This window comes from Salvelinus alpinus, chromosome 7 (assembly GCF_045679555.1).
Source record: "Salvelinus alpinus chromosome 7, SLU_Salpinus.1, whole genome shotgun sequence".
Taxonomy (NCBI): domain Eukaryota; kingdom Metazoa; phylum Chordata; class Actinopteri; order Salmoniformes; family Salmonidae; genus Salvelinus; species Salvelinus alpinus.
Genome location: NC_092092.1, coordinates 43,845,758 through 43,962,630, shown reverse-complemented (window position 1 = coordinate 43,962,630; position 116,873 = coordinate 43,845,758). Strand labels below are relative to the sequence as shown.

At 43.1% G+C, this 116,873-nt stretch overlaps 5 protein-coding genes across 7 annotated transcripts; 2 read left to right on the top strand and 3 right to left on the bottom strand.

The window, feature by feature from the left end:
* Nucleotides 1–8,216: 8,216 nt before the first annotated feature.
* nkap (NFKB activating protein) lies at nt 8,217–15,089 on the bottom strand. Its single transcript, XM_071408745.1, has 8 exons — nt 14,122–15,089; nt 11,723–11,803; nt 11,541–11,605; nt 11,244–11,336; nt 11,110–11,149; nt 9,278–9,463; nt 8,933–9,082; nt 8,217–8,824 (listed from the first exon to the last, which is right to left on the bottom strand). The coding sequence occupies exons 1-8, from the start codon at nt 14,484–14,486 to the stop codon at nt 8,650–8,652; spliced, it is 1,155 nt and encodes a 384-aa protein (XP_071264846.1). The 5' UTR covers nt 14,487–15,089; the 3' UTR covers nt 8,217–8,649.
* Nucleotides 15,090–19,577: 4,488 nt separating this feature from the next.
* On the top strand, nt 19,578–31,320 carry LOC139580177 (transcriptional regulator Kaiso-like). The gene is made up of 2 exons (XM_071408743.1): nt 19,578–19,697; nt 27,380–31,320. The coding sequence occupies exon 2, from the start codon at nt 27,382–27,384 to the stop codon at nt 29,299–29,301; it is 1,920 nt and encodes a 639-aa protein (XP_071264844.1). The 5' UTR covers nt 19,578–19,697; nt 27,380–27,381; the 3' UTR covers nt 29,302–31,320.
* Nucleotides 31,321–31,587: 267 nt separating this feature from the next.
* LOC139580179 (transmembrane protein 255A-like) lies at nt 31,588–70,993 on the bottom strand. The gene is made up of 10 exons (XM_071408744.1): nt 70,643–70,993; nt 52,853–52,995; nt 43,223–43,285; nt 41,684–41,773; nt 39,680–39,751; nt 39,421–39,509; nt 39,165–39,236; nt 38,564–38,732; nt 38,185–38,334; nt 31,588–37,906 (listed from the first exon to the last, which is right to left on the bottom strand). Exons 1-10 carry the CDS (start codon nt 70,692–70,694, stop codon nt 37,748–37,750), a joined length of 1,059 nt encoding a protein of 352 aa, XP_071264845.1. The 5' UTR covers nt 70,695–70,993; the 3' UTR covers nt 31,588–37,747.
* A 1,705-nt stretch (nt 70,994–72,698) lies between these two features.
* On the top strand, nt 72,699–79,856 carry LOC139581083 (protein ATP1B4-like). Its single transcript, XM_071410457.1, has 9 exons — nt 72,699–72,910; nt 73,130–73,199; nt 73,926–74,151; nt 76,010–76,138; nt 76,271–76,378; nt 76,886–77,085; nt 77,896–77,952; nt 78,102–78,194; nt 78,313–79,856. The coding sequence occupies exons 2-9, from the start codon at nt 73,134–73,136 to the stop codon at nt 78,472–78,474; spliced, it is 1,041 nt and encodes a 346-aa protein (XP_071266558.1). The 5' UTR covers nt 72,699–72,910; nt 73,130–73,133; the 3' UTR covers nt 78,475–79,856.
* Nucleotides 79,857–83,214: 3,358 nt separating this feature from the next.
* LOC139581082 (lysosome-associated membrane glycoprotein 2-like) lies at nt 83,215–99,603 on the bottom strand. Of its 3 annotated transcripts, none has more exons than XM_071410454.1 (9): nt 99,464–99,603; nt 95,089–95,204; nt 91,949–92,159; nt 91,698–91,859; nt 90,120–90,328; nt 89,807–89,926; nt 89,602–89,656; nt 89,225–89,395; nt 83,215–85,524 (listed from the first exon to the last, which is right to left on the bottom strand). In XM_071410454.1, exons 1-9 carry the CDS (start codon nt 99,507–99,509, stop codon nt 85,379–85,381), a joined length of 1,236 nt encoding a protein of 411 aa, XP_071266555.1. In that variant the 5' UTR covers nt 99,510–99,603; the 3' UTR covers nt 83,215–85,378. The 3 variants fall into 3 exon arrangements, with proteins under 3 accessions (XP_071266555.1, XP_071266556.1, XP_071266557.1); XM_071410455.1 differs by having other exon boundaries at nt 83,215–84,879; XM_071410456.1 differs by lacking the exon at nt 83,215–85,524 and adding an exon at nt 85,728–88,935.
* Between the last annotated feature and the right edge of the window lie 17,270 nt (nt 99,604–116,873).

Genomic DNA, 116,873 nt, shown 5'->3' with positions numbered 1-116,873 from the left:
GAAAGGGTTGTTGTCCTGTTGGAAGGTGAACCTTCGCCCCCAGTCTGAGGTCCTGACCGCTCTGGAGCAGATTTTCATCAAGGATCTCTCTATACTTTGCTCCGTTCATCTTTCCCTCGATCCTAACAAGTCTCCTAGTCCCTGGCCCTGAAAAACATCCCCACAGCATGATGCTGCCACCACCACGCTTCACCGTAGGGATGATGCCAGGTTTCTTCCTGATGTGACGCTTGGCATTCAGGCCAAAGAGTTCAATCTTGGTTTCATCATACTAGAGAATCTTGTTTCTCATGGTCTGAGAGTCCTTTAAGTGCCTTTTGGCAAACTCCAAGCGGGCTGTCATGTGCCGTTTACTGAGGAGAAGCTTCCATCTGGCCACTCTACCATAAAGGCCTAATTGGTGGAGTGCTGCAGAGATGGTTGTCCTTCTGGAAGGTTCTCCCATCTCCACAGAGGAACTCTGGAGCTCTTTCAGAGTGACCATCGGGTTCTTGGTCACCTCCCTGACCAAGGCCCTTCTACCCCGATTGCTCAGTTTGGCCGGGCGGCCAGCTCCAGGAAGAGTCTTGTGGTTCCAAACTTCTTCCATTTAAGAGTGATGGAGGCCACTGTGTTCTTGGGGACCTTCAATGCTGCAGACATTGTGTGTAGATTGATGAGCATTTGTTTTATTTAATCCATTTTAGAATAAGGCTGTAACATAACAAATTGTGGAAAAAGTGAAGGAGTCTGAATACTTTCCAAATGCACTGCACTGTATGTTAGCACATTTTGTGAACAAAAATACAGTTTAAAAGTCGCACACAATGTATAAACCTACTACACCTGCAGCAGGCCAAGCCTGGGTGGGTGCAGCAGGCTGCTGGGTGTGCAGGCTTCTGTTCCAGCCCAGCACTAACACACATGATTCAATGTGTCAAACCTAATGAGTTTATTATCAAGAGTGCTATTGCTGGGATGTTACAGTCTACAGTCTGATGGCATTTGCAATGCACCCCTTGACATTGTGCAACTGAATCAGAGAATAGCTTAACTCACACGTTGTTTACATATTGTTCAGCTATATGTTCTTAATTTAAAAACGACACCAGTAGACCACAAGAGGTTGGTGGCACCTTAATTGGGAAGGACGGGGGAGGACGGGCTGGAGCTCAATCAGTGGAATGGTATCAAATACATCAAACACATGGTTTGATGCCATTCCATTCGCTCCATTCCAGACATTATTATGAGTCGTCTTCCCCTCAGCAGCCTCCACTGCAATAGACAATGTACAGTATATACTGGATTTTGTACATGCCTTGTGATGACATAATTGTTTAGAGCAAATCCAACACTTGTAATGTAGGTAAAATGTATGGAAGCAGGTGATGGGATCCTTAGCTTAAAACATACAGAAGTTCTGAGTGGCACTTGGAGGTGCTACTGTAATAATGAACATGGTTTGCCACAACAATTACATTGTCTATGCTAAAGGTGTTTAAATTGTCAAAGAAAGAAAAGTTAGGCTATAAGAAACATTTTTTATTCAATGGGGCTAGGCAAAGCAGAGATACTTTCCATTTCACCCATACAATTATATAGCCTATTATTAAAGTACAGTATGTTTACAATATCAAACAATAGTATTTTATACGTTCCAAATTACATTTTATATATTCAAACAGTTTAAGGTGGCACTTTTGTCATGACGACAAGGTGAAGGTGCTCTCTACTCAAATGGCACAACAGAATCATTCAGATAGTCCAAACTGAGGGAAGTGTCCTTTCATATCTGGAAAATAACAAAGTAGAAGTACAAACTGATGCTGCTGCAGCATTGCTCATCTTCACAGGGGTAATCCAGTGTCTTGATAGAGGTCAGCTGGTGAACCTATAGTAGTACATAAACAAATTAAAAGCACTCCTGATGTTAGAATATCACTTATTCAGGTCACCTATACCACCAGGGCACTTAAATGTTTGGTTGTGTTTAAATAATTCAGGTGTTTTAGTGTCATATAAAGATTACATCTATTGTTGGGCTGGAACAACCAATAGTCAACACAGCAGGTTGTCCATCCCATTGAGGCCTTTGGCCTATGTCCATACATTTTCCCTCCTCTTATGAATACATTTCTCAACAAATTATCATTGGGTTATTATATGAATACATGATAACCACTGGAGTTTTTTGGACAATAATGTCCTCTAGGTGGGAAACAGGAGACAAAGGGCTGTGAGACATGGGTTTGATCCTAGACACATGAAAAGTGGGATGTATACGGAGCAACAGAAGATGAACAGCAGAGGGGCTAATGATCTTGAGGATTTGGAAAGGGCCGATAAACTGGGGGTAAAGTTTGCAGGACTCCACCAAGAGGGGCAGATCTCGGGTGGACAGCCATACCCTCTGCCCGAGACGATACCGGGGTGCCGGGGTCTGGTGGCGGTCCACTTGTCGTTGACACCTGGAGGTGGTCTTGAGAAGAGCCGCCCGGGCTCTCTTCCAGGTACGACGACAGTGGCGGACAAACATCTGGTCCAAGGGTATGCCGACCTCTTCCTCTTGCTCCGGGAATAGCGGGGGCTGATAACCCAGGGAACACTCAAAGGGCGAGAGACCTGTGGCAGAATAAGGAAGGGTGTTGCGGGCATATTCGACCAACACTAGATGCTGGCTCCAGGTGGCGGGGTTTGGCGGAGACCAGGCAGCAAAGAGTCGTCTCCAGGTCTTGGTTGGCTCACTCCGACTGTCCGTTGGACTGGGGGTGGAACCCGGAGGACAGACTGACTGACGACCCAATGAGTGTGCAGAACACCTTCCAGAACCAAGACGAGAACTAAAGACCCTGGTCGGAGACCATGTTCACTGGGAGTCCATGGATCCGGAAGACTTGCTGCACCATGAGCTGGGCCGTCTCGTTGGCAAAGGGTAGCTTGGGGAAAGGAATGAAGTGGGTGGCTTTGGAAAACCGGTCCACTACTGTCAGGATGGCGGTGTTGCCATCAGACAGGGGGAGACCCGTGAGAAAGTCCAGGGATATGTGAGACCAGGAACGGTGAGGAACAGGTAGAGGTTGAAGGAGACCAGCCGGAGCTTGCCGGGGAGTCTTGTTCTGCGCACAGATCGTGCATGCGGCGACGAATGTGGAGACGTCAGGAACCATGGTAGGCCACCAAAAGCGTTGTCGCACAAAGGCCAGGGTCCGACGGGAGCCCGGGTGGCAGGCAAGCTTGGAGGAGTGGGCACACTCCAGAACCTAGGAGTGAACAGCGTCAGGAACAAACAGACGGTTATTAGACCCCCCACCCCCCCCGGGGGTTTGGCTGGGAACACTGCACCTCACAAACATGCTTCCCTATTCCCCAGCTGAGTGCCGTCGCCAGGCACGAGGTGGGAAGGATGGTCTCAGGTTTCAGGGGTGTAGCCACGAGGCTATAGCGGCGTGACAGTCCATCCGGCTTGACATTCTTGGATCCCGGTCGGTATGAGATGGAGAAGTTGAACCGTGTGAAAAGCAGGGCCCACCTAGCTTGTCTGGAGTTGAGACACTTGGCGGTGCGGAGATATTCCAGGTTCCACACAATGAACGGATGTTCCGCCCCTCCAGCCAGTGCCTCCACTCCTCTAACTCCATCTTCACCGCGAGAAGCTTACAATTCCCCACATCGTCGTTCCTCTCTTTGGCGTTGAGGTGATGGGAGAAGAAGGCGCAGGGATGTAACTTGAGGTCCAGGGCAAAACGCTGGAACAGGACAGCCCTCACTCCGACATCCGAAGCATCGGCCTCCACCACGAACTGGTGGGACGGGTCAGGATGAACCAAGATGGGAGCTGTGGTGAAATAGTGGTGAGGTTCCGGAACGCCCGCTCAGCAGCTGGGGACCACGTGAACGGAACGTAGAGAGAGGTGAGTGCAGACAGGGGGGAAGCCAGGGTGCTGTAACCCCGGATAAAGCGGTGATAGAAGTTGGCGAATCCCAGGAAACGTTGCAGTTGCACTCTGGACATAGGCTGGCGCCAATCCACCACCGCCCTCACCTTCCCGGGACCCATCTGTACACTCCCTGCAGCGCTGATGTAACCCAGGAAGAGGACGGTGGAGTGATGGAATTCGCACTTCTCTGCTTTCACAAAAAGCTGGTTCTCCAGGAGGCGTTGGAGAACCTGTCGGACGTGGAGCACGTGTTCTTGGGCGGAGCGGGAGAAGACGAGAAGGTCGTCGAGGTAGACGAAGACAAACTGGTTCAACATGTCGCGTAGGACATCATTCACTAGAGCCTGGAACATAGCAGGGGCGTTCGTAAGGCCAAATGGCATGACCAGATACTCGTAGTGACCTCTGGCCGTGTTGAAAGTAGTCTTCCACTCGTCCCCTTCCCGTATCCGCACCAGGTGGTAGGCGTTCCGTAGGTCCACAAAGAAGAATGCTGCGCCAGCGGGGGAGGCAGAAGGACGGATGAATCCTGCAGATAGGGAGTCCTCAATGTAGGTCAACTTAGCCTTGGTCTCCGGACCTGACAGAGAGTACAGTCATCCCCGGGGCGGAGTGGTGCCTGGGAGAAGGTCGATCCCGCAGTCATAGGGTCAGTGTGGCAGAAGCGAAGTGGCCCGAGCCTTACTGAACACCTCCCAGAGGTCCTGGTACTCCGCGGGAAATGCGGAGAGATCCGGGACAACTTCCGAGCTCCCAGGAAGACGTCCCGGGGCAGGCTGCGCTGACTTCTGGCAATGAGCGTGGCAGAATGGGCTCCAGCTCATTATGGCACCAGCAGACCAGTCAATAAGGGGATTGTGTTGCTGGAGCCAAGAGAATCCCAATACCACTGGAATGTGAGGAGACTTAATAATCAGGAATTGGATCGTCTCGCTGTGGTTCCCTGACACACTTATGTTGATGGGGTGGTATTGTGGGTGACCAGGCTTATAGAGCGCCCGTCCAGGACTCTAAAGTCCATGGGAATGGAGAGGGGCTGAGTAGGGATGCCCAGCTCGGATGCCAGGGTAGTGTCCAAAAAACTCATCAGCCCCAGAGTCGATGAGTACCCGGAGAGATTTCGACTGGTTCCCCCAGAGCAGGATGGCATGGAAAGGGGTGCAAGTAAGGGGAGAGTAAAAGTTCTCCGTATGGCCCACCAGCGTACACACCCCTTCTTGATGAGCCTGGGTTTTTAATGGGCAGGTAGCTACGAAATGTCCCGTAGCTCCACTATATAGGCAGCTCTACGTGTGGAATCGGCATAAGCACTCAGCCGGAGTCAATCTAGCCCTGCCCAGGTGCATAGGATTCCGAAGGAGGCGAGTCGGCAGCCCTCTGTGATTCCCGAGAGAACTCGAGTTCACTCGCACATGTAGACTTCAGGGGTCTCCGGGATTCTTCGGAGGCGAGGTGGGAATCAAGGACGAGCGAGGGAAACTGAGCACAGATTCCCTCCTATGTTCTCGAAGCCACCCATCGATCCGGATGGTCAAGGCTATGAGGGAGTCAAGGTCCAGGGGCAGCTCCCGGGCTGCGAGCTCATCTTTGATCACCTCCGATAATCCGTGAAGGGACATGTCGAACAATGCTTCCGGATTCCAGGCACTCTCAGCTATCCTCGAGCGGTCCGAGGGGAATGAAGAAGGCTGTAGCTCGAAAATGAGGGAGCACTGGGAGCGAAAAGCCCGGCAGGTTCCGGAATCTCCAGCGTAGTGCTCCGGAGGTGCTAAGGGGGGTTCTTGGGACACTGGGGTAGGCTGGGAGATTACGGGTGTGACCCGCTGCCCAGTGGGGAATACAAAAAATTGCTCCAGCAATGTATCGAACGCCTGGTCATGGCGTTCATCCAGGGTGTGGAGTCCCTCAATAAGACATTGCAGTAACTCCTCGTGTCTTCAAATGGTGGCTCCTTGCAGGGAGACAGCATTGTGGAGCTGGTCTGAGTCTGCTGGGTCAGTCATGGCCAGTTTGTACCATCAGAACTCAGGATAAGAACATTTACATTTCCAAACATTTAGAGTCACATATGTTTATTGACCCAAACAGGGGGCAGGCAAAAGACAGGTCAAAGGCAGGCAGAGGTCCGTAATCCAGGGCAGGGTCAAAAAGGTACAGAACAGCAGGCAGGCTCGGGGTCAGGACAGGCAGAGGTTCGTAAACGGGTCAGAGACAGACAAGTACAGAACGGCAGGCAGGCTGGGGGTCAGGGCAGGTAGAATGGTCAGAACCGGGGAAACTAGGAAACAGAATTTGAGAAAGCAGGGAGACAGGAAAACACGCTGGTAAGACCTGACAAGACAAGACAAACTAACAACAGACAAACAGAGAACAAAGATATAAATAAATACACTGGGGATAATGAGGAAGATGGGCGACACCTTGAGGGGGTTGGAGACAAGCACAAAGACAGGTGAAACAGATCAGAGTGTGACACGTGCTTATTAATAGTCTACTCATCACATTAGGAATAGTAGGCTTACATTAGTTTGCAAATGTGATGATGGAGGCATGCAATCCTTCGTTATAAAGGCAGTGGTGTGAAAATACTTTAAAGAACTACTTAAGTAGTTTTTTTGAGTATCTGTACTTTACTATTTATATTTTTGACAACTTTTACTTTTACTTCACAACATTCACATGATAAGACTACAAACTACTGTACAGCTGAAGTCGGTGAAGTACAGCTGAAGTCGGAAGTTTACATACACTTAGGTTGGAGTCATTAAAACTCATTTTTCAACCACTCCACAAATGTATTGTTAACAAACTATAGTTTTGGCACGTCGGTTAGGACATCTACTTTGTGCATGACACAAGTAATTTTTCCAACAATTGTTTACAGACATATTATTTCACTTATATCACAATTCCACTTTTTTGACCTGAAATGGGTATCGTGTATCAGGTAAAGTTAAGTATATGTTGTTCTCTAGAGCGCATAAAAATAACTCTGATGATTTAGGAATATGTACTTTGGATTGTGTCTATATTGACTGTGTCCCTGCTTACAAATATCTGGACATCTGGATTGAAGAAAAGCTGTCTTTTAAAAAGCATATTCACGAGTTAAGAAGCTGAGAATAAAAATGGGCTACTTCGATAGAAATAGGTCTTGCCTCTCGCTAAATAGTAGAAAGATGATTATTCAGTCAACGTTCCTATCTGTCCTAGACTATGGCTGCCACTTCATCATAGTCAGTTGTAGTACTCATCACTGCATGCTCTACCATAAAGTTGGTTGTCCCTCTTTGAAGTCACATAGGTTGATACATCACTATGTTTTCATAAAGCCCTTTTACAAAAAATCCCCGCTGTACCTATCGTTACTAAACTTTAGACATGAGTTACCACACCCGGTCTCAGGGATGGCTCACTCTGGAAATTCCTTTGGTATCGGAGTTAGGTAAATCAGCTTTTAGTTATTGCACCTTAATTGTGGAACAATGTTCAAAATGTCCTTAAATCTGATGTTATGGTGCGTCTCTAGGGCAATTCAGAGAGCTGATTGAGGACCTTACTGATGAATTTGCTTGTTTTTTATGGCAATGTTTTTCTTTCTGCTTACATTTTGTATTTATATTTTGATGTGTGTATTTTCTGTAATTTCTGTAATTCAAGGCTCATCTGTAAAAGAGACCATGGTCTCACTATGACTCCCAGAACAAATGTAAAAAAAAATTAAACATCCAATTGTTAGAGATGCCTTATGCCTTATGGTTTCCTTGAAATGCCATACCAACAGTGTCTTATGTACAGAAATGCACTTCTGTAGAAATATAGCAAAACAAATTTGTTTAATAGGGTAAAACAATGAACTGGTCTCCTACCACCAGACATTTGAATGTTGTTTACAAGATGAATGGCTTGGTTTGGTTTTCAGTGCTAGGCCTTTGCCAGCAGTTGGGCTGCAGCTAACGAAACAGTAGGATACTTAGACAAGAGAGGGTTGGAAGCTTGCATTTAAACAAAACCCTCATTGCTATATTGACCCCAATTTCCTTCCGCTTCCTAAAGCACATCGTGCCAAAGAATTACAGTTCTTCCAGTCTAGAGACTTTCTATTGACTGAAGCCAGTGCCAGTTAAATAAATGCACATCTCCCTGGCATCAGCTTCTTGGCATCAAGGTTTAGAATAATAAAAGGTGAACGATATTAAGTCAAGGTAGAATAACCAATATCTAAAATGCATTTCCCAGAGACAATCAAACTGAATTTTAAACAACTAAAAATAAATAAAAAGCATAAAACCCCACTATTTTTTAATTATTTATTAATCCTGAACACGTAACTTGTGATTTTACAGGCACTTTTCCAACATTAAAAGTTACATCAATAGGTAGAAGGTTCAGGGATGGATTGGATTTATGTTGAGATGCACAATATTGTAATAGTGTACAGAGACATTTTGTATTAGGCTAAGTATAGCTTCCTGGTCCATTCTTGTGTTTGCTTTGTGACCCCAGGAAAACAAGCCCTTTCCAATATTCATTTACTGACAACTTTCTACATAAACAAAATAATCCACTGTGTCAGATGCTTAAAATATAGGCCTAATTCACAATACAAAGAGGGAAAAAAAGTACATTATCAAATCATGAAACGATGGGAAACTAAACAACGAAAGATAATGTTGGTAAAAAATGGTCTCCAAAGCTGAAAGTTCTGAAAGGAGAAAAACAAAGTGGTTCATTTCTCCTCTTTGCCTTTAGTTTTCCTGTACACCATTTCTCTGAAGCTGGAGAGGATTTTGCTTTCCCTCTTTCTCCTTTCCTCCTGGTTGAAAGATGCCAGGGCTCTCTTTTCATCAGCACTGTAGATCTGGTTTTCCTTTCTCAGACGCACAGCCTCCATACGACGATGTCTGGGGGTTACAATATTGCAATGAGCGTTACAAAGCCGCCAACCAAATGTGTAAAATACGATGAAATATTTGAAATGTCAAAATGTAAACAGAAGAGTACTAATGTACCTGCTACCGCTCATCACAAAGCCAGACATCTCAAAGGTTGCGATTTCGTTGCTGGTCAACCCAATTTCACCTCTTCTTGGGATACGCTTGCCTGCTTTCACGTACTCTGCCATAGCGGCACCCTCACCTGGCAGCAGTGCATGACCAAAACTAGTGGGAAAAGGTATGTAAATCATTTGGCGATTCATTGATAATAAAAAATAAAGCTGCATTTTAAAAGCTGAATATAGTGTGGTAATATCCTGACAAAATGTGGAAGCAAGTTGTATTTACCAAGCGACAGGCTAAAACGGGTCATATTCTTGAATGTAAGAAAGATCCTTCTATGTAAAAAGAGATACTCACTCGAGAGGCTTGTCGTCCTGGGACAGGTGAGTGAGTGGGGCCTCAGGGCCCACCATGTGTTCGTCGATGCAGGTCCTTTCCACCCACAGATCCCCGTTGGCGTCCTCCTCCGACCCGTCGCTGCTGGAGTCGCTCGCTGACTGCTTGCGGTTCTTCTTCGCCTTCCTCTTCTTGGACTTCTTTGACCTGTGAGGAGAAGCCAAAACACAGTTGAGGAAAACACTGCTGTGTATAGGTATGTCATGTATTCGTTATGGACGGTTGACTACAGTCGTGGCCAAAAGTTTTGAGAATGACACAAATATTAATTTCCACAAAGTTTGCTGCTTCACTGTGTTTAGATATTTTTGTCAGATGTTACTATGCAATACTGAAGTATAATTACAAGCATTTCATAAGTGTCAAAGGCTTTTATTGACAATTACATGAAGTTGATGCAAAGAGTCAATATTTGCAGTGTTGACCCTTTTTTTTCAAGAACTCTGCAATCTACCCTGGCATGCTGTCAAGTAACTTTTGGGCCACAGCCTGACTGATGGCAGCCCATTCTTGCATAATCAATGCTTGGAGTTTGTCAGAATGTGTGGGTTTTTGTTTGTCCACCCGCCTCTTGAGGATTGACCACAAGTTCTCAATGGGATTAAGGTCTGGGGAGTTTCCTGGCCATGGACCCAAAATATCGATGTTTTGTTCCCCGAGCCACTTAGTTATCACTTTTGCCTTATGGCAAGGTGCTCCATCATGCTGGAAAAGGCATTGTTCGTCACCAAACTGTTCCTGGATGGTTGGGAGAAGTTGCTCTCGGAGGATGTGTTGGTACCATTCTTTATTCATGTGAAAGAATGAGCCCAGCCCCTTGGCTGACAAGCAAAGGATGCTTTACTGTTGGCATGACACAGGACTGATGGTAGCGCTCACCTTGTCTTCTCCGGACAAGCTTTTTTCCGGATGCCCCAAACAATTGGAAAGGGGATTCATCAGAGAAAATGACTTTACCCCAGTCCTCAGCAGTCCAATCCCTGTACATTTTGCAGAATATCAGTCTGTCCCTGATGTTTTTCCTGGAGAGAAGTGGCTTCTTTGCTGCACTTCTTGACACCAGGCCATCCTCCAAAAGTCTTCACCGCACTGTGCGTGCAGATGCACTCACACCTGCCTGCTGCCATTCCTGAGCAAGCTCTGTACTGGTGGTGCCCCGATCCTGCAGCTGAATCAACTTTAGGAAACGGTCCTGGCGCTTGCTGGACTTTCTTGGGCGCCCTGAAGCCTTCTTCACAACATTTGAACTGCTCTCCTTGAAGTTCTTGATGATCCAATAAATGGTTGATTTAGGTGCAATCTTACTGGCAGCAATATCCTTGCCTGTGAAGCGCTTTTTGTGCAAAGCAATGATGACGGCACGTGTTTCCTTGCAGGTAACCATGGTTGACAGAGGAAGAACAATGATTCCAAGCACCACCTTCCTTTTGAAGCTTCCAGTCTGTTATTCAAACTCAAAATCAGCATGACAGAGTGATCTCCAGCCTTGTCCTCGTCAACACTCACACCTGTGTTAACGAGAGAATCACTGACATGATGTCAGCTGGTCCTTTTGTGGCAGGGCTGAAATGCAGTGGAAACGTTTTTTGGGGGATTCAGTTCATTTGAATGGCAAAGAGGGACTTTGCAATTAATTGCAATTCTTCTGATCACTCTTCATAACATTCTGGAGTATATGCAAATTGCCATCATACAAACTGAGGCAGCAGACTTTGTGAAAATTAATATTTGTGTCATTCTCAAAACCTTTGGCCACGACTATAGAGGTAGAATGTAGATATGAGTGAACTTACTTTTTGCTCTTCTTCTTTTTCTTCTTTTTCACTTCCTCGTCTGAAAGACAACTAAATTAGAGGGTGAAATAAACTTAGCTGGACAAGCAGCCTTTGTACAAGATTTTTTTTTTTTAAGGTGAAACATTCCTCACCACCAGAGTCCGACTCTGACTCGCTGTCATTGGAGTGTTTCTTGTTCTTCTTCTTTTTGGATTTCTTCTTCTTCTTTTTCTTCTTCTTATCATCTATGAATTATAATGCACATGTCTTGATCTCACACCAATTCAAGTGTGTAATCAGAACACACATTTGACTTACTATGTAATATAGTATGCCCAGGTTACACTTTGTTCTTGACTAGTCAATGCATGTCATTCAGTCAGATGTAGGCTAACTGAGAACATACTTTTATAGAAGGATTATTATAAAAGCTAATTCAGCATACTCACCGGATGAGCTTGAATCTGAACTGCTGTTTTTCACATCCTCTTCAACTGGGGTATGCTCATCAGAGCTTATTGAAAAAGGACACAAAATTATCTAAATGTAGATAATTTGGTAGTTGGTGTGTATAGCCCAACCCTTTGAACTCTTGTACTTGATTAGTCAGATCAGATGCATAATTACTTACTCTGGTGCCATTACTCTTGGTGAATAGCCCCAGACTTCAGGTGATCCAAGTTCACCAATTCTCTCCCTCTCTTGTAGCCGCCTGAAATAAAATTCATATCATTAGAAATATACAAGAAATACATTAAACCTTGTGACCAATTGACTGATGACCAATTGTAGTCCTAGGCAGAGGAAGAGGTGAACCGAGAAAATGTTTCTCTGTCCACAAAAACAAGTCCACGAAGTGAGGAAATTTTGTATGGAGGTCGAATTTGGTCAACAAAAAATTGAATTGCTCATTTGCTGTGTGAGGCTTATTTAATAGAAGGTTGGTAATGGTTAGGTTGTTTACGAATGTACTGATATTAGTGGACTCATGTGGCACTTCGCAACTTAACCAAAAACAACTTTATATTGGAGTTCTTCCTGTTGTCAAAGAGATAGATAGGATCCATCATGAATATAACCTGCTTTAGCATGGACTTTGCCATTGAGGGCTTCCACCATTTAAAGTAGTCAACTGGGTGGGGATTGCTATGAGTTGGGTGCAATCAGCTAATGAAGAAGAAGAAAATGCACTGCAAAGATGATTCCTCTCTCTGTATAGCCTGTTGTTCACACCATCTGCCCTCTCATTGGCTAGAACGGTCCCACCTGATCTCGTCTCCTGGGACTACAGTTCCGGTTCAGGAAAAAGATGGCGGAAGTGGATGTTGAGTTTGAGTCGAGCAAAGTTGGTAAAGACTAATATTCTGAATGGACAAATGTAGTAGCGAAAACTGGAACAAAAAGGACATTGTTTAAAATTGGAGTGGAGGATACGTGTATGAATGATAATGAATTGCTTGTTGTTGGGATGCGTTTGTTGAGTAAGGATGCATGTGGGAAACCCGTTTGAGGTGTTAAATGGTGAAGTATGCGCTGGGAAAAGTGGAGTCTGTCAGAGTGACCAGGAGTGGTCTTATTCTGATTAATTGCAGATTGCAGTGAGCCTCAAAAGAATCAGAACAACAGAAGTTGTGTTTTGAACTTCGTAGTAGAGCACCCGTCAAAGGAGTCATCTCAAGGGTGACGACAGATGTTCAGGTTGAATACCTGAAGAGAATTCCTGGTGTGGTTGGTGCCCGGCATCTGACCCGCTGGGTGAATGGAGAAAAAGAAGAAAGTCTGTCGCTCCTGTTGTTTTTTGATAAAGAACAAATACCTACGCATGTGAAGCTTGGATATGTAAGAGCTTTCGTCCCCAAACCATTGCAGTGTAAGAATTGTAAAGGATTTGGCCATGTTTCAAGTGTGTGCAGATGAACAGAGTATACTGAAGAACGGTGTGTAGAATGACGACAGTGTTGCAATTGTGGTGGGGGGGGGGATCATGATCCCGAGTTCCTGGAGTGCCCTGAAAGGGTGAAGGAGATTGAGGTGGCAAAAGTTTGAGCAGTCAATCGAATCTCGTATGCGGAGGTGCTTAAAAGTACTGAGAAAACAAGTGATGCTAGTGAAGATATGGTAGTGGACGCAACACAGCCTATGGTAAATGTTTGCTGCCCGTCAAAAGATACCCTGTGTGTTAAAAATAAAAAGAGGCAGATTTTGTAGTGTTCATTGCCACAGTTATAAACTGTACAGCACAAGTCTCAAAGAAGTCTAAGAAACTGGACATTATTGTGGCTGCTGCAGAAAAGTTTTGGGGATTTAAGGATTTTACATCTTCAGACTTGCAAGGGGGTACTGAAGCCGGAAGATGCACCCTCCCAGGTTCCTCTTGAGCCTGTGTAGGTATCAGATCTGTTAATTTTTTTTATCAGAAAAGTTGGATTTAGTTTAATAGTTGTTTTTGTGGTTCCATTTTTTGGAATGCTGTTTCTATCCCACACAGTATGTGACGGGATGCACATTCAATTGTGTGATCGCCAATATACCATAGAAAAAGATCTCGCCTACTCCCATCATTGTTAGAGCGGTCGCTCGAATAGCTTAAGCATTTCACTGTACCCTGCAATTACATCTGCGACCCTGTGCATGTGACTAATACACTCATCTAATCGAATATTTTATCAATATATTAGACAATCTTTGTCCCAGGCTAGATGCACGGGATGTGCAAGTTCCCGATAGCCTGGACTCCACTTAGTCCAGAGTTAACACACCTGAATCAAATGATCATGGCTGTGATTAGTTGAGTCAGGTGTATTGGCATCTTGGGCTGGAACAAAAGCCAACAATCTGCGGCACAGGAGGTCATCTCTGTTTTGGCTCATTTTAAACAGGACTTCACAAACCCTTTAAACAATTTGCCGTTTGTTAGCTAGTGTGGGTCAAGCGTTGCATTTGCACGGATACTAGTTAGCTGTGCATAAATATCTAAACAGCTGAGACCAGGTTGTAACTAATGAACTTGTGAGCGCTAACTCCATTTACCTGGAGATGAAGGCGTCTTGTCTCTGGCGTTGAGCATCATCCCGTTCGTAGTAATCATTCCTGCCACCACCACCTCCGTATCTACCAGCGCCGCCACCGCGCTGATCCGACCAGCTGTGGTTACTGTACCTCTCTCGAGATCTAGAACGACTGCGGGGGTTTTCCGTACGAAACCTTTTGGCATTTCTCTCTCTCATTTCTCTTTCTCTCTCGGACATTCGGGGAGGTTTAAGGTCTTCTTCATATCTGGGTGTCTTGGGCATAGGCCCAAAGACTGGACTGGAGTCGCGAGATCGACTGCCGCTACCAGATCGGCTCCGTCGTCGTCTTCTGGGGCCTCTCTGTTCTTGATCGGACAGAGGCATAGCTTTCGTTTTATGTCCACTAATACGAACAGCCTAAATTCGATATGTAGGTGAAGAATAAACAAGACTAGCTACCTAATCTACTGTTTAGGCCACACAGCGTTGTTTCTGCGTGAGTTAAGAAACGGGAAATGATTGGGTCTGTGGGACTGTAAACAGGTCCCCCTTGAAACATGCAGCACAATGCTCTTTAGTTCCGCGTAGTCAGCAGACGCTCGAGCAAATGTTGCTGTCTTAAAACATTTGAATTCCGGGCTGTATTGATTATATCAAATAATGCCGTTGAACATATCTATTTTGAAACGTTTTGAACTGAGGCAAATGTGTAGATATCACACCAGATGCAACTGTTTTTACACAAATGTTACGACTCCTGTTGGCCATGCATGATCTAGTAGCAGGTTGTTTGTCCCGAATTTGGACAGCAGCTGACAAGGGACACACCCGTAGCCTCCGGTCTCCAGGATCCCAAGATAATTCATTGTATGGGGTGTGCTCACGTAGCAGTCGTTAGAAGGATAGTTGCCATAAGGGGGACATATTACTGTTTGTAAAGCACCACAGATAAAGTTGTTTATACTGACTCTACACACCCACTCACATGCAAGCTGCTGCTACTCTGTATCTTATATCCTGTTGCCTAGTCCCCTACCTCCAACACTCCAGTATCCCTGCACATGTAAGTATGTTATTGGAACGGACTTAATAAATATTTCCTGTATATAGTATGCTTACTTAATTGTGTATTTCTTATGTTTTTTTCTAGGAATACATTGTTATTGATTATTGCATTGTTGGGTTTTGAGTTTACAAGAAAGGCATTTAACTGTACTTGTGCATGTGGCATTGAAACTTAAGTGTCCATTATGCACAGATTGTTTGCGAGGTGTTCGCATAGGCTACGCAGCAGAATGTTGTAGCGAATTCGGAGGGCAGGCTGAAGCCCATTCGAGATTCGTGGGTAAAATCACTTGGGAAGCCAGAAAAAAAAAGCCATATTAAAACCTAAGCGTTTTGATAATCTCGTTGTTTGCTTCATAACATCTTATACCGCGGTCGCAAGGCAAATTAATTATAGGCCTAAAGGCTGAGACGACAATTCAAACACACCTTTGTTTTATCACAAAACCGGATAGCAACATCATCAAATCACCTCTGCTTAGTCTAATACAGTGACAACTAAAAGATACCAAAAACGATTTAGTCCAATCAACGTAAGCAAATATGTTGTGGCTGTCCATCATTCTGATTTCTGAATTTGTGTGTGCAAGTAGAAAAACATGAGAGACAGTGAACAGTTAAAAACTGTAATATCTTATGTTTCACTGAGTCGTGGCTGAACGACGACATGAATAACATACAGCTGGTGGGGTTTATACCGCATCGGCAGGATAAAACAGCCGTCTCTGGTAAGACAAGGGGTGGCAGTCTGTGTATATTTGTAAACAACAGCTGGTGCACGAAATCTAATAGTAAGGAAGTCTCGAGGTTTTGCTCGACTAAGGTAGAGTATCTCATGATAAGCTGTACACCACACTATTTACCAAGAGAGTTTTCATCTATATTCTTCGTAGGTGTCTATTTACCACTACAAACCAATGCTGGCACTAAGACCTCACTCAATGAGCTGTATATGGCCATAAGCAAACAGGAAAACGCTCATCCAGAGGTGGTGCTCCCAGTTGGCGGGATATTTTAATGCAGGGAAACTTAAATCAGTTTCACCTCATTTCTACCAGCATGTTAAATGTGCAACCAGAGGAAAAAAAACTCTAGACCACCTTTACTCCACACACAGAGACGTGTACATAGCTCTCCCTCGCCCTCCATTTGGCAAATCTGACCATAATTCTATCCTCCTGATTTCCGCTTACAAGCAAAAACTAAAGCAGGAAGCACCAGTGACTTGGTCAATAAAGAAGTTGTCAATTGACGCAGATGCTAAGCTACAGGACTGTGTTGCTAGCACAGACTGGAATACGTTCCGTGATTCTTCCGATGGCATTGAGGAGTACACCACATCAATCATTGGCTTCATCAATAAGTGCATCGATGACGTCATCCCCACAGTGACTGTACATACATACCGCAACCTGAAGCCATGGATTACAGGCAACATCCGCACTGAGCTAAAGGGTAGAGCTGCCACTTTCAAGGAGCGGGACTCTAACCTGGAAGCTTATAAGAAATTGCGCTATGCCCTCCGACGAACCATCAAACAGGCAAAGCATCAATACAGGACTAAGATTGAATCGTACTACACCGTCTCCGATGCTCATCGGATGTGGCAGGGCTGCAAAACTATTACAAACTACAAAGGGAAGCACAGCCGCCAAGCTGCCCAGTGACACAAGCCTTCCAGACGAGCTAAATTACTTCTATGCTCGCTTCGAGGCAAGCAACACTGAAGCATGCATGAGAGCATCAGCTGTTCTGGATGACTATGTGATCACGCTCTCCGTAGCCGATGTGAGCCTGACCTTTAAACAGGTCAACATTCACAAGGCCGCAGGGCCACACGGATTACCAGGACGTATACTCTGAGCATGCACTGACCAACTGGCAAGTGTCTTCACTGACATTTTCAACCTCTCCCTGACCGAATCTGTAATACCAACATATTTCAAGCAAACCAACATAGTCCCTATGCCCAAGAACACTAAGGTAACATGCCTAAATGACTACCGACCTGTAGCACTCACATCTGTATTCGTGAAGTGCTTTGAAAGGCTGGTCATGTCTCACATCAACACCATTATCCCAGAAACCCAAGACCCACTCCAATTTGCATACCACCCCAAAATATCCACAAATGATGCAATCTCTATTGCACTCCACACTGCCATTTCCCACCTGGACAAAAGGAACACCTATGTGAGAATGCTATTTATTGACTACAGCTCAGTGTTGAACACCATAGTGCTCTCAAAGCTCATCACTAAGCTAAGGACCTTGGGATTAAACACCTCCCTCCGCAATTAGATCCTGGAGTTTCTGGTAAGGGTAGGTAACTGCCACGCTCATCCTTAACACGGGGGCCCATCAGCGGTGTGTGCTCAGTCACCTCCTGTACCCCCTGTTCACTCATGACTGCATGGCCAGGCACGACTCCAACACCATCATTAAGTTTGCAGACGACACAACAGTGGTTGGCCTGATCACCGACAACGATGAGACAGCCTATAGGGAGGAGGTCAGAGACCTGGCCATATGGTGCCAGGAGAGCAACCTCTCCGTCAACGTGATCAAGACAAAGGAGATGATTGTGGACTACAGGAAAAGGAGAACCGAGCATGTCCCCATTCTCATCGACAGGGCTGTAGTGCAGCAGGTTGAGAGCTTCAAGTTCCTTGGTGTCCACATCACCAACAAACTATCATGATCCAAACAGACCAAGACAGTTGTGAAGAGGGCACGACAAAGCCTATTTCCCCTCAGGAGACTGAAAGGATTTGGCATGGGTCCTCAGATCCTCAAAAAGTTCTACAGCTGCAACATCGAGAGCATCCTGACTGGTTGCATCACTGCCTGGTATGGCAACTGCTCAGCCTCTGACCGCAAAGCACTACAGAGGGTAGTGTGTGTGGCCCAGTACGTCACTGGGGCCATCCAGGACCTCTACACCAGGTGGTGTCAGAGGAAGACCCTAAAAATTGTCAAAGACTCCAGCCACCCTAGTCATAGACTGTTCTCTCTGCTACCGCACGGCAAGCGGTACCCAACTATGGTTCCTCCTGAAAATATTCGGTGGCACAACTTTATCCAGGTCCTAATACTTATAATAATATGGTTATTATGTGCTAAAATAGCAAGGATTTCCTTCTCACTAAAGCCAATTCTAAAGTATAATTTCAAGTATAGTAATCTAAAAGGCTCTACATGGTCAATCCGACATGCATGGCCTCTGCAGAAGTCAGGATATTAAAAAGCCAATTTATCCTGGATCTGAAGATTTGGACAGGGGCTTCAAGGCACTGCATGGTTAATCTGGCGTATGTATTGGCTGTGCAGCATTTACATAAGGCATCTGCAGAAGTCAGGGCATTTATACTTCTTGTGCTTCGTGGAACAGCACCAAGCTGTTGTGAAGGAAGTTGTCAAGGAAGTGAGTTTGTGTTTATACAGGACCTCCCGCCCTTAACTACCATCAACCAATCATGCCAATGCGGGGCTATATGTAGCCCTCTGCATTGTTACAAAATTTGGGCTGCTCACGGCGATACCCTATGGAGCTCAATTTGGCCTCTGCATGCCTCTGGAGGCTCTGCAATTGCGTCACACCATCTATATGGCGCCTCCGATCACATTTTAGGGATTAAAAATGTAATTGGTTCAGGCATTTCAACAGTGGCATGCACAGCAACTGGGAGCCAGGGAGACATGCACTTAACCAAATCTCCCACGTTAATCTTGAAATATAACTTTATTCTCAAAATGTAGACTTTATTCTCTAAATTCAATGTTGAGTTTATTCTCTATTCTCTAATATTGCTATTTTTTTTAAGTACTATTGTGCAAAAGATAAGAATCCAAGTACCACCACCCTTTGTTGTTTATTTTCTTTCTCTTCACTTGGCCCTAATACTCTTCCATACATCTAGACATGACCTCTGAGACGAGTGGAAGGAATATGGCGGAAACAGATGTATTGTTTGAAACTGTTGGCGAGTTAGTTGAAGATGAGAGCACGGAGAGTAAGAATGAATGGGTTACACTGGCGAAAAGGAAAGTCAAAGTTGTGGTGGAAATTAGGAAACCCCTAGACTCTCTTTTTTTCAGAGTGAGGGTTTTGGACCAACGTAACCTGGACGATCCTTTGGAAGTTTTGTTAAATGTCATGGGTGTGTTGGTTGAAGTGGCATCAGTGAGGGTTACAAGAAGTGGGCTTATTTTGAGTTTACAGCTGAGGCATTGCAATAAATTCTGTCAAAGGATGTTCCGCCCTCACAGGCCCCTGAACCTGTATAGGGATGTGACTTGAATTGGAATGTGACTGAAGGAGTGGGATGTTTTTTTTTTATGTGCCACATTTTTGTATTTTTGATGTTGGTTTATCCCCTTCCTACAATGGATTTTTTTCTATAGTTTACCACCCGTGCTGTAGGTGGCGGCAGGCACCTCTAAGGACTGTTTGGGGACCGCAATAATACAATAAAAGAAGAAAATACTTCGTTTGGAAAGAACAATCAATCTTAAGGCTTGGCGCTGCAGGTAAATAACAAGTGTTACTTATAGAAGCCAACCTCGTATATTGGCCTCATCCAATAATTTTATCATGATGGATCAGCGTTTACCAAAAACGCTGCAACCTTCCGCGAACCAGGAAGCTAACATCCCTCCCCTGCTAATAAGTAGCCAACTAACGTTAAGCTAAAGCTACTGTAAATCCTTTTCATATAAGTTATCCACAATAATCAATCAATACTAAGTTATATCTCCCCAAATATGCATGTGAGTGAATAGATTGTATAGATACTAGGCTGCCTTAAATCACATTTATGTGATTGGCATGCAAGACTCAATTGTGTAGACCGGCCTTGTGTCAGTGAATGGTGTTAGGCTAACGTTAACTAGCCAGTAAGCTACAAACAATGCAGATTCTCTTTTGCTCATTCCTACAAAATTGGTTGTGCAGTAGTGATGGGAAGTTCGCCTCATTACTGACTCTGATCGTTTTGACTCGTTAAGGTAAAAAAACTAAACGAATCTTTCGACTCATTTCGCTAATTTGCGTCAGTAATGCCCAGAGCACGCAGGACCCCCTACCGACAAACGAACTGAAAACTCGGAAGAGTACATTCTACATGCCTCTCGTTCACTATAGGGGCCTTATTGGAGTGGTCATTTGTGACTGAGACTTATTAACATTTGTTGATTGCTAGGCATACAAATAACATTATTTCATGATAGGCCTACATTTTAAATCAAATTAATTTATAAAACCATTTTCACGCCAGCAGATGTCTCAAAGGGCTTTTACAGAAACCCAGCCTAAAACCCCAAATATATTTATATTGATATTTTCAAATACATGCAACTTAAAAGTTTTTAATATCAATACATTTTTATTTGAAAATCTTTTGGACATCTGAGCAACTTGAGGGAACCCTATTTGAGTCAGAAAATTATATTTGTATGATAGGTAAGATATACACAGTGGTGTAAAGTACTGCTTTAGGGTTTTGGGGGTATTTGTACTTTACTATTTATATTTTGGTCAACTTTTACTTCTACATTCCTGAAGAAAATGATGTACTTTTTACTCCATACATTTTCCCTGACACCCAAAAGTACTCGTTACATTTGGACTTTTATTTTATTCATCTAGACAAGTCAGTTAAGAACAAATTCTTATTTTCAATGACGGCCAAACCCGGACGACGCTGGGCCAATTGTGCGCCGCCCTATGGGACTCCCAATCACAGCCGGATGTGAATCAGCCTGCATTCGAACCAGGGACTGACGGCTCTTTCACTGAGATGCAGTGCCTTAGACCGCTGCGCCACTCGGGAGCCTAGCATGCTTGAATGCTTAGCAGGACAGGAAAATGGTTTGATTCACACACTTATCAAGAGAACAACCCTGGTCATCCCCACTGTCTCTGATCTGGCGGACTCACTGAACACATGCTTCGTTTGTAAATTATGTCTGAGTGTTGGAGTGTACCCCTGGCTATCCATAAAAAAAAAAAAATTGTTCCATCTGGTTTGCTTAATATAAGCAATTTGAAATGATTTGTACTTTTAGCAATTACATTTACTTTTTATACTATAGTATATTTAAAACCAAATACTTGTAGACTTTTACTCAAGTAGTATTTTACTCGGTGACTCACTTTTACTTGAGTCATTTTCTATTAAGGTACCTTTACTTTTACTCAAGTATGATAATTGGGTACTTTTTCCACCACTGGATATACAAAACCTTGCAGAGAGCCTACACTACCGTTCAAACGTTTGGGGTCACTAATAGGCTGACCACACCGCTCGCGTCGCGTGCGTTGCAAAAGAAATTAAAAATCTATGTTATTCAATTATTGCACCCACACTGCTCGCGAGCGTCTGCGATGCCACGGGCTAAAATAGAACTCCTTTCTATTTCAGACGCAGATTGAACTGCAAGTCCTGCCTCTCCCATCCTCATTGGTTATACCCACGTGGGTGATTGAAAGACGAACTGTGTTGCCGGTCAGTGTAGTAATACTATGAAAGTTTAGATGCCAATCACCATATAAATTCAAAGATGAAAAAGCCTGGAAGGAGGAGAGATGACTAGAAACGATTCAGTTGACTGTTTTAGCTAGCGGTGTAGTTAATTTGCCAATTATTTTATTCACCACTCTAGATTATTGAACAGCTAGTATAATAGGAAGTTGACTCATACCTGCTTTTAAAGAGTGACTGCCCCTAAAAAGCAACTTCTCATTTTGAAAATGGCATATGTGCCATCGATATGAGTCAAACATTTATTCTAGCGTCAAAATTGACTACAAAGTGTAAATATGAGCATTTTTGGTCATAAAGTCAGTCTCGTCCAAAACTGAGATTTGCGAGATTTTTTTAAATATTGTCACGGAATGAAGGTTACCGTAACAGTTTTCCGTGGGATGGGTTTATTTTAATCCTGTCCACAGCTGGCAGCACCCAAGTAATCATACATTTGGAGCGCAGCTTCAGGCGACCTGTAATGTCCATGGTCAATTTGGTTTGACATTCGATATCCCTATGGGGTTAGATAGGGACCATCAGTAAATTACACAATGTACATGGGACAATATTTTAAAAGGTCAGTAGCTCCAAATTTTAATGACCTAAAAACTTCCAACTATAAAATGAAATAATTCATATACAAATTTGAGACAACTAAAATATGTGCAACATGAAAATATCGTCAGATTTCCATTTTGTAATTCATTGACGGTCCCTAACTAGCCCCAGAGAAAGGCTATCCAAAGTCAAACTAACTTTGCCACGGCAAGCCAGCTGAAGCTAATTGGCTAAATAATTTGGCTAACTCTTCCCACCTGTAAACACTCAAGAGACATCCACATCAAACCACGCCCCGAAACCAACTCACATTTGAATTCAGTCAAGGCCGCTAGCCTTTATTATTATTATTATTATTATTTAAATCAAAACCCAGATGTTTTAAGCGTAGTTATAGTGAAACACGGAAATTCTGGTCTTAATTTTGACAGTTAGTTGCAAAAGTGATATAATTCGGTATTTTGGACAGGTGATCGAGTTGAATTCTTCCGGCGCCGAAAAAGAGATGGCCGCCTCGCTTCGCGTTCCTTGGAAAATATGCAGTATTTTGTTTTTTTATGTGTTATTTCTTACATCGGTACCCCAGGTAATCTTAGGTTTCATTACATACAGTCGGGAGGAACTACTGAATATACGATTAACGTCAACTCATCATCGTTCCTACCAGGAATATGACTTTCCCGAAACGGATCCAGTGTTTTGCCTTCCACCCAATACAATGGATCTGATCCCAGCCGGCGACCCTGTGCGACGCCGTAAAAGGGGCAAACGAGGCGGTCTCGTGGTCAGGCTTCGGAGACGGGCACATCGCGCTCCACTCCCTAGCATACTACTCGCCAATGTCCAGTCTCTTGACAATAAGGTTGATGAAATCCGAGCACGGGTAGCATTCCAGAGAGACATCAGGGATTGCAACGTGCTCTGCTTCACGGAAACATGGCTAACTCAAGAGACGCTAACGGAGTCGGTGCAGCCAGCTGGTTTCTTCATGCATCGCGCCGACAGAAACAAACATCTTTCTGGTAAGAAGAGGGGCGGGGGGGTATGCCTTATGATTAACGAGACGTGGTGTGATCATCATAACAACACACAGGAACTCAAGTCATTCTGTTCACCTGATCTAGAACTCCTCACAATCAAATGTCGACCGCATTATCTACCAAGGGAATTCTCTTCAATCATAATCACAGCCGTATATATTCCCCCCCAAGCAGACACATCGATGGCCCTGAACGAACTTTATCTGACTCTTTGTAAACTGGAAACCACACACCCTGAGGCTGCATTCATCGTAGCTGGGGATTTTAACAAGGCTAATCTAAAAACAAAACTCCCTAAATTCTATCAGCATATCGATTGTGCTACCAGGGCTGGAAAAACCCTAGATCATTGTTATACTAATTTCCGCGACGCATATAAGGCCCTCCCTCGCCCCCCTTTCGGAAAAGCTGACCACGACTCCATTTTGTTGATTCCAGCCTACAAACAGAAACTAAAACAACAAGCTCCCGCGCTCAGGTCTGTTCAACGCTGGTCCGACCAATCTGAATCCACGCTTCAAGACTGCTTCGATCACGCGGATTGGAATATGTTCCGCATTGCGTCCAACAACAATATTGACGAATATGCTGATTCGGTGAGCGAGTTCATTAGGAAGTGCATTGACGATGTCGTACCCACAGCAACGATTAAAACATTCCCAAACCAGAAACCGTGGATTGACGGCAGCATTCGCGTGAAACTGAAAGCGCGAACCACTGCTTTTAACCAGGGCAAGGTGACCGGAAGCATGACCGAATACAAACAGTGTAGCTATTCTCTCCGCAAGGCAATCAAACAGGCTAAGTCCCAGTACAGAGACAAAATCGAGTCGCAATTCAACAGCTCAGACACAAGAGGTATGTGGCAGGGTCTACAGTCAATCACGGATTACAAAAAGAAAACCAGCCCCGTCGCGGACCAGGATGTCTTGCTCCCAGACAGGCTAAACAACTTTTTTGCCCGCTTTGAGGACAATACAGTGCCACTGACACGGCCCCCTACCAAAACCTGCGGGCTCTCCTTCACTGCAGCCGAGGTGAGTAAAACATTTAAACGTGTTAACCCTCGCAAGGCTGCAGGCCCAGACGGCATTCCCAGCCGCGTCCTCAGAGCATGCGCAGACCAGCTGGCTGGTGTGTTTACGGACATATTCAATCAATCCTTATCCCAGTCTGCTGTTCCCACATGCTTCAAGAGGGCCACCATTGTTCCTGTTCCCAAGAAAGCTAAGGTAACTGAGCTAAACGACTACCGCCCCGTAGCACTCACTTCCGTCATCATGAAGTGCTTTGAGAGACTAGTCAAGGACCATATCACCTCCACCCTACCGGACACCCTAGACCCACTCCAATTTGCTTACCGACCCAATAGGTCCACAGACGACGCAATCGCAACCACACTGCACACTGCCCTAACCCATCTGGACAAGAGGAATACCCATGTGAGAATGCTGTTCATCGATTACAGCTCAGCATTTAACACCATAGTACCCTCCAAACTCGTCATCAAGCTCGAGACCCTGGGTCTCGACCCCGCCCTGTGCAACTGGGTCCTGGACTTCCTGACGGGCCGCCCCCAGGTGGTGAGGGTAGGTAACAACATCTCCACCCCGCTGATCCTCAACACTGGGGCCCCACAAGGGTGCGTTCTGAGCCCTCTCCTGTACTCCCTGTTCACCCACGACTGCGTGGCCATGCACGCCTCCAACTCAATCATCAAGTTTGCGGATGACACTACAGTGGTAGGCTTGATTACCAACAACGACGAGACGGCCTACAGGGAGGAGGTGAGGGCCCTCGGAGTGTGGTGTCAGGAAAATAACCTCACACTCAACGTCAACAAAACAAAGGAGATGATTGTGGACTTCAGGAAACAGCAGAGGGAGCACCCCCCTATCCACATTGACGGGTCAGTAGTGGAGAAGGTGGAAAGTTTTAAGTTCCTCGGTGTACACATCACGGACAAACTGAATTGGTCCACCCACACAGACAGCGTTGTGAAGAAGGCGCAGCAGCGCCTCTTCAACCTCAGGAGGCTGAAGAAATTCGGCTTGTCACCAAAAGCACTCACAAACTTCTACAGATGCACAATCGAGAGCATCCTGTCGGGCTGTATCACCGCCTGGTACGGCAACTGCTCCGCCCACAACCGTAAGGCTCTCCAGAGGGTAGTGCGGTCTGCAGAACGCATCACCGGGGGCAAACTACCTGCCCTCCAGGACACCTACACCACCCGATGTCACAGGAAGGCCATAAAGATCATCAAGGACAACAACCACCCAAGCCACTGCCTGTTCACCCCGCTATCATCCAGAAGGCGAGGTCAGTACAGGTGCATCAAAGCAGGGACCGAGAGACTGAAAAACAGCTTCTATCTCAAGGCCATCAGACTGTTAAACAGCCACCACTAACATTTAGCGGCCGCTGCCAACATACTGACTCAACTCCAGCCACTTTAAAAATGGGAATTGATGGAAATTATGTAAAAATGTACCACTAGCCACTTTAAACAATGCCACTTAATATAATGTTTACATACCCTACATTACCCATCTCATATGTATATACTGTACTCTATATCATCTACTGCATCTTGCCATCTTTATGTAATACATGTACCACTAGCCACTTTAAACTATGCCACTTTATGTTTACATACCCTACAGTACTCATCTCATATGTATATACCGTACTCTATACCATCTACTGCATCTTGCCATGCCGTTCTGTACCACCACTCATTCATATATCTTTATGTACATATTCTTTATCCCTTTACACTTGTGTGTGTGTATAAGGTAGTAGTTGTGGAATTGTTAGGTTAGATTACTTGTTGGTTATTACTGCATTGTCGGAACTAGAAGCACAAGCATTTCGCTACACTCGCATTAACATCTGCTAACCATGTGTATGTGACTAATAAAATTTGATTTGATTTGATTTGAATTTCATCAAGGCGGAAATCTTTGAGGAAATCCTGAATTACATTTACAGTTCCAAGATTGTCCGCGTTCGCTCCGACATGCTCAATGAGCTCATCTGTGCTTTTACAAAGAAAAAAAATATGTCGGCTATGAGGATTATATGTTTATATTCGTAGCTACATCCAAAGTAACAATAAATAGATGACAATGGTGGTCATGTCAACTGTGTATATTTTCTCTAATGCTGTGACTGGGGACGCAGTCCGCTAAAACAATTGGCTTATAGTTCAATGGTTGTGAGTTCTAATTCCACATGGGGCAGATATCTTTATCTTCTCCAAACCCTTTACAGTATTCATCCAATGCCCACACACTTCTAAGTCAAAAGAGTGAAAGCATACCTGTGAGAAGGGGTCACCCTGGTGGTAGTAGTAGTTGTAGGTTTTTATACAGTAAGACCAATCTGTGAGTTAATTTGACCATTTTGAAAAAGAGCTACTGCATAAATACTGCAATGCGAGTTGGGTTGAATTGAGCCCCTAATCTTCATTTTCAAGGTGATGATTACACTTTTCTTTCAAATGTTTTTTGTGCCCCGTGGGGGCTTGCCCCACATCCCCCCAAAGTTAATATTTATGAGCAATTCCCCTCACCCACAACTTCTCACCTGAATGCATTTTTTTTACATTTGAAAGGGTTGGGCAAAGGCTAAATTGGGGTTGAGAGTTACAATTTAATGAAACAATTCTAAAATGAGGCCAAATAAGGAAGTGTAGTCGCCCTTTAAAACAATGAGCTACTGCAGAGATCATTAAATGATGACGAGATACTAATGTCTCCACCCTAACAATGGGAGTCGTTGTCCCAAAGGCAGGAAGGCGTGCGACAACCTTAGGTCCAAAATAAGCCCATAGAAACGCATTGTGCTTATTTTGGACAGATTTTGGCGAGCGTGAATCCTCTCGCTTCGCCTCTTCCTCTCTGGCTACTATGAATGCATGATTAGGTTACCCAACAAGAAGTGAAAGGCGAAATTTTAAATTTACTGGTAGCAGTGCAGTCAAGCAACTGTAAGACCTAATGGGGTGGAGGAAATGTTTTATATTGATACAAAGACTGTCAAGTGAATGCATTTATTCATTGCTTTTGTCTTCACTCCACAGGGATGTCGGGCCTAAAGCTGATCTCTGCAACTGACACCCGGTTTTCAGGAACGGTGCTAAAGTCGATGAATAGACAGCGAAATAATGGATTGTTCTGTGATGTCACCATAATTATACAGGACCGTAAATTTAGAGCACACAAAAACATCTTGTCCGCGTCAAGTACTTATTTCCACCAACTCTTCTCAGTGGCTGGACAGGTGATCGAGTTGAATTTCATCAAGGCGGAAATCTTTGAGGAAATCCTGAATTACATTTACAGTTCCAAGATTGTCCGCGTTCGCTCCGACATGCTCAATGAGCTCATCAATGCTGGGCAGGTGTTGGGCGTGAAGTTCATTGCGAATCTAGGCGTACCACTCTCACAAGTCAAGGGTCTACCTGGCCTGTCCAAAGACACAGAAAACAATGAAGTAAGCTCCGTGGAGAAAAGCAGTACAGACTCAATGGGGATGATGATGACCATTGTCACCGAGTCCTTTTCACTGTCTGCAGAGGAGTTCAGTCAAACTGACAAAAGTGCAAACAAGGATCAGGACTCGGACGATGACGACATTATGTTTGTATCCAAAACGGACGCCACCAAGAAATGCAAGCCCTGCGAAATCATCGATTTGGATGGACCCAATACAGAGGAAGACTCTGTGACAAAGCAACCGGGAGAGGTCAGACCCGCTTTGACAAAGGACCAAGAGAAAACAGTCAAAGCAGACCCGCACCTCAACAGCTCCTCGCAGACCTTGCGAGGCCAAAGTTCTCTGATCAGACCCATGGTGTCCCCTGACACAAGCTCAAATATTCCGTCTTTACCCACTGGAGCCTCCTCTTGCAGCACACCCACTACGCCGGCTAGAATTGGCACTTTCACCCCCGAACCCATCAGCACCACCCTGCCCTCAGAAAACCACAAGATAATAGGAATCCACAAGAAGCAGGTTACACTAGCTCGACAGAGTGACTTAAAAATCAAGCTCTCGGCCGTTAAGTCACCCGGTGGATTCATCAACGAGGCAGGCCTCAACATTCCCCAAATATCCGCAACCACAAAAAAGACGATAACACTAGATAAAGCCTCAGAGATCGACTCGTTTTCTCCAGGCTGCAAGGTGTATGCCAATATTGGGGAGAACACATATGACATTGTTCCCATGAAGGACGACCCCGGGGAGGGAGATTCTAAAAACAGTAGAGGGGGAAAGAGGTCTCTGATGGCTACCCCTCTTCAACCTTTCAACACCTCTCAACTTTCACAGGGTGCCACGATCAAGAAGACCAAAACAGAGCAGCAAGATCACTACGAGCTCATCATGGACGGGAAGACTTTCTTTGTGTGCATGGTCTGCAAGCGTCCCTACGTGTGCTTGACGAGCCTCCGGCGCCACTTCAACACCCACTCCTGGGAGAAGAAGTACCCGTGCCACTACTGTGACAAGGTGTTTGCCCTGGCCGAGTATCGGACCAAACACGAGATCCACCACACAGGCGAGCGGAGGTACCAGTGCCTGCTGTGCAACGAGATGTTAATCAACTACCAGCTACTGTCGACTCACTGCAAACAAGCCCACAACCAGGACCCATCCGGGAGGAAACAAAAGGACGACACCGACAACAACTTGTACCGCCTGCTCCCTTGCAAAACAGTGCAGTTCAAGACCTACTCATATGAGACAGACGATTCAGATTCACGAGGGGTCCCTATTATCCAAGAGGATGGGAGCGTCCAGCACATTAACCCTGGAAGGGGGCACCTGGCCAACCCACTACAGTTACAGTCCACCCAGGGCAAGATGTTGAACTGGGATGACATCTTTGTGGAGCCTGAAGCACAGCCTGGATCAGGTGCCCACCGGCCAGGGAGCCACCCTATCCAACCTCCCCCAGGCTCTTCTGAGTTTGAGTTTGTCATACCAGAGACGTACTGAGCAGGGTGGCTCACCGCTCTGTGATCTATGCCTTGTCAGTGGGTCCCCCTATTTGAATTTGGTTTCCTGGGTCCATGTCGAATGTTGTCTTTTTCAAATGTTCAACAGTTGTTTTAGCTAAACTGTACTGAACAAAAATATAAACATACAAAAATGTCAAATATTGTGCTGAGTTATAGTTCATATAAGGAAATCAATCAATTGAAATAAATTCATTAGGCTCTAATCTATGGATTTCACATGACTGGGCAGGGTCAGCCATGGGTGGGCCTGGGAGGACATAGGCCCACCCACTGGGGAGCCAGGACCACCCACTGGGAAGCCAGGACCAGCCAATCAGAATAAGTTTTTATTACAAACAGAAATACTCCTCAGCACCCTGTGACCACCCCCACCTCGCCCCCATTCAGATGATCTGGCAGGTGAAGAAGCTGGATGTGGAGGTCCTGGGCTGGTGTGGTTACACGTGGTCTGCGGTTGTGAGGCCGGTTGGACGTACTGCCAAATTTTGTAAAACGACATTGGTGGCGGCTTATGGTGGAAAAATGAACATTAAATTCTCTGGCAACAGCTCTGGTGGACATTTCTGCAGTCAGCATGCCAATTGCACGTTCCCTCAACTTGAGACATCTGTGGTATTGTGTTGTGACAACTTTTAAAGTGGCCTTTTATTGTCCCCAGCACAAGGTGCACCTGTGTAATAATCATGCTATTTAATCAACTTCTTGGTATGCCACACCGGTCAGGTGGATGGATTATCTTGGCAAAGGAGAAATGCTCAATAACAGGGATGTAAACAAATTTGTGCACAACATTGTAGAGAAATACGCTTTTGGTGCTTATAGACAATATCTGAGATTTTTTATTTCATCTCATGAAACACAGGACCAACACTTTACATCTTGTGTTCATATTTTTGTTAAGTGTAGTTGTTTTTAGGAAATTCCTATGTGCTCTAGCTAGCCCATCCGGAGTGGAATGTGACTTTTGTTCTTATCAAGCTCTTGTTATTGAACTATGTATTGGCACTCATTGTATTTCTACTTACCATTTTTAATGGTAAACATTTGTGAGTACTCTGTCTGGAGTGCTCATGCAGTTCAACAGAAGGACCCTAAATCTAGGCATACACATTTATTTATTGTTAGAGCTTAATTTTTTTATGAAATCTATTTTTTTATCGGGAGTCAAATTACCTTATGCCTTTGGGAAGATAAAATGTACAGTGGTGCTGAATGGTAACAGTTGATGTTTGTTGTTTGAACAGAGATTGGATCAGGATGCTGGATATTGATGGAATTAATGGATGTCATTCATCCCTTTGTTTTCTGAAATCCACACTTTTTAATTAAAGTTTAATTATAGACAACCACCGACTGTTTCCTCATTGCTGTTGCTATAAGATGAATCTCAACAAGGAAACAGTCAGTGGTTGTATTTGATTAACCTTTTATTAAAAAGTATTGATTTCAGAAAACAAAGGCACACAACTACAGAGGACAAACATAGGTATAAGGTAAGTATTTCATCATTTATATTTTTTTAAGTATTGATCCACAAAGCCTGGTCTCTGCTTTACTCCGTTGGTGGTTCATCAGAAACTTCCTTCACCATGGAGTTGAGTTTAGTCAGCTACCTCCTACTCTGTATGTATACAGTTTGCCTACATAGTGTATCATAGGAATCATGTAACTTGAAAACCATTTCTTTCTGTTATGAAATAGCACCTAGTGCAGGATTGTTCTGCAGATCATTATTTTTTGATGTCCCTTTTTCTTCCTTTCCCCTTGTCAGTATGTATTTGAATTGAGTTGGACTGTGGAGAGCTAACTTGACATTTTATACTGCTTCATTATGTCCTTCCCTGCCAACTTTTATGGCTAAAAGAAACCTTACACAATTAACAGTGGTGTATCTTGTACATAATTGTGACCTTTTTCATTTGAAAATGTTTCTGTTTTAAAAACGTATTTATTAGGTATAGTGCTAAACAAATGTTAATAAAGTTTTTTTTTTTTTTTAAGTGTGCCTCATTTTGGCAGAATGGAAGAAACCTATTGAATGAGACGACTACACAGCCTTTTAGTTTGAAAGAGTTTAAATCTGATAGTTTTCCTAAATCCCATAGTAATGTAGGCCCCTCCATTGGCATTTTCTCCCTGGTGGATGGTTATTCTCAAAAATTGAAAATAAAATGCACCTTGTGAGGTAGGTATTTCATTAAGGATGATGCATGTTGACTATTTAACCTATATGTTGTCTATGGAAAAGAACACCGTACAAGCATTTTACACAATTGCTTTTAATGGCGAGACAATCAATCCACTCCAGTCAGCAGAAGTCCATCTTCAGCGGTTGAGAAAGTGCTGCTCAAAACTGACTACTTTAATCGATCATCTCAAGAGGCTGCACTTTACTTTGAGGTCAATGCATTTTGTGATTAAGACAACACAAAGGGGTGTTCTTTTGGTGTACTCAAGTGTACGTGTGTAATAACCTATTATATTACACCCATAAAGAGACAGGAGAGTTCAGTGTTTAGTCCCTTTACAAAAATAAATAACATTAGGAGTGATAATTTCTTTTTCAGATTCCTATGGAGCCAGATACCTGCCAAAAGTTTGAATATACATATTGTTAGGATCGTAACAAAAGCCAAGTGTGAAACAAACGTAAACGTGACATTTTATCTGTGAACATACAAACACCATGTTACGACTACGGACTAACAGTTTAGGCTTGAACAAATCTTGTGTTGCAATTCTGACGTACAATAATACCTTAGAGTTTTGACAGTTTAATCTCGCCAACAAAAGAAACGTACACCAAATGGCCTGTGAGGAGTGCTATCCAAACAAGTATAACAGTATAAAAAAACGGATGTCAGGGAAACCTGAAAGAGGTATCCTGCACGTTTTCAAGTTAAGTCTCCATTCTCTATTACTCCTCAGTTGAGTTTACTTCACATTTAGGTAGCTAATGTAATGGATTTGTTTGCCAGCGCAAGTCTAGATGGCATTATGCCTCTCTTTTATTGATGTATCTACAGTACCAGTCAAAAGTTTGGACACCTACATTCAAGGGTTTTTGTTTATTTTTACTTTTCTACATTGTAGAATAATAGTGAAGACATCAAAACTATGAAATAACACATATGGAATCATATAGTAACCAAAAAAGTGTTAAACAAATAAAAACATTTTAGATTTGTCAAAGTAGCCACCCTTTGCCTTTGACAGCTTTGCACACTCTTGGCATTCTCTCAACCAGCTTCACCTGGAATTCTTTTCCAACAGTCTTGAAGGAGTTCCCACATATGGTGAGCACTTGTTGGCTGCTTTTCCTTCACTCTGCGGTCCAACCCATCCCAAACCATCTCAATTGGTTTGAGGTCGGGTGATTGGGGAGGCCAGGTCATCTGATGCAGCACTCCATCACTCTCCTTCTTGGTCAAATAGCCCTTACACAGCCTGGAGGTGTGTGTTGGGTCATTGTCCTATTGAAAAACAAATGATAGCCCCACTTAGCACTAACCAGATGGGATGGCATATCACTGCAGAATGCTGTGATAGCCATGCTCGTTAAATGTGCCTTGAATTCTAAATAAATTGGGTGTTACCAGCAAAGCACCATCACACCACCACCTCCATGCTTCACGGTGGGAACCACACATGCGGAGATCACCCACTCTGCATCTCACAAAGACACTTCAACCATGAAGGCCTGATTCACACAGTCTCCTCTGAAAAGTTGATGTTGAGATGTGTCTGTTACTTGAACTCTGTGAAGCATTTATTTGGACTACAATTTCTGAGGCTGGTAACGAATGAATTTATCCTCTGCAGCAGAGGCAACCCCGGGTCTTCCTTTCCTGTGGCAGTACTCATGAGAGCCAGTTTCATCATAGCGCTTAATGGTTTTTGCGACTGCACTTGAAGAAACTTTCAAAGTTCTTGAAATTTTACAGATTGACTGACCTTCATGTCTTTGAGCTGTTCTTGCCATAATATGAACTTGGTCTTTTACCTAATAGGGCTATCTTCTGTATACCACCCCTACCTTGTCACAACACACCTGATTGGCTCAAACGCATTAAGAAGGAAATACATTTCACAAATGTACTTTTAAGAAGGCACACCTGTTAATTGAAATGCATTCCAGGTGACTGCCTCGTGAAGCTGGTTGAGAGAATGCCAAGAGTGTGCAAAGCTGTCATCAAGGCAAAGGGTGGCTACTTTTTGAAAAATCTCAAATATAAGATATTTTGATTGGTTTAACACCTTTTTGGTTACTATATGATTCCTTGTGTTATTTCATAGTTTGTCTTCTATTCTACAATGTAGAAAATAGTAAAAATAAACAAAAATCCTTGAATGAGTAGGTGTGTCCAAACCTTTGACTGGTAATGTACTTTGAAATGAACAAGGGAGAGGTTAAATGTAGGCTAAGTCTGGTATAAGCTTATTCCCACACTTCACAATAACTCTGCAGCGTTCTTAGGTAGTCTCCATATAGGCTATTCCCTCCATCACAACACTGCTGCCCAGTTGAAGAGCTTGTGATCTCCATGCAGCACCACAGGCCTTCAGAAAAGCAACCCTCAGCCTCAGAAGATGCCCTTCTGGAGGCATGCAGTCAGAGTCATTATACCCCAATAAAGTGCAGAGCATGCATGATGTGTGCAACTTGTCATTCCAACATATTTTAACATTTAATGAATCCTTCAGTTCAGTCAGTATGTCACCCATTCAGTCATTTGTCTGAGTTGCAATAGGAACTAAATCAAAGAGAATAGAACAGTCTAATCAATTTGTTTATTTTAATCCATGTGTATTCAAACTTATTTGGCCTATCACATTAATAATATGTTTAATTTAGGCCTATCAAAATTAAAAAAAATAGGCTTTCAACTTGTAGGCGTTGTAATTTAGGCTGTCATTTTGGGTACTGGTGTCTTGCGGAATAATTCTAGAACTCTGTGTTTTATAACTGTTTTTATTATAGGGCTCTCCTTAAAAAGAGACCCTAGGTCACAGGCCTCTAAATAAAGCCTCCAAATACATTTTTTACAAAATAGTTAAAGCACGTGCAGTGGCCGATAGGAAAGATTTCACTCAGGACAGGTTATGACCAAGAAGTAATCAATATTTAGTTTTTTCTTGTTTTGGATATGGATATATCCTCTGCGTGATGGGGTTGTGCATCGCAAATGACTATAACAAGCCTACATACCGAGTCGGATTCACTAACACAACAGTCAAAATGCCTAATATAAGGCCTACAGTCCGTGTTCCAAATACTGGAAAAAGTGTGATTCATTAGTTTACATGATCACCACAATAGCCCCACGCGGCTATAAAATTAAATTATGCCATTATATAACACACAACAGCATGGCATATTTAGATAGCGGAATAAGCCTAAATCAACTCTAACATCTGGGCTAGAGTTGCTTGATTGCAGATGCCACATTACTGACAAAAGTTTGTACGCATAAAAAAGATCTGTAACCGAGTAAAGGGATATGTAAAGTAAGAATTTAACGTGTAACATAGTCGCAACATAGGGTTTGTACATTGGACAGATCTATTTTAACGTTTAAGTTTCATGTTTCACGCATGGTTTTTCTTACAATCCAAACAATTTACATATGGATTTTCTTACGATCCTAATGATACGCATGTTCAACCTTTTGGCAGGTATCTGGATCCATAGATTGCCCCCCAATCCACCCCACAACAAAGGCTTATTTTGTCATTATTGGCTCTGCTATAACCCTGCTCACAATCTGCGAACAACAACGTGAGATAAACCGTAATAGGGTGAACTGTGATCTATGCTTCAATACCTTCAGTTTACATTACGAGATACAATTGTGTACCTTTACATATGTCCAAGCAACGTTACAGATTCTATTTCCAATGATGTACAGTAAATTACAGGCTATACGCTTTTAGTCCTAATGGAAATACGCTAAAAGTTGAGCTTGAAAGCAATCTAACAGTGTTAATACTGGTTCAATGTGACCAAGGCATATCAATCAGTCCCGAATCAGACAAACCATTCCCAAACCACGACACCAGTGTCATGCCTCTTAAAGGCAATGCAAAAAATAAGGAGCAATCACGGTGCCACTTTTGACAGGAAGCATTCATAGTATACTAAAGCAGAGCGAGAGAGAGACACACTGACTGAGGTGCGAGTCAGAGGGAGGAGACCACATTGTCCAAGGTGGCGAGCTTCTAATCTGGTCAGGATAACTGGTGCTTCTCTGAGAGTCGACAGATATGGATAAGGCACATCTGTACAGTTGTGGCCAAAAGTTTTGAGAATGACACAAATATTAATTTTCCAAAAGTCTGCTGCCTCAGTTTGTAGGATGGCAATTTGTACATACTCCAGAATGTTATGAAGAGTGATCAGATGAATTGCAATTAATTGCAAAGTCCCTCTTTGCCATGCAAATGAACTGAATCCCCCCAAAACATTTCCACTACATTTCAGCCCTGCCACAAAAGGACCAGCTGACATCATGTCAGTGATTCTCTCGTTAACACAGGTGTGAGTGTTGACGAGGACAAGGCTGGAGATCACTCTGTCATGCTGATTTTGAGTTTGAATAACAGACTGGAAGCTTCAAAAGGAAGGTGGTGCTTGGAATCATTGTTCTTCCTCTGTCAGCTATGGTTACCTGCAAGGAAACACGTGCCGTCATCATTGCTTTGCACAAAAAGGGCTTCACAGGCAAGGATATTGCTGCCAGTAAGATTGCACCTAAATCAACCATTTATTGGATCATCAAGAACTTCAAAGAGAGCGGTTCAATTGTTGTGAAGAAGGCTTCAGAGCGCCCAAGAAAGTCCAGCAAGTGTCAGGACCGTTTCCTAAAGTTGATTCAGCTGCGGGATTGGGGCACCACCAGTACAGAGCTTGCTCAGGAATGGCAGCAGGCAGGTGTGAGTGCATCTGCACGCACAGTGAGGCAAAGACTTTTGGAGGATGGCCTGGTGTCAAGAAGGGCAGCAAAGAAGCCACTTCTCTCCAGGAAAAACATCAGGGACAGACTGATATTCTGCAAAAGGTACAGGGATTGGACTGCTGAGGACTGGGGTAAAGTCATTTTCTCTGATGAATCCCCTTTCCGATTGTTTGGGGCATCTGGAAAAAAGCTTGTCCAGAGAAGACAAGATGAGCGCTACCATCAGTCCTGTGTCATGCCAATGGTAAAGCATCTTGAGACCATTCATTTGTGGGGTTGCTTCTCAGCCAAGGGAGTGGGCTCACTCACAATTTTTCCTAAGAACATACATGAATAAAGAATGGTACCAACACATACTCCGAGAGCAACTTCTCCCCACTATCCAGGAACAGTTTGGTGACGAACAATGCCTTTTCCAGCATGATGGAGCACCTTGCCATAAGGCAAAAGTGATAACAAAGTGGCTCGGGGAACAAAACATCAATATTTTGGGTCCATGGCCAGGAAACTCCCCAGACCTTAATCCCATTGAGAACTTGTGGTCAATCCTCAAGAGGCGGATGGACAAACAAAACCCCACAAATTCTGACAAACTCCAAGCATTGATTATGCAAGAATGGGCTGCCATCAGTCAGGATGTGGCCCAGAAGTTAATTGACAGCATGCCAGGGCGGATTGCAGAGGTCTTGCAAAAAAGGGTCAACACTGCAAATATTGACTCTTTGCATCAACTTCATGTAATTGCCAATAAAAGCCTTTGACACTTATGAAATGCTTGTAATTATACTTCAGTATTCCATAGTAACATAGTAACATCTGACAAAAATATCTAAAGACACTGAAGCAGCAAACTTTGTGGAAATTAATATTTGTGTCATTCTCAAAACTTTTGGCCATGACGTAAGCTTGTTTTCAATACACGTACAGCCGATCCCAATTTGCACCTTGGCTCTAACTCTTCGATGTTTGCAGAACTTTAAGGTGTAAACGATAGGATGTTTACATCCCCCACTGCACTGCTTATACCTATCCAGACCCCTGCAAACATAGAATAGTTAGGGCCAAGGGAAAGATGTAGGGAGCGAACTGGCATTGATAGAGAGTCTGCTGAGAAAAGTGTGTAGGGCAAGCAGCATCTTGTTATATCCCCCGCTCCATCCAGGTTGGGCTGAAATGAATCCTAACAGGCTATACTTATTGGGGGATGAATGAACCTTGCAGCCCTCCTATGACAAATGGCACTGGCTTCTAGTCACATCAGTGACGCATGCTATTTTTTTCTTCCAGTAACTCCTTGTCTCTGTATACACAACAAAGCCCAGGCAGGCTTGGCTGCTTTAGAACGGTATGGAGCACCAGATGTAGCAGCAGCTCTCTTTCAAACAGGTTAATATTCAAGGCCCATCAATGCCCATTGTTGTTAATGTTGTTGCCCTCCCCTGTTCTTTCCCAGGACCAGCCACTCTCCTAGGGGCTGTATGGTGGGGGCTTCTCATCGGAGGGGGAGTAAGGGGGAGAGTAGCTTGGGGGGACCAGGGTGGGCCACATGCGGCTGGCCCCTATGCGGCTAGCCCCTGACTGGGAGTCAGACAGGCCAGAAGAGTCAGGGAACATCATGCTGGAGCCCTGAGAAGAAGGGAGGGAGAAGATGAGCCGGAGTTAAAACAGACTTGAGTTTGTACAGTACTCATCCTATGATCAGGCAGTAAGGACAGAATCTTAACTTGAAATCCACCAGTGTAACTTGAATTTGTGCATATTTACCATTGACATAAATGCGTGATCTCCTCAAAAGTTTGACTTACCCACACATTGTTCAAGTTAGTCTTCAGTCCTAATGCATTATTCCTGTTAGTTGTGGCTATGTGGGGGATAATGTATGATGGGTATTAGTAGTATATTACCTGCAGGTCGTAGGCAGTGTAGGGTGGCAGGTAGGGAGCAGTGTTGTAGTAGGAGTTGAACGAGGGGGTGCTGGGAACTGGAAACTCTAAGGGGAAAGAGGCTGCAGGAAGGGGCTCTGATTCACACGAGTCAGGGGTCAACATGGGCGTCTGTCCAAAACACAAAATATAATGAGCAATACTGATACCTGTGGTTCAGGGTGTGTGCACGTCACAAAGGGCAACACTAAGGGCCACATATACCGAGAATTTGCATCCGGGGGGAATACCTGGACTTGTCTAATAATAACCACTTGCTTTGCTTTTTTCTGTTGAAAAATGCTTTAAAACGTTATGCTAGGATGTGCCCTAATAAATACAACCCTGCTGCTCATCTCACCAAGTCCTTGAAACCTCCCAGCACGGCGGCGGTAATGATGCCCAGGAAGAGAGCGACAATGTTGAGAATGATGACGGACCACAGCAGGTGGTAGAGGTGCACCACATCCTCGCAGCTCCCCACCTCCGTGTACTCATGGTAGCCCCCCATAAGCTCCATACGGCTGGGCCAGTGTGTGGGAGAGGTGGGTGGACGAGATCAGGAAGGTGAAAGAGTAAAGACATACAGAAGTAAGAACCACCTTATTGAGATGCAAGGCTAAAGAGAAATGTGTAATGCCTACGACATTCATTGTGTACTTTTGACAGGAAAATGACAGGCAAGCATAAATCAACAACATAGAAATGAACACAAGTGCACCTTTGGTTGTAAAACGGATGACAGTTTCAAATCAAGTTGGAAAGGGGGAACTACTGTAGCTACAGTTACTAGAGAGATTGAGTTGGGAAACGGGTATGAGGATTGGTCTTCATGTAGGAGTGAGGGCAGGGCATCCAATCATTCCCATGGTGTATTCCAAGCAGGAAGACTTATACACAGCTACTCCTAAAATCAACCACACCAACAATGTTTCACAAGGGGCTAAAAGAAAGGTACCTATTTCCAAATCATGGATGTTTTCCTAAACTTTTTCAAAACATCTTTATTCGCATGTCCCAAAAGAGGGTATTCTCTGAAACATAAGCAGTGCTGACGTTAAAGCAACTAAAAAGACACTAAAACAACAAGTGTATACATTTGAGGCAAACAAGTAAATAATCAAACAAAATTGAGCTGAGTTTAGCTGCCTCTCAGGCAGAAAAATAATCAAAATAATCCTCTGATAGGAATTTGTGAAGGAGGCTTAGCAAACTCACTTGCCACAGTTGTAGAGGTCACAGCAGTAACAGGTATTGGATTTCACACGTAAGTTACAGGTAGCCCGGGATGCTGTCTGGCAGTGAACCTAGATTTACATCAGATAGTCACTGTTATGACATGGTAACGCATAGGGTCATGCTCTATATTATGTGAAACTGATGGATTTTCAACTCTAAGGCAACATTTAAACAACTATAAGGCAACCTTTCAACAGAATGGTGATATGAGCTCAACAGGAATTAAGTGTGCACTCACATCTTCATAATCAACAGAGGGTTTTGAATTCGCGTGGAAATCACAGCGACCGGCGTAGTAGGGTCTAAGGTCCTGGGGCGCAACACAAAGTCATCATATCCACATTTTATCCTACTGATTAGGTTTTACACATCAGTAAAGAAACAACAGCAGTAGAACCAAGACCCACTCCAATTTGCATACCGCCCAAACAGATCCACATATGATGCAATCTCTATTGCACTCCACACTGCCCTTTCCCATCTGGACAAAAGGAACACTTATGTGAGAATGCTATTCATTGACTACAGCTCAGCATTCAACACCATAGTACCCTCAAAGCTCATCACTAAGCTAAGGATCCTGGGACTAAACACCTCCCTCTGCAACTGGATCCTGGACTTCCTGACGGGCTGCCCCCAGGTGGTGAGGGTAGGTAGCAACACATCTGCCACGCTGATATTCAACACTTGAGCTCCACAGGGGTGCGTGCTCAGTCCCCTCCTGTACTCCCTGTTCACCCACGACTGCATGGCCAGGCACGACTCCAACACCATCATTAAGTTTGCAGACGACACAACAGTGGTAGGCCTGATCACCGACAACGACGAGGCAGCCTATAGGGAGGAGGTCAGAGACCTGGCCGGGTGGTGCCAGAATAACAACCTATCCCTCAACGTAACCAAGACTAAGGAGATGATTGTGGACTACAGGAAAAGGAGGACTGAGCACGCCCCCATTCTCATCGACGGGGCTGTAGTGGAGCAGGTTGAGAGCTTCAAGTTCCTCAGTGTCCACATCAACAACAAACTAGAATAGTCCAAACACACCAAGACAGTCGTGAAGAGGACACGACAAAGCCTATTCCCCCTCAGGACCCAGATTTGGCATGGGTCCTGAGATCCTCAAAAGGTTCTACAGCTGCAACATCGAGAGCATCCTGACTGGTTGCATCACTGCCTGATACGGCAATTGCTCGGCCTCTGACCGCAAGGCACTAGAGGGTAGTACGTACGGCCCAGTACATCACTGGGGCTAAGCTGCCTGCCATCCAGGACCTCTACACCAGGCGGTGTCAGAGGAAGTCCCTAAAAATTGTCAAAGACCTCAGCCACCCCAGTCATAGACTGTTCTCTCTACTACCGCATGGCAAGCGGTACCGGAGTGCCAAGTCTAGGACAAAAAGGCTTCTCAACAGTTTTTACCCCCAAGCAATAAGATTCCTGAACAGGTAATCAAATGGCTACCCGGACTATTTGCATTGTGTGCCCCCCCAACCCCTCTTTTTACGCTGCCGCTACTCTCTGTTTATCATATATGCATAGTCACTTCAACTATACATTCATGTAAATACTACCCCAATTGGGCCGACCAACCAGTGCTCCCGCACATTGGCTAAACGGGCAATCTGCATTGTCTCCCGCCACCTACCAACCCCTCTTTTACGCTACTGCTACTCTCTGTTCATCATATATGCATAGCCACTTTAACCATATCTACATGTACATACTACCTCAATCAGCCTGACTAACCGGTGTCTGTATGTAGCCTCGCTACTGTATATAGCCTGTCTTTTTACTGTTGTTTTATTTCTTTACTTACCTATTGTTCACCTAACACCTTTTTTGCACTATTGGTAAGTAAGCATGTCACTGTAAGGTCTACACCGGTTGTATTCGGCGCACGTGACAAATAGACTTTGATTTGAACAGCATCAACCACACCAGCAGAATACACTCCAACAACACAAGATGCAAAGGAACTTGTATCATAATCTATATGTAAGTAACCTGTATGTAAATAATAATTTCTCATGGAAAATTGAAAAGGTACAAAACAAATTTTGTAATCAAGTGGCAATGGTCAGATTATATATTAATTCAATCAGTTATTGGTGTGGTTACTATGTAATAACACTGAAATAGTGACATTCCATATGACTGCATGGTATCTGTGCATCTGTCTTCTGTATGTTTTTGCTGCTTAGAACTTGGCTTACTCGCGGTGTTTGTTACCGGTACTCACAATGTGTCTTGCTGCAAACACCCCATCCACAATGGCACAGCAGAAGGCAGCCACCACTCCGAAACTGATGAACATAATGGACGCCACCAGCTGGAAGACACACAAGAGTGACAAGAGAAACAAAGTGTTATCCACTCAGACTTATTATCTTCCATAGCGAAGTCAAATCAGGGGAAATATTCTCATTCCATGAATAAATCATTGTGTTTGTTGTTCTGCATCTAATGCTGTACATTTATTTTATATGATGTATTACCTACGACATTATGTATTGAAGTTGTAATAGGATTCATTTAATGTGGCATTGTCGCTTTTGCAGGTACCCTATGATAGTGTGTGCATGACTACATGAGGTGAGTGTGTATATGAGTACACATGATGTGAGCCAGGTCACTGAGAATGTAGCCTGCGTGAGTATGAATGTTCCCGGCGAGGGGAGGTAGAGGGCAACAATGATAGAGTGCTCTGGCTGTCACCTTGGTGCCTGCACCACATCTGGCAAGGTACCCAGCTCTTTTCAGTCCCTTCCACTCCTCAGAGAAAGACAGCACGTATTCAATTACACACCAATTTCTACATTTTAGTCATTTAGCAGATGGTCTTATCCAGAGCGACTTACAGGAGCAGTTAGGGTTAACTGCATAGCTCAAGAGCACATAGACAGATTTTGACCCGAGTAGGCTCAGGGATTTGAACCAGTGACCTTTCGGGTTACTGGCCCAATGCTCTTAACCACTAGGCTACCTGCCACCCTGCAGCCCTCCCTGGAAAAAGAGGATAGGATGGAAGCAGTAGCCAGTGACACAACACATTCAACATCTACCAGCAAATGCAGGGACTTGTGTCTGAGCCAATATTCCTTCCATGGCAATATATTCCATCTATGCTTACTAAATATATTGATGTATATGTGGCAACATCAACAACAAAAAAATCTAAATGTTGACATCTAAAATCATGCATACATGGTGTGGATGTGGATGGTGCAAAATAAAACATTAGTATGTTGTTGGTTTTTTGCAACAGCTCCACTGTATGAAGTAAGAGGAATGCACTAGGGTGCGTTGGATGTGTGTTGTTTACTGTTGGCTATTTGCTCCTGGTCCAGTTTTTGTGTGTTAAGGCTGACACGCTACACACTCATTCTTCATTTCGGGAGCTAGGGGGTGTAGCTACGCCCCTGGCAACACCCCACGGCTCATCTGCAGTTCCGTCCATACATTCCTGCGTGGACATCTGTCCCCCTCCTCTTACACATGTTTATTCCTGGCTGCATCTCGCGAGAAGCCCTAAGATACATGTTCTGACAGCCATACTAAAAATCCCTGTGAGCCAACTGTGACATTCTGCTAGAGAAGGTAGCAGTGTTTCTGTGCCCATGCCACATGAAGACCACAATTTGGGCGTAGTCTATCAATGTCAAGTGATTGTAGCTTGACGAATTGAATTGGGTTATTGGCGGTGTTTGTCTGCAGAGAGCTATAGAGGTGTGGCATAGAAACTAATATGGAAGCGCAGGCGTAATATAAATACTCTTACCATCTGCCTCTTATTTTCTATCAAATGGGCTCCGATGATTCCGAGAAAGGAGCCTAAGCCCAGCTGAAAAAAGAGCACAATGTTGTTAGGTCACCAGTCGAACCGGACTAAATGGGAAATTCATTTGAACGGTAATAAAGACCAACAGCAAATAGAACACAACACTTCACTTCTGTTGACTCATTCAGGATCAGGAAATGGTCCTTCTATTTAGTTCACCCAAATGACTTTTCCCCAGAAATGATCAATCCCAATTATTGTGATAGAAAATGACCAAGTTCAAATTCTGTAGAAATGTTTCCTTGACCTAAGTGTAGCACATGTGAAATGTGGATGTGAAACTTACTCCTCAGCCTGAAGTGTCCCCGCTTGCGCCAATGAATAGCTAGATATTCGTGCGGCACTGACTGGTAAGACACTTCAGGAGGGCAGTCATGTGTACTAGCAAGGCAGAGGTCCCGAGTTCGTGCCAGGTATGGGCTGAATTGGGAGGAAGTAGTACTCGCTAAAGGCCTTTGCAGACTGTACGATTTTAGCCTAATTTATGCCATGATTTTGACTTCTCAGACCACATTGTGGGCAAATTCTTAGGTCGTAAACAATCGTTGTACGTCTTGACTTGTTCAGTGTGACAGGGTCTAGGTCTGATTAAGTACCGAAAAAGTTCTAGTAGCATCCAACTTTTTTGCCTTTATCGTGTGGTGTGGCTGGTGTTACGATCCCGGTAACTAACCAATAGGAACAAGGCCGACAATGAGTATAGTCAGATTAATATAATAGTTCGATTTAAACTTTTAGCCTACATGCTGTGCAAGAAAAAATATTTCCCTAATAATCCTGTTTACATGACATCTGAAATAGGCTACCTGATGGGATTCTGATAAATGCACAAAATGTCCAATCAAAATAAACGTTTTACCACAGCGACTATGTTATTTTGGGAAAGCCTATTTGATTCTGAGTTCGAACATATAAAGTTTGTATGTGAAAACTATTTCTAAGATGCATTCTTTTAGTTTTTCCGAACTCACTTCACTCACGCATAAGCATAGAGTGAGACTTGCGCTGCTGGCACATGTGCAGATCAAATACACTGCTGCAGTTGACATAGCCTACGTTGGCTGACGTAGCCTCACAAGCAAATCGTAGAATGTGTCGACAGAACACATTTGAAGCAAATCTTACAATCTGACCAGGTTGAGATCAAGATTTTCATTTGGTAACGTCGCACAGTGTGACGTAGTTAATCGTAAAAGACTGAATATAGTCTGCAAAGGCCTCAAGCAAGCAGCATGACTTCCTTTACAGTGGTGCCGTGACCTAGATCTACAGTTGCACTCAGCTTAACACTGGGGTCGCTGTTGAGTATGTTTGAGCGGTGGATGTAGCACATGGGGATGTGAAACTTACTCCTCAGCCTAAAATGTCCCCACTTGCGCCAGCGAATAGCTAGCGTTTCACATGGCGTGGACTGGTAAGATGCTTCAGGAGGGCGGTGACATGTGCTAGCAAGGCAGAGGTCACAGTTTGCGCCAGGTATGGGCCGAATCGGGAGGAAGTGGTACTCGCTAAGCAAGCATTGTGACGTCATTTACATATGCATAGATCTATAAATGATAGCATAGGTGTCCAAGATCACCACGCTATTACTCTCATCAATCCAACTAGGGTTGCAAAGGGTCGGAAACTTTCCGCTAAAATTCCGGAATTTTCCCGGACATTTTCCATGGGTAGTTAAGCCCGGGAATTTGGGGAATTTTGCTTAAATTCATCAAAAAAGTTAGCTTACAACAGTGAACCGTCGTTGTGGGATACACATAAGGCAATTCTAGCTCTTGTGGCATATTTTGGTTAAACTGTCCCCAATTCAAGGGAATTGCAACCCTCTGCATGCACAGTGCACTATTCCATCACATGTACAGCTGATTCTCAAGATCTTGCACACTAATGAGATGCTATTGAGCCCACACTACTACACTGTCTGAGCTTTCTGGTAAGTTTTGATTTCAATACTCGGTGGGGTAAATATATTTTATATGACATACATGATCTTTTGTGAATTAGTAAACAGTAGCCTACAGCAAAGTGTGTTTAAATCATTTCTAACTTGTTAACAATTTTTGCTAGTTAGTTTTTGCTATCATGTGGGTTTTAGCTTGCTTAAATCTGCTAACTGAGTGTTAATTCACCCGTTTCCATGTTTCATTTTAAAACATTTATCTTACAAAGGACTTGTTTAATCTAACTGCTTAACTATTTATCTGTACATGGAATTGTACTTGGGAAAATTTTTACTAATCTTTTCCTAATCTGTACAGGAAAATGCCATGGGCACTATCTGATGTGTGGAGACATTTCACTGCAGCTAACGTAGAAGGAAAAGCTGTGTACATTTGCAAATACTGTGCCAAATCATGTGAAGAATGCAACAAAGATGCAGAATCATCTGGCCAAGTGCATAAAGTTCCCTCAGTGCTCACAACAAGCAACCTCTGACAAAAGTCCCTCTACGTATATTTGAGGTGAAAATTATGAATCAGATACCTTATTGATAGGAACAGCTCACAGTCCTCCTGGATTCTTTTTTGACTCAATGGAGGAACGTAGTCAGAGAAATGCTGATGAAGGTCTTGCTCGAGCTGTGTATGCAACTGGTTCACCTCTGATGCTCACAGGCAATGTGTATTGGAAGAGATTTCTGAATGTTCTTCTCCCAGCATACACCCCTCCAACCAGACATGCTTTATCTACTCATTTGCTGGATGCAGAGTTCAACAGAGTTAAAGTGAAGGTCAAGCAAATCATAGAGAAAGCAGACTGTATTGCATTCATCTCTGATGGGTGGTAAAATGTTCGTGGGCAAGGAATAATTAACTACATCTCCACCCCTCAACCAGTATTCTACAAGAGCACAGACACAAGGGACAACAGACACACCGGTCTCTACATTGCATATGAGCTGAAGGCAGTCATCAATGACCTTGGACCACAGAGGGTATTTGCACTGGTGACAGACAATGCTGTGAACATGAAGGCTGCTTGGTATAAAGTGGAGGAGTCCTACCTCACATCACACCCATTGGCTGTGCTGCTAATGCATTGAATCTGCTCCTCAAGGACATCATGGCACTGAAAACAATGGATACACTCTACAAGGAAACGGTTAGGTATGTGAAGGGTCATCATGTTATAGCAGCAAACTACCTCACCAAGCAAAGTGAGAAGAATAAGAGTGCCACATTGAAGCTGCCCAGCAACATCCGTTGGGATGGTGTTATCATCATCTTCTCCTTTCCCCCCTCTGATAACCAGGTGGTGAATCGCATCTCTGCATGTCTGGCAGACATATCAGTGTGGATGACGGATCACCACCTCAAGCTGAACCTCGGCAAGACGGAGCTGCTCTTCCTCCCGGGGAAGGACTGCCCGTTCCATGATCTCGCCATCACGGTTGACAACTCCATTGTGTCCTCCTCCCAGAGTGCTAAGAACCTTGGCGTGATCCTGGACAACACCCTGTCGTTCTCAACTAACATCAAGGCGGTGACCCGTTCCTGTAGGTTCATGCTCTACAACATTCGCAGAGTACGACCCTGCCTCACGCAGGAAGCGGCGCAGGTCCTAATCCAGGCACTTGTCATCTCCCGTCTGGATTACTGCAACTCGCTGTTGGCTGGGCTCCCTGCCTGTGCCATTAAACCCCTACAACTCATCCAGAACGCCGCAGCCCGTCTGGTGTTCAACTTTGCCAAGTTCTCTCACGTCACCCCGCTCCTCCGCTCTCTCCACTGGCTTCCAGTTGAAGCTCGCATCCGCTACAAGACCATGGTGCTTGCCTACGGAGCTGTGAGGGGAACGGCACCTCCGTACCTTCAGGCTCTGATCAGGCCCTACACCCAAACAAGGGCACTGCGTTCATCCACCTCTGGCCTGCTCGCCTCCCTACCTCTGAGGAAGTACAGTTCCCGCTCAGCCCAGTCAAAACTGTTCGCTGCTCTGGCACCCCAATGGTGGAACAAACTCCCTCACGACGCCAGGTCAGCGGAGTCAATCACCACCTTCCGGAGACACCTGAAACCCCACCTCTTTAAGGAATACCTAGGAGAGGAGAAAGTAATCCTTCTAACCCCCCCCCCCCCCCCTTAAAAGAGTTAGATGCACTATTGTAAAGTGGTTGTTCCACTGGATATCATAAGGTGAATGCACCAATTTGTAAGTCGCTCTGGATAAGAGCGTCTGCTAAATGACTTAAATGTAAATGTAAATGTTTGATAGTCTCCTGGAGGGGAAGGAGTCTCTCCAAGAAATGGCCATATCACAGTCTGCCGATATGGACAGTCCCATCAAGAGGATCCTCCTGGATCCTGGGAGAGAGTGGTAAGCACCTTGAAACCTATAGCAGTAGCCATTGATGGATTGAGGGAGACAATGCCATCCTGTCTGATGTTCAGACTCTACTTTCAGATGTAAGATAATAAATCCGTACTGCCCTGCCCACTTCACTGTTGCTCCAAGCAGATGAAACTGCAGTTCTGAAATACATCAAAAAGCGTGAAGACTTCTGCCTGAAGCCCATACACGCTGCACCGTATATGCTGAACCTCAAGTATGCTGGCAAGAGCATCCTGTCTGGTGCAGAGAACAACAAGGCCTATGGTGTCATTACTACCGTGTCTCGCCACCTTGGCCTGGATGAGGGCAAGGTTCTTGGCAGTCTGGCGAATTACACTTCCAAGCAAGGGCTTTGGGATGGAGATGCCAACATATCTGATCAGCCACCTGGTGGAAGGGACTTCGTGGATCTGAGGCTCTTTCCCCTGTTACCTCCATCATCCTCCAAATCCAACCAACATGAGCCGCCTCAGAGCGCAACTGGTCCTTGTTCGGGAACACACACACCAAAGCACGCAACAGGCTGACCAATACAAGGGTTGAAAAGTTGGGGCCATCCGGGCAAATTTGAGTCTTTTTGAGCCTGACAATGAGCCATCCTCAACAAGGTTGGAAAATGACAGTGAAGATGAAGCCTCAGAGTCTGATGTTCCTGAGGTGGACATTGAGGAGGTCCAGGGAGAAGACATGGAAGCCTGAGAGGAATACAACGAAAGCTTTAGTTTCTAGACTATAATTTTACAGATGTATGTTGAAAAGATTTTTGGGAGATGCAATGGATCACTGGGGATCATTCAAAATTCCCTTTCTTTTGTTGTTCAGTGAAATCATCCCATGTGCAGAGTCAACTCATTTAAATAAAGTTAAATTCGTATAATTTTTTATTTTATATATATCTATTGGAAGGATTTAATCATTTGTAATTATGTCTACTTATGATGAGGTAAAAGGTTTATGTTTCTGTCTACATATGATATGGTAAGTATATCCAATGCAAAAAACATCTACATTTTTGTAAGGGGCGCGTACTGGCGGCAGAGAAGTCAGACGCAGTAGAGCAAAAACTGTGTTTCCAACGGCGCAGTTTATTAATAAAAACCCACCGGAAAACAGAACAATCAATAAATGGGTACAGAACCCGACGCACACCAGACATAACGTGCACAAGCACTTACAATAAACAATACCGGACGGACAAGGACATGGGGGGAACAGAGGGTTAAATACACAACATGTAATTGATGGAATTAAACCAGGTGTGTGGGAAGACAAGACAAATGGAAAATGAAAGGTAGATCGGCGATGGCTAGAAGACCGGTGACGTCGACCGCCGAACGTCGCCCGAACAAGGAGAGGGACCGACTTCGGAGGAAGTTGTGACAATTTTAAAATGTATTCATATTAATTTGCATATATTTCCGTTAATTCCCATATATTCCCACAGAAAGTTTCCACCTCTGAATATTCCCCAAAATGTGTAACCCTAAATCCAACCAATTCAGATCTGTGATTACTTCAAGGAAAGAAAGGACTTCGGGAAACAGCAGAGGGAGCACCCCCCTATCCACATCGACGGGACAGTAGTGGAGAAGGTGGAAAGTTTTAAGTTCCTCGGCGTACACATCACGGACAAACTGAAATGGTCCACCCACACAGACAGCGTGGGGAAGAAGAGGCGCAATAGCGCCTCTTCAACCTCAGGAGGTTGAAGAAATTTGGCTTGTCACCAAAAACCTCACAAACCTTTACAGATGCACAATCGAGAGCATCCTGTCGGGCTGTATCACCACCTGGTAGGCAACTGTTCCGCACACAACCGCAAGGCTCTCCAGAGGGTAGTGAGGTCTGCACAACGCATCACCGGGGGCAAACTACATGCCCTCCAAGACACCTACACCAGCCGATGTCACAGGAAGGCCAAAAAGATCATCAAGGACAACAACCACCCGAGCCACTGCCTGTTCACCCCGCTATCATCCAGAAGGCGAGGTCAGTACAGATGCATCAAAGCTGGGACCGAGAGACTGAAAAACAGCTTCTATCTCAAGGCCATCAGACTGTTAAACAGCCATCACTAACATTGAGTGGCTGCTGCCAACATACTGACTCAAATCTCTAGCCACTTTAATAATTGGATGTAATAAATGTATCACTAGTAACAATGCCACTTTATATAATGTTTACATACCCTACATTATCCATCTCATATGTATATACTGTACTCTATACCATCTACTGCATCTTGCCTATGCCGTTCGGCCATCGCTCATCCATATATTTATATGTAAATATTCTTATTCATTCCTTTACACTTGTGTGTATAAGGTAGTTGTTGTGGAATTGTTAGATATTACTGCATGGTCGGGAACTAGAAGCACAAGCATTTCACTACACTCGCATTAACATCTGCAAACCATGTGTATGTGACCAATAAAATTTGATTTGGATGCATGTCTTAAGTATTTAAAACTTCTTATGGCTGCAATCCCGTTAACGGGATGATATGACAACAGGCAGTGAAAGTGCAGGGCGCCAAATTCAAACAAAAGAAATCTCATAATTAAAATTCCTCACACATACATGTATCTTATACCATTTTAAAGGTAATCTTGTTGTTAATCCCACCAAAGTGTCCGATTTCAAATAGGCTTTACAGCGAAAGCACCACAAACGATTATGTTAGGTCACCGCGAAATCACAGACAAACACAGTCATTTTTCCAGCCAAAGACAGGAGTCACAAAAAGCAGAAATAGAGATAAAATGAATCACTAAACTTTGATGATCTTCATCAGATGACACTCATAGGACTTCATGTTACCCAATACATATATGTTTTGTTCGATAAACTTCATATTTATATCCAAAAACCTCAGTTTACATTGGTGCCATGTTCAGAAATGCCTCCAAAATATCCGGAGAAATTGCAGAGAGCCACGTCAAATAACATAAATACTCATCATAAACTTTGATGAAAGATACATGTTTTACATAGAATTAAAGATACACTTGTTCTTAATGCAACCGCTGTGTCAGATTTCAAAAGCTTTACGGCAAAAGCACAATATTCAATAATCTGAAGGAAGCCATACAGTTACCCACCAAATTGTGCAGTCAACAAAACTCATAAAAAGCATTATAAATCTTCACTTACCTTTGCTGATCTTCATCGGAATGCACTCCCAGGACTCCCACTTCCAAGGGAAATGTTCGTTTTGTTCGGTAATGTCCATCATTTATGTCCAAATAGCTATTTTTGTTAGCGTGTTTGGTAAACAAATCCAAAGTCAGGAAGCGCGTTCACTAAAAGCAAAATGTCAAAAAATGTCAAAAAACATGACAAAATGTCAAAAACAGTCAGTAGAAACATGTCAAACGATGTATTGAATCAATCTTTAGAATGTTTTTAACATAAATCTTCAGTAACGTTCCAACCGGAGAATTACATTGACTTCAGATGTGCGATGGAACAGAGCTCCCTCTCATGGTCAGAGCATGGTCAGGTCATGATAGACCTGACTAATTCCTGTCTCCTTCGGCCCCACTTCACAGTAGAGGCATCAGACAAGGTTCTACAGACTGTTGACATCTAGTGGAAGCCGTAGGAAGTGCAAACTCATCCATATCCCACTGTGCATTCAATAGGGCCTTGGTTGAAAATCGACCAACCTCAGAATTCCCACTTCCTGTTTGGATTTTTTCTCAGGTGTTTGCCTGCCATATGAGTTCTGTTATACTCACAGACATCATTCAAACAGTTTTAGAAACTTCAGAGTGTTTTCTATCCAATACGAATAATAATATGCATAAATTAGCTACTGGGACTGAGGAGCAGGCAGTTTACTATGGGCACCTCTGTGCACCTTTTATCCAAGCTACTCAATACTGCCCCTGCAGCCATAAGACCATATCTATGATCATGTAACGTTGTTCATAATAATGAATGTCGGACCAAGGCGCAGCAAATGTAGAGTTCCACATAATTTATTATAAATAAAGTGAAACTTAAGCAAAGAAAACAAATAAAGAATAAACGAACCGTGACGACAATGCAGTGCTAACAGGCAACTAAACATAAACAATATCCCATAACCCACAAGTGGAAAAAATGCTACTTAAGTATGATCCCCAATTTGAGACAACGATAACCAGCTGCCTCCAATTGGGAATCATACAAATCACCAACATAGAAAATAAACCTAGATCCCCACATAGAAAATATAAACTAGAACAACCCCCCAGTCACGCCCTGACCTACTCTACCATAGAAAATAAAAGCATTCTATGGTCAGGACGGGACAGATCGTGGCATTGATCTCCCAGTAAGAATGATGTAATGAAAGTACAACCAGTCTCAGCTCTATTCATACAAGTCTCACAATAACATTTTTCTTGATCTATACTCGTTAAGATTGAGCTTCAATACCTGCCCTATTCTTGTGTCTGAAATGTGATCCACTGGTCTTTCTTCAGATGAATAACCACATATGATTTATTCTTAGAGGCAACCTAGTCATCATGCACACTGAATATAATAGAGGAACTTGATTTTTTCCTGTTAGGGAGCTTCTTCTTGATAGAATATCATGTCTATAGGATCAACACAGTTGCTTTCTCCTGAGGCAGAATGCTGAGGGTCATATAGATGGGGTCTCTGAAGCCACTTTATAGGTGATCACATATATTTTAGCCTCTAATGACAACAATGCTAAATAATGAATATGGGGGAAAATCCTCCCTCTGGGAGACCATCATTAATTAGCACTCAAAATGAGGTCAAATACAGCCTACATCAGCCAGAGCATATTACCCTTGATTGTATGGAATACCCTTTCGGTAACACTTTACCTAAAGTCTGCAGGTATAACAAGCTTTAGAGTAGAATAGAATACTAAATAATAACTTTATTTTTCATGTGAAGGAATGTCTTGTTTATAACTTGTTATTATAATAATATATAAGCATGTATGAATGTATAAGCATGTATGAATCCTGATGTCTTATAATAATCAAACTTATAATAAGTTATGTCTCTCTACGCATCAACACTTCAACTGACTCAAAATGGCTGGTATTTAGTCAGGATCGAGGTGATTATAAGACATTACAAGAGGGTCATATACTCATGACAATTCTTGCGATGCATTATAACTGCATCATAATGCATTCGTAGTGTGACCCTCTTTTCGTTGAGGTATGACATGTCTCTAAGACAGTAAGATGTTAGACTGCTACTTACAAGGACTCCTGGGTAGTAGCCACCGACGGTGATGTTCTGTGTCCTGGTGGTGGCTGCCAGTCCGAAGACAAGGATGAGCACAGACACAATGAGCAACATCACAGTGACCACGATGGACTTCTGTTTCCTCTGTTTGAATGATCCTGGAAGACATACACAGCGTTAGACAATATACTTGTATATCCATTCAATATACAGGTAATTCAACAGATCATCAGATCAGCTTTTGCTACTGAAAGTATTCCTGAAAACTTAACTCCTGCCATGGAACATTTTGGTTGGATTGTACGAACAGTACTAATGAACAAAGTACTAAAATATATTTTAACTGTAGTATCCCTGTGTTAGTCATTACACTCCTCTTCAATGTATAGGGTAATATCAACAGGAGTGTGTTTTGGTTAGCTGGGTCGTTCCACCAATTAAGTGCCTTTTGAGTAATGTTACTTAAAAAATGTAATAAATAATTTTGTCCCGTGTGCCTCAGTTGGTAGAGCATGGCACTTGCAATGCCAGGGTTGTGGGTTGGATTCCAATGGGGGACCAGTATGGAAGAACAAAAAAAGGTTGAAGATGTATACACTCACTACTCTTAAGTCGCTCTGGATAAGTGTCTGCTAAATGACTAAAATGTAAACGTTAAATAAAAAAATGACTAAATTAAGTGCCAAATAAAGTGACAGGCTTGACAACTTCATATTAAATCATCCAGAAATCAAACCAAAAAGCCTGTGAAAAAACACGTGGTACACATATGTTTTATTTTCATGAGTCAGACAAACATTTTTACATGTGTTTTTCCCCTCATGTCCCCAAAAATGTTCCCCATATTTTTCACCACTTCCAACTACATCTGATCTCCCATCCAGGGACCGACACTGTTTAGCTTCAGAGGCAAACCAGCAGTGGCATGCAGGGTGCTATGTTGCTGGAATGAATGTGCCAAAACCTGCAACTGGAAAAAAAGGCAGCAAAAGCAAAGGCCATGGTAACATAACCAAAGACAGGGGAAATTACAGGAAAGAGGGAGGTGTTTTATATACTGAAAATAAATGCAACATGTAAAGTGTTGGTCCCATGTTTCATGAGCTGAAATAAAAGATCCCAGAATTTTTCAATTTCCACAAAAAGCTTATTTCTCTAAAACGTTGCACAAATTTGTTAACATCCCTGTTAGTGAACATTTCTCCTTCGCCAAGATAATCCAGCCACCTGACAGGTGTGGCATATCAAGAAACGGATCAAAATAAAAATAAAAGGCCACTCTAAAATATGCATTTTTGTCACACAACATGTCTCAAGTTAAGGGAGAGTGCAATTGGCATGCTGATTCCAAGAATGTCCACCAGAGCTGTTGCCAGATAATTTAATGTTCATTTCTCTACCATAAACTGCCTCTAACATCGTTTTAGAGAATTTGGCAGTACGTTCAACCGGCCTCACAACAGCTGACCACATGTAACCACGCCAGCCCAGGACCTCCACATACGGCTTCTTCACCTGTGGGATTGTCTTAGACCAGCCACCCGGACAGCTGATGAAACTGAGGAGTATTTCTGTCTGTTATAAAGCCCTTTTGTGGGAAACACTCATTCTGATTGACTGGGCCAGGCTCCCCAGTGGATCAGCGTGGCTGCGCCACTGCCCAGTCATGTGAAATCAATAGATTAGGGCCTAATGCATTCATTTCAATTGGTTGATTTCCATATATGAACTGTAACTCAGTAAAATAGTTGAAATTGTTGCATTTATATCTTTATTCAGTATAAACGCATTATAATAATTTTATTTTTTTTAATCACTGAAAACAATTGTATTTGCACCGATTTACAATTAATTTGTTCTTGCATTTTTAAATTATTTCCTTGCAAAATATTTTTTGGGGGTATCAACACTTTTGGATTTATGTTTTTCAATATAATTTTGTTTGTTTGCAATCCCAGGAATGTTGTAGTCGACTTCAGAAGTTTTGCTTGTTATTAATGACAAAACATTAACTCTCTCACTAGAGGATTGCACAATATAATAACACTACTAAAAGTGTTATCCCTGCCACAGTTTCAGTAACAAGCTGAGGGATGTGGCTGGAGAAATGCAACCACTCAAATCCATAGACTACGCTATGAATGCAAGGACTGATCATCTATGGCAGTGGTTCCCAAACTTTTTATAGTCCCGTACCCCTTCAAACATTCAACCTCCAGCTGCGTACCCCCTCTAGCACCAGGGTCAGCGCACTCTCAAATGTTGTTTTTTAGCCATCATTGTAAGCCTGCCACACACACACACACTATACGATACATTTATTAAACATAAGAATGAGTATGAGTTTGTGTCACAACCCGGCTCGTGGAGTGACAGAGTGCTTATGGGCACAAATAATAATATAATAATAATCAATAATCTTGCTCTTTATTTAGCCATCTTACAAATAAAACCTTATTTGTTTATCAAAAATTGTGAATAACTCACCACAGGTCAATGGGAAGGGTGTGCTTGAAAGGATGCACATAACTCTGCAATGTTGGGTTGTATTGGAGAGACTCTGTCTTAAATAATTTTCCACACACAGTCTGTGCCTGTATTTAGTTTTTATGCTTGTGAGGGCCGAGAATCCACTCCCACATAGGTATGTGGTTGCAAAGGGCATCGGTGTCTTAACAGCACGATTTGCCAAGGCAGGATACTCTGAGCGCAGCCCAATCCAGAAATCTGGCAGTGGCTTCTGATTAAGTTCAGTTTTCACAGAATCGCTTGTTGCAATTTCGATCAATTTCGTTAAGACACTAACAGCTTACAGACGGTAGGCAATTAAGGTCACAGTTATGAAAACTTGGGACACTAAGGAGGCATTTCTACTGACTCTGAAAAACACCAAAATAAAAGATGCCCAGGGTCCCTGCTCATCTGCGTGAGCGTGCCTTAGGCATGCTGCAAGGAGACATGAGGACTGCAGATGTGGCCAGGGCAATAAATTGCAATGTCCGTACTGTGAGACGCCTAAGACAGCGCTACGGGAGACAGGACGGACAGCTGATCGTCCTCGCAGTGGCAGACCACGTGTAACAACACCTGCACAGGATCGGTACATCCGAACATCACACCTGCGGGACAGGTACAGGATGGCAACAACAACTGCCCGAGTTACACCAGGAACGCACAATCCCTCCATCAGTGCCCAGACTGTTCGTAATAGGCTGAGAGAGGCTGGACTGAGGGCTTGTAGGCCTGTTGTAAGGCAGGTCCGCACCAGACATCACCGGCAACAACGTCGCCTATGGGCACAAACCCACCGTCGCTGGACCAGACAGGCCTGGCAAAAAGTGCTCTTCACTGACGAGTCGCGGTTTTGTCTCACCAGGGGTGATGGTCGGAATCACGTTTATCGTCGAAAGAATGAGCGTTACACCGAGGCCTGTACTCTGTAACGGGATCGATTTGGAGGTGGAAGGTCCGTCATGGTCTGGGGCGGTGTGTCACAGCATCATCGGACTGAGATTGCCTGCAATGACAACAATCTCAGCACTGTGCGTTACAGGGAAGACATCCTCCTCCCTCATGTGGTACCCTTCCTGCAGGTTCATCCTGACATGACCCTCCACCATGACAATGCCACCAGCCATACTGCTCGTTCTGTGCGTGATTTCCTGCAAGACAGGAATGTCAGTGTTCTGCCATGGCCAGCGAAGAGCCCGGATCTCAATCCCATTGCATTCCCCCCAGAAATGTCCGGGAACTCTGTTGTCATGGTTTACAGAAGAGGATGTCTTCCTTAATTGACCCCCCATAAACGTAACGGACAGGTCCGCCACGTCTGTTGACTCATCCAGCTGTAACGCAAAGAATTCACTGGCTTGTATGCGAAGCAGTTGCAACTCTTCAGACACTGGACAGAGGAACTCTGCCTGATGGCCATCGTCCCAGAGTTGCCTCTTCACTGTTGACGTTGAGACTGGTGTTTTGCGCGTACTATTTAATGAAGCTGCCATTTGAGAACTTGTGAGGCGTCTGTTTCTCAATCTAGACACTCTAATGTACTTGTCCTCTTGCTCAGTTGTGCACCGGGGCCTCCCACTCTTTCTATTCTGGTTAGAGCCAGTTTGCGCTGTTCTGTGAAGGGAGTAGTACACAGCGTTGTACGAGATCTTCAGTTTCTCGCATGGAATAGCCTTCATTTCTCAGAACAAGAATAGAACCCACACATGCTGATGCTCCAGATAATCAAATAGTCTAAAAAAGGCCAGTTTATTACTTCTTTAATCAGCACAACAGTTTTCAGCAGTGCTCACATAATTGCAAAAGGGTTTTGAAAAGGGTGACCGCAAACTTTTGAACAGTAGTGTATATACAGTGGCAAGAAAAAGTATGTGAACCCTTTGGAATTACCTGGATTTCTGCCTAAATTAGTCAGATCTTCTGTCACGACCGTTATATGACGAATGAGTGGACCAAGGCGCAGCGTGAAAGAAAGCCATCTTTCTTTTAATGAAGAAAAACAAACACTTACTAAACGAACAAAAAACAAACGATCGTGAAGCTAAAACGAACTAAGTGCACACATGCAACATAGAACATAGACAACTACCCACAAAAGCCTACTGCCTATGGCTGCCTTAAATATGGCTCCCAATCAGAGACAATGAATGACAGCTGTCTCTGATTGAGAACCATTCAGGCAACCATAGACATACCTAGACACCTACACTCAAACACAAACCCATCTACTCTACCTAAACCCCCTATACCATACAACCACCCAAGACGAGACAAAAACACACAAACATCCCCCGTCACACCCTGACCTAACCAAACTATTACAGAAAACAAAGATAACAAAGGCCAGGGCGTGACATCTTCATCTATGTCACAACAATAGACAAACACTGTGTGCTTAAACTAATAACACACAAATTATTGTATTTTTCTTGTCTATATTGAATACATCATTTAAACATTCAGTGTAGGTTGGGGAAAGTATGTGAACCTCTAGGCTAATAATCCAAAAGCTAATTGGAGTAAGTAGTCAGCTAACCTGGAGTCCAATCAATGAGATTTTGGTTCGAGCTGCCTTGTCCTATGAAAAAAACTCACACAATTATTGTTTGCTATTCCCAAGAAGCATTGCCTGATGTGAACCATGCCTCAAACAAAAAGAGATCTCAGAAGAACTAAGATTAAGAATGGTTGACTTGCATAAAGCTGGAAAGGGTTAAAAAAGTATCTATAAAAGCCTTGATGTTCATCAGTCCACAGTAAGACAAACTGTCTATAAATGGAGAAAGTTCAGCACTGTTGCTACTCTCCCTAGGAGTGGGTGTCCTGCAAAGATGACCGCAAGAGCACAGTGCAGAAAGCTCAATGAGGTTAAGAAGAATCCTAGCGTGTCAGCTAAAGACTTACAGAAATCTCTGGAACATGCTAACATCTCTGTTGACGAGTCTACGATACGTAAAACTCTAAACAAGAATGGTGTTCATGGGAGGACACCACGGAAGAAGCCACTGCTGTCCAAAAAAAACATTGCTGCACGTCTGAAGTTCGCAAAAGAGCACCTGGATGTTCCACAGCACTTCTGGCAAAATATTCTGTGGACAGATAAAACTACATTTGAGTTGTTTGGAAGGAACACACAACACTATGTGTGGAGAAAAAAAGGCACAGCAACATCAAAACCTCATCCAAACTGTAAAGTATGGTGGAGGGAGCATCATGGTTTGGGGCTGCTTTGCTGCCTCGGGGCCTGAACAGCTTGCTAGCATTGCCGGAAAAATTAATTCCCAGGTTTATCAAGACATTTTGCATGAGATTGTAAGGCTGTCTGTCTGTCAATTGAAGCTCAACAGAAGTTGGGTGATGCAACAGGACAACGACCCAAAACACAGATTAAATCAACAACAGAATGGCTTCAACAGAAGAAAATACACCTTCTGGAGTGGCCCAGTCAGTGTTCTGACCTCAACCCGATTGAAATGCTGTGGCATGACCTCGAGAGTGGTTCACACCAGACATCCTAAGAATATTGTTGAACTGAAACAGTTTTGTAAAGATGTATGGTCCAAAATTCCTCCTGACCGTTGTGAAGGTCTGATCCACAACTACAGAAAACATTTAGTTGAGTTTATTGCTGCCAAAGGAGGGTCAACCAGTTATTAAATCCAAGTGTTCACATATTTTTTCCACCCTACACTGTGAATGTTTACATGGTGTGTTAAATAAAGACATGAAAACATAATTGTTTGTGTCTTATTAGTTTAAGCAGACTGGGTTTGTCTATTGTTGTGGCTTAGATGAAGATCAAATCAAATTTTATGACCAATTTATACAGAAATGCAGGTAATTCCAAAGGCTTCACATACTTTTTCTTGTCACTGTATATCTGGGTCTTTCAGCATGACAATGATACCAAACACACCGCCCGGGCAACGAAGGAGTGGCTTCGTAAGAAGCATTTCAAGGTCCTGGAGTGGCCTAGCCAGTCACCAGATCTCAACCCCATAGAAAATCTTTGGAGGGAGTTGAAAGTCTGTATTGCCCAGCAACAGCCCCAAAACATCACTGCTCTAGAGGAGATCTGCATGGAGGAATGGGCCAAAATACCAGCAACAGTGTGTGAAAACCTTGTGAAGACTTACAGAAAACGTTTGACCTCTGTCATTGCCAACAAAGGGTATATAACAAAGTATTGAGATAAACTTTTGTTATTGACCAAATACTTATTTTCCACCATAATTTGCAAATAAATTCATTAAAAATCCTACAATGTGATTTTCTGGATTTTTTTTTCTCATTTTGTCTTAGTTGAAGTGTACCTATGATAAAAATTACAGGCCTCTCTCATATTTTTAAGTGGGAGAACTTGCACAATTGGTGGCTGACTAAATACTTTTTTGCCCCACTGTATATCTTTTTTTTTTCTTAAAAAAAAAAAAAAAAAAGTGAATCACATTTTTATTTGGCGTACCCCCGACAGCACTGCGTGTACCCCAGTTTGGGAACACCTGATCTATGGTATCAAAATTATAGATTTAAACTAGGTTGTTTACATTTACTTTGTTTACCAACATTGGAGTAAAACAAGCTTATATTTTGAGTTCTGATGGGGTACAACAGTTGAACTACGCTCATGAGGCAAAATACATGACATTTTTTAAGAATCAAGTACAAAAATGGATGTAACAACTAAGGACTGCCCCTTTAACAGGCAGTGACCTTCATATAGCAGAACTACTGTAGATGTGGTCACCCCAATTCCACCAGTGGAAACTTTGCAACTGCAACATGCTAACACCATCTTTTCACATGTGAGGAGAATAATATTATTTTAACCCCACATGTGAACTTGCAATTCCACATGTGAAAGTGAGATTTTCACATAAGGAGTTCTTACATGTGAAACTGCAAATTTGATTTTAACTTTCACACGTGGAATGTCAAGTTCACAATCGGATGTAAAAAATCTAATTTGCAGTTTCATATGTGAAAAAATGTCACGTGAAAAACCATCACGTGGAAGTTTTTCACATATGAAACTGCAAATGTGATTTTCACGTGATTGAATTTCACGTGAACTTGCAATTTCACATGTTTAAACTTCCACGTGATTGTGTTTAAGTGCGATTTTCACATGTGAATGTTTTCACATGTGAAACCGCATATCGGATTTTCACTGCAATTCACGTGAAGTGAAAACATGTTATTCTCCTCACATGTAAAAAGTTCATGTTAACATGTGAACTCTAAATGTAGCCCTTTCCTGCAGTCAAATGACCAAATCACCCTCTAGTGGCCTCATGGATGGAATGTTATTAATAGTTTTCAGAATTTCCTAATTAACATTATTAATTTTTTTAAACGACGAAAATCCTGTGTTTCTATGTCAAACGATTTTGTTATATTTCAGTCTTCTGTGATGTATATAAAGTGTAATTGTCACGCCCTGACCTTAGAGATCCTTTTTATGTCTCTATTTTGGTTGGTCAGGGCGTGAGTTGGGGTGGGCATTCTATGTTTTGTTCTATGTTGTCTATTTCTATGTGTTTGGCCGGGTGTGGTTCTCAATCAGAGGCAGCTGTCTATCGTTGTCTCTGATTGAGAACCATACTTAGGTATCCTTTTCCCACCTGTGTTTTGTGGGTAGTTGTTTTCTGTTTTTGTGTCTGCACCAGACAGAACTGTTTCGCTTTTGTTCTCCTGTTTGTTGTTTTTGTTAGATTTGGTTTTTGGATTAAATTATGAACACTTTAAACGCTGCACCTTGGTCCACTCTTCCTTCAGCCCACGAGAATCGTTACAGTAATATTGGGATGAAAACTCAAAATGAAATACATTTCAACTGACATGGTACAGGTGTCTTTTTTGTTACCTTAAAATGAATCATTAATTACATGAATTAAATAATAATCTTCAGAAATGACTATGTCAAAGCAACAAAATAACTAGGGCTTTACAACGATGGTGAACATTTGAATTAAATGTTGGGTTTAAGTGGGTAAAAAAAAGAAAAATTGTTCATTTTAAAAATCTGATTGAAAATTAATTCAATGTTGTCTATATTAAATGGGCACTTAATTTAATATAACAGGCTTTTGCAATTAAATATTTGTGCACAAGTTCTACTTAAAATAACAAAGGCACTCATTTCATGGAAGGACCCAGCTGTGTATAAACCAAGGAATCTAAAGCCATGATTAAACTAACCATGTTATTCCCCTCATCCCATTCACAATGCATGTATAGCTCAAATCTAGTATCATCTTGACATTGATAATTTGTTTCTCATTACTAACATGCTATACACCTTCCTAATATTGATTTGCACCCCCTTTTGCCATCAGAACAGCCTCAATTCATCGGGGCATGGACTACAAGGTGTCGAAAGCGTTCCACAGGGATGCTGGCCCATGTTGACTCCAATACAAAGTTGGCTGGATGTCCTTTCGGTGGTGGACCATTGTTGATACACACAGGAAACTGTTGAGCATGAAAACCCCAGCACGTTGCAGTTCTTGACACAATCAAACTGGTGCGCTAGGCACCTACTACCATACCTTGTTCAAAGGCACTTACATATTTTGTCTTGCCCATTCACCCTCTGAATGGCACACATACACAATCAATTTCTTAAGTCTTAAAAATATTTATTTAACCTGTCTCCTCCCCTTCATCTATACTGATTGAAGTGGATTTAACAGGTGACATCAATAAGGGAGCATAGCTTTCACCTGGATTCACCTTGGCCAGTCTATCATTATACAAAATCCAAGATGGCGTAGCAGTCAGGCGTCTTTGTCTTCATCTTCGTCTTGTCGTGTCCCGTGTATACATCTTTTTTTCTTTGCATATATATATATTTTTTTTTTTACCTCAACTCCAACATACTCTCCTGCAACCAGCCTCACCCAATGTGGTATGGATCTGCTATTTTCTTTACTTTAGAACCGGAACCCCCAAAAGAAGCTAGCCAGCTAAATAGCTACTAGCTAGTAGTCAGCTAGCGGTCATCAGCTAACCTTCAGCCCGGACAAGTCCTGCCAGTCTGCACAGCGCGATTCAACCCAGAGCATATCAGACTTCTTTTCTCCACATCTCCGGATTCCTACCACAAGCCCTGAACCTTTTCACCTGGATCATCGCAGCTAGCTAGCTGCTATCCGAGTGTCTACTCCTGGCTAATGTCTCTGTCCTGAAGCAAGCACCAATTAGCCTGGAGCTAGCCTATGCTAGGCCCATCTCCTGGCTAGCCTGGACCCCTTTTACTGCCAATACGGAGCCCCGCCGATCCATCACGACTGGACTACCGACGTAATCTGCCCGAGGGGGTTTTCAACAGGCTCCTCCGTCGTGACGTCCCCTGGATGCCCATCTGCTAGCCTGCTAGCCGCGGCCTGCTAGCTGTCTAGAGCATATCGGACTGTTAGCTGAAGAGGTCCATCAGCCAATTTCTTGGGCTACAATACCTATTTTGCCAATTGGCCTGGACCCTTTAACTACACAGAGCCCTGCCGATCCATCACGACTGGTCTGCCGACGTAATCTGCCCGAGGGGGTTACAATAGACTCTTCCGTCGCGACATCGACCTAAGGCCCTTCTGCTAGCCCCGGCCCGCTAGCTGTCTGAATTGCCGTGTCTCCAGCCCGCCTAGCTACTCACTAGACCCTATGATCACTCGGCTACGCATGCCTCTCCCTAACGTCAATATGCCTTGTCCATTGCTGTTTTGGTTAGTGATTATTGTCTTATTTCACTGAGGAGCCCCCAGCCCTGCTCTATATGCCTTAGCTAACCCTTTTGCTCCACCTCCCACACATGCGGTTACCTCACCTGGTTTAAATGGTGTCTCTAGAGACAATACATCTCTCATCATCACTCAATGCCTAGGTTTACCTCCACTGTATTCACATCCTACCATACCTTTGTCTGTACATTATGCCTTGAATCTATTCTAACGCGCCCAGAAACCTGCTCCTTTTACTCTCTGTTCCGAACGTACTAGATGACCAGTTCTTATAGCCTTTAGCCGTACCCTTATCCTACTCCTCCTCTGTTCCTCTGGTGATGTAGAGGTTAATCCAGGCCCTGCAGTGCCTAGCTCCACTCCCATTCCACAGGCGCTCTCATTTGTTGACTTCTGTAACCGTAAAAGCCTTGGTTTCACGCATGTTAACATTAGAAGCCTCCTCCCTAAGTTTGTTTTATTCACTGCTTTAGCACACTCTGCCAACCCGGATGTCCTAGCCGTGTCTGAATCCTGGCTTAGGAAGAACACCAAAAACCCTGAAATTTCCATCCCTAACTATAACATTTTCCGACAAGATAGAACTGCCAAAGGGGGAGGAGTTGCAATCTACCGCAGAGTTCTGTATTACTATCCAGGTATGTGCCCAAACAATTTGAGCTTCTACTTTTAATAATCCACCTTTCCAGAAACAAGTCTCTCACCGTTGCCACTTGCTATAGACCACCTTCAGCCCTCAGCTGTGCCCTGGACACCATATGTGAATTGATTGCCCCCCATCTATCTTCAGAGCTCGTACTGTTAGGTGACCTAAACTGGGACATGCTTAACACCCCGGCCGTCCTACAATCTAAGCTAGATACCCTCAATCTCACACAAATTATCAATGAACCTACCAGGTACAACCCCAAATCTGTAAACACGGGCACTCATAGATATCATCCTACATAACCTGCCCTCCAAATACACCTCTGCTGTCTTCAACCAGGATCTCAGCGATCACTGCCTCATTGCCTGCGCCCGTAATGGGTCTGCGGTCAAACGACCACCCCTCATCACTGTCAAACGCTCCCTAAAACACTTCAGCGAGTAGGCCTTTCTAATCGACCTGGCCCGGGTATCCTGGAAGGATATTGACCTCATTTCGTCAGTAGAGGATGCCTGGTTATTCTTTAAAAGAGCTTTCCTCGCCATCTTTAATATGAATGCCCCATTCAAAAAATGTAGAACCAGGAACAGAAAGAACCCTTGGTTCACTCCAGACCTGACTGCCCTTGACCAGCACAAAAATATCCTGTGGCGTACTGCATTAGCATCAAATAGCCCCTGCGATATGCAACTTTTCAGGGAAATTAGGAACCAATATACACAGGCAGTTAGGAAAGCAAAGGCTAGCTTCTTCAAACAGAAATTTGCATCCTGTAGCACAAACTCCAAAAAGTTCTGGGACACTGTAAAGTCCATGGAGAATAAGAGCACCTCCTCCCAGCTGCCCACTGCACTGAGGCTAGGAAACACTGTCACCACCGATAAATCCACGATAATTGAGAATTTCAAGAAGCATTTTTCTACAGCTGGCCATGCTTTCCACCTGGCTACACCTACCCCGGTCAACAGCCCTGCACCCCCCACAGCAACTTGCCCAAGCCTCCCCCATTTCTCCTTCACCCAAATCCAGATAGCTGATATTCTGAAAGAGCGGCAAAATCTGGACCCCTACAAATCAGCCGGGCTGGACAATCTGGACCCTCTTTTTCAAAAATAATCCGCCGCAATTGTTGCTACCCCTATTACTAGCCTGTTCAACCTCTCTTTCGTATCGTCTGGGATCCCCAAAGAATGTAAAGCTGCCGCAGTTATCCCCCTCTTCAAAGGGGGAGACACTCTAGACCCAAACTGTTACAGGCCTCTATCTATCCTACCCTGCCTTTCTAAGGTCTTCGAAAGCCAAGTTAACAAACAGATCACCGACCATTTCGAATCCCACCGTATCTTCTCCGCTATGCAATCTGGTTTCCGAGCTGGTCATAGGTGCACCTCAGCCATGCTTAAGGTCCTAAACGATATCATAACCACCATCGATAAGAGACAATACTGTGCAGCTGTATTCATCGACCTGGCAAAGGCTTTCGACTCTGTCAATCACCACATTCTTAATGGCAGACTCAACAGCCTTGTTTCAAATCAAATCAAATTTTATTGGTCACATACACATGGTTAGCAGATGTTAATGCGAGTGTAGCTAAATGCTTGTGCTTCTAGTTCCGACCGTGCAGTAATATCTAACAAGTCAGCTAACAATTTCACAACAACTACCTTATACACACAAGTGTAAAGGAATGAATAAGAATATGTACATATAAATACATGGATGAACGAACGGCATAGGCAAGATGCAGTAGACGGTATAGAGTACAGTATATACATATGAGATGAGTAATGTAGGGTATGTAAACATTATATAAAGTGGCATTGTTTAAGTGACTAGTGATACATTTATTACATCCAATTATTAATTATTAAAGTGGCTAGAGATTGAGTCTGTATGTTGGCAGCAGCCACTCAATGTTAGTGATGGCTGTTTAACAGTCTGATGACCTTGAGATAGAAGCTGTTTTTCAGTCTCTCGGTCCCAGCTTTGATGCACCTGTACTGACCTCGCCTTCTGGATGATAGCGGGGTGAACAGGCAGTGGCTCGAGTGGTTGTTGTCCTTGATTATCTTTTTGGCCTTCCTGTGACATTGGGTGGTGTAGGTGTCCTGGAGGGCAGGTAGTTTGCCCCTGGTGAAGCGTTGTGCAGACCTCACTACCCTCTGGAGAGCCTTACGGTTGTGGGTGGAGCAGTTGCCGTACCAGGCGGTGATACAGCCCGACAGGATGCTCTTGATTGTGCTTCTGTAAAAGTTTGTGAGTGTTTTTGGTGACAAGCCACATTTCTTCAGCCTCCTGAGGTTGAAGAGGCGCTATTGCGCCTTTTTCACTACGCTGTCTGTGTGGGTGGACCATTTCAGTTTGTCCGTGATGTGTACGCCGAGGAACTTAAAACGTTCCACCTTCTCCACTACTGTCACATGATGTGGACAGGGGAGTGCTCCCTCTGCTGTTTCCTGAAGTCCACGATCATCTCCTTTGTTTTGTTGACGTTGAGTGTGAGGTTATTTTTCTGACACCACACTCCGAGGGCCCTCACCTCCTCCCTGTAGGCCTTCGTCGTTGATGGTAATCAAGCCTACCACTGTAGTGTTGTCTGCAAACTTGATGATTGAGTTGGAGGCGTGCATGGCCACGCAGTCATGGGTGAACAGGGAGTACAGGAGAGGGCTGAGAACGCACCCTTGTGGGGCCCCAGTGTTGAGGATCAGCGGGGTGGAGATGTTGTTTCCTACCCTCACCACCTGGGGGCGGCCCGCCAGAAAGTCCAGGACCCAGTTGCACAGGGCGGGGTCGAGACCCAGGGTCTCGAGCTTAATGACGAGTTTGGAGGGTACTATGGTGTGAGCTGTAATCGATTAACAGCATTCTTACATAGGTATTCCTCTTGTCCAGATGGGTTAGGGCAGTGTGCAGTGTGATTGCAATTGTCGTCTGTGGACCTATTGGGGCGGTAAGCAAATTGGAGTGGGTCTAGGGTGTCAGGTAGGGTGGAGATGATATGATCCTTGACTAGTCTCTCAAAGCACTTCATGATGACGGAAGTGAGTGCTACAGGGCGAAAGTCGTTTAGCTCAGTTACCTTAGCTTTCTTGGGAACAGGAACAATGATGGCCCTCTTGAAGCATGTAGGAACAGCAGACTGGGATAGGGATTGATTGAATATGTCCGTAAACACACCAGCCAGATGGTCTGCGCATGCTCTGAGGACGCGGCTAGGGATGCCGTAGCTACAAATAGCTACACTGTTTGTATTCGGTCCTGTTTCCGGTCGCCTTGCCATGATTAAAAGCAGTTGTTCACGCTTTCAGTTTGGCGTGAATGCTGCCATCAATCCACGGTTTCTGGTTGGGGAAGGTTGTATATGTGGACAACTACAAATACCTAGGTGTCTGGTTAGACTGTAAACTCTCCTTCCAGACTCACATTAAGTATCTCCAATCCAAGAATCGGCTTCCTATTTTGCAACAAAGCATCCTTCACTCATCCTGCCAAATATACTAGAGGTTGACCGATTAATCGGAATGGCCGATTAATCGGGGCCGATTTCAAGTTTTCATAACAATCGGAAATCGGTATTTTTGGGCGCCGTTTTTTTTTTTTTACACCTTTATTTAATCTTTATTTAACTAGGCAAGTCAGTTAAGAACACATTCTTATTTTCAATGACGGCCTAGGAACGACAGATTTTTAACCTTGTCAGCTAGGGGGATCCAATCTTGCATTGATTACATTGCACTCCACGAGGAGCCTGCCTGTTAGCGAATGCAGTAAGCTAAGGTAAGTTGCTAGCTAGCATTAAACTTATCTTATAAAAAACAATCAATCAATGACTGTCATTGCTCCAATGTGTACTTAACCATAAACATCAATGCCTTTCTTAAAATCAATACACAAGTATATATTTTTAAACCTGCATATTTAGCTAAAAGAAATCCAGTTTAGCAGGCAATATTAACCAGGTGAAATTGTGTCATTTCTCTTGCGTTCATTGCACGCAGAGTCAGGGTATATGCAACAGTTTGGGCCGCCTGGCTCTTTGCAAACTAATTTGCCAGAACTTTACGTAATTATGACAACATTGAAGGTTGTGCAATGTAACAGGAATATTTAGACTCATGGATGCCACCCGTTAGATAAAATACGGAACGGAATAAACGTTTTGTTTTCGAGGTGATAGTTTCCTGATTAGTCAAAGGTATATGGTTTAGAGAGAAATAGTCGACGCGTTATAATTCCTGTAATAACTTGCGGCTGAATTTGAAAGGGGTTCCTTCGTTATTTTACCGTTCATGTCTTCCATAGAGAATGTCTTGATCTACTTCAAATAAGGTCTGTGTTTCGTGCAGGCTTAAACCGCCTCGACGTTTTGATACCCGTGTAAATCTCACTAGGATAAGGTAACGTTTGTCAACATATTTTCATAAATCAACTCTACATTTTTTTTTTTATCTTCGCTTATATTTAGCCAATATTGATCAGAGTTACCTTGTCCTATGGATATCTACACAGTTATAAAATTGGCACGGTGATGTAAGCCTACACGAAACACAGACCTTATTTTAAGTGAATCTAAAAATATCCTATGGAATAAATGAAGGAACTGCTTTTCAGATTTTGCTAGGTGTCATGGGAATTATGACTAGCACTTTGGTTGTCAATTCTTACCATGCCCATTATTAAAATAGGATTTCCTGCATATAGAAATTAAAGTTTTTGTTTTCAACATTCATCACAGGTAACTTAAACTCTATTTTTATTCAAACAGTTGAGAGTATTTGTCTCCTAAGCAGACTCCTAAGCAGACTCTTCAGTATCATTGTCACTTCAGAGCTGTGTGCGTGTGTGTATTTATGTATTATATTAAGTTAAAATAAAAGTGTTCATTGTTCATTCAGTATTGTTGCAATTGTCATTATTACAAAAATGTGTGTGTGTGTATGATATATATATATATATATATATATATATATATATATATTTTTTTTTTTATTGTTTAAAAAATAAATAAAAAATCGGCCGATTAATCGGTATCGGCTTTTTTTGTCCTCCAATAATCGGTATCGGTATTGAAAAATCATAATCGGCCGACCTCTAAAATATACCCTCGTAAAACTGACTATCCTACCGATCCTTGACTTCAACGATGTCATTTACAAAATAGCCTCCAACACTCTACTCAGCAAATTGGATGCAGTCTATCACAGTGCCATCCGTTTTGTCACCAAAGCCCCATATACTACACACCACTGCGACCTGTCTGCTCTCGTTGGCTGGCCCTCGCTTCACATTCGTCGCCAAACCCACTGGCTCCAGGTCATCTATAAGTCTTTGCTTGGTAAAGCCCCGCCTTATCTCAGCTCACTGGTCACCTTAGCAGCACCCACCCGTAGCACGCACTCCAGCAGGTATATTTCACTGGTCACCCCCAAAGCCAATTCCTAATTTGGCCACCTTTCCTTCCAGTTCTCTGCTGCCAATGACCGGAACGAATTGCAAAAATCATTAAAGCTGGAGACTCAAATCTCCCTCTCTAACTTTAAGCACCAGCTGTCAGAGCAGCTCACATATCACTGCACCTGTACATAGCACATCTGTAAATAGCCCATCCAAATACCTCATCCCCATACTGTTTTTTCCCCCTCCTTTGCACCGCAGTATCTCTACTTGCACATTCATCTATCACTCCAGTGTTTAATTGCTAAATTGTAATTATTTTGCCACTATGGCCTATTTATTGCCTTACCTCCCTTATCTTTCCTCATTTGCACACACTGTATATAGACTTTTCTATTGTGTTATTGACTGTATGTTTGTTTATTCCATGTGTAACTCTGTGTTGTTCCTTGTGTCGCACCACTTTGCTTTATCTTCGCCAGGTCGCAGTTGTAAATGAGAACTTGTTCTCAAGTGGCCTACCTGGTTAAATAACGGTGCATTTTTTTTAATCATGGAAAGAGCAGGTGTTTCTAATGTTTTGTACACAGTATAGCTTCCGTCCCTCTCCTCGCCCCTACCTGGGCTCGAACCAGGGACCCTCTACACACATCGACAACTGACACCTACGAAGCATCGTTTACCCATCGCGACACAAAAGCCGAGGACCTTGCAGAGCAAAGGGAACAACTACTTCAAGGGCTCAGAGCGAGTGACTTAACCAACTGAAACGCTGTTAGCACGCACCACCGCTAACTAGCTAGCCATTTTACATCGGTTACATCAGCGCATGTGATGATGCATGCTAGTCTACCTTTTGAAAATACCCGTCTTTGTTAGATTCAAATTAAGAATATATAGGTCTATTGGTGATTGTCATGATTTCAATAATTATCTGATGTAGAATCAGGTGTTATTAGGCCTACAATGTAATTCACAAATGATTATAACATCTCATGGAACTACTTTGTAAGGAATATAAATACAATGTAACCGTAACGTGTGTGAATGTTGTAAGAAGAGTAGTAAAAACAGAATCACAAACGAACACTTATTGGCTACATTATATTGTAACGACCCTGGGTTTATAACGTTGCTGGTTGCGAGCAAGAAGCACATCAATTACTTAGCTGTAGTAAACTAGCGCTTTTCCAATATTTGAATAATGTACCGCTCTACTCGTGTCAAACACATTTTATTCCCACATAGTCAGGATGTAATACTATCTAAATAATTTATCCTGTCAATATGACCACGTCGTCAAATTGTACCTTCCTTTAGAATGTTGACAACACCACACAAAGATAAACAGTCTGACAGTTCAATGTAGCTTATAGCAGTCAATGGGCTACAGACAAAAATATGTTGCTGTCGCCCACCCAGATAACCCCACAACATGTGCTTCGATGTTACCAAGTCGCCTATATTGTTTTTGCTGCAACCACGCAGTTGATCTTGCAAACATACCCATTGCCGTTTCTGTCAGAATTCCGGGTTGTTGATTCTGTACGAGAGGCATTTTCTAATCAAACGAAGGAGCTGGATATAGGCCCAGAATTATGATTCAAGGTTAAACACTAGATACCTAACAAGCAGAACAAATAGGCCAACTTGTTCACTGCTATGAACTAATGCAGGCGTGATATTTGATTACAGTAGCATTCTCTAAAGCAGACGTCCCCGCGCCGTTACGGTTGTCGTCGCTTTTACGTCAACATATATTTACATATCCACTCTCTTCATCTGTCGTGAACAGCGGAGCATCAATAAGTGCACAGTTTTGAGCATGAGTCACGCTCCAGTTACAGGGCTCGTCCTCTGCCCAGGCGTTGCCGACACATGTCAGATCTTACAACGCCTGGATAAGGTTTTTAAGACAGTCCAATTCAAGACAAAAGTACATTTAAATCAGTCCTAAAATCATAATAGGAACATTTTCATATAGACTAAATCTGAAAAAGCCAAACACTCGTTTTACGCCTAGTTTTTCAAATCCAAAATAACTAGACATATTTCGTTTCTGCTTTTTTAATTCGTTTTTATTATTGTTATAATACAGTAGCCTAGTTGTAACAGTTATTTTGATCATACAGGACGACATATTAGCTGACAAGAGGCTCAGTTTACGCAAGAGTGGACTAAAATAGAGAATTTGAGATGTTCGAGCGCCACCCCATGTCAAAACTGAAAATAGTTGCCATCAACTCCTATAAACTGCAGGGTTTTACATAGTAATCTGTTAGCCTACTTATTTCAGCTGTCCTCAAAGTGTTCAGTTTCATTGTGATCTGCGCTAATAGGCCTACTACCTATGGGTCATGATTAATTACAAACCTAATCATACGATGTTGCGTGGCGTGTGGCACAGAGGCAGACATTATGCTGTATCTGATTGGACATTCAAGGTGGACGCAATTGATTTATTAAAAAAAAATATATATTATATTTTACAATGATTTTAATTCAATTAGCCTATGGTTTGTTTAGTGCATCTACCTGGCCTTTCACCTGACCATCTCACATAAAAAGGCTAAGCCGTGATAATGTAACTAGGCTAATTGACAAATACCAGGGTACATAATAGATACATGATAAAAGATAAGTAAAGCAAAAATGATATAGGCTAACGTTATAATGTGTAACAAGATCTAGGCCTATAACACATATATCACCCTTCAGTAAGCCAAACAAGTAAACAATTTGATTAATAAGCAGTATTAAAATAACTATCTACATTTGAATAATAAGAAAAGTGTTAAAATAACTATATAGGCCTATAACAAATATATCACCCTTCAGTGAGCCTAACAAGCAAACCATTTGATTAAGAAGCAGTGTTAAAATAACTATCTACATTTGATTTATAAGCAACGTGTTAAAATAACTATTTTGGTGCGTGCGAGAACATTTCCCTTCACAAATTAGGGGGAAAAATGGCACAATGGTAAATAAAATATGTTTTTCCATGACGACATGTCTCCTTTCATGTAGAACAATATCAAAAACGGAACAAAAAAAACAGCAAGTCCATGGGCTAGCAGATCGGGACGTGACTGGCGTGCAGATAGATAGCCCTTGATGATGAGATATATTTGAACTTCGCAGAACGACGTTTATGGTGATCAGTCGATGATGGGCGGTTGCACACATTGGGTCTGTACTTTCAGAGTGAGATGCAGAGACTTAATGCACGATCACCAATACACTATTGAAATGTACCAGTTGCATGCCATTTTCCCTAGCCTTCAGCAAACAATGGCCATTTAAAAAAGCACAAACATAGATTCAAAATTAGTGATAAAACCCCCGTTAATCCAGACTTGTGCACGACGGTGACTGACGTTAGGTAGCATGTTGGGAATGACAGGAATATTATTTTTGGTGTGCTGCGGCTTGGCCTGAGTCTCAGCTCAGTTCAACAGACAATGGTGCTCTGGTGTGCGTGTGCAGAATACCGTACATCGGCCCATGCACTGTTGCCAAAAGTTCCCCGATTAAAAAAAAGCCCTTGCCTTTGCACCCCCACACCAGTTTTCCTCTTTTCAGTGTGCACTCATTCATTCTATGATGCTCGCCTAGTTGAGAGGAGATTCTCTGTGCCCGGCTCCCGTTGTTTGCGTTAAACTTTCTAATGAAATCAAAAATTACTTTTTGACCAATTTAGAATTCGTTCTACTTAGGGTCAAGAGGGATTCAAGACACTCACAGAACTTTCCCTGCAAAAGACAACTTCAGGTATGTCAAGATAAGTTTTTAATATTTTTGGGAAATCAGACCCAGGAGTTGATCCCCAAAAATGTTTTAAATCGTTTTTCAATGTTGTTTGGTCCTCAAACTTAAAAAACTGCAATGGATTTCCATAACTTTCTAAGGATGTTAGGATGTGTCCCTTTAATTCCTTGGGGACGGTAGTAGATGTGATTGGTTTAACAAGTACCTTTCTCCGCTGTGAAGAATTATGGAGCCCAATTGTACTGCGGGAGGGGCTGAGGAAGAGCACCATGGAAACTACTCACCAAATCCAGTAAGTCCGCTTTAGAATACAGAGGATGACATGAAAACAAATTGATATCTGGGACTTATTCTACTGTCTGCAAGTGCATGTCAGAAGAGGTTTGGGGTACCATTCCTCATGAATTTAATGAATAATTAATTCAATTCCCATTTCTGTCTGAATATAATATAATAGGATACAATAGAATAGAGAGTTCTTAAAAACAAAACTCCACTTCATTAAGGAAGTGACATTCTAAAAACCCCAGGGGGTTCCACTGACCGCTGGGGATCTTTCTGGGGCCTCTCGATGCTGAGAATCAGTGTATAACATCTGGCTGTCGCCGTGACCCTCCAGCTTGGCTGCAGCTGTTGCTCCAAGCAGGAAGGTCAGCCTTGAGGAGGAGAGATCTCCCAAAGAGGGCCACTGGGGTCACGGCGAATGTCAATTTAACAGAACATGGTGGGACATGATGGAACATGATGGGACAGGACCATCGCGGAGTAGTGTTGCTATAGCGGATGTCATACAGTTTAAAAAAAACGTAAATACTTGATACAAAGGGAATAATAGCATTTATCTAAAAAATAAACATGGCGGTTAACCTAAAAAACATGGCTGATTATAATAATCAAATATGTCTATTCTGTAATTAGTTGGAACAAATAGATAGTGATTGTTAACATCGTGGCAAGGCAAAGTCAGACTGGGAAGATTCTTACTTTCCTTTTCCTGTCTCATTTTTCCTTGTGCCAGTCTGCCGAGGTGGCGCCTGGCAAGCACGCGGTGGCAGAGGCCTTGGAAGAGGTGCAGGAGGAGTTGATAGAACATCAACCTCTGGAGCAGGAAGACCTGAACTTCGAGAAGTGGAAGCCGAAGCCAAAACCCAAGAGGACGCTCCACGAGAAAGCGTTCGATGTGAAGACATATCTATGGAACGCTGAGACCAGAGAGTTCATGGGCCGCACTGGGCATAGCTGGTGTAAGTAGAAGTGCTCAGTTTACAGAAGTGCTCAGTAGTAGCGGTAGTAACTGCGTGTTGCCCATGCAAATCATATCATACAAAATATATCACCCACAAGAAAACGAATTCTGTGTTCAAAGCTGCAACAGGCCTGATGACACATTGGTTCTTAATTTCTATTTAAATCCATTAACTTCTCTCTCATTTGTAATCATTACAATTTTAATCGCCAATAGTTGAAGGCAAAAGTGCTGGTTTCGTGGCTTATTGTTTTTGGATGATGGTTGGGGTGGGCTGGGGCAGTGGGTGGGCGTGGGGGGGGGGGGGGGGGGGGGAGAAAGAAACGTGTCTCCCCTGTCCCTCGGCCCTGCTCACTGTACTGCGAGTGTGTGTGTGTCCAAGCTCAATGTTTACATAGGTGCACAGACAACTCTGTCCCGATGCGGACAAAAACAAGGCTGCCTGGGGACGGCTTCCCGGTGGGAGTGCGCTGTTCTGAGTCACACGCTGGCCTAGAATCACATTCCTCATACCCCTCACCCAGCTTTCCACTGCCTTTTTCATAAAGCCCCCGTGACCTCCGCATTTGACCCTAGTGTGCTCGTGGCCCCACGGTCGCAGGCGAACACGTAAAGAGTAGACAAGCGAGGTTTTTTTCCGTAGACAGAAAAAGTTGTCAAATTTCATTGCCGGTTTGGCGCAGTCCGCCAGACAAACTTTAATGGCAGAGGCTGTTACCTAGAGTTTGTTGAGTCGGTGATGATGGAGCAGGGCTCTTGATCCGACAGCCTGGTTGCTAGGCGATCTGACAGCCTCGTTACTATGTGACTCGTTTGGGTTTGAACTCCCTCAAGCCTAACCAATACACTACCATACGAGAGCACTAACATACGAGACCGGTCCAACGGGCCAAGTTTTGAGAAAATGACGCAAGCAAGAGCATGTTCCTCCTTCCTTGTCTGAAAATGAGAGTTTTTTTCCCCTCATCGTGCCCAGTACTGAAGAAGACAAGAGGCCAGGCTCAAGACAGGAAGCGATTGCTCAAGAAAGCAATGTGTGCACACTTGTGAAGGAATGGGGCCCCATGTGCCTCCTGGCAAGAAAGGAGGGGGGACTGAGTTTGAAGTCGGTGATGTGTGTCCTGTGTGAGAGGAGTGTGAGAGGGGGACACAATACCAGAGTGGGGTGATCGGGGCTCCTTGGAGCTGGCCGCAGCTCTATGGCTGCAAAAGACCGTCACTATGATGGCAACCGGAGGTTCACTGTGTTCCTGAGTGAAAGGACAGCTGGGAGAATTCTCACTGAGCTCAAACAGAAAGGCCTTTGTGGGCTCAGGGGAGGCAAAGCTGGCTGCAACCAGTCTCCTGTGAAATTGCCTGCACAGCAAAAGCCATTTAAATTTCGGGAACATTTGGGTTTGATTAGTTGCTAATGGACTGTTAATTGTAATTTGGGGAGAACAATGGTAGTTCTCAAGGTTTCCTTTTTCACACAGTTCAGGTCATTTGAATGAGTTTGTTAACAAATAAGTTTCGTAACAAAGTACAAACTGATTGGAGTGATTTCCATTTACAGACGTGGCGAGGCAACACTTAATTATTGGTTAAACACATTGGTGTGCATCCTGAGCAAAGACAGTAGAAGAGTCTAGACAGCTCAGACAGTTCCAAATTCCAACATAATAACTGGAGATTCTTCATACTTCATTATTTTCCCCCAACTCAAATCAAAGAATTTCCATTCTGATGCACACTGATAGCCATAACCACAACTATTACCCTTGCCCATTCTTCTAATGATCTCCATTAAACAGAGTTATAGTGACTGTGAATGTAATTCGTTCTCTATATCTGACCTCCATGTTGCCTCCTTCTAGTTCTGATCATCCTCTTTTACACTGCACTGTATGCCTTCCTGGCGGCCATGTTTGGTGCCTGTATGTGGTGCCTCATGCTGTCCATCAGCCCCTACCATCCAACCCACAACGACAGGGTGATGCCACCAGGTAAATATGAATTCTAACCCCCCACTCCCTATTTCTCTCTCATTCCATCCCTCTATCCATCCTCCATCCCCCTATCTGTCCATTCTATCTGAACGTAAGCACAGTTGACTGTCTATCGGTTTCCTTTGGCAGGTATGACGATGTCCCCACAACTGGATGGGCACTATGAAATTGCCTTCAACGCCTCCGACCGCAAGTCTTGGAAGAAGTATGCAAAGCTAATGGAGGAACAGCTAAGATGTGAGTCAGATACCAAACATGGTGGAATAGTTGGCATTTTGCCAAACTTGAATAGTAACTTGCAGGAGTGTGGTCTGAAAGTTAGCTGAAGATAATGTTTATTTTTGCTGGGTTCGATGGGATTCAAATGTTGGGGACATGTTGGGGGTATGACATTGAAGCAGAGCAGGCACAGTTAGTTAATCCTCTCCCCCTTACCTTCCCTACCTTTGTCCCCTGTCCCAACTGCCACTGGGAGAACTGCATGCTGGGAAGGGAAAGCCTCTTTGTGGGCAGAGCGTATCCATTGAGTTCTGCTGCTTTTTTTCCGTTCTTCAGCGGTCCGCTTTTGTCAGACTGCCTGGATCAGAGGCCTGGCGGAGCAATCGGTTTATTTATGGGACACCCCCCCCCCCCCCCCCCCCCATGTCCCTCGTTTTTTAACATTCTCCATTTCCGTGTTTCAGTACTAACCACTAACCCCCCATGAAAAAAACTAAAAATAATTGTTTCATGTCTCTCTTTCAGCGTACAATGATGCCCTACAAGAGCAGAGGAACATCCAGTGTCCGCAGGATGCGTACTTCATGCAGGATGACCAGGAGGAGAGCGCAGAGAGGAAGTCGTGCCAGTTCAAGAGGTCCTGGCTGGGCGAGTGCTCAGGGCTCCAGGACCCCAACTTTGGCTTCTCCCAGGGGAAACCCTGCATTCTCCTCCGAATGAACCGGGTAAGACACAGCTCAGATCAGATTTCATGAGATCTCCTCCATGGAGGGCCCCTCTGTTAGCCTGGTTCTAGATCTGTTTGTGCTGAGAGAACACCTCATGTGGTCGTTGTCATGCCAAACATGGTTGGCACAATCATAGGAGTTGGGAAAGACAATCCAAACAGATCTGAGCTCAGGCTATCACTCTATAGCATCAGTCAAGTAACATGAACTTCATCCTATAGCTGCATATATAATCAGCGATTGCTAAGAGGTAGTGTTATTTGTTATAGTCGTAAAGTGTAGTTCTTCGATGAAATGGAGGAAGATGCCATTGAGGTAATCTGAGATAGATACAGACATTTCAGTGACATCTTGTGGCCATTGTGAGGAGCAGATAAAAACGTTATTGTAATGTGATTACAGCAATTATGTGACTCTCGTCAATGTTGTTGTTACCATTATATACTGTAGCCTAAAGTTGTATTGTCCCCATTTGGAAAATTCTACAGTGAAACCTGGTGGGGATATCAAAAATGTATCTTATTGCTAGGTAGATGATTAGACACATTTTTTAAATTAAATGTTAAATCCTGGCTTGGTAAAGTTGAACAAGACACCATATACAGCTGGTCTCAGCTGGAGGTTAGAACGGAAACATTCAACCCAAAATGATGTGGATGAGACTTTATGTCATGATTGGTGAAAAGCCTCTGAAGAAAACTGAAGACAGCCACTGGGAATGATAAATATGCATATATTTGCAACATTGTTCCTCAACAAAATGATGACATAACAATACAAGGGTCCTTTTATTGCTCTCGCCTGTAGATTCTTGGCTATTTACCTGGTCAAGGCACTCCAGTAAATGTGACCTGTGGAGTCAAGGTACAGTAACAGACAGCATTCTTCCCTTCCAAACATCTCAACCATAACCTGGCTGTAAAAGATCTCTTCGTGACTGAATACCATAACTGCTTATGGAACACGGTGTTAGTCACAAAAACATGACTCACTGTGACCTTTCACTCTTTCAGAAAGGAGTGCCAGAAAGCTTGGGAGAACTTCAGTTCTTCCCCAAAAGCATTTTCAACCTGATGTACTACCCGTACTATGGGAAGCTGAGACACGTAAGTGAGGATTTTCAGCAGCATGATTTCCACTGCTGCTCTCATGATCTAGATTATATGCACGGTCATAGTGACGATAGCCACTCAAGTTGCTTTTGTCCCATATCCCTTCTCCCAGGTGAACTACACAGCCCCGGTGGTGGCCGTGCGTTTCAATGGGCTGCAGTACGACACCCACATCGTTGTCAAATGCAAACTCAATGGCAAGGGCATCATCAATGATTCGCCTACCGATCGCTTCCTAGGCAGTGTGTCCTTCTCCTTTGATGTGGGCGCATAGTAGTATTCCCCATCCTACTGTTGGTGTGATGTCCTCATGACAACCAGGAGACAGGAGAATATAGGGGAAAAAATCTCATTATGTTGAATCCTTGTTTTTCATAAAATAGTTGACCAGCTTCTCTCTTCTCCCTCCTGTACCCTTGTGCCTTTTGCTGAAAATAGCTAGATATTTTTGAATGTTAATGGATCATAAGCACAGACACCACACAGACACCTCACCAATAGTCTTGAGCACAAGTTAAGTAGACAAACTGAATATTACCATTGAATACTTAGCAAGATTAATACCACTAGCTAGGTTTATGAAATACAAGGTTCATCTCACAGGTATATTATTATACAGTACAAGCTGCCCTATAGTTAGTCTCTGTAGCTATGCAATTCCATTTATAATTTAAGACATTAATAGACCATTTTTAATAGACAGAAATACCTACTGTACAATAAGAATATAATCGGAACATGTTTAAGCACATTTTGATTTGAAATCAAATTCCGTACTAATTTCTTTTGAATTTGTATCTTTCAACATCATATGTATTGTGTTTTATAGACTCCAAAGGCTACCATATGAACAATGGCAGGACACTTTTACTTACACAGTAAAAAAAGAAACAGTAAATGACTAGGTTACATTTCAGGTTTTGTTATTTGATAGCTCCTTATTCCACATGTATTGATCATATATAAGCCCTATGCTGCCATTTTGTTTCCTTTTCTTTTGTATGAACACAACAAGACTGCTACTGAGAATGTAATACCGCAGGCTGACATTGATCACTATATTAGCTGATGGAAACTAAGATCTACTCTGTAAACAGACAGAGTTCACACCGTTGATAAACTTGTATACCAGTCTTGCACGCTCTTAACGAAATAACAGGCTATTTTGATATAGGCCTATACTTAATCCTTGTTACTGTATTTTTGCTATGATTCTACTAAACCTGGTATCCATGTTGTATTTATTCTGATGTATACTATAATAAATACAATGTTGATAAGAACAATGTTTTTCCATAGGAATGTATTACCTAATTGTGTAGCAGGCCAAAATATATTGTTTTAAGTAGTGATATATTTTTACATGAAACTCTTTTCTTATGTTGGTTGTCAAGCAGACTACATTAAACATAACCTATTACACACGCACAAACAAGATAGGTCTACTTTGCCCAGATATGTTCAAAGGCATTGCAGAATTATTTATTAATTTTATTCCATAATGTTGACATGGTGCAATCAATTATCAAAACTGCCTAAAGAATTGGAGATTCGAGCTAAGAAATATTCAAATAGTGAGCGCTATGCCAATTCATATTGTTTAATAAAACCATAACACTGTAGCAAATGTAAACAATAAACTTGAAACTGAATTGACTAATTTAACAATGTGTATCTGTCATTGTGTACTGTTAATAAATCCTGAAAAAATGACCTGATTTGACACTTGTCAAGTATCAAACCACAACATATCAGGTCAAATCAAATGACATTGTTTATTTGAGAGGCTTACTGATGCGTAAAACAACAAACACTAAGGTTTAGGGACTCATTCGAATGGTTTAGGTTTGGGATAAGGATACGGTTAAACTTAAGTTCATGCATTCATTCTGAGTGGTTCAATTAAGGGTTAAGGTTTGGAAAGACTTAAAACCCAAAAAACCACGAGTGTCTAGCACTGGGATTGAACACTCAACCCTCAGAGCCTGACGCCTCGATCACGTCGACAGCATCATTGCATTTTGGTACACCAGAAGTACATTCATTTCCAATGGAACGCTGTGTTTGCCTTACAGCATTGCGTTGCAGAGGCAGTTGCAGTGCATTCTGTGTGTGGCATACGTTGGATTTATCGAACGTATGCGTCAAACTTTGCATAGAAGGCTTGACAGAAATGGTAGCAGAAGGTGAATGTTGCACACATATGTAGACGGCTATAGAGAAATGGTAGCAGAAGGTGAATGTTGCACACATTTTGTTGCACACCTATCCAGATGATGCTGCGTACCATTTTGCGTAATGACTCTGTCGGTGTGATCAAGGCATGAGTCTGCAGTTTAAACGCAACAGATTAAACGCAAGCCTACTAGATGGAAATAGGTGCTCACGTTGACCCTAGAGGACAGTTTAGCTTCCACATTTTGTCAATTCTGGAACCTGCAGAACCGGCCCCTTTAGGTGTATTCCATAAGAGAATGGGCTGACCAATCCATAAGAGAGATAAACTGTACATCTATCCATTGTTCTCTATAATATGTTGAGGTCTATAGGGACAGGCTCATGTGACCTTAAACGGAGAATGAACTTGGGCCGCTACCAACATACCAGTGATGACTGCACCCATCACACAGCACTGGGACGGTTTCTCAAATGACACCCTATTCCCTTTATAGTGCACTACTTTTGAACAGAGCCTATAGAGAATATATGGGTGATTTTACTCTGGCTACTTTTGGCATTTCTTATTTTCCCCAAATTAAGTTTGTTGAGAAATAAACTTTTATCAACAGAAATACTTTTCTAACTTTGTATTGGCTTTGGCCATTTTATTCGACAATACATGGATTTCACTAAAATTTTCCCAAAATATTTAGGGATTTAACTGCCAGGTCATGTTTACTTGGTTAATATGATCAGCTGTCATAAATTCCAACCACAACATAATGAGATGTATTCTTTCAAATAGAGGACAATCTAGATGAGTGCCAGCACTTGCAGTAATAACTGAGAATACAAATACTCTTATCTTGACATATTCAAAGTTATATCATACACTCTCTCCATGTCATATCCTTGTTCTCCACTGTCACTTCCCAGTTCGTGTGTGACTTGACTTGTAACATTTTTTTAACAATATATTGAGGACTCCTTTTCTAACCAGCTGCATAAAAAATACACTCCAGGTTCTAACGGACAACAAATGCGTAACATATAGCTAGTACGAATTAGACTCATAACATATCCCTAAACCCCCCCCCCCCCCCCAATTTGATGACGTAGTACACACAAAAAATACATAGAATATCAAAAGTCAGGGTGTGGGACCATTGGCTTCTCAATGGAAAATAGTAAAATCCACAAAAACATTTTGTGAAAAATATAAAAGAAAATATATATATTTTTAAACTTTGCAAAATCGCCCATACAGTGCATTCAGAAAGTATTCAGACCCCTGACTTTTTGTTACATTACAGCCTTTTTCTAAAATTAAATTGTTATTTTCCCCTCAATCTACATAGAATACCCCATTACAACAAAGCAAAAACAGGATTACAAAAAATGAAATATCACATTTACGTAAGTTTTCGGACCCTTTACTCAGTACTTTGTTGATGCACCTTTGACAGTGATTACAGCCTTGAATCTTCTTGGGTATGACGCTACAAGTTTGGCACACCTGTATTTTGGGAGTTTCTGCCATTGTTCTCTGCAGATCCTCTCAAGCTCTGTCAGGTAGGATGGGGAATGTCGCTGCACAGCTATTTTCAGGTCTCTCCAGAGATGTTCGGTCGGGTTCAAGTCCGGGCTCTGGCTGGGCCACTCAAGAACATTCAGAAACTTCTCCCGAAACCACTCCTGCGTTGTCTTGGCTGTGTGCTATGGTCGTTGTCCTGTTGGAAGGTGAACCTTCACTCTAGTCTGAGGTCCTGAGAGCTCTGGAGGTTTTCATCAAGGATCTCTCGGTACTTTGCTCCGTTCATCTTCCCCTCGATCCTGCCTACTCTCCCAGTCCCTGCCGCTGAAAAACATACCCACAACATGATGCTGCCACCACCATGGTTCATCGTAGGGATGGTGCCAGGTTTCCTCCAGACGTGACGCTTGGCATTCAGGCCAAAGAGTCCAATTTAGGTTTCATCAGACCAGAGAATGTTGTTTCTCATGGTCGGAGTCCTTTAGGTGCCTTTGGCAAACTCCAAGCAGGCTGTGCCTTTTACTGAGTGACGGCTTCCATCTGGCCACTCTACCATAAAGGCCTGATTGGTGGAGTGCTGCAGAGATGGTTGTCCTTCTGGAAGGTTCTCCCATCTCTTGGTACCATTCCCCAGATCTGTGCCTTGACACAATCCTGTCTCGGAGCTCCGCAGACAATTCCTTCGACCTCATGGCTTGATTTTTGCTCTGACATGCACTGTCAACTGTGGGACCTTATATAGACAGGTGTGTGCCTTTCCACATCATGTCCAATCAATTGAATTTAACACAGGTGGACTCCAATCTCAAGATTGATCAATGGATGAACAGAGCTCAATTTCAAGTCTCATAGCAAAGGGGCTGAATAGTTATGTAAATAAGGTATTTGTTTATTTGTAATACATTTGCAAAACTTTCTAATAACCTGTTTCTGCTTTGTCATTATGGGGTAGTGTGTAGATTGTCATTTTTATTTAATCCATTTTAGAATAAGGCTGTAATGTAACAAAATACAGAAAAAGTCAAGGGGTCTGAATACTTTCTGAATGCACAGGGAGTCATTGCAGAGGTAACATTCATGCCACCATGTATGGCTATTTGAGATTATACAGTCATGATCCTGACCAAAGTCTCATCTTTGGGCCTGAACATTGCAGTTTTTTTTTTGCCTAACACTGCCAGGGCTAGTTTTACAACTGTATACACACACATACACACACAGAGATAATGCCAGTCACGAGTGATGTCCTTGTTTAACAAGCGCAATAAAAGGAAAGGAGAACACCAACGGTGGTTAATGAAATAAGAGTCAGCAAATTGCTACAAAACAGGAAAGCAACTTTATTTAAACGTTTCCCTCAAGTTTAGTTCAACGAGCTTACATCATTTCACATTCGTCATCAGATAGACAGACTTGGTTATGAGGGGAATAGTAGTGCAACAAAAAGGCACAAAACCATATCTTAGAGGCAAAATTAACCAGGATCAGTATAATCATAAGTATTGGTACAAAACAGAAGTTCACACCGAATAATGAGCATGATACAAGAACCGTAAGGAAATATCATCCTTGGTCAAACACACTGAATTAATTTGACTGTTTTACGAAAATAAAAAGTGGCTGTTAATTTACCTGCTCTGAGATGGGGAGGTTCAGAAAGGAGTTTCCTTCCTGTCCACACTTTGGTCATAAAATAATTTGTCAAAAACATCTCAATTCTTATACTTCTTACGAGGCCTGGGTCGTGTTCAGAAGGATACGCGGTAGCAAAAAGGTTGGCAACAGAAACATTTTATTGTTCAGGCAGTACCTCATGGTTCATAGTTTCAAAACATTCTCCCTACTGAACATGACCCAGTTCTTGTTGTAGATTTCTTAACTGGGCTATTTCTGATACCAGACCCAAGACTATGCCGCCATCCTCTTTTCCCTGAGGGGACTTTTTAACATTAGTGAAAATACAAACATCAAAATAACATTTATGCAACTGCTCCAAATGCTGGTCAGTAGCTATGTGTCTTTGTAAAGTTAGTGTCCCTTTCATTGGGTCATGGCTAGAAAGGAATACAATTTCCTAACCTTAACCTAATTCTCCTAACCTGCGGTGTAAGTTCTCCTAACCTGCCATGAAAAGTCAAATCTGACAAAAGCTGTATCCATTCTAGTCAAAACCCTTTTATTGTACTACGACTAAGAGAAGATAAGTGCAGGAGGTACAATCACAATTAAGAATCTGCTAATTTATTTTGAGGGAATTCACAAAAATAATGGCATTTTCTAATTCTGCAAAGATTTACCACTGGATACTTAGATATAACATTGGCTCTAAATTTCAATGCGCTTTCAATATTTTCTCAGTATAATTTGACATCTCTATTCATCAAAAATGAACATTCATTCTATACAAGAGAGCAATTAAAATGTACACAAATATAATACAGGATATCAACAGAACAGTGAGAGAAAACAGCCTCATTCATATGAACCTCTGGTAATAAATAACTGATGCCCTGTTATTAAGAGGAGCCATGCAATTTACATCCAAACACACTTGGTGTAATACCACTGACCATTTTGACAGGTTTTGTTGCTTGATGATTCCAGTCATATGAAAAGGACAGTCAACTTTCAAAAGTACTGTTGGGTGGGTTGAGAATTAGGGTAGGAGTGTGAATAGGGAATTTGCTGGGGGTAACATTAAGGAAAGACCCATGGGAAATGGAAAGAAACATTTGGATGCCATAGAAGCTTTGGGGATGGGGAGGCAACAGGGGAAATGTTGTGGGGGGCTTGGAGGATGTGAGGGAATGGGTAGAGGCAAAAGCAGCTGTGATTGGTTGGATTATACAGACTGGTAGCCAGTGCGACTCTTCCTCCGGCCAATCAGGTAAGAGATAAGCACAAGGATGATTAGGAAGCTGAGGGCCACGCCCACAGCAATGGGCACCAGAAAGCTCAAATCAGAGTCCATGAAGCACTCCACGGCTGCCACAGAGAAGAGACAGAGAAGAAGGGTTAGCAATGATAGCATGCTAGTGATTAGTCAGCATAAAAAGACAAGAGTTAAGAGGAGAGAAGAAACAGGATTTGGTTAAGTCCTTCACAGACATGAAGAAATTAGAATTTTTTAAAAGCAGCAAGTTCAGAACCAAGACATATTCTTCGGGGTCCGTCAGAGCATGGGCATTGATTGCAATTAGGAAAACATTTGGTCATCAGCCATCTATAGTCAGCCATGTGATGAGGAATATAAGATGTGGCAATCAAAATCAATCAATTCTAATTACACACACAGCTGTTACATGCCAAATGTTAACGGAGAAAAGCTATCATTTACACAGCCTCTTCTCCAAGTCATTGTTTCATAAGAGCTTTCCATCCGGTGAATTTCACCATTAAGTTAACTCTGCACAGTATATTAGTCAAATTAAATCAATAATTATCCCGATGACCGAAGTTAAAGCCTCAGCAGGGTGAGGATAATTTAGAAGTGCTCATAGCCAGTGCCCTGGTTTCGCTTTCTTCCAATGAAATAGGCGACCAACACAATGAGGACCAGTAAAGTCATGGCAACCCCGACCGCTATAGGAACAAGCCAGCTCTCTGTCGTATCGTCTTGGCAATCCTCCGCTGGGTGATAGTAAAGAAAGTGGGCATGGGGGGGGGGGGGGGGTTGCAGGGTGGAAGAAAGGTAAAACATCAAAATGGTGAATGCATGGTCAATCATACAGAGACGCTTCTCAGTCAAGAATAGTTGGAAAACAAAAGGAGGGATTTACTAAAATGTCCGGGGGACCAATATCATTGTAAAATATTAAAATGGTCCACGCCAGTTTATGCACAACTTCCATTCCCATTTATTGCAGCTAAAAGCATATTGAAAAGGAATTCAAAAATGAACATTGTTCAGCGCCACACAGAAGAAAAGATAATGTAAACTGAGTTAAAACATTATGAACATCTTGCTTTTCCATGACAGACTGACCAGGTGAATTCAGATTAAAAGTATGATCCTTATTGATGTCACTTGTTAAATCCACTTCAATCAATCAGTGTAGATGAAAGGAGACAGGTTAAATAAGTATTTAAGCCTTGAGACATCGATTGTGTATGTGTGCCATTCAGAGGGTGAATGGGAATGACGAAATATTTAAGTGCCTTTGAACAGGGTATGGTAGTAGGTGCCAGGCGCACCGGATTGTGTCAAGAACTGCAACACTGCTGGGTTTTTAACAAACAACAGTTTCCCGTGTGTATCAAGAACGGTCCACCACCCAAAGGACATCCAGCCAACTTGACACAACTGTGGGACGCATTGGAGGCAACATGGGCCAGCATCCCTGTTGAATGCTTTCGACACCTTGTTGAGTCAGTCCATGCCCTGACGAATTGAGTCTGTTCTAAGGTAAAAAAATATTAGGAAGGTGTTCAGTGTATCTTAATTTGAAGAATGGGTCTGTCCTGTGATTGGGATTTCCCCATTTCTTAACATGCTGCTTTATGAATTCATAAACTACCAGAAAAAAAAGGAGCCAAATAATCCTATTCATTAATGTAATCAAACCTGATTGAATCTCAAAATGGAGATGCTTCTTTGAGCAAGGCACAAAATTATCACAAACATAACATTTGATCATGTCAAGTGAATGAAAATTGGGTATAGTAAATGTTTTCAAAATTGTGTTTTAGAATTGATTGTATACACGGTCAAGAAAAAAATAAAATTTTAAAACCAAAGTAACAAACAGAATTTGTACAAAAGCAGTCAATTTTCCAAGACAACACACTGGAATGTAAAGCAATAATCAATAAGAATATATTTGAAAAGGGAAAAAAAGCAAATCATTCACATATACAGCATCTTAAAAAATGTTTTGGGGTTGACTGATTGATCAACGGAAATTAAAGGCGGCAATCAAATTTCTCCATGTCTCATGCAGACCACCTCACTACGACAAAGCGATAATACAGAGCAACTACACATTTTCACCTGTCCTTCTAACAGTACAACAATATACACATGTACTGCATATCCTGTGGACAATCATCCTTTCTCCTACTCTATCGATTGGTGCAACTTATAAGCAGTCAACTGGGCAGGGTTAGAGTCAATTCCATTTAAGTCAATTTAGGAATTAAGCTGAAATTATAATTCCAATTCTCCTCATGAAAAAGCTGCGAGGCAAATTGGAATTAGAATTTCTTAATTGGCTTAATTGAAGTGGAATAGATCCCAGCCCTGTTCACAAGTGCCCCCTTACTAACTGGCAGCTTTCAGGAGCAACACCGCAGCAACGGCTATAATATACACAGGTGTAACATTGCAGCACACATTTTCAATTTATGCCAAACTTACTTACAATTTAGTGAATTTAAATGTAAAAAAAAAAAAAGGAAAAATAATAATAATCGCCATCTGCGAAGAATAGGTTTGAATGACAGCAAATAACCAGCTATCCCCTTTTTTATTTTTTTTTATTTTTTTTACTAATGCCAACATGTAATGACAGAAGGGGTTTTGTGTTACCTTTCTTTTCAGGTTTGTCTTTTACATCCTTAAACTAGGCATGGACTTTTCAAAGTTAATTAAACACTTGGTAGATTTCACACTACACAATGTGAGCCAGTCAGTCAAAGACAGACTGACATTGGTGGCAACCATATGTCAAGTACTGCTGTGCGTGGATATAAACGACAGATGCCTCGTTTTGTCAAATCAACTTAGAGACGGAACTATATGCCAGTAATACCACCTTTTCTTTTTACCCGAGTTGCGGCCACACAGTCAAAAAGTCACATTTCCAAATTCAAACTACTGACTGACTAGTGGATGATCAGTAACGAGCTGAAAGAGCGAGGAGCACAAAGCAGCAGACCTTGATCCTGGTTAGTTAGTAGAGTTCCTGAGCCAAATCAACGAAGCTACTCAATGATGTCTCATTGAGCAGCGAGGCAAATGTGAAATGTTCAAGTCAGTCAAAATGTTGCACTGCTACGATGAATTGTGAGGATGAAAAAAACCACAAAAGAAAGGTTGAACTAAAATGTACACAAATTCAATAAGAACATAAAGAAACAAAAAAGGAATGCCAAAGGGAGGTAGGGAGCAAGTGCATGATTCATAGTGAAAAGGGCACAGCCCCCAATTGTCACAGCTCCTCGTGAATGTGCAAACTGTAGCACAAGGACTTTAAACTGGTGTTTCTATGAAATGTGCTACTTCATAAAAAGCGCCCCTATCCTGAATGAGAATCCTCCGGCAAGTAATACAAGGCATGTCAGATGTGTCAGATGCAATCACTGAGAATTTTCAATAAATAAAGGCCTTCACTGGTTCCAAAGGTTTCAACAAATTGCACTGGCAATAATCCTGCACTTGCTCCTTTACAATGGAGAAAAAAAATGAAAATATTAAGCAAATCAAACAAAACAGAAATCACAAACAAATAACAGTATGATAGTCGAACCTGGTCCTGGAGAGCATTTTGAGTCTTCAGGTTTACCTGAATAAAGCTACTCATGCCTGAGCCTAAGCAAAGCTAGACTAAGCTCAAGTCTACACCTAAGCAAAGCTAGACTAAGCTCAAGTTTACACCTAAGCAAAGCTAGACTAAGCTCAAGTCTACACCTAAGCAAAGCTAGACTAAGCTCAAGTCTACACCTAAGCAAAGCTAGACTAAGCTCAAGTCTACACCTAAGCAAAGCTAGACTAAGCTCAAGTCTAAGAGTGGCTGAAGTAAGGAGGTGATAGTCTGACTATTCCAGTTGTACAAGTCAATCGTCAATTGAAAGACTGCACTGAGATAGCCATCCAGGGCCAGGCTTTGGGACCGCCACCCCACACAAGGATCAACCTATGTTCTTGATTAAGTATCACAGATTCATGATCACAGATTGCTTTTTAGAGGGTCTGATATCCCACATAGGTCTTCCTACGACCAATCACGTAAGCAATCACTACAATGAGAATCAAGCCGGCCAGGGCGGCACCAACAATGATTGGGATTAAGATGCTGGTGTCATCCAGTGAACATTCATGGGCTGCAGACGAGAGAGAGAATCAATGAGCACAACTTGGAACATCGTCTCATGATCATTTGGTTGTTAATCAGTTTAAAAAGGGCAGAAGCATGGCATGACCTCAAATACTTACCCGTTTCATCAAACTGGACATGTAACCTATTCTACTGAAGCCCATAATGGTTATTACAGTCTATGTCTCAGTTTCAAGCATGTTAGCTGCATTTGGCTCTAGTAACCCTAGTAAGCTGTAGCATACCACTAACATAAGGGTCATGACGCAAATCCACCATCTCAGAAAGTCACCTACCTGTAGCGAATTCGCCTTTGTTGACTTCGAAGGGCTGGACGCGAAGCTCAAACGTGTAGAGAGTGAGCGTGTCGGTGACATTTAAGGTCTGCTCCTTGTTGCACATGTAGGAGCTGCCTACTGCCGCCGCCCAAATGGACATGTTGGTATTGGCTGCAACGACGGTGGCCCCTGGACATAACACACAGTGAGCAAAGCTCTAATATGCATTGCATGTACTGTGCAGGTGTTGAGTGTGTAATGTATACTGTTTATTTATTATAAAGCTGCACCGTTTCCAAGAAAAATGGCACCTCGGGGAGAATAAAGTTGATCCTATCCTAACATCCAATTAGGGACTTTGTTTCTGAAGGGGTTTGTAGTGCATTGTTGCTTACCCGTGGCTGGTATCACTGTGACGTTCAGAGCGTGCAGGTGGAACTTCTTGCCGTCCTGTAATGTGCAAAGAAACACTTATCAGCTTGACTGAAACAGACCTTACTCTGTATTTGTCCAACTGTCTACATGCTAAATGCAGACTACCAGGATAATACAGGCCTTGGTTTCAGATTTTTTTTTACATGTCTGGCTTCGTCGCCTTACATTGCTGAACGTGAACGTGATGTTGATTGTATCCGATGTCAATTTGAGATCGCTGCTGTTGGCCCTACAGGCTCCGCCCACTTCAGTCATATTGGGCACCAGGTTGATGGTCTCTTCTTTCTAATAAAGGGGAAAACACAGGTCGGTAAACAACACTAACATACTAGCAGCAAAGACCTATCTTCATAGACAAGAAAATCATGTTCCCTGACAAACATATCTGAAACTTTTCCATTGAACAGACTATTGCATGCTAAAATAAGAAACATCAAAAGGGCCTACTTTACAATCGCTATCCTACTTGTATACATACGTCTCCTTGCTTGTAGCCGATCCGTAGGCCAAAGGTGGCTATCAGGCAGGCTGTGCTGTTGACGTCAGGTGTGATGCTGTACTTTCCAGTAGTGGGCGTGGGCAGTGTAGGGGTAGAAGTGGGGGCAGCTGTGGTGGTAACGGTCGTGGTGGGCGCCACAGTGGTGGGCGCCACAGTGGTGGAGGTCATGTCAGCGGAGCATACGGTGTCTGTGTAGGGAAAACAGAGAACCTATTAAGTTCAGAGAACCAACAGGGTTGGGATCAATTCCATTTCAGAAAGTAAACTGAATTACAGTTCACTTCCTGAATTGACCCTTTTAAATTGGAATTGACCTCAACCCTGGAGAAAACACACAGTAAAATAGTTTGACATACAGTGCAATCGGAAAGTATTCAGACCCCTTGACTTTTCCCACATTTTGTTACGTTACAGCCTTATTCAAAAATTAAAAAGCAAAAAATGTTTGACAATTTTGCAAATATCACATAAGTATTCAGACCCTTACTCAGTACTTTGTTGAAGCACCTTTGGCAGCAATTACAGCCTTCGAGTCTTCTTGGGTATGACACTACAAGCTTGGCACACATGTATTTGGGGAGTTTACCCCACTGTTCTCTGCAGATCCTCTCAAGCTCTGTCCGGTTGGATGGGGAGCGCCGCTGCACAGCTATTTTCAGGCTGGGCCAATCAAGGACATTCAGAGACTTGTCCCGAAGCCATCAAACCAGATTTCCTCCAGACGTGACGCTTGGCATTCAGACCAGATAATCTTGTTTCTCATGTTCTGAGAGTCCTTTAGGTGCATCTTGGCAAACTCCAAGCGGGCTGTCATGTGCCTTTTACTAAGGAGTGGCTTCCGTCTGGCCACTCTACCATAAAGGCCTGATTGGTGGAGTGATGCATAGATGGTTGTCCTTCTTGAAGGTTCTCCCATCTCCACAGAAGAACTCTTGATCATCTCCCTGACCAATGCCCTTCTCCCCCGATTGCTCAGAGCTGGCTGCCTAGACTAGGAAGTCTTGGTGGTTCCAATCTTCTTTCATTTAAGAATGATGGAGGCCACGGTGTTCTTGGGGACCTTCAATGCTGCAGACATTTTTTTCTATCCTTCCCCAGATCCGTGCTTCGACACAATCCTGTCTCGGACATCTACGGACAATTCCTTCGACCTCATGGCTTGGTTTTCGCTCTGACATGCACTGTCAACTGTGGGACCGTATATAGACAGGTGTGTGCCTTTCCAAATCATGTCCAATCAATTGAATTTACCACAGGTGGACTCCAATCAAGTTGTGATCAATGGAAACAGGATGCACCTGAGCTCAATTTCGAGTCTCATAGCAAAGGGTCTGAATACTTAGGTAAATAAGGTAGCTGTATTTTATTTTTAATACATTTCCAAAAATCTGTTTTCGCTTTGTCATTATTTTGTTTAGACTGCGGGGAAAAAATTACTCAATCTATTTTAGAATTAACAAAATGTGGAGAAAGTCGAGGGGACTGAATATTTTCCGAATGCACTGTATGATTGTGGCACAGTTGATCTTACAATGGCCTGATGCTCGTACTACCTACCGTTGTCACTTTTGCTGCCGTTAATCACAAACGCCTGTAGAGCAACATCATACAGTGTCTGAATGACAGACTCTACTGTCAGGACATCTTCACTCTTGCAGGAGTAGTAGGTGTCAACACTCACGTTGGTGATAATTGACTTTCCTGTCACAGACATGGTTTCTAATAGCAAGAAAAATTGTCAAATATCAGCATGTACCATGTGAATAAACAGTATCACGACATCATGGCTATGAAGTCTAGTTAGTTACCGTTTGATGTAGAGTTGGGGAAGAGGCTTGAGTCATTGAGATTGTAGGAGAAGACAATGGTATCTACTTGGTAGGTTTTGTTCTTTATAGCGAATTCCACTGTCCAACTGTGCCCGTCTCCAAAACTGAGTTTCAATGTCGATGTTGTGTTATCACAGGTGCTCCCTTCGGTTGTCACATTTTCAGGCAGTACAAAAAGAACAGTTTCATTCTGAAAGGGGACGAATATATTGGACAGTCATTAAAATATTGATTCCCTTTTATCATTTCCCGCCAAATTCCTCAAGAACAGTGCAATTTCACATCATGATAAAATAGTACAGCAGACATAACATAAGTGTGTCCATTATAAATGGATTAGCAGGGGGAGAAAACTAAATATTTCATATTCTGGGACAACGGGTGGGTCTAATCCTGATTGGTTAAAACCACCTTCCATCTGGTGTCTATTCCACAAGTTACCACTGGCTAAATCTATGAAGGTAAAATGTCTATTTACTCTGTTCCATCTGACTGCGCAAACCAATGTCTCATCAGCCCAGCCAAGCAATTTATAGACTTGATCTCTACTATAAAAAAGCATAGACATAAACATTTCTTTTAAACTAACAGTTTTCAGAGATTTGTATAAATCTTGCTGTCCGTCTCTCTGACATTTGCAACATTGTTTCAAAATTCAAATTCAATCTCCATCTGTCTCATAGTAATTAACGTATCGTGAGTCGGGACGAGACAGACAGACAGCGTTTCTTAGCCGGTCGAAATTATGAATCAGCTGGCATAATTTTTATGGATATATTCAAAGAAATGCCAACCGAAAATGGGTAAAACTAAATGAAGTGCAGCTAGTTTGCAGTCTTCCCAGCTTCAGTTGGAAGTGATTGTAGTAGCTGTGTTGTTGGCTGTCTCCTATGAACAACGGTGTCCTGACGAGTGAGCAAATTTTCCATGCCAGGCAAAACCGCGCCTCATTAGCTCATTGTTATGGACGTATCCAAATAAATGTCAACAGAAAACAGCTTATACAAACGCAAATGCAGCTCCTCTGCTGTTATTCTGGCTGCTTTTTGAAATGACTAAGTTAGCTGTAGTTGGCTAGCTAGCAAGCAAGCGTATGGCAATAGAACATTTAGAATGAAGGACTGGGTCAGGTCCATAGACAGAGAACAAAAAGACCGAACGACTGGGTCGCATCTCTAGCAACCGAACTGATAGAACGAACGACCAGCTGGCTTGGGTAGCAACCCTAGATTTGTGCCGGGACTATATCTTGTGGAAGGATGAAATAGTATGAATAATTTCATCAAAATAACATTTATGAAAATGTGCCAATCATTATTTTAATACATTGCTAACCCGGCCCTCAACATCATCTCGAGCCTAACACCACATGCCAATATATCCTCCAAACATCGGCTCCGAGGGCATTTTCACTTAATTTGGCTTTTTTATTGCTAGGGACAATAACTTTGACAAACCCTGGTGGAACAAGACAAGCCATGACTACAGGATAAACCGCTGGACAGACAGAAGACTTTCCCTTCCAGTTACTCCCTCTTGTCCCCTCCGTGATTACATTAAGAACTATATTTGTCAAAGTAGATGCTCAACTCAAAACGTATTCTTATGGCTGCAGGGGCAGTATTGAGTAGCGTGGATGAAAGGTGCCCAGAGTAAACGGCCTGCTCCTCAGTCCCAGTTACTAATATATGCATATTATTATTAATATTGGATAGAAAACACTCTAAAGTTTCTAAAACTGTTTGAATTATGTCTGTGAGATTAACAGAACTCATATGGCAGGCAAAAACATGAGAAGTTCCACTTCCTGTTTGGATTTTTTCTGGGGGTGCCATATTTTCAACCAAGCTCTCATTGAAAATACAGAGAGATATGGATGGGTTTTCACTTCCTACGGCTTCCACTAGATGTCAACAGTCAATAGAACTAAGTCTGGTGACTAATGTGAAGGGGGGGGGGGTCGAAGGAGACAGAATTTAGTATGAGGTGCCATGAGGTGACCATGCATTCGACACGCGCGTTCACGTGAGAGGCAGCTCCGTTCCATCTCTCAATTGAAGTCGATGTAATTCTCCGGTTGGAACGTTATTCAAGATGTACGTTAACAACATTCTAAAGATTGATTCAGTACATCGTTGACATGTTTCTACTGACTAACGGAACGTTCGGACATTTCGTCACGTTATAGTGGTCGCGCTTTGAGACTTCGGTTAAGGTATTTGGTAAACAATTCTAAAGTAGCTAATTTGACATAAATAACGGACATTAACGAACAAATCAAGCATTTATTGTGGACCTGGGATTCCTAGGACTGCATTCTGATGAATTCATCAAAGGTAAGGAAACATTTTATCATGTATTTTCTGGTTTCTGTTGAGTCCAACATGGCGGCTAACTTGGCTATTCATCTGAGCTCCGTCTCAGATTATTGTATGGTTTATTTTTCCGTAAAGTTTTTTTGAAATCTGACACAGCGGTTGCATTAAGGAGAGGTATATCTATAATTCCATGTGTATAACTTGTATTATCATCTATATTTATGATGAGTATTTCTGTTGAAACGACGTGGCTATGCAAAGTCACTTGATGTTTTTGCAACTAGTGAATCTAACGCCTCAATGTAAACTCAGATTTTTTTGATATAAATATGAATTTAATCAAACAAAACATGCATGTATTGTGTAACATGAAGTCCTATGAGTGTCATCTGATGTAAATAATCGAAGGTTAATGATTAATTTTATCTCTATTCTGTTTTTTGTGAAAGCTATCTTTAGCTGGAAAAAATGGCTGTGGTTATTGTGGTTTTGTGGTGACCTAACAATCGTTTGTAGAGCTTTCGCTGAAAAGCCTATTTGAAATCGGACACTTTGGTGGGATTAACAACAAGATTACCTTAAAAATGATAAGACACATGAATGTCTGAGGAATTTTAATTATGAGATTTCTGTTTTTTGAATTTGGCGCCCTGCACTCTCGACTGGCTGTTGTCATATCGATCCCGTTAACGGGACTGCAGCCATAAAAGGTTAAGCAGACAGACACAAATCACTTCAAGAGTTATTTATAGGCCTATGTATATTAACATGCAGAAAAACATTTAAAGAGTAAATACACACCTTATTTACACCAACTTCATATGTGACTGAGAAGTTGACCATCAAATTGGCGTAGAGGCATAATTTGTTCTCCGTGTTGTTGACTGACACTTCAGTCCCATGTGATAGATGGAGTTCTGAAATAAAAATTAACAGCCATTTTCTTGATATGTAATGAGGCTGGGAGACTCCTGAAAACACCATTTCAATAAATTCACAGTAAACACACATCTTACCAGCATAGGTAACCTAACATGAGTGTTGGTTATTTTCTACTTGCCTTTTACAAGTAACCCAATGGAATCAAATTCTTGGAAAACTCAGTGGGGAACACACCATAGGCTAACAATTTCAAACCTTCATTGTTGTTAAAGTGTTCATCATCTGATCAATCTCACATGGAACTAAATGGGCCCGTTTTCCCGATAGCAACGGAACTTAGGTTTACAATTGTTTTACCTGTCCCAGACCTGCTGTTTTCAACTCTCTAGAGACCGCAGGAGCGGTAGAGATACTCTTAATGATCGGCTATGAAAAGCCAACTGACATTTACTCCTGATTATTATTTGACCATGCTGGTCATTTATGAACATTTGAACATCTTGGCCATGTTGTGTTATAATCTCCACCTGGCACAGCCAGAAGAGGACTGGCCACCCCTCATAGCCTGGCTCCTCTCTAGGTTTCTTCCTAGGTTTTGGCCTTTCTAGGGAGTTTTTCCTAGCCACCGTGCTTCTACACCTGCATTGCTTGCCGTTTGGGGTTTTAGGCTGGGTTTCTGTACAGCACGTCGAGATATTAGCTGATGTACGAAGGGCTTTATAAAATAAACTTGATTGATTTTAAAGAGGCATCGTTCCTACCATGCAGAGAGAATGTTTGAAGTGTTAATCTTAGCTTAACATTAGAATTACCCCACAAAACTGATGACAGATCAGCTCCTAGAACAATATTAGCCCCTATGGCTGCAAATATTGAAGTGGCTTATTATGCTTAGGATTCCCAACAATAATGCACTAAATTATAAATTGGGCAGATCCTTGGGCACATTGTTACACCATCATGAAATACATTGAGGCAAAATATTTACAGTCAGTAGCCTATTGGCAAAATAGAACTCAATTGATTGAAATATATACAGTGGGGAGAACAAGTATTTGATACACTGCCGATTTTGCAGGTTTTCCTACTTACAAAGCATGTAGAGGTCTGTCATTTTTATCATAGGTACACTTCAACTGTGAGAGACGGAATCTAAAACAAAAATCCAGAAAATCACATTGTATGATTTTTAAGTAATTAATTAGCATTTTATTGCATGACATAAGTATTTGATACATCAGAAAAGCAGAACTTAATATTTAGTACAGAAACCTTTGTTTGCAATTACAGAGATCATACGTTTCCTGTAGTTCTTGACCAGGTTTGCACACACTGCAGCAGGGATTTTGGCCCACTCCTCCATACAGACCTTCTCCAGATCCTTCAGGTTTCGGGGCTGTCGCTGGGCAATACGGACTTTCAGCTCCCTCCAAAGATTTTCTATTGGGTTCAGGTCTGGAGACTGGCTAGGCCACTCCAGGACCTTGAGATGCTTCTTACGGAGCCACTCCTTAGTTGCCCTGGCTGTGTGTTGCGGGTCGTTGTCATGCTGGAAGACCCAGCCACGACCCATCTTCAATGCTCTTACTGAGGGAAGGAGGTTGTTGGCCAAGATCTCGCGATACATGGCCCCATCCATCCTCCCCTCAATACGGTGCAGTCGTCCTGTCCCCTTTGCAGAAAAGCATCCCCAAAGAATGATGTTTCCACCTCCATGCTTCACGATTGGGATGGTGTTCTTGGGGCTGTACTCATCCTTCTTCTTCCTCCAAACACGGCGAGTGGAGTTTAGACCAAAAAGCTCTATTTTTGTCTCATCAGACCACATGACCTTCACCCATTCCTCCTCTGGATCATCCAGATGGTCATTGGCAAACTTCAGACGGGCCTGGACATGCGCTGGCTTGAGCAGGGGGACCTTGCGTGCGCTGCAGTATTTTAATCCATGACGGCGTAATGTGTTACTAATGGTTTTCTTTGAGACTGTGGTCCCAGCTCTCTTCAGGTCATTGACCAGGTCCTGCCGTGTAGTTCTGGGCTGATCCCTCACCTTCCTCATGATCATTGATGCCCCACGAGGTGAGATCTTGCATGGAGCCCCAGACCGAGGGTGATTGACCGTCATCTTGAACTTCTTCCATTTTCTAATAATTGCGCCAACAGTTGTTGCCTTCTCACCAAGCTGCTTGCCTATTGTCCTGTAGCCCATCCCAGCCTTGTGCAGGTCTACAATTTTATCCCTGATGTCCTTACACAGCTTTCTGGTCTTGGCCATTGTGGAGAGGTTGGAGTCTGTTTGATTGAGTGTGTGGACAGGTGTCTTTTATACAGGTAATGAGTTCAAACAGGTGCAGTTAATACAGGTAATGAGTGGAGAACAGGAGGGCTTCTTAAAGTAAAACTAACAGGTCTGTGAGAGCCGGAATTCTTACTGGTTGGTAGGTGATCAAATACTTATGTCATGCAATAAAATGCAAATTAATTACTTAAAAATCATACAATGTGATTTTCTGGATTTTTGTTTTAGATTCCGCCTCTCACAGTTGAAGTGTACCTATGATAAAAATTACAGACCTCTACATGCTTTGTAAGTAGGAAAACCTGCAAAATCGGCAGTGTATCAAATACTTGTTCTCCCCACTGTATATAGGCCCATGTGGCCTATTTTTTTTAAACATTTCACCTTTATTTAACTAGGCAAGTCAGATGACTGCATTAAACTCAGTTTTTATTTGAAGTATAATTTCATCCTTTACTTGATTGTAACAATTGTAAAGACTTTGGCAACTTTGTATTTGCAGTCAATTTCGTTCTGAAGTTATCAGCAGCCAGACTGATAAATATTTTGCTTCTATGTTTAGCAGAGATATTCTGTGAATAATGTGACATGGAAGGGCAAAAAAGCTCTAACTATGCACTAAGCTGTTCTAGTGGTCTGAGGCAGTCAGTTAAAAACAAGCTCTTACAAATGCAACTTTAGTATGGATTATTTTGGGAAACAGCTGATTTAACGATGCTCCTACAAAGATTCTAACAATGAACTAAGCCCTATTGTGAAACCGGCCCTGGTAGGTTATCACGAGTGACCCTGTGTCCTGTCACCCTGAGTGACTTGATATCAGAGGCCTTAGCTTGCAACAGAGGACTGGGGCCATTTCTCAACGGAAAACATTCTAATGAAAATGGAAAAAATTGCAAGGGGGAAAAAAACGTGGAAGATTTGACTTGAATATCAAGTGAGTCCTGGCAACACCATGGCAGGAGGCCAAAACCTATCCAGGCTATAAAAAAAAAAAGATATGCATTGGCTCAATGTGCAAATTCCTTTTATCAATCATAACAAGAGGATTGCTTTATAGACAGCAACTGCTATAGCAATCACTTAGGTAACTGTGCAGGTTTAAAATGTTACTGCAGCTGTTTTACAATTAAATAACAAAAGGTCAATCAGCAGATACTTGGTCACGAGACAACTTCCTGATCAACGCGCAAAGCCATATATCATAAATAAGATATAGCTAAAGTCACTAAAGTGAGAATCCTTACTGTAAATTTAGCTGAGATTTTGGATTGAACTGGATTTACAACAGTATAGTAACGCTAACGTTATCTAGCTAGTATATTACATATTGATATCTAAGCAAATGTGTGACAAGTAGCTACCTAGCAAACTACGAGTTGTGAGCCTATTTCAGTCATCGAACGTTAGACATGTTCCAAATGAACAGGGCGAATGAAGCTGGTCGATTTTGTCGTTGACATGTTTGATAACGACACATAAGGACGATACTGCTAGCTAAGCCAGAAATGAAAGACAATGCCAAACATTACTTGGTGTTTAATAGAGAGCTGTTATTTTCCCTGTCCACCCAGAAGTCATTTCTGTAACATGACCTGTCAATAAAGACAAAACGGATAATAAAACCACAACTAACGTTAGCTAACTAATTTAGAATGACAGGTCAACAGTGCCATAAACTTAAGATCTTAGATTATTGAGTCTTTGATTGCCGGTAAAGTTGCGTAAAATTCAGATGAATAAGTTTTTACTTTTCATTTATTTGTTGAGTTAAACTTAGCTACAGCTAATGTTTGATAGAAAACTAGCTAACTAGCCTAGCTAGCTACTGGCGCAGCAAATAAATAACGTAGCTAGCTAACGTTAGCTCAAGCAATATGGCTGAAGATAGGCCTGCCGCCCGAAGTGACGGAGCACCGAAAGTTCCCTCTTATGGATTACTATATTACCCAACGATGACACAAAGCAATATTTCGTTCAATTCTGTAAACATACCATTTCCAAGAGCCAGGAACAAAATCAAAAACGCACAGCGAAACATGATAACTTGGTAGCCAAAAGACTTGTTCAGGAAGCGACAACAGCTTACGACTTCAGCTACCTTTCAAGTGCAGCTCGAGCGCATCGTCTCCTCAGCAATACTAAAAAAAAAAGTACTTCCGGGTCACGGAATTTCGGAACAATAACATAAAAGTCCCCCGCGTAATATTAAAAAAGTGTCCTTAATCTGTATTTATCTATGATATATGAAAGAAGAAGAAATCTAAACATTAACAATGATAAATATTTGTTCATATTTAAGTGAAATGTGCATTAAATGTGGGTTTAAAAACATGTTCCAAGGTCAAATAAATGCTCCCAATGCAATACACTGTATATGAAATACATATTGGTTTACAGATAGAAAACTATTCTAGGTGCCGAAGTAAAAGATGGGTTGGGATTACTCACTAGGGTCTATAAAATCTATATATGGTGTTATTTCATGGGGGACTCCAGTCTAAATACCCAGCAACACTTTCTACTCAACCCACTCCATAGCCCCCAATGCAATACATTGTAGGTCTTTAAATTACATATTGGCTTAGAGAAAAAAGTATTCTATGAACCGATGTAAAATGTATTATGACGATGTACACTACCATTCAAAAGTTTGGGGTCACTTATAAATGTCCTTGTTTTTGAAAGAAGCACATTTTTTGTCCATTAAAATAACAAATTAATCAGAAATACAGTGTAGACATTGTTAATGTTGTAAATGACTATTGTAGCTGGAAACAGTTGATATTTAATGGAATATCTACATAGGCGTACAGAGGCCCATTATCAGCAACCATCACTCCTGTGTTCCAATGGCACGTTGTGTTAGCTAATCCAAATGTATCATTTTAAAAGGCTAATTGATCATTAGAAAACCATTTTGCAATTATGTTAGCACAGCTGAAAACTGTTGTACTGATTAAAGAAGCAATAAAACTGGCCTTCTTTAGACTAGTTGAGTATCTGGAGCATCAGCATTTGTGGGTTTGATTACAGGCTCAAAATGGCCACAAACAAAGAACTTTCTTCTGAAACTCGTCAGTCTATTCATGTTTTGAGAAATTAAGGCTATTCCATGCAAGAAAATGCCAAGAAACTAAAGATCTCGTACAATGCTGTGTACTACTCCCTTCACAGAACAATGCAAACTCTAACCAGACTAGAAAGAGTGGGAGGCCCCGGTGCACAACTGAGCAAGAGGACAAGTACATTAGAGTGTCTAGTTTGAGAAACAGACGCCTCACAAGTCCTCAACTGGCAGCTTCATTAAATAGTATCCGCAAAACACCAGTCTCAACATCAACAGTGAGGAGGCGACTCCGGGATGCTGGCCTTCTAGGTAGGGTTCCTCTGTCCAGTGTCTGTTCTTTTTCCCATCTTAATCTTTTTATTGGCCAGTCTGAGATATGGCTTCTTTTTGCAACCCTGCCTGGAAGGCCAGCATCCCGGAGTCACCTCTTCACTGTGATTTTAATGGATAAATTCTTTTTGCTTTTCTTAAAAAAAAAACCAAGGACATTTCTAAGTGACCGCCAAACTTTTGAACGGTAGTGTATGTGCTGCCCCTCGTCCCATGCTGGGCATGCAATATCAAGTGTGCCTCTATTTAGTGTTGTCTCAAACAAATTATCCATAGCCTATAGGCCTAGGCTATACGAAATGCATACTCGGAGAAGCACAGGGCAAATTTATATTTATAAGAAAATATACTTCCTTTTTTTGCGCTGCTGGGATGGTGTATATAAAACTATCCCAAACATTAGCCCTGGTATACACTGCTCTTGCTGATGTAAACCTTTTTGTGGTGCCTAACCTATCACGACTCAGGATATGACCCAGATGCAGACACGGGGGTCGGATAGTACAGGTCCCAGATTTATTAGAAACACGGGGCAGGCAAAGGGCATGTCGAGGGCAGGCAGATGTTCGTGATCAGGTCAGAGTCAGGCAGGTATAGCACGGCAGGCAGGCTCGGGGGTCAGGGCAGGCAGAATGGTCAGAAACAGGAGACAAAGGGCTGTGAGAGACAGGTTTAATCCTAGACACATGAAAAGTGGGATGTATACAGAGGTTAGGGGCAACAGAAGACAAACAGCAGAGGGGCTAAGGATCTTGGAGATGGGGAAAGGGCTGATAAAACAGGGGGAACAGTTTGCGGGACTCTACCTGGAGGGGCAGATCCCGACTGGACAGCCATACCCTCTGCCTGAGACGATAACGGGGAGCCGGGGTCTGGTGGCGGTCCACTTGTTGTCGATACCTGTAGGTGGTCTTAAGAGCTGACCGGGCTCTCTTCCAGGTACAGCGACAGCGGTGGACGAACATCTGGGTTGAGGGTATGCTTACCTTCCTCTTGCTCCAGGAAGAGTGGGGGCTGATACCCCAGGGAGCACTCAAAAGGCGAGAAACCAGTGGCTGAGCAAGGGAGGGTGTTGTGGGCGTACTCTACCCACAAAAGCTGCTGGCTCCAGGTGGTGGGATTGGCGGAGACCAGGCAGCGAAGAGTCATCTCCGGGTCTTGATTGGCTCGCTCCGACTGGCTGTTAGACTGAGGGTGGAACCCGGAGGACAGGCTGGCCGACGACCCAATGAGCGTGCAGAACGCCCTCCAGAACTGACGAGAACTAAGGACCCGGGTCGGAAACCATGTCCTCTGGAAGTCCATGGATCCGGAAGATGTGCTGCACCATGAGCTGGGCTGCCTCCTTGGCTGAGGATAGCTTGGGGAGAGGGATGTGGGCGGCTTGGGGAGAGGGATGTGGGCAGCTTTGGAAAACCGGTCCACCACGGTAAGGATAACTGTGTTGCCATCAGATGGGGGGAGACCAGTGACAAAGTCCAGGGATATATGTGACCAGGGACGGGAAGGGGTTGAAGGTGGCCAGCCAGAGCTGGCAGAGGAGTTTTATTCTGGGCACACACGGTGCAGGTGGCGACAAACACGGAGATGTCAGTAACCAAGGTGGGCCACCAAAAACGTTGTCGTACAAAAGGCCAGGCTCCGATGGGAGCCAGGCTGGCAGGCCAGTCGAAAGGAATGAGCCCATTCCAGAACCGCGGAACGGATAGAGTCTGGGACAAACATCTCGTTAGCCGCCCCCCGAGCTGCAGAGATATTCCAGGTTTTTGTGATCTGTACATACTATGAATGGGTGTTCCGTCCCCTCTAACCAGTGTCTTTGTGGGGTTGAGATGATGGGAGAAGAAAGCGCAAGAATGCAGCTTTTGGTCTTGGTCTGAACGCTGGGACAGGGCAGCTCCCACTCCGACGTCCGAAGCTTCGACCTCCACCACAAACTGCCGGGACGGATTAGGATGGAGGCGGTAGTGAATTACTGTTTGAGGTCCAAGAATGCCTGGTATGCAGCTGGAGACCACGTAAATGGGACCTTGGGAGAGGTGAGTGCTGACAGGGGGGAAGCCCGAGTGTTGTAGCCCCGGATGAACCGGTGGTAGAAATTGGCGAACCCCAGGAAGTGTTGCAGCTGCACTCTGGAGGTGGGTTGTGGTCAATCCACCACCGCTCTCACCTTTTCAAGATACATCTGGATGTTGCCTGCAGCTATGATGTACCGCAGATGGTGGAGCGATGGAATTCGCATTTTTCCGCTTTGACGTACAGCTGGTTCTCCAGAAGACGCTGGAGGACTTGTCTGACATGGAGGACATGTTCTTGAGCCGAGTGGGAAAACACGAGGATGTCATCAAGGTAGATGAATACGAACCGGTTCAACATGTCCCGGAGAACGTCATTGACCAGGGACTGGAACACAGCAGGAGCGTTGGTCAGTCTGAACTACATCACCAGGTATTCGTAGTGCCCGCTAGCCATGTTAAAGGCGGTCTTCCACTCACCCCCTTCCCGGATCCGTACCAGATGGTGAAGTTCCTGAGGTCTAACTTGGAGAAGATGGTAGCCCCCTGGAGAGGCTTGAAAGCCGAGGCGATGAGTGGTAACTCCTTGTGTCTTCCAATGGTGGCTCCCTGGGAGGAGACGGTGTAGCAGAACTGGTAAGAGTCTGCTGGGTCAATCATGGCCTGTTCGTACAATCACGACTCAGGATATGACCCAGATACAGACATGGGAGGAGGATAGTACAGTTCTCAGATTATTTATTAGAAACACGGGGCAGGCAAATGGCAGGTCAAGGGCAGGCAGAGGCTCGTGATCAGGTCAGAATCAGGACGGCAGGCAAGCTCGGGGTCATGGCAGGCAGGATGGTCAGAACCAGGAAAAACTAGGAAACAGAACTAGAGAAACAGGAAGACGGGAAAGACCACTGGTAAGACCTGACAAAGACAAGACGAACTGGCAACAGACAAACAGAGAACACAGATATAAATACACAGGGGATAATGGGAAGATGAGTGACACCTGGAGGAGGGTGGAGTCAACACAAAGACAGGTGAAACAGATCAGGGTATGACATAACCAATGGCTGTGCCAAAGGCTTCTTTCCAAAAATCATTTTTGATTTGTCCAAAAACCTTTTCAATGGCCAATAGGAAAACCCATTGTCACTAGTGTCAAAAAATCTTAGGAATATGTGGGACAAGAATAGAGGTAAATGTAACATTCAACGTCTTGTTAATCAGATTGAGGAACAGCTTGAGTTGACCTACCCTTTTAGCCCGTCACCCATATGCTTATTTAAAAAATATATATTTAGCCTTTATTTAACTAGGCAAATCAGTTAAGAACACATTTTTATTTACAATGAGGCCTACCCTGGCCAAACCCTAACGATGCTGGGCCAATTGTGCGCCGCCCTATGGGACTCCCAATCACGGTAATGTAATGAGATGAGGATGACAGCACAAATGTAAGTCAGTGCAACACAGTCAAGACAAACTAATTGATACAAAAACACCAATCAAACACTGAGTGGGGAGGAGAAATGCAGTGAAACGTAAATATGGTGTTTCTATAAAATACCAAATAACAGTAAACAAGCAATGTTAGCATGTGATATCTGTGCACATTGGTATCACTTTGATTCTATTGGCCTACCTTCAGGGGGCCAATTTTCAATGCAACTCAAAATCATGTCAAATTCAAGTACATCCATTGAAAAATGGATTTAGTCTTAAAGCGGACTGTGACACATTTATACATTCTATAGCTAGAGACAACAGGGTGAAATTAAAGAAAACAGTACGATCTGTCACACCCTGATCTGTTTCACCTGTCTTTGTGATTGGCTACACCCCCCTCCAGGTGTCGCCCATCTTCCCCATTATCTCCTGTGTATTTATACCTGTGTTCTCTGTTTGTCTATTGCCAGTTTGTCTTGTTTGTCAAGTCAACCAGTGTTTTTGTTCTCAGCTCCTGCTTTTCCCAGTCTCTCTTTTTGCTCACCCTCCTGCTTTTGACCCTGTCCTGACTCTGAGCCCGCCTGCCTGACCACTCCGCCTGCCCCTGAGCCTGCCTGCACCTTTGCCCCACCTCTGGATTTTTGAACTCTGCCTACCCTGAGCCTGCCTGCCTGCCTGCCGTCCGGTACCGTTACCCCACCTCTGGTTTACTGACCCCTGCCTGCCTTGACCTGTCTATTGCCTGCCCCTGTTGGATTATTAAACCATTGTTAATTTGACGTTGTCTGCATCTGGGTCATACCTTCATACCTAATACAAACAGAGAATGCAAATGAGGATCAGGTACAAAACCTATTGCCTGTAGAGTTTAAATGAGGGAATGTCAACTGCTCAGAGAAGACCCTTAGACTGCCAACTAAATGTGTAAAATGTACACACACTTTTGAGGATAAAGAACCTGCTTCTGATTCTCATCCTGATGTAGCCAAGAGTTCATACAGTAGATGGAGTGTCAGTGGTGCAGCCCAATCAAATCTCAGACACCAAAGATATTGGGAATGAATACTACCAACTAGAGACAGGAAGTTGTGGTAGAGGTTAATCAGATGAGGAAATCATAAGCTCTATGAAAACTGAATCAGATGAGCAGCATGTAACTGGAGAGTTTGACATCAAAATAAGCAAGGATACACTGAAGTGTGTTTTGTCAAGTGAGGCAAATTTTGGCGGGCTCATGCTTACCACTCCAAATAATGGTATCTTTATGTTGACTCGTGACGAATGGGAAAGTGTCCATTCAGAAAGAAGTGGTACGTATTTTAAAAAGTTCTCACGGGTAGGGCTATTTGCACCACCAAGAAACAGGGTCCAGAGAAGTCGGATCCGTAGTCTCTGCCTTTTTAAAAACAATAGCGCTTGTGTGCTTGTTCTCTAAAGCAGTCTTATGAGAGGGCAATGTGAATACGCTTTTCCACAATGGCATGCAAAACTTTGTTTTACATGACTTATCAGAGAGGAAATTACTTAGTTGAAAGAAGTTAAGGTTTTAAGCTTGAATGATACAGCAGACTTCTGAAATGAAGCTATATGCCTAATAATGAAATGATACTTAAATATAAAATGTGTTATTTATTTAATGTCGTGGTGGGCACCAATATTGCTAATTTGATATGATATTGATACCATTTAATATCAATATGATCAAGGCATATTGTGATATTGGTTTATTCTTCCTGTTAACCTACACTATTCTGTAATAAAGCCTACATAACTGTTCCTGCATGCACAAGGCCCTTTCACAGCCCTTCTCACAGGCTGCTCAGCATACTTTTAAAAAACATACAAAATCTAAAACAAACAAAAACGGGCTGCATAGCATCAACTGTGGATGGGGTGTGGTGTGGATGGGCTTCCCATTTTAATGAAAATGGTTAGGTAGGTTTATGCCACCAGAATACACCTGGCCCAATGGGCAATCCACAAGCAGTTGTCTGGACTTCACAGAAAAGTGAACATTCACACAGTTGCAATGTATTTTCTACGAACCGCTATGATATCAATATCAAACTGAAAAAGGTGTCACACCCTGATCTGTTTCGCTTGTCTCCACCCACCTTCAGGTGTTGCCCATTTCCCCCATTATCCCCTGTGCAATTATACCTGTGTTTTCTGTTTGTCTGTTGCCAGTTCGTCTTGTCTGTTCAAGCCTACCGTACTCCTGTTTCTCGTTAGTTCCTGTTTTCTAGTTCTCCCGGTTTTGACCATTATGCTTGCCCTGCCCTGGATTACTGACCTCTGCCTGCCCTTGACCTGTCGTTTGCCTTGTGGGTCCCTGGGTCTCGACCCCGCCCTCGACCCCGCCCTGTGCAACTGGGTCCTGGACTTCCTGACGGGCCGCCCCCAGGTGGTGAGGGTAGGTAACAACATCTCCACCCCGCTGATCCTCAACACTGGGGCCCCACAAGGGTGCGTTCTGAGCCCTCTCCTGTACTCCCTGTTCACCCACGACTGCGTGGCCATGCACGCAGTCGTGATTGAGTTGGGGGCCATGCACGCCCCCAACTCAATCATCAAGTTTGCGGATGACACTACAGTGGTAGGCTTGATTACCAACAACGACGAGACGGCCTACAGGGAGGAGGTGAGGGCCCTCGGAGTGTGGTGTCAGGAAAATAACCTCACACTCAACGTCAACAAAACAAAGGAGATGATTGTGGACTTCAGGAAACAGCAGAGGGAGCACCCCCCTATCCACATCGACGGGTCAGTAGTGGAGAAGGTGGAAAGTTTTAAGTTCCTCGGTGTACACATCACGGACAAACTGAATTGGTCCACCCACACAGACAGCGTTGTGAAGAAGGCGCAGCAGCGCCTCTTCAACCTCAGGAGGCTGAAGAAATTCGGCTTGTCACCAAAAGCACTCACAAACTTCTACAGATGCACAATCGAGAGCATCCTGTCGCGCTGTATCACCGCCTGGTACGGCAACTGCTCCGCCCACAACCGTAAGGCTCTCCATAGGGTAGTGAGGTCTGCAGAACGCATCACCGGGGGCAAACTACCTGCCCTCCAGGACACCTACACCACCCGATGTCACAGGAAGGCCATAAAGATCATCAAGGACAACAACCACCCAAGCCACTGCCTGTTCACCCCGCTATCATCCAGAAGGCGAGGTCAGTACAGGTGCATCAAAGCAGGGACCGAGAGACTGAAAAACAGCTTCTATCTCAAGGCCATCAGACTGTTAAACAGCCACCACTAACATTTAGCGGCCGCTGCCAAGATACTGACTCAACTCCAGCCACTTTAAAAATGGGAATTGATGGAAATTATGTAAAAATGTACCACTAGCCACTTTAAACAATGCCACTTAATATAATGTTTACATACCCTACATTACTCATCTCATATGTATATGTATATACTGTACTCTATACCATCTACTGCATCTTGCCTATGCCGTTCTGTACCATCACTCATTCATATATCTTTATGTACATATTCTTTATCCCTTTACACTTGTGTGTATAAGGTAGTAGTTGTGGAATTGTTAGGTTAGATTACGTGTTGGTTATTACTGCATTGTCGGAACTAGAAGCACAAGCATTTCGCTACACTCGCATTAACATCTGCTAACCATGTGTATGTGACAAATAAAATTTGATTTGATTTGATTTGCCTGCCCCCTGTTTTGTAAATAAATATTTAATATTTAGAACTGTCTGCATCTGGGTCTTATCCTGAGGTCTGATAAAAGGCAACTGATATCGATATATATATTTTCCATATCGGTGCCCATCACTAATTTAATTAATATATTCAATGAGGGATTGAAATTACTGAATGTAGGTATCATAGAGTGTGTTAGACCATACATTTTTTGCCTAAACATTTCATAAAATGGGGAACCGACGAATGAATGTATCCTAGAGTGTGTTTGACCATGAATTTTAACTGACTCATTTTGTAAAATTGGTGACTGAAGTGACTGTACCTATAGCCTGGTTGATATTCATTACGTTTAAATTGTAAATAAATAAAAAATGTGTTTTGACAAAAAGTTTTGCCATGTGTTTGTCTTTGAGTGTTGATAGCTTAGTGTGAATATAGGCATTGCCTTCAGGACCTTGGATATCACCGGGCCATTTGAAGGTGGTTTCTACAGACCGTACTGAGTACTCCCACCCAAACTTTAATTTCTGCACATAGAATATATATTTTTCTATACAAGCCAATATGAAATGTATAGGCATACAATGTATTGCATTTGGACCAATGGAGTAGAAAGTGTTGCCGGGTATTTAAACCTCAGTCCCCCATGAAATAACACAATATATAGATTCTACAGACCCTACTGAGTACTCCAAACACCACTTTTACATTGGCTCATAGAATAGTTTTTGATCTATAAACCAAGATGTAATTTATAGGCCTAGAATGTATTGCATTGCAGTGAATGGAGTGGGTAGAGTAGAAAGTGGTGCTGGGTATTTAAACCTTAGTCCCCCATGAAATAACACCATATATACAGTCGTGGCCAAAAGTTTTGAGAATGACACAAATATAAATTTTCACAAAGTTTGCTGCTTCAGTGTCTTTAGATATTTTTGTCAGATGTTACTATGGAATACTGAAGTATAATTACAAGCATTTCATAAGTGTCAAAGGCTTTTATTGACAATTACATGAAGTTGATGCAAAGAGTCAATATTTGCAGTGTTGACCCTTCTTTTTCAAGACCTCTGCAATCCGCCCTGGATTGCTGTCAATTAACTTCTGGGCCACATCCTGACTGGTGGCAGCCCATTCCTGCATAATCAATGCTTGGAGTTTGTCAGAATTTGTGGGGTTTTGTTTGTCCACCCGCCTCTTGAGGATTGACCACAAGTTCTCAATGGGATTAAGGTCTGGGGAGTTTCCTGGCCATGGACCCAAAATATCGACGTTTTGTTCCCCGAGCCACTTAGTTATCACTTTTGCCTTATGAGAAGGTGCTCCATCATGCTGGAAAAGGCATTGTTCGTCACCAAACTGTTCCTGGATAGTTGGGAGAAGTTGCTTTCGGAGGATGTGTTTGTACCATTCTTTATTCATGGCTGTGTTCTTAGGCAAAATTGTGAGTGAGCCCACTCCCTTGGCTGAGAAGCAACCCCACACATGAATGGTCTCAGGATGCTTTACTGATGGCATGACACGTGACTGATGGTAGCGCTCACCTTTTCTTCTACGGATAAGCTTTTTTACGAATGCCCCAAACAATTGGAAAGGGGATTCATCAGAGAAAATGACTTTATCCCAGTCCTCAGCAGTCCAATCCCTGTACATTTTGCAGAATATCAGTCTGTCCCTGATGTTTTTCCTGGAGAGAAGTGGCTTCTTTGCTGCCCTTCTTGATACCAGGCCATCCTCCAAAAGTCTTTGCCTCACTGTGCGTGCAGATGCACTCACACCTGCCTGCTGCCATTCCTGAGCAAGCTCTGTACTGGTGGTTCCCCGATCCCGCAGCTGAATCAACTTTAGGAGACGGTCCTGGCGCTTGCTGGACATTCTTGGGCACCCTGAAGCCTTCTTCACAACAATTGAACCGCTCTTTTTGAAGTTCTTGATGATCCGGTAAATGGTTGATTTAGGTGCAATCTTACTGGCAGCAATATCCTTGCCTGTGAAGCCCTTTTTGTTCAAAGCAATGATGACGGCACGTGTTTCCTTGCAGGTAACCATGGATGAAAGAGGAAGAACAATGATTCCAAGCACCGCCCTCCTTTTGAAGCTTCCAGTCTGTTATTCGAACTCAATCAGCATGACAGAGTGATCTCCAGCCTTGTCCTTGTCAACACTCACACCTGTGTTAACGAGAGAATCACTGACATGATGTCAGCTGGTCCTTTTGTGGCAGGGCTGAAATGCAGTGGAAATGTTTTTGGGGGATTCAGTTCATTTGCATGGCAAAGAGGGACTTTGCAATTAATTGCAATTTGTCACACCCTGGCCTTAGTTATCTTTGTGTTCATTATTATTTTAGTCAGGTCAGGGTGTGACATCATGAAGTATGTGTTTTTGTATTGTCTAGGGGGTTGTATGGTTTAAAGGGTTAAGGAGTATAGATGGTTTAGTGTTGTGTGTAGTTGTCTAGGAAAGTCTATGGTTGCCTGAATGGGTTCCCAATTAGAGACAGCTGGTTACTGTTGTCTCTGATTGGGAGCCATATTTAAGACAGCCATAGGCTTTAGCTGTTGTGGGTCATTGTATATGTCTAGTCTATGTCGAACGTAAGTAGTTTGTGTGTGCACTTGCGTTTGTAGTTTCACGGTCGTTTGTTGTTTTGTTAGTTTGAATAAGTGTTTCGTGTTTCATCTTCGTCGTTCTAATAAAAAGAAGATGTATTCATATCATGCTGCGCCTTGGTCCTCTCACTCATATCAAGACGATCGTGACACAATTCATCTGATCACTCTTCATAACATTCTGGAGTATATGCAAATTGCCATCATACAAACTGAGGCAGCAGACTTTGTGAAAATTAATATTTGTGTGATCTCAAAACTTTTGGCCACGACTATAGATTCTACTGAGTACTCCCAACACCACTTTAACATCGAAACATAGAATAGTTTTTTATTTTATTTATTTTATTTTAATTTTCTCCCCTTTTCTCCCCAATTTTCGTGGTATCCAATCGCTAGTAATTACTATCTTGTCTCATCGCTACAACTCCCGTACGGGCTCGGGAGAGTCGAAGGTCGAAAGCCACGCGTCCTCCGAAGCACAACCCAACCAAGCAGCACTGCTTCTTAACACAGCGCGCCTCCAACCCGGAAGCCAGCAGCACCAATGTGTCGGAGGAAACACCGTGCACCTGGCCCCCTTGGTTAGCGCGCACTGCGCCCGGCCCGCCACAGGAGTCGCTGGAGCGCGATGAGACAAGGCTGCGACAGAGCCTGGGCGCGAACCCAGAGACTCTGGTGGCGCAGCTAGCACTGCGATGTAGTGCCCTAGACCACTGCGCCACCCGGGAGGCCCTATAGAATAGTTTTTGATCTATAAACCAATATGTAATTTATAAGTCTACACTGTATTTCATGGGGACCAATGGAATGGGTGGAGTAGAAAGTGCTTCTGGCTGGGTATTTAGATCATAGTCTTTTGTCTTTTCAGTTCGCTGCAGCTAGCGACTGGAACGAGCTACAACAAACACTCAAACATGATTGTTTTATCTCAATCTCTTCATTCAAAGACTCAATCATGGACACTCTTACTGACAGTTGTGTGATATATTGTTGTCTCTACCTTCATGCCCTTCGTGCTGTTGTCTGTGCCCAATAATGTTTGTACCATGTTTTGTGCTGCTACCATGTTATGCTGCTGCCATGTTGTTGTCATGTTGCTGCCATGCTATGTTGTTGTCTTAGGTCTCTCTTTATGTAGTGTTGTCTCTCTTGTCGATATGTGTTTTGTCCTATATTATTTTTATTTTTTTTGACCGTCCCTCGTCCCCGCAAGAGGCCTTTTGGTAGGCTGTCATTGTAAATAAGATTTCTTTTCTTAACTGACTTGCCTAGTTAAATAAAGGTTAAATAATACACAAAAAAAACTAACAAGCGTTGACACCTCAGTTCCCATAACTTGTTTTTCTTTCCACAGTGCAGTGCATTTCAAACGCTCCTTGCTTGATGCGTGCTCTGAGCGAATCCTTTGGTTCAACCAATAGCATGCTTCCACTTAGTATACCTGTCTTGGATGAAGGCCTTTTCTGTGTTAGCATTGGACCCAATACAGAACTTTCAACCTGGTAACCAAAATGCCAAATCTGCAGTAACCCAGTATTCCAGCCACTCTCTTCCGATGAACCAGTCGCTATTAAATGAAAGTTTTTGGACAGAAAACATACAACTAGGGTAGGATTCTAGGCTAACCTGGGCTCGCTCCTATGTTCGAAGATCGTCAGGAACAGGCAAAGGTGGAAGGGGCTGTGGAGCCATTATCCTAGTGGCACTTGGGGAAGGGGGGTAAGCTCTTCATGCAGAGCTAGCTAGGGCTCCGCAGCATCATCGCTGCTGGGTTTGGCGGTGGCCTCGGTGGTTTGATTTCTGATATCCATCATGGCAGTGGCAGATTATCTGGTTAAAGCTAAATTGGCCAATAACACTAACGCCTTTTACAGCTAGCTAAGGAGCTAACTAAACTCTGTAGTGATGGGGCGTGAGGCAGAGTTTAGTGAAGCAGCTTCAACTATAAACTTTAACCCGTCCTTATAAATCAAGATCAAATATTACAGGCACAGATGTATTACGTTATTCACGTAGCCTCCCACAGATGATGTGCCTTTTATTTAAACTCAAAGGAGTCATACCTAACCACCCAGTGGCTTTCCACAGCCCCCCTACACACAAACATACACACACACACTACACGGTGTGCCCTGTCCATGGTGCTGATACAGTGCTGAGGAGATACACATTTCATGCCAACCAGTCACTCAACCATTTTTAGCTATTTTTATACAGTGAGGGAAAAAAGTATTTGATCCCCTGCTGATTTTGTACGTTTGCCCACTGACAAAGAAATGATCAGTCTATAATTTTAATGGTAGGTTTATTTGAACAGTGAGAGACAGAATATCAACAAAAAAATCCAGAAAAACGCATGTCAAAAATGTTATGAATTGATTTGCATTTTAATGAGGGAAATAAGTATTTGACCCCTCTGCAAAACATGACTTACTACTTGGTGGCAAAACCCTTGTTGGCAATCACAGAGGTCAGACGTTTCTTGTAGTTGGCCACCAGGTTTGCACACATCTCAGGAGGGATTTTGTCCCACTCCTCTTTGCAGATCTTCTTCAAGTCATTAAGGTTTCGAGGCTGACGTTTGGCAACTCGAACCTTCAGCTCCCTCCACAGATTTTCTATGGGATTAAGGTCTGGAGACTGGCTAGGCCACTCCAGGACCTTAATGTGCTTCTTCTTGAGCCACTCCTTTGTTGCCTTGGCCGTGTGTTTTGGGTCATTGTCATGCTGGAATACCCATCCACGACCCATTTTCAATACCCTGGCTGAGGGAAGGAGGTTTTCACCCAAGATTTGACGGTACATGGCCCCGTCCATCGTCCCTTTGATGCGGTGAAGTTGTCCTGTCCCTTTAGCAGAAAAACACCCCCAAAGCATAATGTTTCCACCTCCATGTTTGACGGTGGGGATGGTTTCTTGGGGTCATAGGCAGCATTCCTCCTCCTCCAAACACGGCAAGTTGGGTTGATGCCAAAGAACTCCATTTTGGTCTCATCTGACCACAACACGTTCACCCAGTTGTCCTCTGAATCATTCAGATGTTCATTGGCAAACTTCAGACGGGCATGTATATGTGCTTTCTTGAGCAGGGGGACCTTGCGGGCGCTGCAGGATTTCAGTCCTTCACGGCATAGTGTGTTACCAATTGTTTTCTTGATGACTATGGTCCCAGCTGCCTTGAGATCATTGACAAGATCCTCCTGTGTAGTTCTGGGCTGATTCCTCACTGTTCTCATGATCATTGCAACTCCACGAGGTGAGATCTTGCATGGAGCCCCAGGCTGAGGGAGATTGACAGTTCTTTTGTGTTTCTTCCATTTGCGAATAATCACAGAAACTGTTGTCACCTTCTCACCAAGCTGCTTGGCGATGGTCTTGTAGCCCATTCCAGCCTTGTGTAGGTCTACAATCTTGTCCCTGACATCCTTGGAGAGCTCTTTGGTCTTGGCCATGGTGGAGAGTTTGGAATCTGATTGATTGCTTCTGTGGACAGGTATCTTTTATACAGGTAAGAAACTGAGATTAGGAGCACTCCCTTTAAGAGTGTGCTCCTAATCTCCGTTCGTTACCTGTATGAAAGACACCTGGGAGCCAGAAATCTTTTTGATTGAGAGGGGGTCAAATACTTATTTCCCTCATTAAAATGCAAATCAATTTATAACATTTTTGACATGCATTTTTCTGGATATTTTTGTTGTTATTCTGTCTCTCACTGTTCAAATAAACCTACCATTAAAATTATAGACTGATAATTTCTTTGTCAGTGGGCAAATGTACAAAATCAGCAGGGGATCAAATACTTTTTTCCCTCACTGTATAGGGACATAAAACTAAAACTGCGGTGGCACAAGTTTCAACTGAGGGGGCTAAGCCCCCTTTTGCCCCCTCGCAGTGCTGAATACAAACTTAAACATGAACTCACTCATAAAAACAGCAGATCTTGGGCCTTCCGAGTGGCGCAGTGGTTCAAGGCACTGCACCGCAGTGGTAGCTGTGCCACTAGAGATCCTGGCTTGAGCCCATGCTCTGTCGCAGCCGGCCGCGACCGGGAGACCCATGGGGCGGCGCACAATTGGCCCAGCGGCGTCCGGGTTAGGGGAGGGTTTGGCCGGCCGGGATGTTCTTGTCCCATCGCGCTCTAGCGACTCCTGTGAAGGCTTGGCTGGGTCGTGTTTCAGAGGACGCACGGCTCTCGACCTTCACCTCTCCCGAGTCCGTACGGGAGTTACAGCGATGGGACAAGACTGGAACTATCAATTGGATACCATGAAATTGGGGATAAAAAGGGATAAAAAGGGATAAAAAATAAAACAGCAGCTTTTTGCTGTATCCTTTCACAGTCTCTCTTTGGTCATGGTTGTAAAAGCTATGAAATCTCAAGTAGGCTAGTATCACAACCAGCTCTCACAGTCTTATGTCAGAATTAGACGTTCATCCATGTTTCTCAAACATCAAATTTTGAAGTGTTTCGGGTTAAGTTTAGGCATTAATGCCGAAATCTTAAGATTAGGCATTAACTCCGAATGGTTAAGTTAATGGTTAAGGTTTGGGAAAGCAAAAAAAAAAAAACGTTCTATCACTGGATTCAAACTTGCAACCTTTGGAATTAGAGGCAGATGCCCGCCATCCCTGTCCACTACGCCCTAGCAAAACCAAACCTACTTAAAGGTAACAGCGCTCACTGTTGCCCCCCTAGTGGCCGATTTCCACATCATCTCCTGATGTCCTCAGACATGGATGGAAGTCGAATAGTGACTTTTCAAATTTGTCTTGCGCCATTGGCGGTAGGTGCACTTGATCCAGCTGCCATGCGCACCAAGTAGGCAAAGTCTTTCCATTTTCAACCATTTCATCTGAAGGGACAAACTCCGCCTACCTGGTGGATCCAGAGAGCTAAATCAAGTATGCCTACTGCTCTGGCCAATCCAATAGCTCAAATCACAGTACCTGCAGCTTCCGCTATCCCACAGCAAAGTAGACATCATGCAAGACTACAGATTCCTGCAAGCTCCTGCACAAAAGTGTCTCTAGCTGTCACTTTTGCTAACAAGTCTTGTTTCAATTTAAAACTTGCACAAGACAGTTCACAGAACTGTCTATTTAAAGAAATGTAGAAAATATATTCATTACTAAATTTAACTAACATTAGTTAATCCAGAGATTCTTACCTTTGCGTCGATTCGGTAGTCTCGCCCAGATCGTTATGGCATTTGTAGTTCTTTATGAAAGCCACATTAGCAGGTAATTAGCATTTAATTTGTGGGTGGTAAATACAGGTGAATATATTGATAAAAGTTACCTTGTCCGAGAGAGATTTACATGGTTATCGAATCGTCACGCCAGGGTAAGCCTACACGAAACACAGCCCTTATTTTAAGTGTTTCTAAAACTTCCCTCTGACAAATGTATGGCGGAAAAACAATTGGAACCATTTCCCTGTTTGACCGCTAGGTTTTATGGGTATTATGACTCTTCCACTGTGGGACTCTATTGGAATCGTCTAAATGCACATTATGTACTTTACCATTTAAAAGTTTGGGGTCACTTAGAAATGTCCTTCTTTTTGAAAGAAAAGCAAATTTTTTGTCCATTAAAATAACATCAAATTGATCAGAAATACTGTATAGACATTGTTAATGTTGTAAATGACTATTGTAGCTGGAAACGGCAGATCTTTTTATGGAATATCTACAGAGGTGTACAGAAGCCCATTATCAGCAACCATCACTCCTGTGTTCCAATGGCACGTTGTGTTAGCTAATCCAAGTTTATCCTTTTAAAAGGCTAATTGATCATAAGAAAACACTTTTGCAATTATGTTAGCACAGCTGAAAACTGTTGTACTGATTAAAGAAGCAATAAAACTGGCCTTCTTTAGACTAGTTGAGTATCTGGAGCATCAGCATTTGTGGGTTCGATTACAGGCTCAAAATGGCCACAAACAAAGAACTTTCTTCTGAAACTCGTTAGTCTATTCTTGTTCTCAGAAATGAAGGCTATTCCATGCAAGAAATTGCCAAGAAACTGAAGATCTCATACAACGCTGTGTACTACTCCCTTCACAGAACAGCGTAAACTGGCTCTAACCAGAATAGAAAGAGGAGTGGGAGTCCCCGGTGCAAAAATTAGCAAGAGGACAAGTACATTAGAGTGTCTAGTTTGAGAAGCAGATGCCTCAACTGGCAGCTTCATTAAATAGTACCCGCAAAACACCAGTCTCAACGTCAACAGTGAAGAGGCAACTCCGGGATGCTGGCCTT

Coding starts and splice junctions, on each gene's coding strand:
- LOC139581082 (XM_071410454.1), bottom strand. CDS start 99,509: ATGTTTCGCTGTGCGTTTTTGATTTTGTTCCTGGCTCTTGGAAATG. Junction 90,329..91,697: donor CGGCAGCAAAAGTGACAACG/GTAGGTAGTACG, acceptor TTCCCTACACAG/ACACCGTATGCTCCGCTGAC. Junction 89,927..90,119: donor TCGGCTACAAGCAAGGAGAC/GTATGTATACAA, acceptor CCCCTTTATTAG/AAAGAAGAGACCATCAACCT.
- LOC139580177 (XM_071408743.1), top strand. CDS start 27,382: ATGTCGGGCCTAAAGCTGATCTCTGCAACTGACACCCGGTTTTCAGGA.
- LOC139581083 (XM_071410457.1), top strand. CDS start 73,134: ATGGAGCCCAATTGTACTGCGGGAGGGGCTGAGGAAGAGCACCATGGA. Junction 74,152..76,009: donor CCGCACTGGGCATAGCTGGT/GTAAGTAGAAGT, acceptor GCCTCCTTCTAG/TTCTGATCATCCTCTTTTAC. Junction 77,086..77,895: donor TTCTCCTCCGAATGAACCGG/GTAAGACACAGC, acceptor TCTCGCCTGTAG/ATTCTTGGCTATTTACCTGG.
- nkap (XM_071408745.1), bottom strand. CDS start 14,486: ATGCCTCTGTCCGATCAAGAACAGAGAGGCCCCAGAAGACGACGACGG. Junction 9,464..11,109: donor AAAAAGAAGAAGAGCAAAAA/GTAAGTTCACTC, acceptor TTCTCCTCACAG/GTCAAAGAAGTCCAAGAAGA. Junction 8,825..8,932: donor TTTGTGATGAGCGGTAGCAG/GTACATTAGTAC, acceptor TGTAACCCCCAG/ACATCGTCGTATGGAGGCTG.
- LOC139580179 (XM_071408744.1), bottom strand. CDS start 70,694: ATGCCTCTCGTACAGAATCAACAACCCGGAATTCTGACAGAAACGGCA. Junction 52,996..70,642: donor TCTGACAGAAACGGCAATGG/GTATGTTTGCAA, acceptor TATGTCTTCCAG/GATCATTCAAACAGAGGAAA. Junction 38,733..39,164: donor AAAACATCCATGATTTGGAA/ATAGGTACCTTT, acceptor TCCCACACACTG/GCCCAGCCGTATGGAGCTTA.